Below are 113,428 nucleotides of genomic sequence, written 5' to 3' on the forward strand. Positions count from 1 at the left end.
TCTACAGGCACCTTGACCTTAGACTTCCAGCCTCCAGAACAAAAGAAAGAAATTTCCAGAAGGAAAGAAATTCCCCTTGAAGCTCTCCAGCCCAAGCAGACTAAGACAGCTGGGGTGTCAGCTCTGTCCCGTGAACCACATGGGAATCAAACTCAGGTAGATGTAGCCAGATATGTTCCATGATGGAAATTAAGTCTTTGCTGTCACGAAAAATGCACTTTTGTAATAACGATTGTGTTGCTTATTAATTCTATTTATGTTGCTCAGAGCACATTCATATTTGGAGCCTGGCATCCCACACTGAGAATTAACTACCACAAAGATTTAAAAGTAAAGATGGACCGAAAAGACATGAACAGTCAGGTTTTTTTCAATGCAGGTACTAGGGATTGAACCCGGGACCTCACGCGTGCTAAGCACGCATTCTACCGCTGAGCTATATATCCCACCCCACTCCCAACAATACCTTTTTTTATACATGACCTGCATGGTTTAATGACTGTGATACTGCATTCCAGGAGGAACAAGGCTCACTTGCACCAAGTGCCCACATGTCACCTGCTCCCACACCCAGCCCTGCCACCGTGCCCGCTGACAACACGTTTCATCCTTTCAAGCCCCCTCTGTGCTCCCAGCCGGGGCCTACAAGCAGAGCCAGGGCTAGGTGCCGTACAGACATGACCCTTTTCTTATTAAAAAACAAAAGACCCTCAAAAATAAGATCCTGACCATCAGGAATACACACATCTATGTACACTGTCCCTTGCCACTCCCCCCTACCCCCAGCCCCCACCACACAGGTAGCTGCAGCATGGGCATCTGTATACACTGCTCCTCGCCCACCCCCATGCAGGCAGCTGCGGGATGGGCTGGGAGGTGGGAGCCCATTCTTCCTCAGGTTCAGGCAGGTTCAGCCCACTGCCCCTCCCAACAACAGGGCTTTAAGAGACTAAAGCCACATGATTTAAGTAATATCGGTCTTGAGTATTTTTGTAATGTGAAAAGTAAAACTATTTTATCTTTTTACACATTTTGATTTTTTCACCAATTTTTAACCTAGCACCTAATTCTAAGCATAAACCACACATTGACCTGTATTATGAGTGAAACTGTATAATACAAAATGCAAGCCAAAAATGCCAACAAAAGAAAATCCAAGCTTGCCTAACACTGACCCTGGGAATCCACACAGAGAAAGGGAATATAAAGGTGAGGTTTTGTGCTCTAAAATGGATGAGGTCTTTCTCCTTCCTTTGCATCTTTGAATTAATCTCAGTATCTGAAGACTTCAGTTCCTTGTATCTCCTTTCACAAAATAAACCTTAGCTTTAAGCAATAATAAAATTTTGATAGATCAATAATAAAAAATTGAGATATCTAGTGCCTGGTCATTGCAACATAATTCTAATTACCTAGAATAGATGGTGAAATATATACTTTTTACATTAAAGGTAATTGGCTAAACAGCTGAACTCTTAATTCTCTTCATGCATGTAAACATAGTTATTTCAATGTAGAAATGCCCATTTAGAATTAAAATATTTCTATAAATGACATCTGGGGTGAAACAGCAGAAAGGAAAAACTTTTAATTAGAAACACAAGAGGTATGTCATTTTTTCTTATTTTTAGTAAGAAAAAGGACCAAGATTAATTGGCACTGGAAAGCTGTCACCACAAGAACATTAAACAAAATAAATCTTTGTAGTGCTGTAATGATATCCCACTTCTGTTTTGGCAAATCAGTCCTTCAAAAAAGTTCTTTCCACCTAGTAACTCTGTGTTAATTTCTGGCTGATGGAACCTACCACCCATTTCATTGCACCTGTGCTTGACATTACAGTTCCAGCAGATCGAGCTAACAATCAGACAAGGATGGCAACTTTATTCTTACTAACCAAAAGCTGGTAACAATTCAGATGTACATTACAGGCCTTTTCCACATCAAATACATGATTTACATCAGTATACTTCACACTTTGAAAGGGTTATTCTACCTATGTTATTAATGTGCCTAAAATGTCATTGATTTTCAAATACAGCATTGTTTTAATAACAGTGCTGAAGGAAAAAGAAGAGGACATTAAATGTATTCTAACTCTAAGGTCTATTGCAACTTTAGCAATGGAAATCCTGTAAAAAAGAATAAAATAAAGTGCATCTTAGAGTCAAAGAACTACAAATATTCAATAAAGGTGTAATAAATTATTATAATACCATCAGCAGTTTTCATTCCGTTAACTTAATCAGATAGTACTCTTATAATAAAAAAGTTTAGAAATAGCGTATTAACCCAATGCCAATAATTTCCTGCAAAAATAACAAGTAACATACACAATAAACATGTAAGTTGGGGGAGGGTATAGGTCAAAGTGGTAGAGCACATTCTTAGCGTGCATGGTGTCCTGGGCTCAATCCTCTAAGATTACCTCCTCTTAGAATAAATAAATAAACCTAATTACCTCCCCCCACCAAAATGTAAACAAACAAACAAATATATAAGAGGAGTAACTGATAAGTGTCTCCCATGGTTAAGGTCTACCCATTTTATTTTTCTTAATCATGGCAAAGTCAGTCCACAAGAGAGGCATCTGTTACTGCTGAAATGTGACTGAGCTCTGAATTTCCTAGCTTCTTACATATAAAAGCCCCTAAGACTGGCTTAAGGATTGTACCAATACTGTACATTAGACACGAAATTCCAGGCCATTGTTACCTGTTCTGAGGCTGTTATACCTTTGTTTAAAATATCCCAAAATATGTTTATTCTGTTGTTTTTGAAGTAATTATTTTGGCCAAAAGAATTACAGAGTAATTAATTTCTTCTTTATATAAAATTTAAATTTATGAGGAAAATTAACATATTTATCTTGAAATATAGTTATTAATTCATGTTTGCATCTCACATTCTCCCACAATTAAATAGGAAGGTATTTAAAAAAGTGAGAGCTAGTGATGTACCAGGTAGACCTAAATGAAGAATATTTCAAATCTATGGCTCAAATGCAATGCTCTATGAGCCTTAAAAAAAAAAACCTAAGAAAACTAGCTCAAAAACAATAAAGAGAAATAACCATCCTATTCAATTTTATTCAATAAATAGACTTAGAAAATCAGGACTGGGTATGGTTACTAATTATTTTTAAATACTTTTAATTACCAGCACTAAAGGGGAATGGTGGAGAAAGCAATTAATTTGTAAATAACAAAAAAGTCATTTCAAAGAAAACTCAAAAGCCATTTTCTTCAAGCCGTCTTTTGAAATGAAATATAAAAGCAGAGATTCTTTTTCCAAATTCCACTCAATGTCATGAGAATAACCAATGATGGTGAGTTGTTTCTTTTAAAATAATGTACATAATGCTCAGAAAAAAAATCATTCAACACATAAGTTCACATTCCAACAGACACAGCATCTAATCAGTCAGTAAATATTTATTATCGTTTACTAATAACATGCCAGGAACACGGGACAAAGAGATGTTGTAAAAGGTCAGTTCCTGCAGTTCTGCAGTTCATGTGGTCTGGAGACCATACAGGACTGAAAAGCAGCAAAGACGGAAAAGTTGAGGGGTTCGCGGAGGGGGTTAGAGGCCATTAGGAAGACAGGCAGCTGCCTGGTGGGGGAGGGGAAGTGAAAGAAAAGCTGTCCAGTGTGGAATGGCTGGTGCCTATTGCTAAAAAGAAATGCCACCCCCCCCATGCTGAGCTGCAGCAGTTGGAAGTATTATTCTTTTGATGTCCCACATTGCTGCCCCAGCCACCCTTCCTGGCCTCAGATGCACAGACGTTCCCAATGGACATGGACCAAGTGAAGAGCTATTTTTTGTCTCTGCAGAGCTGGGTCATATAAAAGTTTCAAACTTCAGTAGCCTGCAATCAAGTGTCTGTTCAGGAGCAGATGAACAGCTTTAACCTGCAGTCTGCATTCTTGGATTTGGGCTCTTTTTTTTTCTGTGTAAAATCATTACCTGTTCCTTCATCGATCACTGACTGAATGCCTATGATACACAGGGCTTCCTTCAGTTGCTGGGTACACTGACCTGAGAAAAACACCCTGTTCTTACGTCCCAGTGGGAAGAAGAACAATTTTTAATAAATTTTACCTGAAGTAATGAGAAAAACATCAGAAGGTGATATGCACTTCACAGAGAATTAAAGTGGTGTGATGTGGTACAGACAGGTGGATCCCCTGGTGGTTATAGGTGTCTTAGTTCTGATAACCTGAGAAGTAGACCTGGGGCAAGGATTTAGGTGCAAAATGTTTATTTGGGAGGAGGAAGAAACATAAGTGTGCTGGGGGAGTCGGGGGAGACTGAGACCAGGAAATCAAATAACCGATAGAAGTTTCTCTATCAGGACAGCCACCACTGTGAGCAACACCACTTCATCCCTGATGCTAATTATCTGGATAAACCCTGGGACCCTGTGAACACACACACATTTTTGACTTTCCCAATTCTGTGGGGTGGGGAGCTGGGGAATTAATACACCAAATCCTGTTGGCCACTGGTTGGGAGCTGAGGAGGAGAAGGCATCAATTCTGGGCAGTAAAGGGAGGCTCACTGGGAAAGCAGGCAGTGAGGTGGGGAGGCCAAAAGTGGGCAGGCAGGGTGTACGGGTCTGCCCGCAGGACCAGGTGGCACCTGTGCTGGGATCTAAGTGGAAAGGAGACATGGCAAAGTATTTCCCAACAGAAGGACTTGCTAGAATAAGGCAAGTGTGGTGTGCTCATGGAACCTCACCTGGCTGGAATATTGGCAGCAGAGTGGGAGACTAGTGTCAAATCAGACCACGGGGGCTCTGGAAGCCAGAGAGAAATGCCTGGGGGACCCCGGGGTGGGGGGGAAGCACAGGCTTGTGCATTTCCAGAAGGGGACTCTGGTGCACATGAACAGGGAGGCCTGACAGGAAGCAGAAAGTCAGGATGTGGATGCAGGGAGGTGTGGATATGAAGAGACAGACGTGGGCACAAAGGGGAGAGGACAAGTCAGAATTCTTCCTACTTCTTCATCAGCAACTCTGTCTCTGGTGGGGGCACTGGGACCTTCCACCAGAAGGAAGAAGACTAGGGGACAAGCACATTTGTAAGGGAAAAAATGAAGGGTTCATTTCAGTCAAGTTCAAGTTAAGATGCCTGTGCAGTACCTGCAGGTAGATGAGTAATGCAAGTTTGGATCAGCGAGACATAGGAACTAGAGGCTCATCTAGACACATACAGCATTGAAGGTGAGAGATGAGACGATGTCACCTAGGGTTATAGATAAAGAGGAAGTGGTTCCAAAGACAGACTTCTACACTGCAAGTAATAATTTCATGTCAATAGTCTTTTCCTGGACCTCAGTTATCACAGCCAACTCATTACTTCATTCACTCATTCAATATTTATTGACTATAAAAGACTTATGGCATTGTGCTGAGAATGGCAGGAAATTAAAGATATGTATTAATCCTCATTTTTAAGAGCTAAGATTTGCAAACCTTTCAAGATTAAAGATTGACCATAGTAACTGTACTAAGAGAGGTACAGAAAAAGGACCATGGGAACTGGGGAGAAAGACATTACCTCCACCTGGCAAATCATAAAAGGTTTTGAGTGGAAAACAGCATTAAAGCTGGGGCTTAAAGCCTTTTCAAATTTGGAGAACTTGCACTGTAAACACCTAGAAAGTGGATGCATTTCAAGAATTAGAGATTTACAGAACAGAACCACAGACATGGGAACTTGAAGGAGTAAAATTCTAGAGTTCATTAAATAGCTCAATTTGCTAGATGATAAACTTCATGAACAGGATGGGTGGTGAGTATTTCTAGAATACCAGATTTACTCAATTCATTTCTAAAGTATTCCGTATAAGGAAACAATTCACTTTCTATGGTGCCAAAAATATATTTGGTTGAGTTTAAGAAAAAATTTCAGAAGCCGTAATTTCAGTTCACTTCCATTTTCAAGAGTATTATTTCCACGGTACTAATGGACTATGAACAATCATTATGCACTTGAAAATGCACTTCTCACTTACATTGTCCATTTTGGTTATATTTTCCCCACATTGTAGATAATATAATAGCACCTTTTCCATCTGTCTGTCTGATTTTATCTTTAAAGACTGGAAATGCATGTATAAAGTTGGATCTGTAAGGTGGGGTTACTAATTACTGGTCAGGGTACAGGGCAAGGAGCAGACCTGGGCTGGCTACAAAGATGAAACAGGCTCAGGACAGTAAAGTGCAGGGACTCACTGCTGGGAAGAGGCCAACGGAGGGGACGGGTGGGCACAGGGACAGTTCCACGCTCCATACTGGTCTCCAGACAGCCTGCCCTTTACACCCCTTAGCTCAGTTTCTGCCATTCTTTGAGATCATGAGAAACAGCCTTTTATGGTGGTGTTTAAAGACTTCTGAGCACACAGCTCCTAAAAACCCAAATTTAGCTATAAAGGACTTTGTGAAAAACACTGTACCAGAGATGCCACATTTTCTTGTACTGCTTGTTGTCAGAATAAAGTTTATAATCTCTGAAGGACCAAGCGTTTATCTCCACGGTGGGTCTCAAGAGGGCTGTCACACTAACAATACACGTTTACACAGACAAGAACGCCAAACCAAATAGCAAACGGAAAACACAACAGGCAAAGGGTAAACTCGAAGAGTGCAAGACCTCTTTCAAAAAGAAAGAAGTTGAAACAGTTGCAATAAATAAGTACAGGAGGGGCAACGCAGGGGGTCAGCTGGAAGGAACAAAGAGGCGGTGCCAGCCCTGCACAGACCCAGCATCAAAGGCCGTCAACAACCTGGAGCCCCTGGGCTAAAACCGCGCAAATGACACTGAGCAAGAAGCTACAGCATACACACCGGTCAGCCCTTTTAGAAATAATAAGACTACGCTAATAATGTGCTAATCCAATCTTTCAATCTCGGCACACTTCTGAGGAGAACTTACTATTTCTCAACACTTAGAAATGTAATCTATTCTCTGCCCTGAGCCATCTGGGTAAGATACTAGCTGGGGAAGAAAGAGGAGAAAAAGAAAATAAATGGGAGAACAGTAAGGACATCTCATAAAAATAACTTTTATAGTTCCTACAATAATTTTTCATAGCAAAAAAAAGGGCAACAAAATATAAAACTACTCTCCAGTTAAAAAACAAAAACTGACTTTGCCCCGCAGCATCTGCACGTGTAACATCACGTGTGAAAGCACAAAGCCAGTGTGCCCCTCCACTAAAGGCAAGCCCTTCAGAACCAAAGGAAGTGAAGACAATTCACTCTCCAAGAGCAAAATGTAATGGATGTGAAAACAGAGTCTGGTCCCTAAGCATCCTGGACATTCATGCTGTCTTAGATTTACTGAGAAATAGGGCACTTTCTCGGATGCTGTCTGGGTGCCACACTGATTTCAGGAGCAGAGGGCGTGGTTTGCATCTGGTTGTGACACCAGAAACCCTGGCTCAGTGAGCCTGTGCTCCCTCTGGGGAGTCCTAACACCCCCCCTAGACTCTGCTCCTGGTTTGTCCACATGTCAGAACTAAAGATGACATGCCCACAATCTCATCTGGTCAGAGCTGAGAAAGTCAACTGTATTTCCAGGAGAAAGTACACTTTCCTCCCACCTCTGCACCCACTTGACCCAGGACCTGGCTTGTCTCTCCCCCATGATGTGCCTTGTCCAGCCCGTGCTCTCTGGGGCAGATGGTTCCCTCAGTCTAGAACGCCTTCCCCCCTTTCTCTCTCAAGCCCACTTCAAAATATGTCACTCCTGTGGGAGCTTTTCTCCATGCATTCTCTTCCAGACAGAATCCACCGTGCAGTCCATCAGTGGAGGAGTCCTGAGTTCAGTAAACCCAGCACCTTCCCAGGGCACCTGGAGCCCAGAACTAAGTCCCAGGGCTCAAAGCAGGAGACACCAGCCTCCTTGGCCAGAGCTTCTCAAGGGCAGAGCTGCATCTTATTCTGTGTGTATCTGAGACAGAGCTTAGCAAAGGGCAGATGCCTGTAAATACTTGCTGTTTGCCAACAATGTTCTCATTAAACATTAGGCCACTTAACTTAGGAAGAATGGGGCACGTGGCGAGTCCCAGCCTGGAGTCAGACCGAGGTCTAGATGTCTCCCAGCCGTGTGACCTTAGCTACTTGGCCAGTAAAGCCTTTGTGTTTTTCCAAATATTGCACGGGGAAGGTAGATGGACTGGATACCGTCTGCAAACACTGAGCACAGTGTGGCACCCAAACACACTCCTGAGGAGTCAGGACGAAGCATCGCAAATCCGGAGACCTGCTAAGGACCCTTGAATCCCATCTGATTGTCCCCAAAGGCTGCTTCCAAATACCGCCCTTACCAGGAACACTTGCTGGTTTCTCCTCAGTGGACGGCCCTGTCTGCAGACACACAGCAGTGTGCACAGCAGTGGTGCTCGTAAGAGAGGAACCCCCTTAAATGTTCACAGCAGCACTACTTATAATAGCCAAGACATGGAAGCAACCTAAGTGTCCATCAACAGATGACTGGATAAAGAAGATGTGGTACATTTATACAATGGAATACTACCCAGCCATAAAAAAGAATGAAATGTGATATTTATACAATGGAATACTACCCAGCCATAAAAAGAATGAAATGTGATTTGCAGCAACAAGGATGGACCTAGAGATGATCACACTATAATATAGTCAGATAGAAAAAGACAAATATATAATACCACCTATATGTGGAATCTAAAAACATGACAGAAATGAACTTATTTACAAAACAGAAACAGGCTCACAGACATAGAAAACAAACTTATGGTTACCAAAGGGGAAGGGGGAGAGGGATAAATTAGGAATTTGGTATTTACAGATACTATTATACACAAACTAGATAAACAAGGTCCTGCTGTATAGCACAGGGAACTATATTCAATACCTTGCATAAGCCTTTAATGGAAAAAAATGAAAAAGAATATATATATATATATATATATATATATATATATATATATATATGTATAACAGGGGAAAAAAAAGCCACACAGAGAAGATGGTCTATTTAATCTCAATGACAGCAGGTGCTACTCAGGCCCTGTGTGTCAGGACCTCCCCTCTCCCCTCCCAGGCCCCCACCCCAAGAGGCCACAGGAAGAAGGCTGGACCAGGGCCAGTCCCTTTCTTCCCCCGGGACCTTCAAGCAGCAGGTGGGTCAGGCCTGAGTGCCAAGCAGTGGGAGAAGAGGAGGGTAGTTTTAATCCCCATGTGAAATAAATTGTCCGTGGCTCAAAGTGTCAAAATCTTTGACCCTCAGGGTGGCAGGAGCACAGTTCCATCAGGAAGGAGGCCAGAAGGGTTGCTGGAGTGTCTCAGGAGTCCCGAGCCCTGCCAGACACTAAGCCCTCAGTTTCTGGCTCAGAGATGGTCCATTTGTCCTGGAGGAATAGCCAGGCTCCTTCCCAACCCCCTGGGAATGTTTCAGTGTTTAAACAACCAGTGTGGTGGTACCAGTGCACGACAACTGAAAATTAGCTGCACGACAACTGAAAATTAGCCACAAGACAGGTGCTCCGGGGACAGGCAAGGGAGATTTGGGGGAAAAAAATCACAGTTGGAGGCAGAGGTGGGGAAAAGTAATTCACAGAGGCTGTTTAACAAATGAGTGATACAGACATTACACAGCTTTAGACAGAGATACTCTGGCTAAGTATCATGCTTCCAATTAAAACCATCAGAAACACCAAAATTAGACTTAGTAAATGGAGGGACTCCCATTATGACTTCTACTATTTTGGCTGATACCAGTAAAAACCTGTGGGAGTGGAGGGATAAACTGGGGGTTCGGGATTTGCAGATACTAACTGCTATACATAAAACAGATAGACAGCAAGGTCCTACTGTACAGCCCAGGGAACTATATTCAATAACTTGTAATGGCCTATAGTGGAAAAGGACATGAAAAGGAATACATGTATGTACATGTATGACTGAAACATTATGCTCTGCACCAGAAATTGACACAGCACTGCAAACTGACTGTACTTCAATTTAAACAAACAAACCTACAGGGAAAAGTTTAAGAGTCTTGGACACATTTTGGGGGGCAGTGGTTTTGGACATTATGAATGCACTGATTCAATTATTATTTATTTAACACTTATCACATCATTATTAGAATGCTATTTCTACCAAAAGTGTGCAAGTTTACAGATAAAATGGAATGTTAGCACTCCAAAGGTGGAAAAAACACGAACTGGAAAAGGCTGTAAAGAAGATGTGCAAGAAAACACATTTCAGGAAAGACGGAATGAGAACAGACACAGCTAAGATCTCAGTGCCCGAGGCACAGCTCTACAAAATGCACCCAGGAGGAAGGTTCTGGGGCTTGGGTCTGACCCCAGCATCTATTTACAACTATTTAACAAATGATACACTAGGCTCTGTAGCTTCTTACAACCTTTACAATTTCTGATCTCCTGTTAGAGGTAAATACAAAGTATGGCACATTAAGTGTAAAAGATGACAGCTGGTAGGGGAGAAAAAGTTACAAGAAAATAGAAGGGGGCTTTCTGTTACCCCGTGTGAAAATCAACATCATCATTAAGAAATGGTACTTCACTGCTTCCACTTCCTCAATTGTCCCAAGCAGAGCAGAGAACCTGGGGAAAGTTAAAAACAAAAGCCTCTAAAAAGCAAACATATGTCACAAAGGTCAAGCACTACAACTGATAGACTAGTTGGCAGGGAAGCCCTTGTGGTCCTTGGGCAGAGCCTTCTTGCTCTGGGACACTGTTCTAGAGATTGTGACGATCTGCTCTTCAGCCAAATACAGCTTTGAAGCCACTACCTAAAAGGGCAGGGAGTGGACTGGCAGCAGGAAGAGGAGGAGGAGGAGAAAGACAGACAGGAAAGCCATGAACACCAGATACATGTTCTTGGCAAGGGGTCACCAGGGGATCATTGTCCCCAGAGTAAACGGCCCCACAGGTCACAAGAGTCCTGGAGGTAAAGAATACGGACAAGAAATGATGTTCAGTGGGGAGACAGGAGGCGGGAGGGGCCGGATGGGGAGGGGAGTAAGAGGTACAAAGTATTATGTATAAAGTAAGCTACAAGGATGCATCGTGCAGCATGGGGTTTGTAGCTGATATTTTATAATAACCATAAATGGAATATAACCTTTAACATTGTGAATCACTATGCTGTACACCTGTAATTTCCATAATATTGTAAAGCAATTATACTTCAATTGTTAAAAATGAGGTTCATAGGGATAGCCTAAGTAGAGGCATGTCCCAAATCTACATTCAGAGCAGGTAGAGAATATGAGAACAAAAGGAAGCTCTTTTCAGGTCTAGTGGTGAATTAGACTCCCTCTCTGGAAGAGGGGAGGGTATAGCTCAGTGGTAGAGTGCATGCTTAGCATTCACAAGGTCCTAGGTTCAATCCCTGGTTCCTCCATTAAATAAGCAAATAAATAAATAAGCCTAGGTACCCCTCCCAAAGCAAACAATGAAAATTTTAAATAAAACAAAATACTCCCTCTCCAATGACACAAGGTAAGTGAGGCCTTATTCCAGCAACAACTGTGTGACTGGCATCTACTGGGCTCCTGTTTTTGATGGCTGTGACCCCTTCCCTGTAGCACCACCCCAGGACTGACCCCCTCTGTGCTGGGCATTCTATTCTAAAACAATCACACACAGATGGCAGTCATCTTCCCCATGGTCTTACAGGAGTATAGGCCAGAAGCCCCACCTAAGTCGGTCTCTCTCCCTCTTTGAGTTAAATCTCGATGGAGACCCTGGGGTGACAGGTGAGACTTCATTGTGAGTAGTCAGGTTCAGGATGAAAGACACAAAGCCCACTTACGACACTGGAGGATACAATTATGTTTACAGTCAAGCGGCAAGAATTGAGGTATGGTTTTAAGTAAACAACCAAGTGACTAGTAATGATGTAAAGGACACTGAGCCCTGAAACCTAACCGTGAAGCACCTGCACCTGTCCCAGCCTAAATCCCAACCCCTAGCACTGGCTACAGCAAGCAATGTCCACTGATACCACATCCTGGGACACCCAGCCGACACTGACACTGAGCAGGCCTGGGGACCTGACTGGGTCAGCACAGCAGGAGGCCTGGGAGTCCTCCAGGAAACAGGGTACCACGGGGTAGGGGTCGCTGAAAGCCGGAAGAAGCTCCCAGTCACCACAGGTCAATTTGGACATTTCACATTTAGCACTGAGAAGATCTGTCACAAAAGGATGCAATGTACAAATTGCATCGATGGCATTTTCTGTGTGGCCTCCTCAAGTCGGAGCATACTTACAGAACTAGACAGTCATCTAATCTGAGAAGAGCAAGAGGGCAATCAAAAATCAATCATTGTTTGGGATTCTCAGATACACATTGCTGTACACAAAATAGGTAAACAACAAGGATCTCCTGTATAGCACAGGGAACTAGATTCACTATCTTGTAATAACCTATAATGGAAAAGAATCTGGAAAAAAATATATGTATGTATATGTATAGCTGAATCACTTTGCTGGACACCTGAAACTAACACTGTAAATCAACTACACTTCAATAAAAAACAAAATTTTAGAAAAATCAATCATAATTCAATAGAAGGGCAAAAAACACCCACATGAGAGACTGGAAAACGTGAAAGCCACAAAAAAAAAAAGTAGTTGCAGCAAATCTGTGCACTTTCCAGGGGCCTTTCCTTTAGCAGCTACCTGTTAAACTCCAGTCTTGGACCCTCCAAGCCTAAAATCACCCTGTGCCTGTGCAGGGAGACAGCTCCACAAGGCCCCCAAGTGCTGGCCACCCCAGCGTCGCCAGGCCGGACGGGACAAGGTGCACGCAGTCCCTCTACCTCCAGGGACTTCAGGCTGCCCTCCCCACGAAGCGGTAAACATAGCCCCATCCTAGCCCTACAATTGGGAAACAAACGGCTATTTTTAGCAGCATGCATCTTAGGAATGGAAACGGCCCAGCCTCTGATAGCAACAGACAGCCCAAGAAAACTTGCATCTGAGAGTTTTCTAAACATTTTGGGTCGACAGCTGACAGTAATTCTCACTTCCTCGGCAGGATTAAGTTGTTTGCAGCACACACAAAACGGCAGCCACTCACCATCACACAGAAAAACACACAGCCAGAAAGGTGAGGGCTTCAGAGTACAAAGGCGCACTAAAAGAAAGGAAGGAAGGAATAAAGGAAAGCAGAAGGCACAAGAGAAATCCATGTTTCAATTCTCCCTGAAAATGTCCCCACGGCCTCATGACCTCTTATTTCCTATCTACTTTCTGATTAATTGACCCGTTTCCACTGCAAGCGCTTCAATTAACAAGGCTGATACATGTTCCCGCAACTCCACCCGCAGTCAAAAAAAAAAAAAAAAAGAAACAACTGAGTAAAGTCAAACATGCCAAGCAAGACTCATTCATTTTGGGCTGGTTTTTAGAGGCACTTCTTGAACTTAGAACTCTGGCAAGGTGTGGTCCTGCAAGGCAGGTTGGGGCTGATTTCCCCAGAAAGTCCCCTCTCCCGCTGCACCTGCGGTGGCCCTCTGGTCACCCTGCCAGAGCCCAGGGGCCACTCCCAAGCTTACAAACGACGCAGACCCTCCCCAGATCGGTGCTGCTGAGGGCAGCGTGCCCAGCGGCTGGAAAGGCCAGGGGACCCTCCCGCATCCTGCACTGGCACAGGAGAAGGCCTCCCGCAGCGGCAGGACCAGGGCAGGGGTACTCACGGTTCTGCTGCTTGGTGCTGGAAAGCTGGCATTTACTGCTCAGGTGGGACTCAGCCCGAGTCCAGGTCTCTGGCCAGCCTGGGCGGATGTCAGCAGGAGACGCCTGAAGAGGAACGCTGGGCCGGGCGGGCGAGCGCGCTCTCCGCGGGCACTGGGGGAGCCGGGCTCCGGGTAGGCAACCTCCTCACCCCCACCGGCTAGCGGGGTAGTTTCCCCAAAATCGCCTCTGAGCCTCTCCGAGGGCCCGCCTGGGCCTCTCCAGTTTGTGAAAGGCATCAAAGCAAAACCTGGACCCTAGGGAGTTTCCCAAGGCTTCCACAAATCCCGCGCTTGGCCGGCACGGTGGGGGTGGGGAGGGGAGGGGCGCGGGAGTCGAGGCGTGGGGGGGAGTGCCGCGGGGACTGGGCGCGCCCAGCCGTTCCTGGTCGAGGGCCGCGAGCACCTGCCGCCCGGGGAGCCCGAAGCGGCGACCAGTCGAGGGTCCCCCGCCCCGGGGCGGAGGGGAGACACGGGCGCGGCGCCCGCGCCGGGGTCCGAGCTGGGCAGGCGGGCCGGGCGCGGGGCGGGGGGGCCGCGGGGGCCGCTCCCACCCTGCTCGGCGCGTCTCCCGGCCTGCTCCGTGCCGCCGGGACGTCGGGCTCCAGGTGGGCGTGGCCCCGCTCGGCGTCCCCTCCCCCGCGCCTGAGGCCGCGCGGCCGATTGGCGGAGAGCAGGCCCAGCGCCCGGGCTCGGCTGTCCTCGCCCCTTCCCCACGGTCCTGGCGGCGGGGAGGAGGGGGCCAGGGAACCGGCGGTGGGGGGGGGGGGGGCGCCGCGGCCCGCGGGAGGGCGGAGGAGGAGGAAGAAGGGAGGGGCGGCCCGGGCCGCGCGTCCGCCTGAGCCCTTGACCACCCATCCGGCAGGTGCCGGTGCTGCCGGGATGCGAGGAGCCCCCGCGTGGGCTCCCCTCCCCTGACGCCCCGGCCCAGGATACAGAGATAGCGGGGCGCTGCTGGGGCTGCGGAAGCAAGAAAAAGTGTGAAGAACTTCCAGCCTCTCTCCCCTCGCCACCACCTCACCCACCTCGCCTGGGCTGGTCTTTCCCTCCGGAGGGCATCCCCATTCCCAAAGGGCTGGCCTGGGGCCCAGGGCCAGACTTTCTGGCCTGAAGGAAGATGGGAAACTGGAAGGCAAGGATTTCCCTCTGGTTTCCAGCTCTTCCAAGCAGGGGGTGGAAAAAAGCAGAAGTGAAGACAGAAGGCCAAAATGAGAACCATGTCATGCAGTCATTCAACAAACGCTGGATTGACGGCCTCCTGGGTCACGCAGTGTTCTGGGACCTGGGACTGGAGTAGTGACCAAAGTCCAGTCTCTGTCCTGTGAAGCTTGCATATGAGTTGGGCCACCTCAAATTAACAGCAAGCAAGGGACAGTGCGGAGCAAAGCAGAAAAATAGCACCCAAACTCTAGTCAGCAGGTCAATGCAGATGATCAGACCAGGTTTGGTGCTGCGCTCAGGGTTGTGGGGAAGGACGGAGCTTTTAAGTGTGGGCTGGAATCAGGGTGGAGTCTCAAGTTGCCCTTCCTGGCCCTGCGAGGCCATCTATGAGTATTTGAGGAGAGCTGCCCAGGAAAAGGGTCCAGGGATGCTCGGACTGAGAGATCCTACTACTGGACCAAACAAGGGCTGACCCTTACTTGGTCTGGCGAAAGTGCCAGGCCCTCTTCCTATGCTTGGATGCCCATTGAGACCAACCAACTTGCAACATCCCACTCCTCTTCTTTTTCTTCCCTCTTAAAAGTTCTCCTAAGCTCAGCTCCTCCTTGAAACCTTGAGTCACCCATCCTATCCCTTCATTCTTACTCCTTTATGACTTCTGTCCTCAGACTGCAGGATATGAGGGCCCATAAATCAGGCCCAGTCTTTGACGTTCAAGAATTTACAGCGTAGCAGACACAGCCTTGTCATTTCATTCACTTCATCAGCAGTTCAACAATGTGAATCCCTCTCGGCACAATAAATACGTTCCCAAAAGGTTTTGTAGATGTGGGAGAGAGTGGGCGAGGGTTCCCAGTTTTAGTAGCAAGAGACTCATCATATAGAAGACGTGCTTTCTGAGCACATTTTCACCTATTTGTAATAAAATTCATTACTACTCAGTCTTTCTAATTTTGCAAGTTTAATTTTTCTCATCAGGATTTTTCTAAATGAAGCTGTGAGATGTCCCTGTAGTCTGGTTTCTTGGCCACACACCTAGAGTGAGTGAGAGTGTGTGTGTGTGCGCGCACGCGCGTGTGCAGGTTTAACCCATTTGCTCTCACAAGATTGGCAGGGTGATGACGACTCTATTTCGTATCATTTCATATTGGCCAGGACAGTACCTGGCCCAGGGGGATAATAAATAAATGCTCTTGGCTAACTGACAGGTTTCTTTATTGGAGTCACTTACATTCTCCCCGGAATTTCAGCAAGGAGATCACATTGGAAAAGTTATAGATGATCTAGAATAATACTCCACTTCTGCCTTTCACCTCATCCACATTCCACAGATTGACTTGACATCCACCTTATAAATGAAGTCAACCAGGTGCCCACGTGACCCCCAGACCAAACCACGTCCACATTGCCTGGTTTCCTCCCAGGGGACTCACACTATTGTCTCTGGAACGGCCCTCGCCCTTGGCATAGTTGATTCTTTTAACACTGTGTCCTCTGCCTGTCTCCCTGCTCCATTTTGCTTATAAACCCTTCCTAGGAAAGTGAGATCCTTGCATTGAAAGTAAATTGTATGTAATCCAGACTCCGCACAACTACTAAATAAGACATTTAGAATGATTGTGGCTTTGTTTTGGCCTAAAGCACTTTCCTTGAGGAAAGGCATCTGTTCCGCCAACCAGGAGAACATAATTGCGAGCATTCTTTGTGGTTTTCATGCTTTCTTAAACCTTAGGAAGGAGTGCCCCCTCCGGCTGGATGCCTGCAGAGAGCTACCTGCAAAGCCCCGTTGAGGAACATGCTAGAGTGCACTTGGGTATCAGGAATGATAATTTGGGAGAGGGAAGGTGGGTGTCACTCTTAAATTTTTTTCCTTAAAGTGAAGTAAGTTTTAAAGCCAACTCTCCATTCAGCTAATCATTTAACACCCAGGAGGGCAGGAACCATGGGGCTTTATTTTTGCTGTCTCTTCTGCTTCAGTACACACACACACACACACACACACACATTCATGCAAAATTATTTTAAGACTTTTCCCAGAACTTCTTAGTATTTTAATGGCAGTAATTGAGTTTGAGTTTCTTTTCTGTGCAGAGAGCTATGACCCATCTAAATGTCCACTGTGTGTCTAGAATGGCTAACGAGCAAAACTTGTCCACACACTTCAGTGAGGCTGGGAGCTGGGGGTTATCGTTAGTGAGCAAGTAAATGCCCGCACCGCACAGCAAGAATGAGGACTCTCTAGGTCTACCCCTCAGATTCCTGTGCTGCTCACTGGACACTAAGGCCCTGGATTTCAGACAAAAACCTTCCTGGGTGATGCTTTTGTAGGTTTCTCTAAGTTCTTTACCCGATGATTCCCCTCCCTGGGTTTCACTCGAGGTAGACTCGTGGGGTGGGAGACACGTTCCCATGTGTCTGAGAACAGAACACGACGCTCTGACTGCTATCTTTCTGAGACAGCCAAAATAAAACATTTGAGCCAGGAGGCAGCAGTGGTGACTAAGACGTCGAACTGGCCTGGAGGTTGAAGCCCACTCAAAGCCTGAGCTCGTCGGAGCCTCCTGTTTATTGAAGTCAAGTCATCCCGGATGCCTTCTCCTGGACTGTCTGTGGGCAGTTAGATCAGAGGATCCCTCTCCTGGTCTTGGAAGACAAAGGGAATGAATTACCATTGCTCCTTCCCTACTCATAATTGCTACTGAATCACAGCATCGTGGCTGGGCAGAAGTACAGTTTTCCCAGTTGCTCCCTTTGAACTCAATTTTATGATTTGCTATAGATGTCAGCGTCTCAGCCTCCCTTATTCATACAATTCCTGTAGGTCTCCCTCCACCTGTTTTCTAATTCAAAATTCTTGATCTCGGATTTTTTGTCGTTGGTTTTTTGGTTTGTTGGTTTTGGGGTTTTTTTTGTTTTTGTTTTGGGAGGTTTTTTGGGTTATTTTGGGGGAGTTTTTTTTTGTTGTTGTTGTTTTAAAGCCTGATGGAAAGGCAAATTTGCATCCTCACTGATAATTTTACAAAGGTGTTTGTAGATTGGTTGGAGTTCCTGAAAGCACAGAGGGCTCCAGGAACTGACTAGTGACTTGTTAAGCACTCAGGCAAGCAAACGTTTGTCTTCCCCATTGAAATTCTAATTCCTTAGATAAATTCCATTTGTATCTGAAGGGATATATTAGATGAAAAGACACTAGGGGGTGTCATTTTTTTGTCCCATTGGACAGTCAGTGGACTGTCCTTACTTTCTTGTGTGAATGGCTTTTTAGACACACATAAAACCAAACAAAAAAATGTGAGGATCAGCTCATTATTAACTTCTATTATTCCTATTTATTAAGACAAATGATTATACTACACATCTGTAAAAAACAAAACCAAAAAATAGTCTTTTAAGAATTCAAACTACTTCCTAATATTTTCTGCCAACCTAGACTTCTGTTCAAAGTTTATTATCACTGTGTACAGCCACAGTCAATATTCTCATCCTTGCTCAGGGGAAAGAAATCTCTTGTTCCACAGAATCTGCTGTCTGGCATGGGATTCCACTGTCACCTGTTCTGGGAGCTAGAGTTGCCTGCTGACTTTCATTTTGCAACTTGCCGAGCTGATGAAACCTTCCTGACCTTTTTATTGAAAACCAAAGGGAAGTAAAGTACTCCACAACAGAATCCTCTACTGCTTCCTAAACAAGGGGGAAATTACAACTCTGTGAGTAAGTACTTATCGAATCCCCATTTTAAAGATGATAAACTGAGCCCCTGAAAGGCTTTGTAACTGGACCAAAATCACACGTTTATAAGAACTGCAGAATTTGAATGTGGGGAGCTGGTCTCAGAGCCAGCACGTTAATTCATCTCGTTTTCAGTCCTTCCTGCCGTTAGCACATTGTTAGGTGAGGCACGACCCCAAAAAAGGCATTTCAAACTTAGGAAATGCACATTTCTATCAAGCACTTGGTGTTTATTTGATAACTCCACACAGTTCTTAAAACTCTGTTGCCAACAACAAATAGTAAGTCATTCTGCTTTTGTCTGACATCGAAAGGACAGTGCCTGGAGTGTGCTGGAACTAGACATTGAGTCAATGAAACCATCTCTGTGTCTCAGATGGAATACCCTTTTCTGTGGCTGTAGACATGAGAAATGAAGCTCCTGAAACTGTATGAAGGAAAAAGACTCTGCTGCCCTGATCCTGAGCAATAAAACCTGGCCGTAGAATCACCGTCACCATCTTGCTGGTGCTGACAACCTGTGATGAAGGAAACTTATAATGTGTATTCAAGTAAGCTTCTTCTGAAGGACAGAAGGAGAAAAATGCAAAGTTAGGGAGATGACATCCTAGTTTCTTGGTGAAGCGGAACATTCTAATCAGAGACAGAGTTTCTGTTCCCAGTGACCTTGAGAGTCTCGTGCGTGGACCTGACTAAAAGAACAACCTGTGGGGAATGTTAATGCGTCCTCTTGGGTCCAGTAAAAATGCATTATTAGTGAGCCCCCCACCCAATTCTGGAGCCTCTGATCATCTTCATGTTTGTTCCCTCCCCGGATAGAACCCCGGTCTTCATGCAGTCTCTCCTCCCTGCAAAAAGCCCTCTGGACCACTCCCTGCCTGGTCTGCTGCCAAGTGCTTGCAAACGGTCCTCTGATTACCAGCCTGATGTGATTTATTTTATTTCTTCATGGAAGAAAATTGGGATGGGCAGCTGCTACTTCTGATGGAGTTAGGGAGACAGGAGCCACGTGGAGTTCATGGTCTTGCCTGGCTGTCAGAGTCAGGGACCTTATAGAAGGAAGACCTGCCTTGTGCAAAACAGCAGTGAAGCTGCACTGATTTCTAAGCCCACAACTAACTGAAAATTAATCATCTCATTTCTTTGATGAACTGAAAGAAGACCAGGGAAGCACCTTCCAAAATGGAACCCTTGCGGAATCTGTCTTTTCACAAATACCACGGTCACATTCCCTGCACTGTTACAGGGTTACTTCTAAGGCCTGGCAAACAGCTTCTACTTCCATTGCCTGACTGGTTTAAATATATGACAGAGAAATCTTACACAACAGATGGTTCACAAGACTCTGTCTATTTGATAGCCAATCTGTTATAGCCAAGATGTCATCATTTTGGAAAATAACTTCTAGGAAAGATCTTCTTCTTATTCTGAAATTATGATGTCAAGTGAAATTTCTTTTTTAATTTAAAAGTTTAAAGTTTGTGTGTTACCATTTAAAATGTGTGTGCATGAAAGCATGTGGTTTTGAACTAATAATTGCTGACTGCTGCAGACTGGCTAGAAGAAATTTTCAGAGCCACCAAGCTAAAATGGGACATGAAGTGTCCTTGTTTTGTAGAGATTCATATGTAAAATAAATTAAGGAAATGGCAATTCATTTTGCATCTCATGTGCTTTGGGCAGTTCTATTGTAAAATCATAGTCTAAAAAACTTTTTAAACTATTATGGGATGACCCAAAAACACTTCAATAAAAATAAATAAAAATGCTGTTTATGATATTTTCCTTTTCCTTAGTAGGTTTCATCCAAAACGGTGCATTGGCAACTGACACAATATGGCGTTTTCAACCAATGCTCCATTTAAATGTCCCTCTTGAATTGATCAGACACAAAACTGCATGGGAGAAAGGTAGCATATATTTCTGAAATTAGGAGTGACTTTTCATTAGTAATTTAACTTCGGAAGATGCAAAAAATATTTTAAGATATACCAAATGCTGGTGCAGGATGGTAGGACATCATGTTACAATGCTAAGTGCCCACAATAGAAATTCTGTGCTCTACCACAATTAGATACATGACTTTAATAACAACAATGATTAAGTTAACTTTTCTGTTCCTCAGCTTCTATAACTGCAAAAATGAAAGTTTACCTGATTGATTTCAAAATTCTGTTCCCAACATTTCTGATTCAATATCTAATTCTCTGATTTTTTTTACTATAAAAAATATATTCTCATAATCTTTATAGTGGGGAGAAAATTGCTTTTTAAAGAAACTTTTTATTTTCTTTAAAGGGAAACAACCTGAGTCCAGAGAGATTTTTTTAGCTGGACATCCTATCAGAGCACTCATGATGTCTTAGAGACCTGCCTACCTGGGCCTTGAAGACTTTTCTGGGTAGAGGCGGAATATAGTGCACTCTAACTTTTTTTAAATGTTAAACACACACACACAAACATACTCAGGAGGGGGCAAAGAAGGTGGAACCTAAAAAAGAACAAAAGAAGAAAGCTTCTGAAGGAGGAAGATAAAGATCCTCTAGTCAGAATTTCCATTTGTTTAGAAAAGTCTATTATCCAAATTATTTTCCAAGTGTTGAACAATCTAGGATTCTTATACTGCCTTTGGTCCTTATCTTTTTATATAAATATGAGTTACAAAATGACAGTGGCCACTTTCTGTTTTGGCCTGTGCTGGTCGTTCTGTGATGTGTGAACTCCATGGAGCACCAGAAGGGGACAGTGATTGGTGGCTCCATCCAGTCTTCCATACACATGCAAATTGTGATTGCATTAACATTAATATTGTCTAGATGAAAAAGGAAACATCGCCTTTATCATTACATAACAAAACAATGACTATTAAATTTTTCTAGATTTAAATATAAATTAAAATCACTGCAATTATTAAAACTTGGGACATTCTGCTATGGATTTAGTCTTTGCCTTTCTCTGAATCTAATATTGTGGGGTTATTCACATTAATAACCCCAGGAGGCACATATGGGAGACTCTGAATTTGTTACTGTGGTCACTATTGGCCATATTTTAAAAGAAAAAGTGACCATTATTATGTACAAATTTAAATATCACTGTCCACGTTTTTTAGAATTGTTATTGAAAATGAAACATCACATTTTAAAAATCATCTAAAGTCATGACTCCTATTTTTCTTCCCAAGGAAAATATAGCTAGTTTCAACAATACAAACAAAGAAACTGAGTTTTTAAGAACAATGAGCTACAACTTTTGCTTTTCTCTAAAAATGCTCACACATTAGTATGTACATGGGCTCTTAAGACTGTCTGATCTGGGTGAGACCATAGCTCTGTCCCTCATCTGATGTCTCTCACCATCTGTAACAGGAAAGGAATCACAGAGAGGAGTTGGAATACACAGTGGACATATTTGATTTGAGTATGCTGACCAAAATCATTTTTAGGATGAGTGGACAGAGAAGCACATTTATCTTGTAGTATTAACTGATTTAAATTGCTATTATGAACACTTGGAAAGAGACTCTTTTCCAGATCCTGATTTGTAAGACTGTATTGATGCAGATATATTCTGAGCTTTGATTTGCAAAACTTTATTCATTATTTACCCTCTTTTCCAATAAATATTAACTATGCATGTCAGGCACTGTGCTAGGTCCTGGGACAACTGAGAGTAGCCATGACAAAGCCCTGAGAATCTCTGATTTGTAGGACTTGGGTGGAGAAGAAAGATTGAGGAGAGGAGTTTAGGAGCCAATCTTGTAATAAATCAGGAGACGTGGTCACGAGAGCTGGGCCCAGAGTATATGTTCTGGTGTTGAGAGATCAGGAAGGTGGTTAACGGAACCAGGCAGAGAAGGCACTGGATCTGGGAATGTGGAGGTCACTGTCGACCATGAAGAAAGCTGTGTTAGTAGCTGGGCAATGACAGTCGCTGGGATGGAATGAGTTGGGGAGGCGATTGCAGATTGTTTTCTTATTTAAAAAATTCATTTAATATAATGTCTATGCAACTAATTTGTGCATTTTAAGTGCATGGTTTGGTAAGCTTTGCCCGATGGAGACACTGGTGACATGAAACTGATGGGAATGACCCTGTAAAGACACAGCAAGAAGGCAGTGACTGCCAGCCACAGTTTTTCCCTGGGTGCTTGTTAAGGTCATTTGCCAAAAAAAAAAAACTTACTGTGCTTTCAGCCCTGTCTCAGGATTTCCTTCTAGAGGAATGTAAGCCCCCATTTCTATGGACAGAACAGCTTAGTTTGACTCAGGTCCCGGAACTCCTTCAGCACTGAGCCAGGCCCCTGACTCTTTGTAAGTTTTATGTGACAGAACATGTGTGTCTTTTCTGGGGCATCCAGAGAACCTCCCATGTCTTGCTCAGCAAACCTGAATCCCAGCCCCACCTTCTTGAGACCAGAGGGAAGGGAGCAGGGCCCAGCCATTAAGAGAATGACACAGCCATTAGCACAAGATAGTAGAAGACTCAACTCCCAGTAGACCTAGAGCTTCAATATCTGCTCATTGAAATACAATAGCTGCTTAAAAAATAATAAATAAAAAAAATTTTTAAAGAAAAAAAGAAATGCAATAGCTGCTAAATGGCACTCCCACAGGCACCATGACAGGTTCACAGCTGACCATCAATGGTCAAGAAGGGGGTGATGGCCCAACTCCTGGGAATCCCAGCCTCTTCCTCAAAGTGGGGGAATAGTCCTCCCACTTGTTAGCATATGAAGCTACTGAGCCCATGAAAACTAGCAAATCCGCACCTCGTGGCCAGTCTCATTTTTCCTGTCCAACCTCGTGCTCTGAGGCCCCCAGCTCTCCCTTCTGAGTAAGACGTTTCACATTCTGCCTGTGGCACATACTCCGAAGCCTTTCTCTGGCCTGTTGAGATGGCCCACACTCTGTCTGTGGAGGGTGCCTCTCTCTGAATAAAACCACCTTCACTCTACTATGACTCGCTCTTGAATTTTTTCCTGCATGAAGCCCAAGACCCTCACTTGATGGGGTGTGTCCCAGGGACTCACCTGAGACCTGGGACATGACCATCCTCTCTTGCCCTTTTTTCTTGCATCAGTCTCATATAATGAAGCACTCTGTGTTACGTGTGCCTAATCTGAAATGAATAGGCACCATGAGTCCTGTATCAAAGGGATGATCCAAATATTTAACAGTTTGTACAACACCCACCTATTGGCCACAGTCCTGGAGCCGATTCCTGGAGTTTTCATGCTGGACTGGGGTAGATCTTGCAACTGGATTTTGGAGAAGCCCAGGGGACCCTGGTGAGGCAGATGGTGGGCCAGGGCATTTGAGGGGTGGGCTCCAGTTGGGGAGAGGGAGATAGACAGAGAGATGAAGCCTCATGACTTATCATGGGATCTTTGTGCCAGAAGGAAGAAACTTGAAGCCGGTTTGCAGTGAGGTTTCTGTCGCTTGTGAAATAAATCCTTCAGGCTGGTTCATCACCCAAGCTGGAGTCTGAGAAAGCATCCTCGATTCCTCCTGTCCGTCATAGTTCAGGTACTACCAGTGCTATCTTTGAAAGGTTTCTTCAATTTGTGTTCCTGCCCAGTCCCGGTGCTATTGTTCTATTTAAGGGCTTAGTTATCTCTGCCTGAGCTAGTTAAGTGGTTAGCTAGTTAGCTAGTTAGTGGCCTCTAAGTTGACCTTGCTGCTCCCGGTCTTATTTTTCTCAAATTCACACTCCTTCTTTCCTTCTTTCCTGATGTGACCATGTGGTTCCTGTCCTTGAAATTCTGCAACTGTTCTCCATCACGACCGATGACCATCTGGTCACCACTCTGTTGTCTCTGTCTTGTCCTTCATCTCCCAACTCTGCTGCTTTGCCAGCTGGTCCCCGAGAGCTCAAGCCACATGCACATTTCCTCCTGCACATCAGGATGTCTCTTGCCTTCAGACTTTTACTTTTAATCTCCTCCCCTTTTCCTCCCTGGCCAGTGTCCATTTACATATGAAGTCACAGCCCTGACACCATTTCCATCTGGAAACTTTCTGGAAACCACATGCTGAGTCATAGGACTCCCCTCTGTGATGCCAGAGCCGGTGAGTTCCAGCTGCCCCCACTTGCAGCACCATGTTACTTCTATTCATTCCCCTGTGCTCACCTCCCACCCTAGTCCCCAGAGTCTTGGGAGGGTCTTGGGTCACAAAATCAGGCACATGGCTGATGTTCATTAAATGTTCACTGACTCAATAAATGTCTGTCCATCTAAGCATAATATACAAATGGAACATGCTTTAAAAATTATATTTTAAGCAATGTCAACCCTCTTGGAATTTATGACTGACTTCCGACAGACTCTCTGGAGTATAACAGAGTCCTCTGGGAAAGGTATTTGTTAAGAGCAAAATTAGCCACATTAATTCACGGATAGAGTCCTATTAGAAGCATAAATTAAAAAGTACATTATTATTCTATCATGAAACCACTAGAAATGCATTTCTTGAAACTACATGTGACAAGTATTCAAATTGGAGTCACTTGTGTTTTATCATCTCCTTCACCCTCAAGGAGCCAAGGCAAAAATTGCCAAGAATTGTTTTCTTCAAATAACAATAATTTTTCAACAACTGGTAGGGTCCCCTCACATGAACAGAAGATTAAAAATATGGGGTTTTTGGAAGCTCATGACACCAAGTCAGATGTTAATAGACCAAGTCCTCTGAGCATATTCTAAATCTACTAAATTCCAAATAGGAAATGTATATCATTGAATCAGCACATCCCTGTTACCAGGTATATGGTAATGTACAAAATAAAACAATATTATATACTTTTTTATGGTAAACAGATTTTATTTTAAAATGTTTTCTAATAAATCCACAAAAACTTGAAAACATTTTAAGCGTTAAAGAATTACAATTGCTCATTAAGGATGCATTGAGATGAATAAACATTAGAATTCAGTGATTTTTTTATTGAAATATAGTCAGTTTACAATGTTGTATTAATTTCTGGTGCACAGCATACTGATTCAGTTATATATATATTCTTTTTCAGATTCTTTCTCATTATAGGTTATTGTAAGACACTGAACGTAGTTCCCTGCGCTGTACAGTGGGGCCTTGTTGTTTATCTATTTTATACACAGTAGTTAGTATCTGCTAATCCTGAGCTCCTTATCCCTCTCCACCTTCTCCTTTGGTAGCCATAAGTTTGTTTTCTATGTCTGTGAGTCTGTTTCTGTTTTGTGAATATGTCCATTTGTATCATATTTTAGATTCCACATTTAAATGATAGCATATGATATTTGTCTTTCTCTGTCTGACTTACTTCACTTAGAATGACAATCTCTAGGGAAACCTCTTCTCAACTCCGAATCCCTGTCTGCTTTGGCCTCCTTGCCTCCTTTCCAGCCTCCACCATGTCCATATGGGAGACCCAGAAGTCCTACAAGGTGTTCACCTCTGGCCCATGGTCCTTCAGCAGCTGCTCCTACACCAGCGGGCCAGGCCCTCACATCAGCTCCTCAGCCTTCTCCTGGGTGGGCAGCAGCCGCAGTTTCTGGAGTGGTCTGGGCCCCAGCCTGGATGGATGTTATGGTGGGGCCTCAGGTATGGGGGGCATCACAGCTGTCATGGTGAGCCAGCCTTCTGAGCCCCCTCAAGCTGGAGGTGGACCCCAACATCCAGGCTGTGAGCACCCAGGAGAAGGAGCAGATCAAGACCCTCAACATAAGTTTGCCTCCTTCATCGACAAGTGACAAGGTGCGGCACCTGGAGCAGCAGAACAAGATTCTGGAGAACAAATGGAACCTCCTGCAAAAGCAGAAGACAGCCCGGAGCAACACAGACAACATGTTCAAGAGATACATCAATAACCTTCAGAGGCAGCTGGACACCCTGGCCCAGGAGAAACTGAAGCTGGAGGTGGAGCTTGGCAACATACAGGGGCTGGTGGAGGACCTCAAGAACAAGTATGAGGAAGAGATCCAAAAGCGCATAGACGTGGAGAATGAATTTGTCATTATCAAGACGGATGTGGATGAAGCATACATGAACAAGGTAGAGCTGGAGTCCTGCCTGGAAGGGCTGACTGACGAGATCAACTTCTACAGGCAGCTGTATGAAGAGGAGATCCGTGAGATGCAGTCACAGATTTCAGACACGTCCGTGGTCCTCTCCATGGTCAACCACTGCTCCCTGGACCTGGATGGCATCATCACCGAGGTCAAGGCCCAGTACGAGGAGATCACCAACTGCAGCCCGGCCGAGGCCGAGGCCGAGACCATTTACCAGATCAAGTACGAGGAGCTGCAGACACAGGCTGGGAAGCACAGGGATGGTCTCCATCACATGAAGATGGAGATTTCTGAGGTGAACCGGAACAACAGCTGACTCCAGGCTAAGATCGTGGGCCTCAAAGGCCAGAGGGCTTCCCTGGAGGCTGCCATTGCCGATGCTGAGCAGCATGGGGAGCTGGCCGTCAAGGATGCTCAAGCCAAGCTGGCCGAGCTGGAGGCCGCTCTGAGAACCTCCAAGCAGGACACAGCCCAGCAGCGGCACAAGCAGCTGAATGTGGAGATCGCCACCTACCGCAAGCTGCTGGAGGGCGAGGAGAGCTGGCTGGAATCTGAGATGCAGAACGAGTATCCACATCAAGACCACCAGTGGCTACTAAGGTGAGTTGATCTATGGGGCCCTCTACAGCCTGAGCCCCTTGGGCTCTGGCAGGCCCGGCTCCTTCAGCTGTACCAGTTCCTCCAAGGCTGTGGTTATGAAGAAGATTGAGACCCACAATGGGAAGCTGGTGTCTGAGTCATCTGACATCCTGTCCAAGTGAAAGTCTCCTGCAGAAGGAGCCATGCAGGGGGGCGCAGGCGTGGGAAACCTGAGGCTCAGCTTGGGTTCTCAACCCACCCTTGGTGAGGGTTGACTGCCCGGGCTTCCGTCTCTTGTCCATGCCCCCAGCTAAAAGCCAATTCAAGTGCCTTTTTCAGAATAAATCCAAATCAAGTGTCTTTTTCAGAATAAAGCCCCAGCTGGCTCTGCTAAGCCCTGCCTCCCCCCCAAAAGAATGACAATCTTTAGGACCATCCATGTTGTTGCAAATGGCACTATTTTATTCTTTTTCATGGCTGCGTATTATTCCATTATATAAATATACCACAGCTTCTTTATCCAGCCATCTGTTGATGGACATTTAGGTTGCTTCCATGTCTTGGCTATTGTAAATAGTGCTGCCATGAACACTGGGGTGCATGTGTCTTTTTGAATTAGAGTTTTCTCCAGATTTATGTTTTCTCCGGATGATTGCTGGATCACATGGTAACTCTAGTTTTAGAGTTTCCCATTACAGCTGTACCAAATTACATATTTTTAAAGTTTAAATTATTTAAAATAAATTTCAAAATTTATTAATAAATCCTATCCCACATTTGTTCCTTCTCATCAATAAAAAGGTATATAAAAGACAAGATATTGCTAATATCATCTAATAAAATTGACAGACCAAAAGTTAATTCTCTTGTTATATGTTTGGCTGAGCTGGTTCATAGCCGGTGTTTCATCAAAGTAAAAGTATGTACTAATGTGGATTAGTGTAGGTGGGAATGCAGAATGGTGCAGCCACTCTGGAAAACAGCTCAATTGTTTCTTACAAAACTGAAAATACACTTGCCATATGATCCAACCATTATGCCCTGAGGTATTTACCCAAATGAGCTGACAACCTAGGTTCACACAAAAACCTGCATGTAGATATCTATAGCAGCTTTATTCATAATTATCAACACTTGGAAGTGATCAAGATGCCCCTCAGTAGGGAAATGGATAAACAAAGTCATACAATGAAATAGTATTCACCAATTAAAAGCAATGCATTACCAAATCATGAAAGGACATGAAGGAACCTTCAGTGCTTATTGCCAAGTGAAAGCAGCCAGCCTGGAAAGGCTGCACACTCTGAGTCCAACAATATGGCATTCTGGAAAAGGAAAAACTATAGAAACAATGAAATGATCGCTGGTTGCCAGGAGTTGGAGGTGGGGGAAGGGAGGAATGGGTGGGGCACAGGGCATTCAGGGCAGAGAAACTATTCTACATGATACTGTAATGGTGGACACATGACATTATGCATTTGGAAAAACCCATAGAACTGTACAGTACTGAGTGAACGCTAATGTAAATGATGAACTTTAGTTAACATGTCAATCAATATCCACCAATTACAACAAATGTACTGTAATAGAAAAGAGTAAATCTGGCTCATGTTAGAGCTGTTCCTTTGACTTTAACCCTGTGCTGTTTCCTAGGCTCAGACTTGCTGGTTCTGCACCTTTTGTAAAACAATGTTGCCAATAGCCTGAAACAGACAGGAGAGCCTATTCTCAAGGCTCTGACCTTTAAGGATAGTAACAACTTGCAGAATAGAAAATAACCTTTGTTTTGTTGGAGGTTTACAGGGACACCATGATCTGACCTATGTGGATAGCTGCAAGAACAAAGAATTCTAATGGCAAAGAATTCCTGCAGCAAGAAGTTTGCAACAACCAAGCATCCCCCTTCCCCTTTTTAGTAAAAAGGAGCCTGAATTCTGACTTGGGGAAGATAGTTGATGATAATATGAAGTCAGATTTATTATTTTCTAGTCTGCCATCCTCTTGGTCTGCCTGCTTTCTGAATAAAGTCACCATTCCTTGCCCCAACACCTGTCTCCTGATTTATTGGCCAGTCATGTGGTGAGCAGAATGAGTTTGGACTCAGTAATAGTACCACATCAATACACCAGTGCAAGATGTTAAAAATAGGGAAGGCTGGGGGTGGAGAGGAGGAAAGATGGGAACTGGCTATACATTCGGTTCAATTTCTCTGTAAATCTAAAAAAATTCTCTAAGAAATAAAATCTATTAATTTTTCAATAAAAGGTAATCAGTTTTGTAAGTATTCTTAATTTTTTTAAATTGAAGTACAATTGATTTACAGTATTATTGTAGTTTCAGGTATACAACATAGTGATTTGATTGTTTTTTAAAAATTATATTTCATTATAGGCTATTACAAGATACTAAGTTTAATTCCCTGTGCTATACAGTTAATCTTTGTTCTTTATGCTTTTATATAGTAGTTTGAATCTGTCAAACCCATACCCCTAATTTGTCCCTCTCGACCTCCCCACCCCATCCTATTTAGTAACCATAAGTTTGTTTTCTATGTCCGAGTCTGTTTTGTCTATAGATTTATTTGTATTATTTCTTAGCTTCTACATATAAGTCATGCTATATAATATCTGTCTTTCTCTGTTTGACATTTCACTAAGCATAATATTGTCTAGGTCCATCCATGTTGCTGCAAATGGCAATATCTCATTATTTTTATGGCTGAGTAATATTCCATTGTGTGTGTGTATACATATACTACATCTTCTTAAGCCAGTCATTTGCTATTGGCTCTTGGGTTGTTTCCATGCCTTGGCAATTGTAAGTAGTGCTGCTATGAACATTAAGATGCATGTGTCTTTTCTAATTAGAGTTTTGGGGTTTTTTTTCTAGTTATATGCCCAGGAATGGAATTGTTGGGTCAAATGGTAGTTTTATTTTTAATTTTTGAAGAAACCTCCCTACTGTTTTCCATAGTGGCTGCACCAATTTACATTCCCACCAGCAGTGTACAAGGTCTCCCTTTTCTCCACATCCTCTTTAGCATTGTTATTTGTAGACTTTTTGATGATGGCTATTCTGACCAGTGTCAGGGGATACCTCATGGTGATTTTGATTTGCAGTCCTCTAATAATTAGCAATATTGTGCATCTTTTCATGTGCCTGTTGGTCACCTTTATGCCTTCTTTGAAGAACATCCATCTAGGTCTTCTGCCCTTTTATGATTGGGTTGTTTGTTGTTGTTTTTTTAATATTGAATTGCATGAGTTCTTTGTATATTTTGGACATTAACCCCTTGTTGGCTGCATCATTTGCAAATATTTTCTCCCATTCCTTAGGTTGTCTTTTTGTTTTGTTGATGGTTTCCTTGGCTGAGCAAAAGCTTTTAACTTTGATTAGGTACTGTTTGTTTTTGCTTTTATTTCTTTTGCCTTGGGATACTGATCCCCACCCCCACCCAAAAAATACATTGCTACAATTTCTGTCAAAGAAGTGTCTGCCTGTGTTCTCTTCTAGGAGTTTTATGGTGTCATCTCTCACATTTAGGTCTTTAAGCCATTTTGAACATATGTTTGTGTATCATGTGAGTGACTGTTCTAATTTCATTGATTTGCATGAGGCTGTCCAGCTTTCCCAGCACCACTTACTGAAGAGACTGCCTTTTCTCCATTGTATATTCTTGCCTCCCTTGTCATAGATTAATTGACCATAAGTGTGTGGGTCTATTCCTGGGCTCTTTATACTGTCCCATTGATCTATGGATACAACCAGTTTTAATTGAACCTATTTAGGATCCAGATTCTAACAAAGTAACTGTAATAAGACCTCTTTGAGACACTGGGAGAATCTGAACTGGATGAGCAATAGATCCTATTATTGGAATTATTGTGCAATTTGATGTGTTTAATGGCATTATTATTTTTAACTTTTTTACTTTTTATTTTATTTTTTTATTTTATTTTTAACTATTTTTAACTTTTTAACTTACCAGAAATGTATGGAATGATGCTTGGAAATTGGTTTAAAATAGTCCAGTGATGACTATGGAGTCCAGATCAGAGAAAAACAGATCTGGGGCAGCTGATGGCAGAGGGAAACTCTGCTCCAGCCCCACCCCAAAAGCCCAGGCACTCACCACATTCATCAAGATCAATGTGTCTGTCACCAGCCTTGGAAACCCATGATGTCAAGCTGCTCCTCACGCAGCCCATTCTTGCCAGCTGCATGACAAGGGTAGGAAGTCTCAGGCTACAGCTGGCTCTGTATTTTTGGATCTGGAGGTAGAATTCCCACGGGAGGGGATGATCCATGTGGCTTCAGCTCAGGACCTGGCACTCATGCTGGAGCAGATGGTAGGGCTTGCCCCATCTCTGGAGCAGCTAATAGAGGGCAGCCTGGCTCCAGCACTAGAGATGGGGGAGAAACAGAAGTGGTACTGTCTCTAGGTCCAGAATTGGCCCTTCTGGCTCCACAAGAGCCTTGGACTCTAGAGTAAGATAGAGAGTAAAGTTCACTCATCTACCTGACTTTCCCCGTGACTTTCAAAAAACAGGAAAATCCCATGGTCTTCTAAGAAATACCCAGCCCATGAACCAAACCCCAGATAGTCTTCCCGGCCTGCAGCCCCCTTATCCTCTGGCTCTGCCTCTGTGAGCTCTAGAAGATCCCTCTCAGGAGGGGAATGGAGCTTCAGGTCCTAGCAGGCAAGCTGTCCTGCACATAGGCCAATGGGATCTTGCAACAGCGATAGTTCAGGGGCTGCCAGGTATGCTGCACGTGCTCATCTGACCAGGTGTCCAAGGTGGGAGAAAGGGCACTGTGGGGAGTCACGTGTGGAGCAGAGTCCGGACCCAGTGTTTTATTCCACACTGTACATCCACAGCACTTTTTTTGTGTCTTGGACTCAGATGATGGCCCCAACCCACTTCCAACTCCTCTGTTGCTCTTCTTGTAGTGGCTGGCCTGTCACAGAGCAGGTGTAAGAGAGAACCTGTGTGAGTCTGGCCCTGCCATTGAGGCTCTTCTCCCCAGGGTCATGGGCAGAGCCTTTCCCATCTTCCATACACATGAGCTTCAGGATTGAGGATTATAAACTGTTTTGTGAGCAGACGGCTCACCACACTTCCTGCTCTGGGCCCCAGTTGTGGTGGTCCAGAAGGGTAGGTGTGGGAAAGGAAACCGTGTGAGATGGGGCTGTGGAGGGGACGGGTCTCTTAGGGGTTCACTCTGCACAGCCTCATCTCTCATTCCAAGGGAGGTTTGGGACACATTGATAGCTCACTTTGACTCATTTGCTTCTGCAGGGAAAGCCCTCCAATGGGAATCAAAAGATATGTGAAAGCCAGGTTCTGCTAGACCCTCCCCAGTGACAGCTCCCATGCTCTCTTACCATGTTCTGTGGAGATAGGAGGCCCTGCCTTTACCCAAAGACCGCTTACACTTTGCATTGACCCTGTGATCCATCATCCCAGTCAGAATATGGGAGGATGCATCCATATGTAGAGGAGTCCACTGGGGCGTTACATTGAACGTACCATGGACATGACTTCTTATGAGGTCTACAGTGAACTGAGCCCCAGGGATTGTATCTGCTTCATTCATTGAATTATATGAATTTGTAGAAAAAAGCCTGCATGTATTGGGTGCTTAATATACACTGCTGAATAAATGAGCATCAACCATAACGTTCCCAGGTATCTGAGTAAGCCTCGGCTCCTCTATCTGCCCCCAGAGATCCCTCACCTGGCCACACCAAGGACAAGAACCAAGACCAGCTGAGTGGAATCTCAAAACTCTTTTGCAAATGAGGAAGCAGTTTGCTTCCCATGTGCTTTTCCAAACTCAGAAAGGCCACAGGCCAGTGAGGGGTCAGGCAGAGAGCTCTTTAATTCTGGAAGAAAATAATAAACATGAATAGGTACAGCATGTCCAGCAGCCTTCTCTTTATTTTAGAGCTAGACACCAGGTAAGCACCTGCCTGGCTTATCCCGTGATTTCCTATATTAACCCCATGAGGTCATCCTCTTACCACCCCACTTGTCAGAACAAGATGAAGCTCAGAGAGGTGTGTTTACATTCTCAAGATGCACAGTTAGAAGGCAGGAGACCCACCCCTGTGTGTGGAGGGGGCTGACATTCATCTATTTAACAGATGGTGCAAAACATGTTGGGTGCTTACAAGGACTAGGTACTAATATAGGAAGGTGGTGGTGGAGAAGATATTTCTAGCCAAGAAGGCTGTTATCAGGGGCTCTACCAGCTCCATTATGCTTGTCTTGCAGGTCTCATTCAGGGACAAAACTGACTCCTTTTCTACCAGGTGGACAAGGAGGCACATATAGTCAGTGGCATCACCATGAACAGCCAGCAAGATCAAAGTCTGGAGCTCACACCAGAAACTCCCAGCACCTCAGGAACTTGTGCAAGAATGAATGACCACCCCCTTGCCGCAAAGTTCTAGGCTTTAAAAAGACAATTTGACTTGGGGGTAATGATAAGCAATTGGAACCACCAAGACACTGTTTTATCTGAAGAACAGTAACACATCCCTGTATTAATGGCCTATATGAAGACCATTATCCCAATGAATCATCAACAAATTTCCCCACTGCAGTTACTGTAAAACAGAGATTTAGGAATTTCAAATGCTTGCTCAAGATCACGCAGGTCAGAACTGAGAAGTGTCTAAACCATGGGCTCCATGACATTTCATCTAAACTCTCTGAAGACTGGTCAGCTTCTGCCACAGAGGTGAAGGCTCTGGGGGAAATTACATTCCTGGAAGGGTCTTAGGGGAGTCATCAGATTTGATTTTGGGTTCTGGGTCCACCCCAGTCATCTTTGGGTACTGGATGTGGAGGTCTTTCTGGACCACTTTTACCCCAGACCAGTGTCAGATGTCATTGGTGGCCTGATGCACCTGCCCCTTGTGTAGGGAGATGGAGTGGTTGAAACTGTCCAGCAGTTCCTTGACACTATTATGGGTGGAACTCTGCAAAGACCCAACACCATATTAGGCCAGTAGGCACCAGTGGTCAGTGGGCACCGTGGATCAGTATTATGGCAGACCTAGCAAGGTAACAGTCTATTATGATACACTTAGGATGCTCCCTGCAGCAGTACTGAAATGGCACAGAATTGAAACGTCAAAGTTTATCATTGGAAGACTGAAAGACTGAATAACTTGGATTTCTTTTAGGCAAGACATTTTTGTGTTTGCATTAATTTAGATGGCTGCCTAACAGTTTATGGAATATTCAGTTATTGTTCTCAGCTAATACATGGTTTCATGGGTCTTTTGTGGTATTGGGAATCCATTTGAGTTGACATTGGCTTTAAATTTGCATTTAATAAAATGTGTAGGTCTTTGGTGATGAGAGGAAAAAGGGACGCTAGAATCAAATAAGCAGGTATAGAGAAAGGAACTTCAATTGTTTTCTTTCTATCAGAACTTCTACACAGCAGTGTGATATAATCAAATAATTACACACATTGGACCTTTTCTTTCTCTAATATCCATCAAGCTGAAGCCATGAAGCTGATGACAAAATGATGTTTTATCTGTTCCTGTGTGTCAGCTGGGCTGGCTGTAACTGCATCTCAGAGATTTCACCTTTTTCGCTCTCTATGAAGAAAACTTCAGTTTTTTTCTTAGTTCAAACTAAATTCATTCAGTGTACCAAGGCATGTTTCTTCAAATACCTAGCTTTCAAGTTCTTTCCAATTAATAAAGAATTGGGAAATGTTTTCTGGCATTAATGAGGTTTATTTATTTTATTTTATTTTATTTTATTTTATTTTATTTTATTTTATTTTTAAGACATGTCATTGAATCCACAGCCTCTCATTTCTATTGCTGTTTATACCACTTGGAGATTTTACTGTTAGATTTTTGTTTTTGTTTTTGTTTTCTGGTCAGGTCTGCATGAAGTCACTTATGAAAATGAAAGTGTTCCTTTTAAACGATCTAATCCTATAAGATTAGAGTAAGCAAAGTGCATACTAAATTGAATAAATATTCTACTGCTAGTATAAAAGGGGATGATTTTACAAAGTGCTTTATAGTGGTGATACACAAGCTGTGTAATACTAAGAAGTCCTGGTTTCAGAGAAATACTAGAGGAATAATCTTAGGAGTTAAATATTACTTTGTTCAGAGGAACAGAGTGAATTGTTACTCTTCTCTTACAAAAATATTTCAGCATCTTACATTATCTGCTCAATTAAAGCAATGAAATTCTTCTTAAGGAAATACTTCTAGGGATTCTGTGACTTGCCATCCAAACTTGGGTAGGTTTTCTCTGTTGGTAGTTATATAGCTGATACCCATGGGTTTATTTTCTTTGATTTCTAGTGTTACTCTTTTCCTTTTCACATTGTGTGTTTTATTATCCTTGTTTTCTTCTGAAATAAGGAAAAATGCTTAGGAAATAATACTTCTGAGTCTTTTCATGGCTGACAAAGTCCTTACTTCCCTACTTTGCCCCCAAACTTACTGGCATTTTGGCTGACTATAGAGTTATAGGTCAGTAATTAGCTTTTTCTTCACAGCTTTAATGGGTTCCGTCATTATATCTAGAAACCAGAATGGCAGGTAAAATCACTGATGTTAAATCTGGTTTGTTTTCTGGGTAGGTAACCATATTTCCTCCTTTTCCTAAAATATTTTATGCCCTCCTCTTTAACCTATGAATTCTGAAGTGCTGAATTTTAGGTAGTGATCTTTTTTTTTTTTTCATTCATCTAACTTGGTCTTTTCAATCTGAGGTTGAGGACCTTTGGCTTTGGAAATTTTTTTATCTGTAAATTGTATGATTATTTTCTTATTCACATTTCATCTTTTTTTGGAACATTTTCCCCAGACTGTATAATAAGTGAATATACATATAAACCTTTTTAATTGATCCTCAATATCTCATACACTTTTATTTTTCATCTTTGTTTTTCTCTGTCTCCCAACATTATCTGTTCTGGCTGTTTAAATTTGTCTTTTTCTTTAAACAGAATATTTTAATATATATTTTACAAACAACAATGAAAATGCAATGATATACAATAAAGACACAAAATATAACTATCTCTTTTTGTCTCACACTCAAATACATCTTTTTTCTTTTTAACCCAAATGGAAGCTTACTATAGTTTCTCTGTCTCATGTTTTTTTTCCCCCTCTTAATATATTTTGGACATAATTCCATTATAGTCTAGTCTATTATTCATTACACCATTGGATCTAATAAAAGTTGCTTTATCAATCCAAAAAAAAAAAAGACTGAATCGTTGTGACAAATGAGCTTCTTTGTAAGATATTATTTCAATGAGTAAGGCTACAGCTCCTGACAGTGATTTTATGTATTTGGTGAGAAGAGAAGTTACAGAGAAACATTTACAATGGATGACGCCCACTCCCATTTTTTGATATAAACATTCCTATCGAGGGTGATGATGCGTAAGGCTTGGAGGTCTACAAGAATGTGTAGGTCTGTTTAGGCTCTTCTTGTTTGGGTCCCTTTGTGCTTCCTGGACTTGGAAGTCTGTTTCCATCTTTAGGTTTGGGAAGTTTTCAGCCATGATTTCTTCAAATAACTTTCCAATCCTCTTTTCTCTTTCTTCTCCTTCTGGGACCCCTATCATGTATAGATTGGCATGCTTTATACTATCCCATAGGTTTCTTATATTGCTTTCATTGGCTTTAACTTGCTTTTCTGTCTTCTGTTCTGCTTGAGTGATTCCTGTTATTCTAAGTCACTTATTTGCTCCTCTGCATGATCTAATCTGCTTTTGACCGCCTTTAGCTCAGCTCTTATCTCAGCCACTGAGTTTTCTGATTTTAATTGGCTCCTCTTCACAGTCTCTATTTCCTTGTCATAGTAGTCTTCATTTCTATTTGTAGTCTCTCTTATTTCCTTCAGTGCTTTTAACACTCCCTTTTTTAAGTCCTCACCTAGTAGACTGTCGAGGTCTGTTTCACTGATCCTTTCAGGGGACTTCTTTTGTTCTTTTGACTGAATGTGGTTCCTCTGCTTCTTCAGTTTACTTATGTTTCTCTGGATCTATGGGTTTATCATAATCACTTATCTACTGTGGCCTTGAAAGGTTTTTTTTTAAGTGGGAGCATTCCTGTGTAGAACATGCACATCTAGTAATTTTGTCATGAGGACTGTTTTTAATATAGGTGGTTCCCACATCTTTCTTCCATGTGTGTTGGCTGTTGTCCCTTTGATTGGGAGTGTGGTCAGTATTGTGATCACAGCCTGCCCTGGTTGCTGAGGGGGGCCTCCTATTTTGTTCTGTGGTTGTCACAGCCTTGAGAGGGGCCAGGTCCACTCTGCTGCTGGTGGAATGGAGGCTTCCAGACCCCATTCTGAGCTGCAGTGTTTAATAGGTATGGTTGGAGCACTTCAGCTGGAAGAAAATCTGCTGGGTATTCCTCCACTGGAGATGTCCACCGGAAAGTGCCCTCTGCGGTGTTGTCTGTCCCTTGTTATGTGGACTTGCCCTTGGTTGACACTACTGTTGTCCCTGCCTTAGCCATGAGAATGGCAGCAACTGGCCCTGGTATCCCCCAGTTTCTACACCTGCAGGGCCACCAGTGCAGATCTGGCGACATCATGCACTGAGACTCATGGTGGTGAGTGTGTGGTCACATGCCTGGATCCACAGCACACTACAGAGTCAGCACAGGCCTAGCCCTGTGTGCATACATGGTACCCAGGCCTGATGTAAATCAAAACCTGCCCCTGCTGTGCACCAGAGCTCCACTTCTTGCTCATTAGTCTTAGAGGCGCAGGTTCACAAAGGCACCAGTGGGGCAAGTCTGTCCATTCTTCCTGGGCTATAAACAAATTTTAGTCCCACCTATGAAATTTCGGGGACCCTGGTTATAGATTCAGGCTTCAGCCTCACCTCTGCCTGGGAGCCATCCACCAGTGATGGTGATGGCTATGAATGAACCCCACCTTTCTTCTGTTTTTTAAATTTTATTTTATTGAGTTATAGCCAGTTTACAGTGTTGTGTCAATTTCCAAAGTAAAGCACAATTTCTCAGTTATACATGAAAATACATATATTCATTGTCACATTCTTTTTCACTGTGAGCTACCACAAGCTCTTGTATATATTTCCCTGTGCTATGCAGTATAATCTTGTTTATCTATTCTATATATACCTGTCAGTATCTACAAATTTTGAACTACCAATCTGTTATAGAATAAAATAAGGATATTATTCTAAACTATCCACATGGGTCCAGTTTAATCATATAAACCCTTAAAAGCAGAGAACTTTCCCACACTGGTGGAAGAAGAGATGAGGCAAGAGGAAAAGTCAGATAGGCTTTAAGTATGAGGATCTGTTCCACTTTGAAGATGCTAGCCAGGGGACCACAAGCCAAGGAATGAAAATTGAAATACATGCATATAGCAATGACGTTTATATGAAAGTCAGCCAAATATCAAAGACAACTGGTTTATTATTGTACTTACCTAAGTGTTTTGTTGATGTTTTAACAGTTTTAAAAATGAATAACAAATTGAATATTCACCATAATTATTTATTTCATGACATTTTTTTTGTGCCTTTATTTCAGAAAAATCCCAAGTTATGCTGTAATATATTTATCACATAATTTGTGTTCTTTAGACAGTATTCTCAGGTTGGACACCCTTCCTGAACAATTTTATTTTTTGTATCTTTTTTTTTAATCACAGTTGGCCCTTCAACAGCAGGGGTTTGAACCCCCAGTTATATGGGGACTTTTTTCAATAGTGCACATCCATAGTCGGTTGGTTGAATCTGTGGATGCAGAACTGCAGATATGGAGGGCTGACTATAAAGCTATACAGAAAGTGGATTTATGGGGGGAGGTATAGCTCAAGTGGTAGAGCTCATGCTTAGCAGCACGAGGTCCCGGGTTCAATCCCGAGTACCTCCTCTAAAAATAAAGCAAGCAAGCTAATTACCTACCCACACCAAATAAATAAATAAATAAATAAATATCTTTAAAAAACTAATACAAAAAATTTGTGTTAATAAAGTGAATTTATAAGTTAACTAGAAAGTGGATTTTCAAATGCACAGGCCCCCTAAGCCTTGTCTTGCTCACGGGTCAACCATAATTTCAGTTTGGAGAAACACCACACTGCTAAGGCAGGAGCATCTGGAATTACCAATGGCATTATGTAGGCAATACCTAGGTTTGCAAATGAACCATGATTTTTACCTATGGTGTCTAAATATTTTAAGTGTTGCACATGATAAATCATTATCACAGAAAAATTTATATTTTAATTCCATCATATAAACTATTATATATAATGCGATTGTTGCTGACTCTCTAAGCAATATTTACATCCACTTACTACTTCCTTCTTCTTTCAAATTCTACAATGCTGGTATATTTTATAGAAAATGAAAAACACCACTCTATTTTTCCACTTACTCAGTTCTCTCATAAACGCCACCTCTCTCCTTGTGAGGATGCACCAACAAAGGTGCTGAGAAAGCCCTCTGGGCTAGTGAAGACAGCAGACCTGGCCCTGCTGCATCACATCCTTTCCCTGCATGTGCCCAGCAGTGTTGCTTTTTCTGGGGGTCCCAAGCTGTTCCGTTCTGCACACACTCCCAGCCACAGCCCACACCACACTCCAACCCCACTGAAGGTCCTGACTCTCAGCCCATGGTTCTGCCTTGTTCTTCTCTACCCTGAGTCCTCACTTCACAAGCCCCAACTCTGCTCTGAAGGACCTCCAGGGGGTGGGAAGCAGTTACACATGCCCTCAGAGCACGGTGGGCTTTTTGGTAAAGAATAATGTCTACACACTTTCCAAGGCTGAGGGGGCCATCAGGTCAGCCACGGCAAAGACCCAAATTGGTAGAGAAGGAAGCGTCATCCCTGTCTGTGCTGTGGCACGGAGTGTGTGCCCTGCCCAGTGCCGGGCCCAAGTGTCATGGGCAGGACTCCAGGCCCCGTCCCTCAGGGGACTATTGGGGAGCTGGCCCTGCCCAGGGAGGACCTTGGGAACTCTGAGGATCCCTGTCATTCTACGGATTTCCTGACATGTCGCTAGGCATGCAGATGCCTCTGCTCTGCTGCAGAGCTGTCTCCAACCTCTGTCCCCTCTGTCCTTTGTCACTTACAGGGTATTTGTTCTTCTTTCACCTACCCGCTAAGATCCTTAACTGTGAAGTTAGTTTCTGTTTGCCCATGCCTGTGCGCTTCAGGGGAAGAAGGGAGGAAAATGGCCAAACTAGGAGCTGTCATTTTTAAACCAAGCATAATTGGAGGAATTGAGCCCTGGCCTGGAAAGCCAGAGTCCTCCCTTTTCTTCTGCACTCTGCTCATGTACTGCTCCTGGACCAGTTGCTGTCTCCTCCTGGGGTTCAGTTTCCAAATTATACAAAGAGGTGTTTGGTGCGGAACGCCTGCAGCACATGCGCAGGATGTACTCCATCAACAGGCTCCATCAGCACCGGGTGGGTTGTTGGTGTGTGTCGACTCAGGCAGGTGCAGGTGAACAGGCCTGTTGCACGCTGGGCCAAGGGCTTTGCTCAGGAGGTGAGCTCTTGTGATTCCCTGCCTGCAGCCTGTAAGTGCCCCACATCCTCTGGAGCCCAGAGGTCAAAAGTCACTTACACAGAAGTAGTCCTCAGCCAGTGACTGGAGGTAGGAGTGATATTTCCTCAGGCTGTGCAAACATGCCCCATAATGTACCACATGTTTCCTCTTTACAACTGGGTGGAATAAATCCAAGGAACACACCCCGTGTGTGTTCAAGCAAAATGTTGATAGAAAATTCACACACTGAAGGTCGCTGGGTCCCTGAATCTCTGACTGGAAGGAAATCAACAGGCAGAGTCATGTGCTATTGAAAAGCCTGTGTTCAGGTGTCATATGATGTAAAAGTAAGTTTATAAGTGTTCCAACAACCGATGTTTTCAGGTATATTGTTACAGCAGCTAACTTAAAGTCAGTGACTAAGTAATATTCTGAAGAAATTTTTTCATGAAAAATTGTATTTCAAAATCTGGAAACAGCATGTGCCACCTGAAATTCTGAAAGGAGAAATTAAAACTGTAATTCGTAAGTTTATTTCTTTAAGAACCATTGATCACATACTCCATAAATAATTGTTAAATATTCAGTGTACTGCATTTTTAATATATAATCATGCGTGCAGGTTAGTTTCTTGTGCATAAAAATATAATTGAGCACAGGTAGTCATGAGCATCATGTTTCTCCTTATTACCTTTTTTCTGAAGGACTTGCCAAGTGAGAGAGAAGCCCAGTTTGATTCCCTCCCTGACAAGCCCGAAGCCTTGCCAGCTGGATTCCGCTGTTTCAGATCACTACTGCTTTCTTGGAATCGCCTCTGAACCCCAATTCCTAAGTGGGGACAAGCCCCAAGATGCTCCACTTTTACCCTCTGCTTCAGTTATTTGTGACTGTGATTAAAGCTGCATAGTGGTTTGTCAAAGAGGATTTTATTCCAAGGAGAACAGCAGTGGTCCTCTGTGTGTAACAGTTAAAGGTCCAGTGGAAAACCTGATGGGGGAAATGGAAGGACGTTTTCTTGGGGCTTGAAATTAGTCCTTCTATTGTGGCATGGAATAGAGGGGACTTTTTTTTCAGATGACATAAAAGCCATATGACTCTCTTTTTCTCCAGGCTATGGCTCCAAGGAGGGCAGCACATCCCAGCAAGAAAGAACAGAGCAGCACCAGTGCCATCAGCAAAGAGGCAGGAATATTGACATATTGAGTGACTTAGCATCCTGGCCAGGATGGGGCGCATGTCTATCTACAGATGCTGGCTTCTGAGCATCCTGCCCTGCCTTTAATAGTCAGTAAAGGGTGCAGGGGAATCTGCTTTTTCTTAAGTGCCTGGGACACGTGTGTAATCAGCCTAGTGATTTGGTGGCAAGATATGTAAAATGCTGGAGTGAAAGGGGAAGGGATAGACTGGGGTTTCAAAATTGTAGAATAGATAAACAAGATTACACTGTATAGCACAGGGAAATATACACAAAATGTTATGATAAATCACAGAGAAAAAAATGTGACAATGAGTGTGTATATGTCCATGAATGACTGAAAAATTGTGCTGAACACTGGATTTGACACAACACTGTAAAATGATTATGAATCAATAAAAAATGTTAAAAAATATTAAAAAAGGGGAAAGTTTACAGTTTTGTACATACTTTCATTAATGTTTAATTTGTCTTACAATGTGAATGCAGTTGCAAAAATGTTGAAAAAGTAAGGAGGAAGTGTATTAAAACATTAGTTTAAGTTTCAGCATTTTAAGTATGTTAAAATTAGAATTTTGACAATGTACATATGAATATTGTCTAGGACATCACATAAATTATCAAACCCAAGGTCCTTCCTATTTTATCTTTTGGTATTGAGCATATGAACATGTCATTACATTGATATGCATTATTTTCAACACAGTATTAATGGACTCAAATAACTTCTAGTTATAAAAATCCAGATTAATCCAGAAAGCATAAACCACATATAATTTAGGTAAGTTTTTCACCTTAAGAATACATTGCTTCATGTATCTGCCCCTGACACTCAACTGTCTGTTTTAAGCTAGTTGAACAAGCATGACAGAGCTAATCTACTATATTTAGTAAATTCCCTTAGAAATACACACCCTAAAGCCTGCCTCTTCGTCTCTAAAGGTAACTGTAGTGCAATAAAATCACTAACAATTCTAGATAGATGAAATAGAGATTACTTCTTCAGTAATCCCCGTTAATGCATGTCAGAAATCAAGGAGGCAAGTCATGTTCATGTTATTGCATTAGTTTCACAAGTCCTAAGTTTTCTTGCCTTTCTCTTAACACTTCCTGAAACATTTGCATCCCTGTTACATCTGCTGAACCCATTTCCATCTGTTCCGGGATATATGCGTGAGACATCTTCCTCAGAGGCAGTGGCTGTGCTTAGATCTGCCTGTAACTGTTCTAGATGGCTCTTGTAGCAGATAGGAACTCCCTGGATCTAATAAGCTTACGGCCTCCTTCTGCCTCATGCTCTGCTGTGTAGTTTCATCTTCTCATTTCTGCTCTTTCTGCCCAGCTTCGTCATTACCATATTCCTCTTAAGCACTCTGCCAGCGGGGATGCTGACCCAGCTGCCGGAGCGCCGCTTCTCCTGCAGCTGCTGCTTCTCCATCTGCCCCTCGCCTTTCCTGGTGCTGGGGCCCGAGCTCTCACCCTTCTCAAGGGCGCTGTCCCACTCCTGCTCCTCCCCGCTTGCTTATATCTTTGTTTCTATTTTATTTTCTGAATCACTTTGAATAATATGTCTTATTAAAGCTTTGCATCCCTATGTTTTGAACTTTCTCACTTTGGTTGTAAGGGCAGAGGCCTTCTAAGAAGCAGCATCTTTACATGCAGTCAGGTTTTGCTGTTGGAGAGCTTTCTTAACATTTCCACTGGGTTCACAGTGTCATCCCATCATAAGCATTTTGCACCAAGATGCTTATTTTTTGAGAACGGTTTATTTTCTAATTTTATTTTATCTGATACATTATGATAACAGTGTATTTTATATTATTTTGTGTATTATTTACTACTATGTGTTATATACGCACACATGCATGCACAGTAGCATTTGCACGGGACGTTGGCCGACTGCATTTCATCCTCATGACCATTGAGTATTATATGTTTTTAAAGTGCTTTTTAGAATAGACATGAAAATATTTCATCTACTCATTGAATTCACAAAATATACCCATTGTGCAATAATTTAAAGGTCATGTTTTAATTTATAGGAGCAGAAATTTTTTGTCTTAAAATTAGGAGCTGAGCAAGCACACATTTGGCATAATTGTATTCAGTTGAGTAATAATAACTTCTTTGAACAACGCCTTAGTTACTCATTTATAGTATCTGTGATGATAAGCATTTTTACATCAATATTATCTTTTCCAATTAACCAATAATTACCTATGATACATCATATCCATTTTTTCTTTCATTTGAATACAATCAATAAATCTGACTTCTGTGGTGATGAAAGTTAATTCTTAACATGTACATACCTTGTCATGTGACATATTTGTTTACCATTGGCTACTACTCTTGTACAATGAGAAGACAAGGAAAATTATTGGTTTCTAATTTTTCCACCTATATTTCAGATCTAACATGATTTATTAGAACCATTAAATAATTTCTTTTGAATTGCATTGAACACATAAAAGATCATTTTTTATCTTTATCTATATCATTATCTATATGAACATTATAATAATGTGTAAGTTTGACAACATTGAAAGCATTTCAGGGTTTGATTTTGGAGTAATTATTCTAAGAGGTAACTTATTTTTGGGACAAAATATATCAACAGGTAAAATCACTTGCAAGATCGCTATGTTTGCTTCTCTAAATTTGTCACTTTCTGTTCACTGTCACTTAGAAATTGATTAGGTTTTTTTTTTAAACAATTCTGATTAGAAAAAATCAAGGGAAAACACTGAATCTTTGTGGTCACAAGTTCCATTCTCTTTCTTCTAATCTGAATGTCTCAGTTGCAGATATTTGATTTTGTTCTATTAGTGTAGAAATGTAAGCATGGAAATAATAAGAACAAGCATTTTTGGAATAAGTGAGCCAGTCACAATGAATCATTAATTTTATTAGTATTTTAAAAATTGGTTTTAATTTTACTATTTTTATTACTTTGTTAATGAAGATACTGGGGATTGAACCCAGGACCTCATGCATGCTAAGCATGTGCTCTACCACTGAGCTATACCGTCCCCCCTAGTATTATTTTTAAACAATCCAGTCTTTTGAATATGTTCAGCCATGAAGTAAAATAGACTCATTAAAGCTTGAATCCTAATGTACACCTATGGTGACAAAATTTTTAGAGTGAACTTAGGACACAGGAATACCAGTAAAACAACAACCAAAAAAGAAAAAAGAAAGAAAAATCTTCCAAAGAACATCCTATATCATAAACAAACATGTATTATTATTTAATATGAAATACATGAAATAAATGTGATTGGAAATTATGTATGCATTATCCTGGGTTATTTATTCTGTGTCATAAGTCCTATTTTTAGGTAAAACAAAATAGAAGGAGGTGACAGGTGAAACTAATAGTAATTTCTTGTAGGATAATTTAAAAATAACATATTTTAAAATATAAAAATGCTTAATACAATTTTTATTTTAACTTGTTTCAGACTTATAGAAACTTTTCAAAAATAGTGTAGGATTTCACAAGTAGCCCAGATCAGTTTTCTGTCTTATTACCATCTCATATTATTATGCTCATTGTTATAATTAATGAACTAATGATGATATATTAACTACAACCCATACTTTCTCCAGATTTTCTTAGTTTTACCATTTTCTCTTCTAAGTTCCCATTCAGCATGCCCGACCACAGTTAGTTACCATGTCTAAGTAAAACTCAGGGCACGTGCCCTGAAGGTGGCGTTACTGTTGCTGTTGCCCTTGCTCAGCTGGCCAAGGCAGGTTTGGCAGGTTCCTCCTCTATGAAGTGACTCCATTTCCCAGCCTACTCTGTACGTGCTTTTTGAAAGGATGTCATTATGTGCAGCCAACATTGATGGAGTTGGGAAGTTATGGACCATTCCCGATAGTTTAGCATCTATATCTATTATTCGGGTTTTATGACTGAGAGATGCACACTCCCCATGTTTATGTATCTATTTTTCCCCACCAAAATAGCTGTAGAATAGACAACAAGTTTATGAAATGATGCTCCACCTCAGTGATGATGAGAGAGGTGCTAGATCCAACCATCTGGACCTACAACAGTGTCTGGCACATCGCCTGTGCTCAATAAATGTTCCTGAAAGAATAAAGATGAAAAGATGTGAGGGAGGGCAGGTAGTGTACACAGGTGACAAAAGTGATTCCAAGCAGAGGCAAGAGCAAGGTGAAATGCCACGAAAAAGGAACATGCCTGGCTTGTTTGTGGGCATTCAGAAACACTGAAGTTAGGGTCAAATCAAGCAATTTTTGATCTTCAGTCTAAACCCCTTTGAACTGAGCTATTTCAGCTGTTCAAGGGAAGGAATGACTCACAGGTGAGGATGTATAAACAGTTATTCATTTCCCAGCTGAAAATCAGTATATTGTTTATGCACGTCCTGCAATTCGTAAAGGGGAAGCTTCCAGGCAGGCAGCCTTGTTACGGGTGTATCCACCTCACTACTCCACTCAGGAGGCATTTATGACGCCCTCGCAAGGAAGAGCTCCCTGGCACATCACATCCAAGTCAAGAATGACCCCGTGCCAGCCCCTCCCTGGCTGTGCACTGAGATCAAGGAGAGCTTGATGAGGGGCACGTGTCCACGGCCTATTACACCATGTTGAGTACAGAGCAGACTTGGAAAGATATTTTTCTTGTTAATCTGGCTGTATACACCAAACGCAGAATTTATTTTGTGATTATAACCATCCATTAAAAGCACATCAGTCTAACCAAACCTTAGAGAATGGAGGTCTGCATACAAAGGAACCTAAGCCCGTTCAGACATAGTGGGTCCTCACATTCCTTGTCCCGAGTGTGACCCCGGGGGGCCCTGCCCTGCAGCTGAGTCCCTCTGAAATGGACACCAGATTTTCTCAGTTGCAACAGAAGAAAGCTGCATATATTGTGAAATGATTACAACAATAAATTTAGTTACCATCCATCTCCTCACATGATTACATTTTTTTTCATGGGAAACTTTTAGGATCTTCTTTCTTATCATCTTTTATATATGTTATAGACTAGTGTTAATTATAGTCATAATGTTGTATTTTACATCTGTGATATTTATTTTATAACTCAGATATTTACATTTTAACCACTTTTATTCAATTTTCCCAGCCCCCAAACCCCACTCCTGGTAACGACAAATCCAATCTCCTTTCCTCTGTGCTTTTCGTATGTTTGTTTTTAGACTCCACAAATAAGTGAGGTCATGCAGTATTCATCTTTCTCTAACTTATTTCACATAACATAATGTCCTCAATGTTTATTCACATTGTTGCAAGTGGAAGATTTCCTTAATTTTTTTGGTTCAACAGTATTCCATTTTATTCCACATTTCCTTTATTCACTCATCTCTTAATGGACAACTAGGTTGCACCCCTGTCTTAAATGGCTGTCATAAATACTGCTGCTGTGAATGTGAGCATGTAGGTATTACTTGGGCACGGTGACTTTGTTTCCTTGGGATATATACCTAGAAGTAGAATTAGTGGATTGTATGGTAGTTCTATTTTTGATTTTTTGAGGAATCTCCACACTGTTTTCCATAGTGGCTGCACCAATCTACATCCCCACCAAAGATGCACAAATATTTCCCTTTCATATTTTTGAGGTAGTGCCTCATTGCATCTTTGATTTCACTTCCCTGATGATTAATGATGTTGAGAATCTTTTAATATACCTTTTAGTCATTCAATTTGTTTGTTTGTTTTGAAAGTATCTATTAGGTCTTTTGGTCCTTTCAAATTGGATAATTTGGGATTTTTTTCCTTTTACTATGGAGCACATGAATAATTCTAATATTTTTGATATTAACCCTTTATTAGATATAAGATTTGCAAGATAACATTTTTACTTTATTGACCATTTCTTTTTCTGTATAGACACTTTTTAGTTTGATGTAGCCCCATACCTACTTGATTATTTTTAATTTTATTGCTTGTGCTTCAGCTGTCATATCAGAAAAACTCATTGCCAAGATCTTTGTCAAAGAACTTTTCTCCTATGTTTTTTCTAGCAGTTTCATCTTTTCAGGTTTGACTTTTAAGTCTTTCATGCATTTCAAGTTAATTTTTGTAAATAGTGTAAGATATGGGTCTATTTCATTTATTTACATATGAATATCCAATTTACTCAGTACCTTTTATGGACTAGACTGTCTTTTCTCCATTGAATATTCTTGACTCTCATGTCAAATATTAGTCAATTCTATATGCTTGGGCTTTCAACTCTGTTCCATTGGTCCATGTATCTCTGCTTAGGCCAGTATCATACTGTTTGGATTACCATAGCTTTATAATATAGTTTGAAATCAGGAAATGGGATGCCTCCCACTTTATTTTCATTTCTCAGAATTGCTTTGTCTATTCAGGGTCTTTTATGGTTCTCTACAAGTTATGAGATTGGTTTTTCTACTTCTGTGAGAAAAAATGCCATTAGAATTGTTATAGGTATTGTTTCGAATCTACAGGTGGCTTTGGGTAATATGGATGTTTTAGCAATGTTAATTTTTTAAACCCATTAACAGGGAATATTATTTCATTCACTGATACTTTTACTAATTTCTTTTTATCAATTTCTTGTACTTTTTAGTATACAGTTCTTTCACCTCCTTGTTAAATGTATTCCTGAATATTGTATTGTTTCTGATTCTACTGTAAATGTGATGGCTTTCTTTATTTCTTGTTCAGACAATTTGTTGTAGTATTTAGAAACTCTACTGATTTTTGTATGCTGGTTTTCTATGCAACTTTAATATGTTGAGGTTTGCTTCTGAGAGTCTTTATCATGAAGAATGTTGAATTTTGTCATATGCATTTTCTGCATCTATTTAGATAATTGTGCCACTTTAACTTTTATTGTATAAATGTGTGATATAAGTTCACTTGGGTAGAGGAGCCAAAGAGAGTGCTGCTCTACATGCAAAAGGAGTCGGAGTAAGTCTTTGATGCCCTGATGCTCAAGACTCCATCTTTGAATGGTCTTATGGAAGCCATCTCAGACAAATATGATGTTCCCCAAGAAAAGACTGGGAAATATTCAAGAAGTGTGAAAATATGGATTCTGGTGAACATGGATGACAACACTGTGAAGCATTACTCCAATGAAGATACCTTCCAGCTACAGACTGAAGAAGTCAGGGGGTCATCCAAATGCACCCTCACTGAGACCTGAGGGCACACTGACCCACAGCTCCCAGCAAGTGCAATGATGTCACATGGTCATTTGGTTCAGTAAGCTACAGGCCCACCAGTCAGCTGCCTTCCAAACATGGATGGATGTCAGTGGAAGGGATTCCTTTCAAGATGGAGATGGCGCTGCATTTGGCTCAGATAGCATTGACTTAATTGATTAAATTTTGTCTGTTTTGTTAAAAAAAGTGTATATCATTGATTAATTTGTGTATGTTGAAACATCCTTGCATCATAAGGATGAACCCCACTTGATCAGGGAGTATGAACTTTTTAATATGCTGCTGAATGTGGTTTTCTAGCACTTACTGTGCATTTTTGCCTGTGTACTCATCAGGGGTGTCGGCCTATAACTGTCTCTTCTTGTGTCCTTATCTGGCTTTGGTATCAGGATAATGCTGGCCTTGTAAATAGTGTGGGTTTATTCTCTCCCCTTAGATATTTTGGGACTGTATGAGGTTAATAGGCATTAAAGTTTTAAATGTTTGGTGAAGTTCACCAGTGATGCTGTCTGTTCTGTACTTGTCTTTGTTGGGATTATTTTGATTACTAATTCAGTCTTTTTACTACTAATTGGCCTGTTAAGATTCTTTTTATATCTTGACGGTTCAATCTGGGTAGACTGTATGTTTCCAAGAATCCATCCATTTCTTCTACGTTGTTCAGTTTGTCGGCATATGCTTGTTCTTAGTGGCCTCTCCTGATTCTTTGTATTTGTGTGGTATCAACTGTGATGTCTCTTCTTTCATTTATAATTTTCTTGATTTGGGTTCTCTGTCTGATTCTTGGCTAGTCTAGTCTAATATTTTCCATTGTTTTCCTGTTCTTTCATTTATTGTACAATGAGAAGTGTGACTTCAACTTTGTTCTTCTTTAGCACTACATAGGGTGTTCTAGGCTTTTGATTGACATTGGTTTCTTACTACAGTGTTTCATAGTTTCCTGGATAGGAAACTTCATTTTTATTACTATTTATTTCATTTTAATACTATTATAAATGGCATTCACTTCATTTGTAATACTTCAATTCATATTTAATACTATCATACATGGTATTCTTTTAAAATGTCAATTTCAATTATTCACTGCTGGCGCAGAGGAAGTTAGTTGATTTTGTATATTGCCCTTACACTTTGATTTTTGTTATCTCTACACATTGTCATCAAGGCATATGATAACCATGATCCATTATCATTTTAACTCAAAAATGGTGGCACTGAATACTCTGAACACTGAAGATGAGGGACTCATTGGGATTGGTGTGGCAGGGTTCATAGGAACTCTTCAAGGGTGAGCGCCGAACAGATACCGGAACCTGGCTTTTCTAATTAGCACCTCAATCATGTATTAGGCCCACAGGTTTTGGCACTGTTTCCATTATAAAAATAAGAGCTTTGGTTTTAAGGGGGACCATACACTTAAGGGAGGCATTGTTGCAGCTTAGGGCACAAATTAATTCTTTGTCAACCCTGAGTAAAACCCTTCAGGTCTGTGACCATGACTGCGGAAGTGGTAGTTGGGCTCTGGTGATTCCTAACATGTGTGTATGTGTTTTGATAGTGAGTTTGGATACTTCTCATTATGGACTATTTACATTTCCTTCCCTTATTACTTTCTAGTGTAGTATTTAAAAAATCTTGGCACACCCGTCCTCCCCCCTCACCCGGGACTCTGCTCACCGATCAAGGGTTGAGGGTTGAGGCGGGACCGCAGGGTTGGCCCCCAAAGGGGTGCTGTCGCTGGAGCGGGGAGACCAGCCCCGCTTGTCCCTCGCTGCCTCCGCGCAGCACCGAGTGCCCCCGACATGACTCTACTAGGAGGACAACTTCGTCCTGACCTCGCAGCCCGCCTGTCCCCGGCTCCGCCCTGGGCGCCCCACTGCTGGCCAGGGCGCCCTAACGGCGGGCCCCCTACACCGCGCCGCTGGCCGCCGCCGCCAACCCCAACCGGTGGCTCACCGGGCCGGCGGTGGGCGGTCCCCCTACCACCGCGTACCTGGGCGCCCACCCAAACCTCGCCGCCGCCGCAGTCCCCCGGGAGCGCACCCGGGCCCTTCCTGCAGCCGCCGATCACCGCCTGCACCTTCGGCTGCGCGCAGCGGCCCTTCGCGCAGCCCGCGACCGCCTCGCCCGCAGGGCCCGAGCCGCCGCCGCCGCCGCCGCCGCCGCCGCCCCCCGGGAGCGCACCCGGGCCCTTCCTGCAGCCGCCGATCACCGCCTGCACCTTCGGCTGCGCGCAGCGGCCCTTCGCGCAGCCCGCGACCGCCTCGCCCGCGGGGCCCGAGCCGCCGCCGCCGCCGCACCCCCCCGGAGCGCACCCGGGCCCTTCCTGCAGCCGCCGATCACCGCCTGCACCTTCGGCTGCGCGCAGCGGCCCTTCGCGCAGCCCGCGACCGCCTCGCCCGCGGGGCCCGAGCCGCCGCCGCCGCCGCCGCCGCCGCCGCCCCCCCCCGGGAGCGCACCCGGGCCCTTCCTGCAGCCGCCGATCACCGCCTGCACCTTCGGCTGCGCGCAGCGGCCCTTCGCGCAGCCCGCGACCGCCTCGCCCTCAGGGCGAGCCGCTGCCGCCGCCGGCAGACCTGGTCTGGCAGTCCGTGGCTGGCGGCGAGGACCTGATGATGGTGGTCCGGCCACCCTACTCGAAATCGGGGCCTATGGCCATGACAATCCAGAGCGCGCTGGAGCGCAAGCTCACGCTAAGCCACATGTCCTGGCTCACAGCTTCCCCTTCTACCCAGGCAGCAAGGCCGGCTGGCAGAACTCCATCCGCCACAACCTGTGGCTCAACGGCTGCTTCAAGGGGTGTACCACGACGAGGACGACCCAGGGAAAGGGAATTACTGGACCCTCGATCCAAACTAGAATGTTTGACAACAGGATCTTCTACTGGAAACGGAAGCGCCGCTTGGAAAGCAGCGCACTTCTGCGGTGGCCATGGACGTCCAAATCCGAAGACGGGCTGTCATCAGGTCTGAGCTCTGGAGTGGCTGGGAAGTCGGAAGGAGACAGCTCCTCTCAGTCCCCAGAGCCTCCCAAGGGCACCAAGAGGACCGCTCCCTCTCCAGGAGCACCCATGCTCTCCCCGATCCCCTTGCTTCAACACCTCCTTCAGCAGCCTCAGCACCTTAAGTGTCAGCAGCAGCGGGGGCACCCAGGGCGAGCTCTCCCTGATGGCTCCTACTTAGGGATCCAGAGGGCCCAGGTGCCCTCCAGCGGCACCTCTCCCACCCAGCTCTGTCTCAGAAGCCTCGCCAGACACCTTACAGCTGAGTTCCAGCACCAGCAACAGGGGGGCAGCAGCCAGGTCTTCCTATTACACCCCCTTCCCAGGCAGCACCAGCAGGGATCAAACTGGCCCCTTTGGCAGGCCGGTGTACAATTTCAGTATGATCAACAGCCTCATCTACCCACTGGAGGGGCTTCTCAGACTTGAATGTGCACACTTGAGATCTTGTTCAAATGCAGATTCCAAGGCGGTAGGTCTGGGGCAGGCACCAAGATTCTGTGTTTCTTTGGAGCTCCCGGGTGAGTTCTAGGTCCATCCACTGACCTCACTCGGAGGAGCATGGGTGCAGCAGCTGAATCTCTCTACAACCTGGCCAGCTTTTACAGGTTTCTCTGGATAAGGGCCTCCCTGGGGAGAAATCGATCGCTCTCTGTTCTGGACTAGCACTTGTGAGGGCATGGGCCGTGTCTGCTCATCACTGTACATCAGAGTCACAAGCTCAAAGGTGTACAGAAACCAGTTTGAAAAACAACAAGAAGTAAATGAAGTTATCGGGTGGGAAAAAGGTAACAATTGGCAACTGAAGCAGTGGGGAGGGGCTGGGACTGGCCAGCTAAAGGCTGTTGTTACCTCCCACCTGGCTGCATTCTGATTTTTTTTAGAGAAGTCAGAAACCTATATTTTTACAGGAACCCTCCACTTGGATTCTTTGTGGCTAATGAAAGTTTTCAAAATACAGTCCTAGGAAATGCTGCAAGTCCTTGCACTCTATCCAGCTTCCAGATCACCTCTATGCTCAGTGTCAGGTACGAGGTAGCCTCTAACAGCAACAAAATTGCACAAGCAAGCAAGCCCTGTGTGCCAGGTGCTGTTTTAGACACTTGACATGTATTCACTCATTTAATCATCACAGCAACCCTGGAGGATGGGTATTCTTACCCCTCATTTTCTGTACCAGGGCAGTGAAACGCCAGGATGTTAGGTAACTCGCCCAAGGCCACCCAGATAGTAAGTGGGGAAGCCAGGATCAGGTCCTGGCAGTCTGGCTCCAGAGTTGGTGCTTGTAAACTTTGTGTTCTAGTTCCTGAGAAACAGAGGCAGTGGCACGCACAGGCAGACATAGTGTGTACAGGGTAAGAGTGAGCTCGACTTCATTTGACCAAAGATTCCAGGTGAAATAAATACCGCTCCGAGCAGTGAGGACGGACACCCCCTCTTGCCTTACTTCTGCTGCCATATTTCTGAGGTCTGGGGTGACTACTGTCCTGCTCCGCTTGGCCTCCTGTCCCTTTTAACGTATGTCTTGGATTTTTCTATTTTTACACAAAGTTTTAGAATTGTATTAGATATAGTTTTTAAATGGAATTTTTATAGGTTTTTTTTTAATGCAACCATTGTGATAAAAACTTTTTAAAATATAACTTATTTTGAGCACTCCCTTTTACTTCTCAAGAGGTATCTTCATTTGGATAGTTTTTATGGTTACCCTCTCAGTGCCCAGCAGAGTGCCTGGTACCTGGCAGACACTCTGCCCCTGTTTGAACTTATCCAAAAAGTGTTAATTAAAATGCAGATATTTGTTAATTTTTTTGGAATAGTGATGCATAAAGATGAAGATAATTTCATAGGAGTTACCTTTGTACCATGCTGTTCCATCTTTGATGGGAGCGTTGCTGGTTTGGGGTTTTAATTTTTTTCAGAAAAAGTAGCACGGTACCTTGTAAAAAAAAATAATCTTTCCCCAGGTGCTCTTTTCTGAGACTCTCACAGCATTACTGTTAAATTTTTAATTCTGAAATATGTGTACAGAAAATTATTTTTAAAATAGTTTGAGGTATAAATAAAATCACCATTACTTTTTGAATGTTATGCAGGAAGATAGCCAGACTGCTTAATCTCATATTATGTGTACCAAAAACAGTTTTTGTGGATAGTTTTCTATGTGAAAAATCATATGGGCTTTTTATAAATATTGTTTCTGACACAACACTATATTTGTAAATTAATTTATAATGTGAACTGGGACAAAATTTTGTTCCCCAAGAAAGCATACTGCATGCTGGAAATAACATGAAATAAACTTTAAGTGGGATAAAAAAAAACGCCATATTTTATGAAAAGTGTACATTTAATCAGAATTTAACAGCTTCTAAACACGGCATGTTGTGATCAAGGCCTAGGGCACTGCACTCAAGGTTGCTTCTAAGGGTAAACATCAGTGCGGATTCAGAGAGATGGTAAACATGGATACATTTATGAAACAAGAATACAAAGTACTGGGACCCTCCCTTAGAATGAGCTGGGGGTGAGGCCACTGCCCAGCTGAGCCATATCTAACCTGAGGTGGAAAGGAATGTGGGTGCCCTGAAATACATGATGGTATTTATTTATTTTTATGGAGGTATAACTGACTTGACATTTTATTGGTCTCGGGTGTACAACACAATGCTTGGTTATGCTAAATTACCAGCACAAGAAGTCTAGGTGAACGGCTGTCATCGTCCATAGTTACAAAATTTAATTCAAATTTTAATAGTTTTTTTTTTTTTTACAATCTTAAAGTAGTTGAAAAGTACTGAAAAGCTAAACACAATGTGTAGGGGAGGAAATTCTTTTTTCTGCCCCTCTAGGTTCCTTGGCTGTTCTAATGATCAAAATAACACGAGATGAGTTGACAGGGGAAAAGCAAGCACATTGAAATTTGTAACACAGAGGCCTCCAAATGTATGAGATGTGAGAAGAGACAGAAGCAGGCTGCTTATACAACTTTTTTGATAAAGAATCAATATTTGTAAAGATTTGACAAACAAAGGGGGTTTTGCATGGGGTAGCAAGTTAATGATGAAATGACAGGGTTTGCTTACAGAACTTTCTCGGCTTTGAATCCCCTGTCTCTGGTGAAATGGTGCCCTCCATGCACCCAGCATAGGAAGACACCTTTCCGTGGGGGGTTCTTTCCAGCTTTCAGGGGAACAAAGGAGGGTCAGAGTGTTCCCCTTGTACAGGCTATTTCACAGATAACTTCAATTTCAAAAGAGTGATATGCCACATTGGCATATTTGGGGGCAGCCTGCCTTGAGCCCCATCAAAGGCGTATTATAACTTTTAAGTTGGTCTTTCTCTTGTGACAGCAGCAAGTAGATAGGCCATCTAATAGTCACGTGGCTTCCTATATTTTTTAGACTTTTCTTTGGAGAACTTTTTTATTTCCTCTTGGTTCAGAATGTCATCCTGCACTGATAATTTGCATTAGTATTTTAATATATTTTACACCAAGTAGCTTTTGGTTTCAATGCAGTGCATTTCTTTATTTGATACTAAATGTATTAGTGCATGAAAATATGAATTTTTTTGTACAAGTGCCCAGATTGCATTGAATTTGCTTTCTGAGCTCCATGGGAGGGAGGGTGGGGGTCTGAGCAGTTTTAATGTCCCAGTAATTCTCCTCTTAGTCATTCTCTGCCAAAATCAAGTCAGTCCCACCTGGCCCCATTCACGCTAAAATCTCCCAATGGAATCCTAGATCTAAAAGAGACTGGGTGATCCCCAAGCTCTGCAACGCAAGAAGACAGAAATGAAAAAAGACAAGAAAATTAGAATTGAGACCTGAATTTCTCTTCCGTTTTCTCACTGATCGCCTTTATGGATGTTTGATCAGTTATTAACAGTAGGGGATTGAATCTTTCAGCTATATTTATAGAAGTGACTGTTTCTCCCTCCAATTCTGTCAATGTTTGCTTCACATATTTGGGGGCTCTGGTGTTTTGTGTATGTTTATAATGGTTTCATATTCATAATGGTTTAACCATTTTTCATATATGAAGCCCTTCTTTGTCTCTGAAACCTTTGTATTGAAACTCCGTTTTCTTTACTATTCCTATGCTTACTTCAGCTTACTTTTTGTTACTATTTTCGTGGAATAACCTTTTTCATCCTTTTATTTTGAGCCTGTATGTATGTTTGCATCTAATGTGAACATCACACAGCCAGCCTACAGTTAGATCCTTTGTTTTATCCATCCTGTTCTCTGCATTTTTACTTGAAATTTAATCCATTTATACTAAAAATAATTACTTATAAGGAAAGACTTCTGCCATTTTGCACTTGATTCCTGTATGTCTTATATCTTTTTTGGTTCATCATTTCCTCCAATCTGACCTTCTTTTGAGTTTGATTCCAATGTGTAGTGTGACATTTCAATCCTCCCCCCATTTCCTTTTGTGTGTGTGTGTCTGTGTGTGTGTGTATATAAATATATTTAATTTTTTTATTTTTAACATTTCTTTTAAGTATTTTTATTTATTTATTTTTATTGGTGGGGAGAGGTGGTTAGGTTTACTTATTTACTTTTAGAGGAGGTACTGGGGATTGAACCCAGGACCTTTTGTACACGAAGCTTGTGCTCTACCACTTGAGCTATACGCCCGCCCCCAATTTTGTGTATATTTTTAAACATATTTCCCCAGTGGCTGCCAATCAGATTAGTTACCATCTTCCACATATAACCATCTAGTTTGCATTCATGCCATATGAGCTTCAGGAGCATGTGTGAAATATCTGCTCCTACACAGCCCCATGGACCCTTTATTGTTGTGACTGTCATAGATTAAATCTTTATACTGTTTGTTCCCACTAACACAGATTTATATAACTCTTTCATGCTTTTTCAAAATCATAAAGGAACTGAAAAGTAGAGTTACAAAACAACAGTAATATGATACTGGCTTTTATGTTTCTTTATGTGGTTACTGCTAGCTGTCAGTTGATCATTTCCTCAAACTGCTTTCAGGTCCTCTCCAGTGTCCTTTCATTTTAGCCTGAAATTTAGAAATTTAGCATTTCTTGAAGGGCAGGTCTGCTAGTAATGAACTCTCTCAACATTTGTTTATCTCAGATGGTCTTAAATTCTCCTTTATTTTGAAGAATTATTTTGGCCCTTATAGAAATTTGGTAGAAGTTTTTTAAAACATGAAGCACTTAACGTGGCAGCCTATTTGCTCATGGTCCCCCAGGGTCCTGCTGAGCTATCTGAGCACTGGTCTTATTGAGGGTCCCGTGTGTGTGACAAGGGGCTTCTCTCCAGCTGCTTTCAAGATTCTCTCATTGTCTTTCTCTTTTGCCATGTTTAAACCAAAATAGATTTATTTGTGCTTCTGTATACACCTGTTTGCAGAGCATATTACATTAAAGCATTCTACTTTTTAAAAAATTTTATTTATCTTTATTGAAGTACAGTTAGTTTACAATGTTGTGTCAATTTCTGGTTTACTGTGTAATGTTTCAGTCATATATATACACACATATTTGTTTTCATACTTTTTTCTTTTTTTAATTGAGGTATAGTCAGTTTAGAATGTGTCATTTTCTGGTGTACAGCACAATTCTTCAGTCATACATGAATATACATAAATTCATTTTCATATTCTTTTTCAGCATAAGCTACTAAAAGTTATTGAATATATTTCCCTGTGCTATAGAGTATAAACTTGTTTATCTATTTTATATATGCCTGTCAGTATATGCAAATCTTGAACTCCCAGTTTATCCCTTCCCACCCTGCTCCCGCCTGGGAACCACAAGTTTGTATTCTCTGTGAGTCTGTTTCTGTTTTATACATACGTTCATTTGTCTTTTTTTTTTTTTTTTGATTCCACATATGAGTGATGTCATATAGTATTTTTTTTTCTTTCTGCCTTGCTTCACATAGTTAAAGCATTCTAATTTTAGTCAGAGTTGTGACCGCATTTTGGTTTCACTGAGCTGAATTAGTATCAGAAAAACAAACACATTTTCATTTACTAATGCCTATAAGAAGACTTTGAATTGTTGACTTTGGAGAAGGAGGATAAATGAAGGAATGATTCTTGATTAGGAAACTTACCCTCTGAGCTCTGAATAGAAATCATCAATCGGACTTCGGTTGTTGTAATCATATCCATACTGAAGACCAACGTACTCTATGACTCTGGGCTTCAGTGACGTGCACAGAGAGGACTGTGTGCAGTGCTGAGGGCACAGTGCATGCAGATGGCAGTTGTGGTGCCAGCTTTGCCTTCCTGGGCTTGGTGGTTTCTGGGTGCTAGGCCCTGACTTACCTCTGGTCATAGCCAAATGCCATGTCTGAAATCTCTTCTGTGTGTTAGAACTTTCCTAGTCACAGGATGAGTAAGATATTAAATTGTTACATTCTTCCTGTCCAAGTGTAAATCCACTTGCAATTTCTCAATAAATATGAGTGTTCATAAAATGGGACATGGGGTAATTCTTTGGTTAGGCAGTAGGAAGAGGAGAGAAGGAAAAAGTTAATTCCTGAGTTGGTGGCCGGGAGTTGCACAGGCCTGAATATTTCAGAAAGAACAGGGCTTGGAAAACCAGGCTGCAGATGGGAAATCACCTGATGGCTTGGAGCAGAGAGCATGTGGGAGAGTGGCACATAGGGAGCATCAGTGCTCAGAGGCACAGGAGATGCACCCCATCCCAGCCCCGCAATACACACATACACACACATATGACTCCAAACCTCAAAGGTGTTTCTGTGCAGGGCCAGGTGTAGACTATCGATCCAATACTGAGCATTCTAAGTGAAAGAGAACATCTTGGCATAGTTTAGGTGTCCACCACCCACAGTTCTCTGTGGTGCACACATAATGTTAGAACGATTAAAACAACTTGATGGAAACTTGAATAACAGCATATAAGTGGTGAGATGGTCATTTAAGTTTGTGAACCATCCATTCTGTCAGAAGGAAGACCTGCCTGAACTCATGCTTCCCAGTATCTGTAGCACATTCTTTTCTTTTAAAATATTCCCACATCCACTGTCTGCATTGATACTCACTGTACCCAGGGGAGGTGAGTTGGTAAGATATCAGAGCCCAATTTAGCGGAGATTGAGAGGCTTTGCTGAGCTCATATGTTTTAGCAGCAGGGCCAGCCTGGAGCCTAGGCCTCTAAACTTCAACACCTGAGATGCCACTGCCGCACATCACCCATGCACATGTGTCCATAGACATACAATTTGATTTTTGTGGCATTTTTTTCACAGGACTTCTCACCAACTGGCTTACAGGTCCCTGAGGGCAAGGCCTGTGTGTTACAGCTCTGTGAACCTATGTCAAAAAAATAAAATTTAGTTACATTCCAAGTTGAGCTCTTTTTTCCCTTTGAGATGGCCAGGGTCCACCTTCAAGCCCCTTCTGTCTGGGGCAAAAGACATGTAGAATCAAATAACCTTACAGTGCAGAGCCTCCTGATTGCCACCTGTCAGCCCACTTCATGCCTCCAAAATTGTCCTGAGTGCTCTGTGCTGGTAGAAATACAAAAGTAATAGCTACCATTTTTCAAACACCTGTCATGTGCCAGTCACTCTGCTGAATGAGCTGCCCGATTAGAGGGTCAACAGTCCCTCACAGAAGTGCCACTCTCCCAGTAACAGGAATTGTCCCTAAGAATGTGTTGACAGCTATCCTGGCCTCCCTCCCTCTTCGCTTTTTCAGCATCAGCCTCCTTGTTCCTCATAGGATCCTGCTTCCATATCCCTCCTGCCCACCTCATTTCTGCTTTTATACAAGCTTGCTGCTTTCATCTCAGCTCTGAGTGAAATGGTTCTCGATTCTCTCAAGAGAGGATCTAGGTGAAGACTTAGAATTAAAAAAAAAAAAACAAAAATGTAAAAAACCACCACCACTCCCAGGGTTGGCTTAGGCACTGACCGGCCGCCGGAGTATCAGATGTGTCTGTCACCTACAGGAACACCCAGCGAGGCTTCACCTGTGAGTGGAGACCTTTAGAAGTTCTGATGTGGCAAGCAAGACATTTTAAACTCAGTCTTTGTTGAAGAAAGGGCCACATGCAGAGAAGTCACCATGGCCCACAGGGCCCTGCCTGATCGCATTCCCTCCGGACCCTACCTCACTCCCTCTCCCTCATACCCTGCTGTTCCCAGCCCTGGAGTGCTCCTAGCTCCCTGTGGCTGGGTCACTGGGTCCTCCTCCCCAGCATCTCTCCCACTCCGCAGCCTCTCAGACCACCCTGTCTAAATCGCCCCTCTTTCCACACCCAGCCCGTCATTCTCATCCTCTCTTATCAGGACTGGAAACTGTCTTTCTTCATTTCCCTGTGTGGAAAGTCAGCTCCCTGCTCCATGTGGGATGGCCCTGGGCTTTCTTATCCAGGGCTGCGTCTCTAGTGCCTACAGCAGAGCCTGCACATAGTAGGAGCTCAGTCAGCCCTTTGCTGGTGTGTGTGCGTGAATGGGAGGTTATGGGGAGTGCAGACACAGCACTTGCAACACAGTCTGAGGTCAGGAATGGTACTTCCTGGTTGTCAGATGTCTGGGAACAAAGGTTGCATCTGACTCAGCTCTTCTAACCTGTACTTGGCCCCAGCTTGACCCAACACTTAGCCTAGACACTTGAGAATTGAGCCTCTCCTTCTCCTGTGCTCAGATGTTGCCTTAGACCTGAGCCTTTGCAATTGAAGTCAGGGCCACAAGGACCTGTGGTCTCCCTCTGACCATGTCAGGCAGGTTCATCCCTTCAACCGCCTCACAAGGTAAAATACTCAGAAACACAACTCACTCTCCACCATCTAGCCTTTCACTCAACACATCGTTATGGGGCCCTGGGGGCTTGGGGGATTAACATAGAGCCAACATTCCAGTGGGGTCAGAAAGTCAGTCCATGAGTAAATGGACCCAATGATTTCAGAGGCTGATAACTGCCGTGGAGAAAACCAAACAGGGTACCAGAAACAGGTGATGGACAGAAAGGGCCTCTATGGAAACCGGATGGTGGGGATGGCAGAGGGAACAACAGATGCAAGGCAGGAATGAATTCAGCCGAGCAGAGACCATGAAAAGCCCAGTGTGATGGAAGCATAGCTAACGGGGAGAGAAAGTGGTCAGAAAGGAGATCTGAGGGGCGAGCAGGGTCTGGTTTTCGTTGGGCCTTGTCGACCCTGCAAGAACGTTGAAGCGCATTCTAAGAGCAAAGGAAGCCTCGGCCTGTTGGTCGCAGATGACTTGGTCTGATGTACATTTTTAGAAGGTCACTCGGGCTGTTGTGCAGCACAAGGCAGTCTAGGAAAGACCAGCAGCTGGGAGGTGGGTCGAGGGCAGAGCAGGTGGCTGTGTTTTCCGTTTTGGATGGTACCGCGCTGCTCTCAGTGGACGTGGAGAAAAAGTATTTGCTCTGCCTCTTGAAAAAAATAAAACGTTTGGTGTTTGAGACTGTCAGGAGAGCTGAGCAGAAAGAAGAATAAATAAAGGTGTAAATAGCTTTTGATGAACTACCTGTGTTATGTACTTAAAAAAAAATAATTTCCACCAACTTTATTCCCATTTTCTGTTGAGATAATCTACTTTTCATCCATTCTGTGAATATTGAGCCAGACACTGCTGTAAATGCCACAGAGGATTAAAGTGTCTAGTCCTCTTTCTCAATATTTAATAAATTGTCATTAGCATTAAAAATCCATTATGGGGTCAGGGGGAGGATCTAGCTCAGGGGTAGAGTATGTGCTTAGCAGCACAAGGTCCTGGGTTTAATCCCCGGGACCTCCATTAAAAATAAATAAGAAAATAAAACTGATTTCCCCCAAAAAATAAAATTTAAAAAAATAATAAAAGCATTTTAAAAAAAAGAAAATGTAAAAAAAAAAAAGATAGGTAACATTCTACTTAGTTTTTTTTTTTAAAGCTTAAATGTGACTTTAAGTATAAAAGTAATTGGGAAAAGAGAGTTTCAGTATCTCAGTCAAATGACTTCAGGTCACTTTCTACACATTCTGGAGCCTTTCAATCCAGAACTTTTCAACTTTCTCAAAAGCGGAGCTGATACTGAAAGTCAGTTATTTTCCTAACCTATCTGGCAAATCAGTATTAACCACAGAAAACACAGCAGTTTTCCTTCAGCACCTCTAATTTAACTACTTTAATTTATTATTTAGCTGCCACCTCATTAAAAAAAATTCTAAATCTTTCTGAGAATGAAATGCAGCTCATTGAAGTGGAACTGTCTCAAGTTCAATAGCTCCGCACACAAATTCTCTCACCCCATGAGGCATGACATGTTAAAAGGAATTAATTTAATATAGTTGCAAACCTCAGGGCAAATTCTGGTGGTGAAATACACCATTTTGCTATGTTAAGTGACTCTCGGTTTCCAGGAACTTGCAGAATTTTATTTTTTGATGTAAATGTGGCTATGGAAAAATACTGAAATTCCTAAGAGAAAAGAAAAGTTAGGATAACTTAGAGAAGAGAAAGAGGAGGTGGCCTGGTGGCCTGGTGTTCCCATCTCAGATGTAGACCTCCTACCACAACTCCAAGTGGAAGGAAATTAGCAAACGGTTACCTAAGTGCCTTCCTGGATGTAATACAAATGCAACGCACAGCTGTGGAGTCCAGGGGTTGCTCACCCTAATTCCTGGTCTTGCAAAGAGTCCCCTTGTGGGAGGCCCTCCAGTCTCGCCCAGGTGTCCAAACACTTCTCTTTGGTTAATTATAAGAACTTAGTATAAGCTGAGACACACTGATGTGTAAGAAGTCTGCATTGCTACATGAGGGTTACAACGTGGAGCTCCTTTCCGGATCGTCTTTGCTGTGACTCCTTTAAAAGCATGCCCACCCCCTCTCATCCTCCAGCGTTTACCTCCCAGAATGTGAACAAAATAAGCGTCACATGGTTACTTTGTTTCTTCCTCACAGTTCTACATCTCCCTCTGTCCTTCCCTTTTTGGAGAATGTGGGTGGGAAAAATGGAGGTGGTGAGGGGATTTTTGTTATGTTCTTGGAAACTTCTTTCTCTCCCTCCCCTCCCCACCCCCCCTTTTTTAAACATAATGTGCTTTAAAATTAACATTCACAAGCCAACAGATAGCACCCTTCTCTCCGCTTTGATCTTCCTAAGCCTAGTTGTGTATTTACATAATACAAAGTACTTCCAAGTACACTGAAGGGGAGACCATTGTCTGTAAAGATGATCAAAGAGCTTTCTCCTTTCTGCATTTCCTCCTGATGTTCTGAGTCTGGGCACAGCCACCTTACAAAGATGTACAAGAGAATATTTCACTTGATCTCAAAGTAAAAGTTCCTCCATCCAGGGATAGCCTTCACGAACTGCAGGGATTCACTTTGCCCATATATCAAAGGATTTGAAAGATTTACAGTGTATGCCTTAAAAAAAAAAATCATGGCTTATGGATAACTATTCTCTCTCATGGCCCTCAGAGGGGAGATATAAACCTTTCCATCACCCTCCTCCTAAAAGTAACTAAGAGTTCTTGGAAGTAAGTCATGGGATCTGTGAGAAGGAAGCTAAATTGCTAAACATGGATGCTTTTAAAGAAGGATTTTAGGAGGAGAAAAATACCCATCTTGTTAATGGGGTTCTGTGACGTTGTACAGAGCAGGGGCCCAGTGACCACTTGCTGCTCAGGGTTCCTTCCACTTTTGCAATCTCTATCTCTTCCTTTTTGGGGTAGTTATATAATTACTACTTCCTGCTGTGAGTTGGTGACCTCACTGTATGATTTATCTTCTCAAGGAAAGGATGATTTTCTAGCTCCTTTGATGGAAACCATCTCAGGATCTATGTTTTCCTATCCCCTGACCAGTAATTCTCTAATTTTGGGAGTACAAGGGTCTGGGAGGTAGGAATATCACTTGTGAAAGATAAAGTGAGGGGGAAGCAGGATTGGCTATGATGCTGATCTGACCCTTGGGAAGGGAAAGAGGGAAGTCAGCAGGAGAGAACAGAGAGCCTCAAACTGTGAGTGGCTTGCACACAGTCTTGGATAATATCATGGGGTGCTTCAGAGCAGATTGCCCATTAGAGGGGTCCTGCATTGAGCAGAAATGCTCCAGCACCCCCACCTACTAACCTCTGGTTTGCAAAGGAAACAGGGATGAGGCCTCTAAGACCCAGCAGTGGGCTGGATTCAGCAGCAGAGTACATCATTTGGCCCAAGTAGTTATCTTTTAAAATCTGCCTGAGTGTGCCACAGTCTCCACCACTCCCAAATGTCTTACACCTGGCCTGCCTCACTTTTCTATATTTCTTGCCTGGCTTCTGTAGTCATATGAGTTTGCTGCTGCTGCCTATAAATGTCCTTAAACCAGCTCCTTCTAAGTTTCCTTGTATTTAGCAGATAAGAGTAAGAAACTGACTTGGACTTGGGGAGGCTGTGGCATGAGCCGGCAAGAGCATGCTTTACAGTCAGACAGGCTCAAGGCTGAATTCCCATCCTATTGCCTGCTACTGCATGATCTTAGCCCCTCCTAACTTTAGGCACCATAAAGCTCTAAAATGAGGCCAACACAGCAGATGAAGCCCCCCAACCAGCTTAAACACTCAGTTTCTGCAGCTTTACTCTGTCAAGTGAAGTGAATAAAAATGGAAAGTAAGGCAGAAAGGCAGGCCAGGCTCCTGGCGAGCCAGCACGGGGCAACCACTGAGGAGCTGTGCCCATTCTCCCGGTCTAGAGAGGGGACTGCCATCCTGGTCTTAGGAACAATGAAGAAGCACAGAACAGAGGTTTCAGCAGGTGGCATTTGTACAGGCCCATCTAATCTGGTTCTGCTTACAACTGTACCTGCTGCCACTGGCTCATCCTGTCGCTGCAGAAGACAAAGCAGGAGAACCAAACCTCTCTGCATCTTACTCCCTTGGTCCATCGTGCCTCCTTCCTCCCATGTGTGGCAGTTATAGTCCTGCTTTTCTTTCAAGATTCACCTCAAGGGTTGCAAGCAACCCTTCACCAGCTCCTCCCTACAGTTTCCTACAGCCAATCTCCACCCTTACCTGAGCCACGGGTATTTCCCACTTGCTCTATGCAACTGGCTTTGGTGACTCTTTCACACTGGTTCCATCCAATCTCCTTTTTACACACAATCAGATGTAAACACTGATCAATCCAGAAATCAAGCCTTGGGTTTTTGTTGACTTCTCTCCAAACAACCTGGTCATTTTTCAGCTCTCCCAACCCCAGGTACTTCACACACAGACACACAGATTCACTCCCTCCTTTCCTCCTGCCCTCACATTTCTCTTCCTCTGTCTAGATGCTTTCTCCCCCTTTCTTGATCTGGCTAAATTTCACTCTTCCCTAGACCGCAATTTCCATGGCTCCTTTCTCGGAGGAAATTTCCCTAAGCCCTCCTCTATCACCACGTCCCAACTGCACTCATAATTTCTCATAACTTTCTGTATTTTCCTCCATCACACTAGAAACCCTATATTTATTTCTGATTTGGTTGGAGTGTGTCTCATTCACTAGAATGTACACTGGCGTGAGATCAGGAACTGTTTTGTTCACCACTCTGTCTCCAGCAGAGCTCTGAGCATGCAGCAGCTGCTCAATACAGTCCTGATGAATGAATGAATGAGTGAATGAATGGAGCTAAGTAATTACTCCTGTGGCTCATTGCTGATTCAGTATCGATTAGCACATTGCATCTGGACCTTCTGTGAGCATCTTCCAGAGAGGGAGTCTCTCATTCTTTGCCTATGTTTCCTTAAGCTCTTCCCCTTCTTCCTTCCAAATGCTTATGTGTTTTCCTTTCCCTCCTTCCAGCTGATGTATGAAGATGTTAACTGGTTAAGAAGGTTTTTTTCCGTTGTACCTCGATTCTAACTGCGTTTGTGACCAAAGAGAATAAAAGTACAAACGTACATCCCCCTTCATCTCTTAAATATCTATACAAACATTTCCACACTCACCCCCAATCCAAGGAGGGAGGGTAAAGCTGAGCAGTGAGCGTGTGCTTAGTGAGCACGCGGCCCTGGGTTCGACTTCAGTACCTCCATTAAAATAAATAAATAAACCTAATACCCATCCCAAAAAAGTGTTAAAAAAAAACACCCTGCTCAAAATAACTTGGGGGTGGCCACAGCGACAATCGCAATTATTATCAGGACGCTGTGCAGTGGCCTGTCGGTCGCATCTTTGTGTTGTCTGGAGAGCGCGGGCACAGGGCCGGGCGCGGAGGCGCAGGATGCACCTTTGCCGTGGCTGCTGTCCCTTGTCCTCCCCGCACGGCCAGCCTGCCCGGCCCGGCAGGCCCCCAGCTGCAGTCCTTCTTCAGCGTGTCTTGAGGATCCTCAGGTCCAAGTCCAGGGTGGCCGGCTCGGGGAGGAGGAGGAGCCCGGCCTTGCGGTGCTTCGAGATGCGATCTGAAGGGGGAGTCAGTCAGGCAATGACCTGGCGGAGGAGTGTTCTGGGCAGGGGGAATAGGGAGGGCACAGGTCCTGCGGTGAAGGAGATGCCTTCCTTAGTGCATCAGAGAGAAGAAGGGAACGATGCAGCTGGAGGGAAATTCCTGGGAGGAGTAGCGGCCCGGAGGCTGAGCAGGTGGGGCCGTCAGGTAGGGAATTTGTTTTGTTCTAAGTGCGGCTCTAAGCAACTGAAAGCTTCAAACAAGAGACCAACGCAGTCTGATTTATGTATATACATATATCATTCTGGCTGGAGTCTGGGGAATGGCTTGTAAGAGGAAGGGTACAGTAATGGATGTGAAGAGAGCACTTAAGGGTCCAAGTGACCTCGGGCAAGTCATTTGCTCTCTCTGACCCTCAGTTTCCTCATCTGTAAAATGAGGATAAGAAAACCTTCCTCTGAGGCATCTGAGAATTACGTGGTATAATGACTTCAGAGCACCCAACACAAAGCAGTTCCCCATTCAGTATAGTCCACTGTTGCCTCCCTTTTCTGGGAGAGGAACTCCCCAAGATGTCTCACATGTCTTTGTTTTATAACACAAATTTTTGACGGTCTTTCTTCTTAAAACTCTGAGACATTAGCTGATTGCACAAGGTGTCCAGAAACACCTCTTGCCAATTTCAATGAAATACTACTCTGAAGGGTCTCACATTATAGCAGCTGAGTGAGGACTTTCCTTTGCTGGGAGTTTACGTCCTTTAGGGTGGGCTGCTGCTCTGAAGGCTGCGGGCCGTAAGCCATGCCCCCAGAACTAGTCTGTCGCTGTCCGTCCTGGACAGCTGTGGGTGCCCGCTGGGGTGGAAGATCAGAGAGGCCCATTGTCCTTTGGACAAGCACCCCCGCCTCTCACAATGGGCAAAGCCACCGGCTGCGCTGACGCCAATCTAGACACTTCTAAGCAGCTGCTGTATAGAAGCAACTGCTCTATCTGAACATAACACACTTCATTATTTCTGACAATGGCAAACACACTTCAGATGATGGACTTTATCTTTTAAGACACAGATGTACTTCATGAGAACTGTGATGATGGGCTGGAGATTGTGTTTTGCTTCCCCTTTTCTTCCTAGTGTGAACAGTTAAAGTATTATTTTCCAAAAGGCAAAATCATTGACTCTCCTGTGAATATAAAATGAGTTCATGTCAAAGATTGATTAATTAATGAGGGAATCAGGAAAAGGTTAAAATCAGGCCCAAGAGCGTTTGAGGAGCTAGATATTTGTAGGCAATTCAGTACAGGAATGTGAGGGTATGATTGCCTGGTTAGATACAAAATCTGGTTGAAGTCCAACAAGGTAGTAAACCAAAATATTCCAAGCTATCTTTTCTTACTGAACAAAAGTTACCTCTTTAACCAGAAAAAAATAATCTACGAGGTAGCAAGTAACTTTACTAAGTCTAGACCTTTAATCAATGCCCTTTATAAGATTCTAAAGCTCTGTTCCCTCTAAATGCTTCATTTCTGCTGGATTCCCCAAGCTGAGCACACACATTCCCATGAAACCCACTCACAGCACATCAAAGGAGCAGTACTTGCATGTGCAGAAACAGCCAGGCCTTGAGGCCAATCTTTTGGACATCTCAGGGGTCCTTCTTACTGAAGCCATCTAAAAGGGTCAGAGAGCTTCCTTCTTATGCTCCTCTAGACAGAAACAGGGGTTCTCATCTTGGTGCTGTGTGTCTCTTTACCTCAAAGGCTTGAACATGAGGACATTGCAGCACTCATCCTTATCCATCTGTTAACTCACCAAGTAGCCAATGAGCACGTGCTGTGTATGGGAGCCTGGGGACTTGGTGAGGGCAGGGTAGGTGTGGTCCCTGCTCTCCTGGAGCTTATGCTTTGTGAGGAGACAGATGCCAACTAGATGATTGCCCTCTTAATGAGTTAGATACAAATGTCCTAGGTCCTGACATGGAAAGGTATTAAGCAAAAAAATGGGGAGGACTGGTTTCATCTGCAGGAATCTAGGTATCAGGGAAACCTTTTCCAAGGAAGGGATATTTAAGACATGTCTGGAAGGATGAGTGGAATTTCACGGGGTGAAAAGCTGCCATTTTGAGAAGAGGGAACAGCATGTGCAAAGGACTCAAGGACCCCAAAATGTTGGTGTCCATGTGTGGCTGGTGAGGAAGTGATGCTGTGAGGCTGGACAGGGGCAGCATCACTTGGGGCCTTGAAGGTTTGGCAGTGTTGGGGCTTCATCCAAAAGGTGCTGGGGAGCTGTGGAAGGGTCAGAGAGTGAGGAGGGAAGATGATCAAACGTCATGTTCCTGAGGACTCCAGCCCCGGGAACAGTGCCAGTAAACACTTAATAAAGGTTGGCTGAATTGTGAAGGGACACATGGCTGACCCCAGGGGATCCCTGTCTTTGGCTCTAACTCAGCTCTTTGCTTTCTAATTTAATCCCAGAAACTCACTCAACCACACAAGTGGGACCTCATACCATCTCTCTAGCTGAGGGGCTCTGGTTCACTGAGGATGAGAGAGGATGTCTCCAGGCAGCAATGGCCCATACACGTTCCCATAACTCTCCAGGGCCTTATTCCTTCTTTTAGAAATGAATTCATGGCAGAGACACTGCGGGGAGGTGACCCTCTTCCCAATGCAAGTTCTCCACTCTCCATGGCATGAAGGCTGCAGCCAGCTCTGTAGTTTTGGGTAGTCTCGGTGCTTCCATGAATGTGTTAAGTAAACATTTCAAGTTTTCTTGAAAAAGATTTTAAAACCAACATGCCATCTAACAAAGAGCAAATGCACAGGGTAGGTTAAGGGGCAAAGAAACAGGCCATCTCATTCTTGGGCAGACTTGGAAATGACCTTGCTGGTGCACTGTGAGTAGCATGAAGGAGGAGCCCTAATGGCTTCCACCCTGCCAGCTTCCCACCTAGAAATGCATCTGTGGAAACAGACTGGGGGAGCTGCAGATAGTGAGTGCTGAAGATGATAATTTCAGCAGTGTTTGCAATCACTAAAAACTGGAATTAGCTAAAGTGTCCCCAGATCAGGAAGGACCAGTCTAGGAACATTGGAAAACATCCATACAATTAAAGGGGTACTAAAGAAAGCTGTTTGTGGACATAGGGGAATAAAGGAAGAGGCAGAGTGTAAATCTGTATGTATTATGGGGTCTCATTAAATTTTAAAAATATAACTGACTCTGGGTATGTAAAGAAGATGCACAAGAAGAGATCTGGAAAGATACAAAGCAGAGACGTGACAGTGGTTATGGTTGTGTTAGTGGTCCTGTAGGCATTTTTTAGTTTTTTTTGGTTTTTAAATTTTTTTATTTTTAAAACCTTCTTTGGACGGAGGTGATTACGTTTACTTATTTATGCACTTATTTTTGGAGGAGGCACTGGGGATTGAACCCAGGGCCCCATGCATGCTAGGCATGTGCTCTACCACTTGAGCTGTGCCCTCCTCCCTCATTCTTGCTTTTTTCTATTTGCTTATCATTATTTTGCACTCTTTCTTTATTGACCTTTTGTCACTATTGTAGTAAGGAAAAAAGATTCAGGTATAAAAACTGTGTGTGATCCCCTGGGATCTCAGCTGCTGTGGATTTTATGGGGGACTTTCAGTGCCTGTTTGCCTGCAGGAAGCATCTGATTCTGTTTGGTTTCTTAGATATATGGCATGCATTTCCCTAAATCCACATAGAGCTGACTGTGGGTTTAAGATGGTATTTTTCTGCAGTTGGTAATCCAATTCCATTTTTGGGACAGGAAAAAACCCATTGTTATGCAAAAAAGGCATCAGTTCTCAACAAGTGTAGTGGGAGGGTAGGTCATTTTTGCTTTTTTTGTAAACTGTATGTGCTAGCAGCTAGCGGGTGCAAAAAGTAGAATGAACTACATTTAATTTTTTTTAAAGCAACTGGAATGATAAATATCAAAATGGTGTAAATTGTTACCTCTGAGTGGTGGGATGATGGGTAATTTCCATTTTCTTCTGTTTTGCTTATCTGTATTTCCTAATTTTTTGTAATAAGTATGCATGGATATAACAAGGGAGGGAGGATGGTGATTACTTCAAAACCCACGGTAACAAATTGCCTTCATTTATTTACAGCAGAAAATTCCAATAGAAGTCAAGGGTAGGGAGAGCTTTACCACTGCTGCCATTACAACAGGTGGTTGTGTTTTTGGAGGATGTGTGGCTTACAGAAAGAGCATGGGTCTGAGAATCAAAAGGCTGCCTGGGTTTGGATCTTGGCTGTTATAGATGAGTCACTCACCCGTGCCTTTTTTCATCACTCGTGAATTAAAGAACAATGATGGAGCATCTCCTGTGCACCTGGGTCTGAGTTTGATGCTGGGTAAGGAGCAGGACCTCAAACAAGATCTGATCCCTGCAGTCACGAACTTCCAACCCAAGTCAGGTGAAAAATAACAACCACCAGACAAAGAGCAGTAGGATCATTATGACAGTAGCATCCAGGCTTTTGCTGAGCTCTTACCAATGCCAGGCACTGTTCTATGAGCTGCCTATGTACATCCACCCATTTCATTCTCACAGTAACTCCATGAGGTAGATAGTACTATTATTCCCATTTTACAGATGGGGAAACTAAGGCCCAATGAGAGTCGCTAGTTTACTCAAGGGCACACAGAACCAGGATTTCAACCCCACTCTGTGATAGGCTGCATTCAACTCTAAATAAGAGTGTCATAGTCACCACAAATTAAATCAGGGCCATGGGACTGTAACTGGGAGGCTGCACCTGGTCTCAGGATGCAGGTAAGGCCTCCCTGAAGATGTGACATTTCACCTGAGCTCCTCACCCCAAGGATGGGTAGAAACCAATCAGGCAAACAGTAGGGACCAGGGCCTCTGGGGTGGAGGGAAGGGGACAGCAGAGCAGCTGGGACGCTGTTCTAAGCACATGGTATCACTATAGCAGTGGCTGGCAATGGTGATAACCGTGAATTCTTTCTCCTGGGCCCCCAGACTCTCTTGGCCAGAGCACTTTATGACAACCACCCTGACTGCTCTGACGAGCTGGCTTTCTGCAGAGGAGACATCCTGACCATTTTGGAGCAAAACATGCCTGAAAGGAGGGCTGGTGGAAGTGTTCACTCCATGGCAGGCAAGGTCTGGCCCATGCCAACTGCCTCCAGAAGCTCAGGGAGGGCCCCACTGACAAGCCCTGCCCGTCTTTCCTGAGGGGCCTGGAAGACACTCCCACCAGCTCCCAGGAGACCTACCAGGTGCCCACCCTGCTCAACCCCCTGCCTCCCAGCCCCGTGTATGAGCAGATGAAGAGCTGGGTGGAGGGGCCCCTGCCTCCCACAGTCCAAGTCTGGGAGTTGCCTGACCCACCCACTAGTGCCAAGATCATCCGTGAAAAGACTCTAAGCTTTCCAAAGCAGGTAAGCTGATTTCCGGGTAGAAGAAATAGGTCAAGGGGTACGTAGCTCCCAGGGGCTCAACTACCTTTGACTCATGGGTGTCCATCAAGAGATCAAACATGCAAGGTGGGAGCCACACAGTTGGGGTGATTGGGTGAGCTAGTGTTTGGTCCCCACTTGGGTTGGCATTCATACTCTCTGCACCCCAGCAATTCCCAGCTCTCCACACTTCGCAGGAGACTGAATGCTCAGTCAAGCTGTGTGAAAGCATCACAGCATTTATGGCGGTCTTTTTTTACACTAGGAAGGAACACTAGGGTGGCTGCTGGTAAATGGAGGAGTTGAATTTCCATGGGTTCAGAGGCAAGAAATTACTCACCAGATTTAAAATAGATATTCCTTTCAATCCAGAAACTTTACTTCCAGAATTGCTGCAGAAATGTACAAGAAGGCAAAAGTATATCTGGATTAGGCGGCCATGGGCATTATAGCATTATTTGTTATAGGGAAAAATCCAAGATGCTTAAACGTGTGTTCATGGGGCATTGGTTACATGAATTTTGGCATAGTCCTACAACGAACGACTATGCAGTTCTGAAAATAAAAGGTGAAATAGTTCTATCAGGTATTTATAAGAGGAAGTAGTTCTATCAGGTATTTATAAGAGGGGAGGAGGAGCCATTTCAATAAAAGCCAACCAAATGAACAAAAACTAAAAAGAAATTCTGTGTGTGTGTGTGCGTGTGTGCGTGTGTGCGTGTTCACACACTGACAATAACACACACCGACAGTGGTTACCCTCAGGCTGTGGGGCTGATTAAGGAGAAAATGAAAGAAGGCACTAAGCAGGGGCTTTTATTTCATCCACCCCTATGTCCCCAGCATCTAGGACCGTGCCTGGCAGGGAGTGAGTACTTGATAAATACATGATGAACAAAGAGATGGGGAAGGTGGCGTGTGTTACATAGAACATGTATCTCATCTGTAATTTTTTTAAATAGCAATTTTTTTTTAATTAGAGGAAAAGAAGCACTCAGTAGATACAGAATGAAACTTTTTTTTTTTAAAAGAAGGATAGGAATTAATAGAAGAGAAAAATAATGCATTGTTTTCCCACAAGTCCTGGCTTCAGGAGGTGTTAAGAAGGCAGAACAGATCTGCATGGTCTGCAGTCACTGTGGACTTCCTGCCATCACACATTTTGCTTTTGGCTCAAGTGACATATCCCATCCGGCCACAGCTCTGGACAGAGATCCTGGTCAGGTCCCTCATCAGAAAGGCCACTCTTCCTAATGCGTGTGCTGTGACCCCAGGGATGTCCTGCTTACCACACAGGCCTCCTCCACACCAGCTCCCAACACTGTCTTCAAGCAGGAAGGTGTTGATGCCTTGAAAGATTTCTGAGTACTTCAGATTTTCTCCCTCCTCAGGCTGCCAGGCAGAAAACCAGGCAGCCGCTGCACAGAACAGCTGCTGCTCAGGCCCCGGCTGCCAGCACCAGGAGGAAGCGATGGGGCCTCTGCCGCCGTCCATGGAGTGGGCTTTGAGTCACTTTTCTGGAACAGCTGGCCCAGGTCTAGGCCGGGTACGCTCAGCTGTCATCTGAGCAGCTGACTCAGAGCAGGGCCCCCGTACTGGCTCCTCCAGAAGCAACAAATGTCCTTAGCCGAAGGAAATTCTTGTTTCTTTTCAAAGCCACTAAAGAAAACAAAACAACAACAACAAAAAACAAAGTCCATTTTCCCCTCCCCCTAAAAGGAAAACCGACCGATGCAGTGTCCACTGTTCCCCAGGTGTCCCTAAACCCCAGCAAGGGTGCCAAGCTCCTCCATGGAGCTCCATGAACAAGAGCAGGAATGAATGAAGTCACCAGATCCAACATCAGGCTTCATAGCCCTGGACTCGCTGTCAACTTCTAGACCGACATTGGTATAAAAGGAGAGATGACTTTACCATCTCAGCTTAACTCAGAAAGGGGCCAGGGCATTAGCTATAGGATTTGTCCTGACATGAGCCATGCCAGCAGTTTGGGGCCCTCACTGGTACAGGCTGCAGCCATCGGCAGAAACCACAGCTGCATGAGGGGGATTCAGGAGCCAGGGGCCCCTCCCCGCTCAAGTAGGCTCCTGAGGAGGCCCCAGCAACACACCTGGAATCTCTCCTGCCCCGTATCCCTGCTCAGGTTCCCCTCCACAGCTGCCCCGTCTCTATTTCTGCTTCCTCCCCAGCCCTTTCCTTTCTTTTACTGCCTTCTCTGTGCTTGCGGGTCTTTTAAAGTAAGAGATGCCACCTGTGGCTTAAAAATCAGGAGTCCCTGCTCCCTCAGCCTCTGGGGCAGCCACAGCCAGGCCGGGCGACTGGAAACGTCACAGCCCCCCCGCAGGTCTCTTGCTTGCTCTGTATCAAGAGAGGGTCGGGTCCGGTCATTTCTAAGTTTATCTCGAGTCGTGTCTTTTGGTGATTCTGAATGATTTTACTTCTACCTCTACTACAAGAAGGAAGGAGCGGAAGAAATGCAAGATAAGTAGTTAAGTATCTTCTGATCCACAGAAAAGGCAGACGTCCCCTCCCTGTTCATGTGCTCTAGCGGGGAGCCTTGAGCCTCAGACTGCTGAGAAAATGTCTTCTGAGCAGAAGCTACTCCACCACTGACACTGAGCTGTTTTCCAATGGGCATTTCACAGACTTGGCACACGGCCCAGGGGGACCCATTTCAGAGATCCCACTTATACATGGGTTGACTATTTCTAGATTAAACTTGGTCAAAAATATTAAAAACCAAGGTGTGGAAATGTGTCACTTCCCTCAGGTGGTCCTCTCGGGGTGTCTGGGTCCCTAGCTGGAAGAGAGCTCTGCAGGTGAGAGACTGAGGCCTCTTTAGACTAGAGCAACTCTTCCTTTTACAGATGAGGATGCTGGCTCCCAGGGCCACACGCTGATGAACTCGAGACTAAAGTTTCTTTGTTGTGTCCGTCTGTCTGCCCCCGGGGCTGGCCAGGGCGGTGCCCTTGGTCTTGTTCCCTGGCTCTGAGGCTGACACTGTCTATTCTTCACAATTAACTTTTTCTAAAATTGAAGTGTAGTTGATTTACAACATTGTGTTAGTGTCTAATATACAGCATAATGCTTCAGTTATACATTTTTTTCCAGGAATAAATGTATATTTTAAATTTTACAGTAAACAAACATACTTATAAGTGAAGATTTCCCCGTATTTCCAGATAAGATAATGTTGAACATACCTTATAATAAGTTTTACATTTGACCTTATTTTTTGGTAAATATAGTTGTGAAAACTGAGTTACAGACTCCTTCTTTTAAAAAATTCTCCCCTTAACATGCACCCTTTTCTCAGATTGGTCAAGACAATTTGGCACACCAAGGCAGCAACATCCAAGAAGATAACCTCCATTTGTTTCTTTAGTTTGAAGCTTTAGTGTCAAGGTCTTAAAATAATCCCTTCACAAAAATAAGGCAGCTTTATGCTGTAAAAACTGTTCTTGTCAAAAGTTATGTTCTTCTGTCCTCATCTGCTGTCACCACCTGTCAGCATCTTCTTTACAGATAAGTCTTTTCTTCGTAGCGACACCTACATGTGGCTCGTTGGCTGTCCAGGTACGGCTTACAGCCCAAATGTATAACACTGTCAAACAAGAGCTCCACTGTGGTTTCACACGCCTGAACATGCTGAGCTAGTCCTAGTGTTTTCTGCACATCTCGGCAGATCTTGGAGAGGCAAAACTGGAACTCCTCATCACAGTCGTTTTTGCTTTTGCCGCAGGTCTCATAGCACCTGTCGTGTTGGTTGCAGCACTTTGTCAGGGAAGGGATGCCGATGTTCAGATGAACACCAAATAGTGGGGAGCCACATCCATTTGGCAGGGAAGATTTATATCCGTAACGTGGGAAAGGCTTAGATCCGTCACTGCACTTATGCTGGCAGAGCCCGTCCTCGCCTCCCAGGGGGTCCAAGGCGGCGTTCAGGTACGTGTCTCTCTTGTGGACGCCGTTCCGGATGGTCTTCAGGGTGGCCCTCCTCCTGGCACGTGAAAGCGGCGGTCAGGAGGAGGAGGCGGGTGAGCGCAGGCCGCGGGAGCGCGGCCATCCGAGCAGCGCCCGGCCGCGCCGGGCCTCACGGGTTCCCGGAGCCGCGTGACGGCCGCACCCCCACGGAGCCCTCGGGACGCCCTAGGCAGCGGCGCGGGCCCGGGGCTCGGAGGCGGCGGCCGGTTCCATGCCCACGCCTCCTGCCCCGCTGGGAGGCGGGCCCTCACCGCCTGCACTGAGCTCCGGGAGCCGACTGTGCAGTCGCCGAGATGTTCCGCGCGGCGCACGCGCTCACCTGCGCCGGCCGCTCCCCTCCAGTTATACATTTATATATTTTTTCTTTTTCAAATTCTTTTTCACTATAAGTTATTACAGGCTATTGAATATAGTTCCCTCTTGTTTATCTGTTCTGTATATAGTAGTTTGTATCTACTAGCCCCAAACTTCCAATTTATCCCTCCTCCAGCACAATTAACTTTTTATTGATGTTTAACCTGTAGATCCTGAGGGTCTATAACTCAGTGTCTACTATTCAGATCCAGAAGCAGAACAAAAGTAGCGCCCCAGGAGCCCCCTCCCACCTCTCCCAGCCACTCACCCCACCCAGGGTAACCGCTATCTTGAGCTTTGTTTTACTTTTTATTTCAACTTCCTTAATATAACATGCTGGCCTCTCTTTAAAAAAAAATCACAGCACAAAGAAGATATTTGATTTTTGGTCTAAATTCAGAGAGGATAATCTTTTGTATTTCAAGTAAAAAGGGTCAGATTTCCTGATGACATTGCTTTTAGACCCTTGCGTTCCTGCTCTGGAGTTTCCTTCTGTCTCCCTAAATCTTTTGAAACCGTGCTTCTCAAAACATGTTCCTAAATTGATTGCTATCTTGAACCTACATTTTCTAAGAAACAAGGGGCATTTTTGAACTGGCTTCTTTCCACCTAAAATTCTAAACACAGGAAATTCCCACTGTTGTCTCCTAGGTAGATGTGACCCACAAAGTCAGTTGCATAAGTACCATGGGCCTGGAGTGAGAAATGAGGAGACATTGGCAGTGGTACTGCGTTCACAGGGCTCTGCAGTGGGTGAGAGCTTGGTGTGCTCGAGTAAGGGGTGCAGGTGGCAGGGAAGTGGGAAAAGGGAGGATGGCCGAGAGCTGGGGACACGTCTTGCACAGTCCCTGGGGTTGGACAGGGCATGGCCTGTGAGGCACTTGGAATTAACCCAGAGTGTAATGGGAACCACTGCAGGGTTTGTCCTCGGACCAGTCAGCCTAAGACCAGCAGGTACCAAGCCTGGTTTACTGGCCCACTGCAGCAAAGGGGAACACAGGGCAGAGGATAAGGGAGCACCCTTAAAGTGCCCCCACCTGTCTCATTCATGGCTGCATCTTCAGCATCATTAGACACACATTATAACCCAGGATTCGGGTCCCTAGAGAACATGAACATCACCTGGGAAACTCTGAGCATGATCCATGGACTCAGCAGTGACGTTTCTTTACCTCAGCTCTTCTTTTTCTCCTCAAGGCCCTTCTCATGATTCCCAGATCCGCTAGGATCTCGTTGCCAGCTCTGCCTTTCCAAGTGTATGACATACCTGCCCAGAGCTGGTGCTCTCCAGCCCTGAAGGCGAGCCTCCTCTGTGGTCCTGCTCCTCCCAGGCTTCTGCGCCTGAAGTGTGGGGTCTCAGCATCACGCAGATGTTGCATTTCAGCTGTCCACTGGGACATCTCCTAGGGCTTCAGTCCTGACTCCAAAGGACATATCACGACTCGGAAGCCAGCTTTGCACCCAGGGAGCCCAGACCTGCTCAGGAGAACTATTTGAATTCTGAATATTTTTTATTTGTTTACTTTTCATTTGCAATAGGTACTTTATATCTATGCACACACACACATATGCACATACACAGATGTGCACATTTAAAAGTAATATCATGAAGGAGATACATCTTAGTCTTAACATCATCTTGGTCATCATTTATCTTAAGATTGGTTATCTCTGGGGCAGGGGGAAATCTTAGGGGTTTTTTTATTTTTAGCTTATTTGAATGTAACTGGTAGATCAGTTTTGTAAGACATGCTTCATGTAATCAAAAACAACTTCCCTCATTTCTTAGCCCATCACAACTGGCCCTGGCTGCATTCCCCCCTGCCCATCAGTGTGTGTCTGAATGGCCTGGGTGCTTTAACCAACCATGCCTGCTTCCTGGAACCACACCTGGAGGCTATGATGTTTGGGGTCTGGGTGGGCCCCAAGCAGCAGGAATGTTAAAGGTCCCAGGTAGTTCTCAAGTGCAGCCAGGGCTGAGAGCCACTGCTCTAGTCTAAATAAAAATTCAGTCTGATTCTGTGACTTCCTGGTCCCTCACAGGTAACAAGAAGTCTCAGTGGAGGAATTGAAATGTCCAGTCCAGGCAATACCCACATTTCCTGTATATTTAAAAGCAAAAGCAGCTGCCCTCCCAGCGTGTTGGCAGAGCCTGGGCCCCGGCTGCAGGACTGAGGATTGGCCACCAGTTCCCTCCCTCTGGTTTCTTCTCATTGGGTGGCCTCAGGCTGAGGGGAGGCAGGCAGGGAGCAAGGACAGAAGTAGGAAGGCCCTGCCGCATGCCTGGTTCTGGTGGAGGCGTGTCACAGTGGTGCTTTGTGGTGGTAGTGAGCATTGAAAGCTCATTCTTTCTCTTCTGGGCCATTCCTGCAAATGCCCCCCCCCACCGCACCCCGCACCACCCCTGACCCCTGCACTGGCCTGATTGCTGGGCATCTCTTAGCTGCAAGTTCCAAGAGGCCAGCAAATGCTTCTCCCCAGCTGGTGGCTGAAGGCTCCTCCCTGAGCTGAAGGGCAGGCGGTCATCTCCAGCTTCACCCTCCTGAGATGCTCTCACCCTCTCCAGCCTGGCTCCTGCTCCAGCTCCCATGTAGTCCACGTCTGGTCCACGGGAAACACACTTGCTCCCTCAGCCCTGATAGACTCCAGCGCGCAGGCCAGCGGGACTGGGTGATGAGAATGAGGGTCTTGCCTTGGGCACCAAAGTTTGATATAAAGACCCATTTGTACAACTCGCTTCACTTGCCTCACCCTCATCCCGGCCCTGTTGATCTTTTCTTGTTTCATTTGTTCTGACATTTTGTTCACCATGGTTTTCTGGTTTTTTTTTTTTTACATTGTTTGCGATTAAAAAAAATTACAAAAAAAAATTTACTGCATCAAACTATCATTTCCCTTGGTGCCTGAGTTTGTGGGGCCCCTCTGTGTTGTGCCAAGAAGGCGCTTTCCTTTCCTCGCCCTGGTCCTGGCCCTGAGAGCAAAGCTCTGCAGCACAGCCACCACCCTGTGCTTTGTCATCAGTCTCTCAGCTTTGACTTCCCTCTAGCGGAGTTAGAGCCTGCACACAATGACCCCGAGATCAGGGGGTACAACTCAAGTCACAGAAGGTCTGCTGGGCACTTTCCACTTTGCTCGAAGGGAATGAAAAGCATCTCTTCCTTCACCAACTGAGGAGGAGAGTGCAGGGGGCGCACAGCCCACCTCCCTCCAAAGAGACGCCCCTCCAAACTCCAAATTTTTCTCTCTGTCTTTGCAAAACCTGTTTGGGTGTTCTCTCACCTCACTCTGGAACGTGCAATCTATTCATCACATCCTCATTTATGTACTTCCTAATTGCTGCATAAAAAACTGCCTATTGTGGGGAGGGTAGAGTTCAGTGGTAGAGGGTGTGCTTAGCATGCACGAGGTCCTGGGTTCCACCCCCAGTGCCGCCGTTAAAAATAAATAAATGAATGAATATATAAATAAATAAAACTACATTCCCCCCCAAAATAAAACAACAGCAAAAAATTTTAAATGCCTATCATCTGTACGGACAGCATCTTTTGCTCATTACTGGGTGTATAGATGTCACTTGACTCAGCGTTGAGGAGGTAGTAGGCACTCAGTATATGTTTGCAGGATGAGCACATGAGTTATAAGCACAGGAAAACCTCTATCCCCATCTTATATTTATTCTTCTTTAATTCATTCTTAAGGTGAACTTACAGAAGGAAATGAACTGCCATTTTTAGCTCAGGCAAATGCAGCTAATTCTCACAGTGTCCCCACCTTCAATTGAGAAGGTGTCTTTTTTAAAACACAGAGTCCAGTGTTGAAAATATACCCAGTGCAATACACACCTCCATCCACAAAAGCAGCACTACTGAAAGTCCCAAACTCTTCTAGTGATTTGTGTTTTGTTTGGAAAAAAATAACAACAAACAAACAAACAAAAAATGCTGGCGTTGGGAGAGTTTGTGATGTGCAGGCATCAGGAAGGAGAAATCTGAGTCATTCTCCTTTGTGGTCTTTCCCCAGGAGCCAGGGAAGCAGCAGCTGCATGAAATCCCCCCCAGCCCCCAGAAGGCAGCACTCATTCCCCCACCAGCCAAACAAATGTAAGCATGACAGGCGCCGAGCACACATGCTGTGCAAACATGCACAGCCTTCGGGAAATGTTATCTTGGTCAAAATTAGGAATGCAGATCCCTTGGAGCAGAACTTATTTCATTGGAGGCAGTGGTGTTCAGGATCAGGATAGGCTGAATGGTTTGGATCAGTCCTTTGACTTCCCCACATGCCTCAGTTTCTTATTACAGACTTATTGTGGGTATGGACATAATCCCTGCAAAGGACCTAGTACAGTGCCTGGCCCAGCACAAGAGATCAGTAGACTTTAGATGAGTGCTTCTTATTATGATATACTTTGGAGATGTGTGTTAAGGTGGGTTTTTATGTGTATATAGGGGAGGGGCCTTAATTTGAAATCTGTATTCCATGTTTATCACTGGATTCTGTCACATGCATACAATAAACATACATATGCCCCAATGTGGCATCTCAGCAGGGTCATGAGGGATGCATAGGAGTTTCTTAGATGGAAAGCAAGGTGTTGGGAGGGCATTTAGAGCAGAGGAACCAGTTTGGGCAAACTGTTTGAGTTTGAGTTCAGAGGAAGGTAAACAGCCTGGCTGGCTGGACCTTGAGGAGGGTGGTGGAAGGCATAGTGGAGGTAGAGAGCAAGGAGGCCCAAAAGGAGGCTGGAACCAGATTATGTCTGGCTTGAATGATAATGGCCCCAGGAAACCAATGAAGAAGATTGACCCTGGCAGTGACAATCCGATTTTTAAGAAGCACTGTGCCTCAGTATAATACCCGTTTGTCAAATGAGTTGCTCACACCTTTTAAAAAATTGCTACCAAACTGGGTGACTTTGTGTGGTTCTTCACAGAGGCAGAATGTTCCCCTGACATCAACCATTGCCTTAAGGAGAGGCAGCTGCAACACGCTGCCCAGCCCTCAGAAGTTGGAATGGATTTATGACATGCCAGTGTCTCCAAAAAAGGCTGATGGGAGAAACACATCTCTAACCAGCTGTGTGGAAGAATTAGGGTGCCTAGCTCCCCCCAGGCATATGTCCAGCTTCCACAGTCCTCCAAACAGCAGAGCAAAGCCCCACATGCCTCACCTGCAGAGAAATGTGCCCATGCAGAAAAAGCTCAGCCTTCTAGAGATTCCTTCGTATAGCTTTCTGCCAGCCAGGGTCATGCTTCCTTTGGATGAAGATGTCAGCTACAAGGTTCCTTCAAGCTTTCTGATTCCCCAAGTGGAGCAGCCGAACACCAAGCTGAACATTTATGACATCCCCAAAGCAATGCCAAGTGTACCTCTGGCTTGGAAAGAGCTGGGGAAAGCTGATGGGCCTTCAGAGAATCTCAGGGACCATAATTCCTCATGGTTCTCCAGACGAGCAGCATCAGGGTCTCCTGAACCAGACAGCTCATCTGTTTCCAGTTCTGACAGCAGAGCCAGCATCTTGTCTTCATGCTTCTCAACCTCCACTGACTCTTCATCCAGCTCCTTCTCAGAGGAGTCAGCAAAAGGAACAGAAACACACACACACAATATAAACTTATAAGAAAGAGAATTCAGGACAGACTATATTTAAATGGATGTAACAGATATATGTATAAAAACCTATATTTATCTATAAATCTATCTCCACCTCAAGGGACATAGTTGAGGGAAGGGTAGTGTAAAACAGGAAAAAAAAAGTTGTGATCCAAGGATCCAAACCAGGAAATTCAGAAGCTGTGGTGAAAAAGAAAGGCATGTTTGACTATATTAAAATTAATATAACAAGTTAATGCACATCAGTTTGATGGAACATATCATAAACAGAGGCAAAGCAGTAGACTGGAACATATTTTCAATGCAGATGATTGATAAAATGCTAAATATTAAACTATACCAACAGTTTCTAAGAAATGAATATAGAAATGACAAACAGAAACTAGGAAAATGGACAAAGGATATGAAGGGACCATTTAGAGAAGGTCAAATTGAAATAACAATAAATATGTGAAAAAATATTTAACTTCTCTGGTAGTCAGATAAATACAAATGAAAGTAATGAAGAGATACCATTCCTAATATAAGACTAATAAAAATTAACAAGAGAGGTAACTCCTACCACTGGCAGAAGTGTTGAGGGGAAGGATGCTGGTACATTCAGCAGGAGGACATGTGAGCATTATGTATTTCTGAAAAGCAATCAGGCAGTGATCTTTCAAATGTAAGATACACATGCCCTTCAGCCTAGCAACACAATCCTTGGATAAGTAAACCCAAAATTCCAGTAAGAGGAGATAATTGTTCAAGGAGAAAGGTGTTCATGTCAGCATTGTTTGCAACTACACAAATTCATAAGCAGAATTAATGTCTATGAATAGAGCAATACTTCACTCAATTGTGAGACACTTAAACCATGGAACATAGGGCAGCTCTTAAAAATGTTTGCTTTAGATATCATTTCTTGTTGACTTTTAGAGATTATCATGATGTATTTTTAAGTGAGAAAAGCAAATACAGAGAAGGGTCTATCTGCATTTTTGTAATTATGACTCCTGTCAACTGAAAAAAATGCACAACTTAAAATTTGAGCATTATGCTTTATTTGGCAGACTTACTGATGATTTAAGCCTGGGATACAAACAGCATCTCAGAGAGCTCTGAGAGACTGTTACACAAAGGTAAGGGAGGAGATATTGAGTTACATGAACACTTTATATGTTTTGGATATTAACTCTTTATCAGACAACATTTGCATGTATCTTCCCCATTGCTGTGGTTGTCTTCACGTTATTGATGATTTCCTTTACTCTGCAAAAGCTTTTAAGTAATTAGGTTACATTTGCTTATTTTTGCTTTTATCTCCCTTGCCTGAGGAGACACATCCAAAAAATGTTGCCAAGACTTATGTCAAAGCGTGCACTGTCTGTGTATTTTCCTAAGAGTTTTATGTTTTCTGGTCTCATGTTTAGGTCTTTAATCCATCGTGAGTTTATGTTTGCATATAGTGTGAGAAAATTTTCGAATTTCCTTCTTTTTCATGTTAGCTGTCCAGTTTTCCCAACACCACTTATTGAAGAGACTATCTTTTCCCTGTTACATATTTTTGCCTCCTTTGTCATAGATTAATTGACCATAATTTTTTGTGTTTATTTCTGGGCTGTCTATTCAGTCCCATTCATCTATGTGTCTGTCATTATAATATACCATACTGTTTTGATTGCTGTGCTTTGTACTATAGTCTGAATTCAGGGAGCATGGCATTTCCATCTTTTTTCTTTTTTTCCCTGCAGTTGCTTTAGCAATTCAGGTTCTTTTGTGTTCCATACAGATTTTAGGAGTATTTGTTGTAGTTCTGTGAAAAGTGTCTTTGGTACTTTGGTAGGGATTGCATTAAACCTGTAGATTACTTTGGGCACTCTGGACGTTTTAGTAATATTCATTCTTCCATTCTAGGAACATGGAATATCTTTCCATTTATTCACATCATCTGCAATTTCCTTCATCAATGTCTTACAGTTTTCAGAGCATAGGTCCTTCCCCTTCTTAATAAAGTTTTTTTAATCTAAATATACAGATTTTAATTTTAAACATCTTATTTCCTGAACATTACACCACCCTGTGTTTCCTGTAAGTTAACAATATATATGCATTTTTATTTTCAAGACAAAAAATTAGAAAACATTTTTTTACATTGTCTGTATTTTCTTAGCTAAATATTAAGGCCTAAGAAATACTGAGAAACAAGAAACATCTCACTAGATATTTCAGAGTAGATATTTTACAGTTAGAAAAATAAAAGCTATCAGAAGCTCTACCCAATACAGTTATTTGCTTTATTTTTGGGGACACTACAAAAGCAATTTGTCTTATGAAATAAAACTATAATAACTGTTAAAAGTGAAAATTCTTGGACAAATTAGCAGCATGATCACTCTTACATTATTTCTGAAGTGAGAACTTGATTGAAAATACACTTCGAGAACTGAAAATAAACGATTTAGATAAAGCGGTCTCACAATCTTAGCACCCTGGATTTCCATCATCACACATTCTGCTACATTGCAATTGTTTATTTATGTGCTTGTATTTAAGCTGAAGGATAACCAAAGCAGCCTTGTGCTGAGCTGAGCCCTCAGCCCAACGACTTGGCATGCAGTAGGTGCTGGGTAAGTACTCATTTAATGAAGGAATGAGTAAATTAATGCAATGGACCCTTGACCTGTCAGTGTCCCCTAGGAAGCTGTATCACTTTTTTTGAGTATTATAAAATGTTGACAGTGATTATGAATGTTGATACTACAACATCTGTCTGAAAACACATATAATCATAACCATGTTCTCCTATTGACAACTAATACCGATAAGTCTGGATGTGCCTGATGGTCTGGAGAGTAAAGAGGAAAGTAAACTTCATAGAAATTGTTCCATTAAGTGCACTGAGAGCTTAACTAGCCCTGGTTTTTCAAATAATGCACAGATGTCCAGGCTGAAAAATTTAGTATTAGAGCAATAGTAACATTCATAAATAAAGTGATAGATAAGTAAATAAGAGAGAATCATTTGTTTTCATTTTATTTTGCTAACTTATAATTCAAGTCTTGATGTTGAAATCATACATAGTATACCTTTCAATTCAGAGCACAGAGCAGAGCCATACCTGTCAAAAGAATCTGGCTACTTTGTACAGATAGTTAAAGAGTTCACCGCAGTTCCATAAAGTGGGTGACACTGAGCCCACTGAGATTACATCTTCCTCTAAACATCTTTGTGATGGCTGTGGATTGGAGGGGGGGACATTCATGGAGCTTATTTTTCTGAGGTCTGAGAAGCAGCCAAGAAATCAAACAGCATCTGCCAACTTATACTGAATTTGTTTTGAAGAAATGAGAGTTAGCTGGCTCACAGCGCATTGCTGCAGTCAGCGTGCAGAACACAGTGTGGAGAAGTTCAGACACTTGATTCTGGTTCTTTTTGTCCCAGCCATTCTTGGGTGGCGAGCTCAAAGATCTTTCCATAGCAACAAGTGAGGATGTAATAACATACACAAATCCTCCAACTTTCCTGAAAACTGTTCTGGAACCATGGCCGCTTAGAGGGACTGAAGGAGGGCTCTTAAAATGTCAGTCTTCAGCTGTAACTCTGTTGGTGGGGCTGAACGCATTGCCCCCAGGGGACTGCCCACGCTGTCGTCCCCATTTGGCGAGAGCACCGACTGCTGGGTCATCACCAAGGCGTGCTGCTGACGCCGAGGGTGTCTTACTGTATTATGCACACGTCTTACACCTCCACATCCTCAAAAATTCCTGCACTTGTGTTTGATCCTTGAAGAAGCACTGTCAAGGAAGGTCTCCATGACCAACAAAGCCAGGTCTTCAACTGAACTATTATTTCTTGAGTCCCTTTTTTTCATTTAGTGCCTGAGCTGAAGCCTTCAAGAGGGAAGCATATTTGTACAAAAGGTTTACCAAGACCTCCAGAAGGTCCACCTCCCTGAACACATTGTTAAATATGTAATCATGTCTGTCATGTAAACTTAAGAAGTGTTTTCATTGCAATAATGGTACCGTGATAAGAAGAGCTACATTTTAAGAGGATGCTAACCTGAATAAATTCTTTACAAGGGATAGAATTTGAGCTAAAAATGACAAACTCCAGCATCTCAAAGTATTTGTTTTGTACTTTTGGGAGTCTTGAAATCTTTTCTGCAAACTGTGACAGTGTGTGCTGTGACCTGAGGGTGAAATAATTGGCATTGTCAGCCATGTAAATATTTGTGATGGCATCGAGAATGATGTGGGCAAGGAAGTTGGCTTTTGCTTTTACAAATGCATTCTGAAGACTGGCAAAGGCCTAGATGTTTCTCACACCGTGACCTTTGCCTGCTGGCTGCAGTGCTGCAAGTCCAGGCAAGAAAAAGTGTGTCCCTCTGGTAATACCAGGGCATTTAGTTCACTGGCACCACACGTTGTTAGGGAAGTTCTCAGATTAACCAGGTCTTTCAAGGCATCTTTAGATTCTGCCTCTTTTGCTTGTTCTAACCTAAGCAAGAGATCACAAAGGAAATTATATCCTTGCCATATCCCAAAATCATCCAGAAGAGTCTGAAAATATCACTGGAATCTTTGAGGAAACAAGAAAGCCCAGCAAACATTTCAACAATTTCTAGGGGAGACAGGTCATGTGATTGCTGCATATTCAGAACACACGTCAATAAACATTCTTTTTCATGAATATACTTCACAATATTGACATTCAGATGGTGACAGGACATGGTCATAAGGACTTTTCTGGCATGCTTCCTCCTAGGCAGGTTATAGGGAAGGCACCAAGGTTATGGCACTGAATAAAAGCTGGAGATCATCTTTTTGAGTCAGCTCCTTGGCCAGAGAAACAAAAGTGCAGAGTTTCACTAAGATCTGTACAAAAACTTCCTGGAGTAGTCCACGATGTTCTGCTAGAGATAGCTCATTCTGTGCACCTCCAACGGCCTCAGGCCCATGTGAAAGGTCAGAAAACAGATACAAACATTTAACTAGGGTGGAAGGCCCCAACATCATTGTCATACAGTCCACGAGGTTCTGACCAGAGAATGCTAGCAAGTTAATTGTTGTCAGAAGCATCCAAGCTCTACTGGCTTTGGAATAGAAAAGAACTAATCTGGCTCTGTATCAGATCTGTGCCTTTGGCTTTAACCCTATGCCCTATTTTCTAGGCTTAGCCTTGCTAGCTCTGTACTCATGTAAAGATAACAAGTTGCAGAAAAGAGAATAACATTTGTTTTGTTAGAGGTTTTGCAGGAGCACCATGAGCTGGCCCACACGGACAGCTGCAGGAACAAAGAATTCCTACACCAAGAAGTTTGCAACAACCACCTACATCCCCTTCCCCCTTTTTTTGTATAAAAGGAGCCTGAATTCTGACTGGGGGAGGATGGTTCTCCAAGAAATTAGTTGCCATCCTCTGTCTGCTGGCTTTCCGAATGAAGTCGCTATTCCTTGCAGCAACACCTCATCTCCTGATTTAGTGGCCTGTCATTAGGCGAGCAGAATGAGTTTGGACTCAGTAACAGCTTCTTCAGTATGTTGATTTCCAAGAATTAGACTATGGCCCGACTTGCAGCCTCTGTGGATTTGTTTGATGTGCTCCTTGAAATTTCTGTAATCTTCAGCCATGAGACTTGTGCACTGCAGAAGATCAGAAAATGTTTCCGTCATGGTATTTGGTGGAGCATTTGCAAACACCTGTTAAACACAGGCAGCATCATGTACGGCTTCTCTCCTTGCTCCTGCTGAGCCATGTGCAGGGAGGATGGCACAGCTCAGTGAAGAGACAGTGGAGGTGCATCAGTCCTGAGGCATTGTCTTGGGGACCATGCTCTTCCTGCCTCAGCAGCGCCATGATCCTCTTCATTAAGTTCATCTTGGCTGGTTGGTGATAAAACACTCTAATTTGGAGGGCAGGTGGGCAGGTGGGTGGCAGATGCCGCTGCATGTTAGGGGAAGGCCTTTGGATGGGGATCAGTGCTGTGGCCCTGAGCTGGGGGAACTGGTTGGAGGAGGCAGGCAGTGGCTCAGGCAGCCCGGGCAGTGAGGCAAGGCTCCTCCCTTCTCCCGGCGGGCTCCCTGCTCCCCTGCATCTTCCTCAGTGGGTACCCGCCACCACCTCTGCTGCCTGGCACTGCCTTCTGCCTCTGCCCTCTGCCACCGACTCCCACAGCCACCCTTCTCGGGCTTCTCTGCTCCATCAAGACCAGGCAGCCCTGCAGAGACAGCCTGGAAAGACTTAGTAAAGTTTATTCCTTGGTGTTTTACTTTTGTGATGCAGTTGTTTATGGAATTGTTTCCCTGTTTTCATTTCCTGATCATTCATTATTAATTAGTGTATAGAAGGGCAATATATTTCTGTATATTAATTGATCTTGAATCCTGCAACTTCACTGAATTTATTTACTTTAATAGTGTTTTGGTGGAAATTTTAGGGTTTTCTATATATAGTATCACATCATCTGCAAATTTGGATGCCTTTTATTTCTTTTTCTTATCTGATGGTTGTGCCCAGGGCTTACAATACTATGTTAAATAGTAATGGTTGGAGTGGGCATCCTTGTTTTATTTCTGATTTTAGTGGAAAAGCTCTCAGTTTTTCACCATCCTGTATGTTCACTGTGGGTTTGTTATAAATGGCTTTTACTATGTTGAGTTATGTTCCCTCTACACCACCTTTGTTGAGAGAGTTTTTGTGATGAATAGGTGTTGAATTTGGCAAATGCTTTCTTGCATCTATTGAGATAATCATGAGATTTTTACCCTTTGTTTTGTTAATATGATGTATCCCATTGATGGATTTGTAGGTATGGGACCATCCTTGCATTTTTGGAATAAATCTGACTTGATCATGGTGGGTGATCCTTTTTATATGTGGTTGAATTCAGTTTGCTAATATTTTCTTGAATGTTTCTGCAAGCATATTCACCAGGAATATTGGCCTGTAATTTTGGTTTTTTTAAATAGTGTCTTTGTCTGGTTTTGGTATCAAGGTGATGGTGGCTTTGTAGAGTGAATTAGGGGGTGTTCCCTGCTTTGTACTTCTCTGTCATAGTTTGAGAAAGGTAGGTATTAGTTCTTGTTTGTATGTTTGGTAGAATTCCCCAGTGAAGCCATTTGTTCCCAGACTTTTGCTTTTTGGAGTTTTTTTTTTTTTTTGAGAAAACAGACTGTTAAGTAGAAGACTAGAAATGTAAAGAAATAAGAATTGTTTTGGCTCTAGATTCTGTTGGAATAAGTAACACATGAGTGCGCGTGCACACACACACACTAAAAGAGGCCTAGCAATAGAAGCTTACATGCAAGCACAGTAATTAAGTAGCAGGTCTGATTTCACTAGATACCGGAGAATGGTTTATCAATTTTGTATTAGAGCATCTTAAGCAGGACTTCTTTGGTTTTCACTTGCTAAATAAAGTCAGAAATTTAAAAGTATAGGTTAAGTGTTTAATGCCCAGGGTGGGGTGGAGAATAAAACCTATAATATTGAGATTATTTAGTTTGCTGTCATGTATAAACACATTAAAAACATGTCTTGAATCATTTTTATTTGGAACCCAAAGTGCTTTTTAAATTTAGAAATTAGAAATAAAGTTAAACAAAAGTAGATTGCTAGGAGGTTCTCTCTTAAGCATTTTCATAGCACCCAATATGTTTTGTTTTTCCTCTTTCAGAGATTTCTGATTTACCTTGATAGATTCCAGAAATTGTCAACCATCAGCCAGTTCAGCAAACCTAGATGATGTATTTTGAATTTAATGGAAATATTTATATTTCATGAAGTTTTTGACAAAGCTGTACAATATATCATTGCCATTAATAGTATAGCATTTATCAGATTTTTTCCAACATGATTCTTTGTTTTAATGCTTTTGTTTCTGAAACTAAAATTGTCTTCACTTACTTTATACCTCAAAATAACTGTTCTTCCAATTTAATTCACAACATTTATGGAGTTCCTATTACATGCTCCACGTGCGGTACTCACCAACAATCTTACTGTAGGACATTATTATGGGAAAGCACATACGGTGTCTTTGATTTTCCTTATGTGCTTTGAAAGTGCAAATTATCTAGATAATCGTAAAAATGACAAGCATTTACTGAATCATCCTGTGCCAAGCATGGGAGCAAGCAGGGCATATCACTGAAGCCTGAATAGAGACCATCACAGAGGGAACTACCAATATGTGCTGCCTCATTAATGAGGAAAGTGAGACCCAGAGCGAGCGAGTAACTTAGTGACACAGCTAGTAAGTGGTGGGCGTGACAGCTGAACCCAGGAAGGTTTACTCCAAACACTACCTTATTTCATTCTGCATTCTTTTTGTAAATACAGAAAGACACACGTGAAAGAAAACTGTCTAAATGGTGGTTGCATTTAACAGACCGCTCAGTCCAGTCAGTGGTGGCTCCAGTGGCCTGATGCGGGGTCTTAGGGCTGGGCTCGCTCCTCCTCCACTGTCACACTGACAAGATGATTTCACATATAAGTGATTCCATTTTAAAAAAAATTTTTTTCTTTTCTTAATATTTTCTTTTTTAAATTTTATTTTATTGAGTTATAGTCAGTTTACCATGTGTCAGTCTCCAGTGTAGAGCACAATTTTTCAGTTATACGTGAACATACACGTATTCATTGTTGCAAACTTTTTCACCGTGAGCTACCACAAGATCTTGTATATATTTCCCTGTGCTTTACAGTGTAGTCTTGTCTAGTCTGTATATGCCTGTCAGTATCTACAAATTGTATTATATATTCCTGATATTAATCCTGTGTTTGTTATCTGTGATAGAGTTGTCTTCTTAAAATATATGATTTGTCTATTTAATTCTGTTTATGATGAACCTGCAGTGTGAGACAAAAGGAAAAAAAGATTCAGGTCCAAAGGCAGCCCCCCCCCCCCCATTCACCGGGAAAGCTGAGGGCAGGGCCCCTGTGTAAGCAGGAGAACTAGCAAGAGGCCCTCGGTGAGGGGATCCGGCCTTGGCACGTGGCCACTCAGTGCCAGGCCGGCCCCTCCCACGTCCCTCAGGCGCGGGACCGCGCGCGGCGCTCCCGGCGGGTGGCAGAGCCCCTCCCCCACCCCTAAAGCGTTCCGCGCAGGTGGAAGGTCAGCGGCCTCGCGAGAGAGGCGGCGGTTGCGCGACCAACGGCTCGGGCTCTGTCTCGCCCCTCGGCCCACGCCCCTCCCGGGTCCCCGCCAAGGCCTCGCTCTTCTGTGGAGCCCCGCGCAGTGGGCCCCGGCGCTCGGGCTGCTCTCCGAGCTCCCAGCCCACCCGGAGCAGCGCGCCGCCGCACCGCCGGAGTGCGGGCTCTGCCGGCCGAAGCCGCAGGCTGCTGAGGGGACTCGGGGCGCGCCCTCCCTGCCTGGCTTGCTTGCCGCCTCCCCCCGCCGGCGGGAGCGATGTGCCGCCGCCGCTGCTCTCGCCGCGGCTGATGCAGCCCCCGCCGGTGATGCAGACCCGCTGCTGCCCCGCGGCTTGCTCCCGCGGCCGCTGCCTTCGCCGCCGCCGCCGCTGCAGCCCCCGCCGCTACCGATGCCGCCGCCGCCGTTGCTCTCGACGCGGCTGCTGCAGCCCCCGCCGGTGATGCAGACCCGCTGCTGCCCCGCGGCTTGCTCCCGCGGCCGCTGCCTTCGCCGCCGCCGCTGCTGCAGCCCCCGCCGCTACCGATGCCGCCGCCGCTGCAGGCGGGAGCGATGTGCCGCCGCCGCCGCTGCTCTCGCCGCGGCTGATGCAGCCCCCGCCGGTGATGCAGACCCGCTGCTGCCCCGCGGCTTGCTCCCGCGGCCGCTGCCTTCGCCGCCGCCGCTGCTGCAGCCCCCGCCGCTACCGATGCCCCCGCCGCTGCAGGCGGGAGCGATGTGCCGCCGCCGCCGCTGCTCTCGCCGCGGCTGCTGCAGCCCCCGCCGGTGATGCAGACCCGCTGCTACCCCGCTGCTTGCTCCCGCGGCCGCGGCCGCTGCCTTCGCCGCCGCCGCCGCTGCAGCCCCCGCCGCTACCGATGCCGCCGCCGCTGCAGCCCCCGCCGCTACCGATGCCGCCGCCGCCGCTGCTCTCGCCGCGGCTGATGCAGCCCCCGCCGGTGATGCAGACCCGCTGCTGCCCCGCGGCTTGCTCCCGCGGCCGCTGCCTTCGCTGCCGCCGCTGCTGCAGCCCCCGCCGCTACCGATGCCGCCGCCGCTGCAGGCGGGAGCGATGTGCCGCCGCCGCCGCTGCTCTCGCCGCGGCTGATGCAGCCCCCGCCGGTGATGCAGACCCGCTGCTGCCCCGCGGCTTGCTCCCGCGGCCGCTGCCTTCGCCGCCGCCGCCGCTGCAGCCCCCGCCGCTACCGATGCCGCCGCTGTTGCAGCCCCCGGCGCTACCGATGCCGCCGCCGCTGCAGGCGGGAGCGATGTGCCGCCGCCGCCGCTGCTCTCGCCGCGGCTGATGCAGCCCCCGCCGGTGATGCAGACCCGCTGCTGCCCCGCGGCTTGCTCCCGCGGCCGCTGCCTTCGCCGCTCGCCGCCGCCTCTGCCCTCGCCGCCGTCGGTGACTGACGATCGGGCCGAGGAGCTCCGCTCGCGCCCGGGACCGACCCCGCTGCTGGCGGCCTCGCCTCTGAGGTAAAGTTCGCTCCACGTTGGGGTTGGTCGGCCCGGCCCGGCGGCAGCCTCGCCCCTGCCCGGGTGGTGCCGGGCAGGCTGGGGTCCCGGGCTGGGTGCGGTGCGGCGGGGGGGGGGGGGCAGCGCCGTCGGCGGCGGCCGCCAAGATGTGGGGCGAGGACCCCGCGGGCGGCGCGAGGCGCGGGCGGGAAGGCGCCACAGGCGGGGTTCGGGTGGAGGGCGCCGCGGGCTCCCGGGGCGGCGAGGGGGCCGCGGGCGGGCGGGCCGGGCTGGCGGCAGAAGTCGCCCCAGTGGTGCGAGTGGTGCGGCGGGAGTGGGGCCCGGGGGGAGGTGGGCGAGCTGGGAACCGGCCCGGGCTTCTTCGGGGAGGGCTTGGCGGTGGGGAGCGCAGCCCCCAGCGCTCCCTTCTCGGCGGGGTCCGGACAGTGCCATTGGGAGTGGGCACTTTAGGCAGGAGGGAGGGAGCTAGTTATACTTGTCTTATACATTGAAGTGAACTGGATCTTTCATTTCGGATTAAAAGTCAGTTGATGTACAGTTTATTTATTAAACTTTTATTTTTTATTGAGGTGTAGTTGATTTATACCATAATAGGTTAGGTGATGTTACTTCAAACAAGGATGATTTTTTCCTAATATCTTGTAGCTGCCTTTGTGCGTTTGCTTTGATCAATTTAGGGAATCAGAATGGAATACACATTTCATGAGTGGAATTTCTAAGCTATTTTGAAGTAGTTCTGGCTTATGTGTTAAGTATGATTTAGAATGGACAGATAAAAATATGAAGAGTTCGAAAAAAATATAGTAGGCCACCGATTTTCTTGTTGATCTTGGACAAGTAAATAATTAACAATGTCTGTTAGAGTCGAGTATTGATTTAAGGGTTACGGTAGAAAGTAATCCAGGGAATTAGGCAGATGAAGGGTGTTGGTCCATGATGATTTTGAATCCTTGAGTAGTTTTATATATTTGGTAAATGTGTAACTTTATTTTCTCTGTTGGATTTCTTTGATCGTGATATCCAAGTCAAATTTAAAATTCTTGCTCATTAGTTTGACATGTGTTATCCTTGCTTCCTAAATTCCCAAGTTATCTAATTTAACTAATTCTCATTTCACCCACGATAGAAGTCAGATTAAGCAGTTTGTTTTCAGTGACCTGCAGTGAGTTACAGAGACAAGTCAGCTTTTTATGTTAGCGGATTTGGAAGAAAAACTCATGAACTCTCACAGGCTTTGTGTTGCGGATGACTGAAAATAAACTTTTACAAATTAAAATAAATAATTTTGTTGATTAAATAATTATAAATGTGATTAAATTTTTTTCTAACCCTTTTTGTGAGGTATATAAGCAAGCAAAATAATTAGAGAAGAATTCTTATGTTTTCTTGTCCTTTTTTCCCCTTCCTCCCAATAGGACCAGACATATTGTCAGTCATTTCAGTTTTCAGAATATGGTAAAAGTTTTTTCACTTATTTTGAAGGAAAATACATTTATTGCTTTGCATAGAGATAAGGGAAGTTTCTAAGAGGTGCATTATTTAAAGTAAAAAATCCCAGTGGAGGTTAAATCCTGGTGTTTCTTATAGGTCTAAATGTGTTTCTTTGTAAAAATGAAAGTTGTAAAACGTCATTATAAAGAATAAAGTAGGAAAAAGATCACTTATAGTCCCGTTATGTTAGCCTTTTTCTTATGCACAGTTAATTCAGTTTTTCTACTTTGTTGTGATTATAACATATTTAAAGATTTAAATTTTTTTTTCTTTGAAGCGTGAGCTCAGTTATTTCCCATATTTTTCATTTGGTTGGCAATGGTAAGTCCTTTTGTGCCAGATTCGTAGTATCGCAGTTGAAACATGTAGATGTAAGCAGCGTGTGACCCGACTATTTTGTTGCATGGACAGGAAGGAAAATGAACATGAAGGCCTAGGAGCCCAGTATTGGTTATACTTTGAACAGCTAACTTTTAGGTTATACATGAGCTTTTGTGTGTGAATTGTGTTCCTTTTTGAGATGGTGTGTCTTTCAGGCAATAGAAATTCTGGAAAATGCTTGGCTTACACTTTGTGGCTCAGGGGCCTCACGTCTTATACAGCATCGTCACAGCTAAGTCTCATGATCAACTGAAACAGGGATCAGCAAGGTGTTTTCCTGTGCACATTTCCTGTAATACTATTTTATGCTCTGTGGGCCATAGGTCTGTGTCTTCACTGCTCAGCTTTGCCATTGTAGCATGAGGCAGCCACAGACAATATGTATGTGAAAGTGACTGTGATTTGATACAATTTTATTTATGGACATGGAAATTTGAATTTCATGTAATTTTCGTGTGTCATGAAATAGTCTCCTTTTGATTTTTTCCAGCCAGTTAGAAATGCAGTAACCATTCTTAGCTCATGCTGGTCTCCATTTATTGGCCCCTGGTCTGGAGCTGTGTTTTGCAGTTCAGGGACCACTCACCATGTGTGGCTATTGGCTATTGAGCGCTTGAAATGTGGCTAGTCCAAATGGAGATGGGCTCTAAGCTGGTAAAATACCAAATTTTGAAGACAGCATTAAGAAAGAGAAATAGCTCATTAATAATAATTATTTATATTGATTACTTGTCAAAATGATAATACTGTGAATGTACAGGGTTAAGTAAAATATTACAAAAATTAATTTCACCTGCTTTTTACTTCTTGAACGTGGTTGGTAGAAATTTAAAACTATACCACACAGCTCACATTTTTTTTTCTTTTGGACAATCCTGATCTACAGGAATAAATTAGAGGTGGCCTAGGTTTTAACAGGCTCTCTTCATTTCACATAAGGGTGGTGCAGGTGGCTGTATGTTGTTGAATGGGGTGTAGTGGAGGAAGGGAACTGATTGCCCACATGTGATGTTTGGGGAGGGGACATTTTAATTTCCTTGTTCTAAGGAAATTCCACCTCTGAGTGGTCCCTAGCTTCTGTGCAGGTGGAGGTCCTTGGAGGAGGTCAGAGTTGACTCTGGTGGCTTTTTTGGCCCTCCAGTCCTAGACTGGTCTAGGGCCTAGGAGTGTCTTGGCGCTCCAAGGGGCTTTTTCCTGGAGCTGGAGGTGGATCCTGTCCTGCTGCCTCATTGGTCATCTTGTTACTTCTCTTGTGTGAATTGAATGGTGAGATGCCTAGTTATGGAACAGATCTGTTTCATTTGTTAGTGAAGTTGAAGATGAAGATGTCTATAGACTGGAAGGGATCAACATTTTTTTAATGAAGTGCTTTATCTTAAATAACATTAATATTTATAAAATATTTCCTATCTTAGTTTTACAAAGCTGTTCAAAGTAGGAGTGTCTCCTTTTGGAATTGCCTTCAGGAACCATTCCCTGGTGCACAAGAAGAGCAGCATTCCTTTGCAGCCACATCTTAGTTATTCACTGGAAGTACACCCTCCCTTGACCTTCATGCCTCCTTCAGCCGCTGCCCTGTCTCTCCCTTCCTCCCAGAGTTGCAGCTGCATTTTCCACTTCTTCACATCTCTTCCACCTTTAGCGTTTCCCCTCATCATGCCATTGAAACAAAACTGCTATCTCCAGGGCACAAAGCCCTCCTTCTTGGCTAATCTTGGGGGGACTTTCTTAGGCTTTTACAACTTTTGTCCCCCTCTGCAGCATCGGACATTGCTGTCCTCTCCCACTTTCTTTCTGGTTTTCCTCCTTTCGCTTTGGCCACTCCTTTAAGACTCTTTGCAGGCGACTCCCTTCTGTCTATATTGTAAATGTTCTTGTTCTTAGAGCTCCATCTCTGGCTCTCTGCTCTCTTTTTTTTTTTTTCACATTTACTCAGAGTTTCCTTCTCTGTGGCCAAGGGTTCTGCTATTGTTTATGTTTTGTTGAAACCTAGATCCCGTATCACCAGCCCACATTTCTAGCTTGCCAATGGGAGCCTCATGTCTCTGCCCACTGGACATCGCCCACTGGACATCCCACAGAGACTTTAAACAGTCATCTCCCCCCAGACCTGGTTTCCTCTCCTTCCCTCTCTTGGTGGCCCGCACCACCATCTCTTTAGCTGCCCAAGTCAGCTGTACTCACCCGACTCCCTCAACCCCTATAGAGCAAACCGACACCCAGTGCAGACAAGCATCAGGTCCAGCTTTGTCTCCTTAATGTCTCTCAAGTCCATCTTTTCTCCACTGCCACTTCCTTGATTCAGGCCAATGTGAGCTTTCTCTCCTGAACTGCTGTTGTGGTTTCTTAAAAGTTCTTCCTGGCTCCATTTTCACCCTATTCAATCTTTTCTCTGCTTTGCATCCAGACTTGTTTCCTCTTTTTCTTCTTTTGCCCTCCTCCTCATCCTCCACTCCACTCCTTCTTTCCTTCTTTGACTAAAAAGCCAATCTAATTTTATAGCTCTTTTGCATGAACATTTTCAGACCATTGCCCTGAGAGTGAAGTTCAGAACTTTTAGTATATCTTCCAGAGTTCTTTTCTTATTTCTTGTCTTTTGAAACATCTCCCCCAGCCCCTTCTCTACCCTCCCAAACGTTACCTGTGCTTCCAAGAATGCAAAGTGCTTTTTCTGATGGGGCCTTGGCAAAGGCAATTTCAAGGCCTGGCTACTTGCCCTTAACCCCTTCTATCCTGTATCTGTCATAGCACTAAGCACACACAGCTAGTCCGCCTCTTTGAGGGTGTGTGTGTGTGTCATGGTTGCTGCTGCAAGTTGGTACCTAGTATAGTGCCAGGCATGAAGTAGGCTTCCAGTGAATACTTATTGAAAGGATGAATGGATAAGCAGTGTGATCCCCGAGAGTTCAGTTTTGAGCTGTATGTAGCACAACAAAGGCCTTCATCACCAGTCAAAATCCTGTTACTTAGAGTGAAGCACATTAAGTTGTATGGGCAATAGTTTTGGTCTTGTCACTGAATTAGGGGGTGAGGAGTAGGACTTGAACTCCAGTTGTTCCTTGGATGTACTTGGAAAGATGAGTTCTGTGGTCTTACCCCTTGGATGGCTGTTATTAGGTTATAGATACAATTTTTAAATGTTTACTTCATATTAGCTATTACAGTCACCTCTCTTAGAGGATGATAAACAATTTAGGTCACTGTTTTGCTGGTGTCCATCTGTCCCATCAAGGCACAGTTAGTTAATGTGCAGAGGGTTACTGGCAATTTCCCAGAGAGGGTTACCGCTGTCCTTTTAATTCTGAAATCTTCCTTTGAGATGAATGGAAACCTACATTTGTTTATTAGTTCTGATGTGAACATCTGCTCACTATTCTCAACTCATTAAATAATAGATTCTTTCCCTTCATCATAGTAGGTTTTAGAGGGTTGTCAAGAAAATGACGTGGCATACATCTAGTTACTTATGTACCTCCCATGGGCAGTAGAATTAAAGAAAATACTAGTTAATTTAAGGTTTATTTAAAAGTATGTATGTTTTGATGTATTGAGACATTTGCATCCTGCAAATGACATGGATAGAAAAGGTGAGGAGGTACATGAGTGATAATGATAGCTTCAATTTTTTAGGTATTATTTTATAAACCTATTGTGCTATGGTTGTTTCTGAAAAAAAAAATCCTTGTTTTGTTAATCAAACTATCCCAGAATAGCTTTGGTTTGCTTTTTAAAAAGTTATTGAGCTATTATTTTCTGGATGATTAATTTATCCCTCCAATTTCCCGATTCTATTTAGGACCAAAACTGTCAGTGTCCTTGCTTCTTGATTGTTATAATCAGCTTGGGGCTTGGAAAGCAAAATCTGCTTCACATTTAAATCAAAATAAAAAGTATTTGTGGCTGAAAATACTTTAAATCGTATATGGATTATAAAGCTCCGAAGTACACTATCATGTGATATAACTTAAAATACAGTGTTCTGGCATTCTAGTTATGCATTTATTTAATCCTTGACAAGATACAAGCACTGTCAGATTTTGAGGACTCTTGAATGAATGAATTTGATGGTGAAGTTTCTAACCGGGGTTTCTACTAACTTTATTGTTTTCACTTGGAATGTTGGTGCATCTGAAGATGGATTGTCTTCTCTTTAATTTGGAATGTGCTGTATTTTACCATGGGTTTTTGAGTTGAGTTGTTCCAGATTGGGGGGGGGGCTGTGGGGCTGTTTCTGTGTTCAACTAATGGATTCAGCAAGCAGGAGTTTACTGTTAGATTTATAGAGCACAAAGCAAAATCAGTTTCCATGTTTGGCTTAGCATTTCACAATAGAGATGGAAGGATCCCAGGAAATGCACTGAGAAAAGGCTTTCTGACAGTAAAATTGTTTGCCAAAGATTGCCCCTCCTTCACACAAAAAGACGGTCCCATCATGAGAAAGGATAAAATTAATACATAGAATGCAAAGCAGCAAAGATGAGATTTGACTCAAGGAGATAATGTTAATGCTATGGCTTTAAAAAAAACTACTCTTCTTTTAAATTTTTCTGCAAAAGGTGAATTTTTAATGACCATGAGCACATTTGGTGCCCTGGCATGTTTGGTCCAATAAATCCAGCTGGTTAATATTGGAATATATCACAGTGGCCATGGTGAATGCAGTTTCAATGAACATTTACAACTTTTTGACTCACAGACATAGAAAACAAACTTGTGGTTACCAGAGGGGAAAGGGGGTGGGAAGGGATAAATTGTGAGTTTGGGGATTGCAGATACTAAGTACTGTATATAAAATAGATAAACAGCAATGTCCTAATGTATAGCACAGGGATGTATATATATTCAATATCTTGTAATAATGTATAATGAAAAAGAATATGAAAGAAAAAATATATATGTACAACTGAGTCACTATGCTGTACAAGAGAAATTAACAGAACATTGCAAATTGACTACACTTCAATTAAAAAAAATTGTTTAAGAGCTTTAGAGTCTCCTGGGCATGGAGTTAGTGACTCAGTCCAGTTATCTAAGAAGAAGAGATTTTCATAATCTTTTAAAAATCTTTGGACAAGAAACTGTCACTTCCAGATGTGATCAGATTTTCTCCGGGCTCTCTAGAGGCTGGGGCAAGCATGGGTTATGAACAGTTTTGAGCTATTATAGTTGAGAGTCTTCTCATTTTGGAGACTTAATTTCAAGGATCAACATTTGTTGACTCTTTTCTGTTTAAAAAATTTGTAGTAAGAGTATGTTTTTAATATAATTCTTCAATGTTAAGTCCCATTTATTATTTTTCAGGTATATGTATGGGAAGCCAGTGAAAGGAGACATGACACTTACATTTTTACCTTTATCCTTTTGAGGTGTGAAAAAATATCACAAAAGCATTTGAGGTAGCTCTTGAAGACATCTTTTAACTGGTAATGGGGAAAATGCTAAGTTTCCTCTTTCGTAGGAAAAAGATTTGGTACTGAATGAACAAAAAATGGAGCATGAGAAAAATCAAGATCTTTCTAGCATCAGAGAAGTGAGTATTTACCCATTTGTTAAAATAGTGAAAATGGAAACAGAGCCATTGTATTATTGTGACTTAGGTTGAATTATATTTCTTAGATTTGAATTGCTAAAGTGAAGAATGAAATTGAATTTTTTTTAACCAAACAGATAGATGGATCTGCAAACTTCTCTTTTAATGATGAAGAGATGGAAAAGGTCATGGATTTTTCAGATGGCCCTTCTTAACATGTGTATTTGTCTCCTGCTGGGCCAGTAGAAATTTTAGCCGCGGTGACAGAATCACTCACAGGTCTGTAGACGTGGCAAAGTGCAGGTAGAGACAATTGTGTGTTGCTGCTCTGCCATCTTCCCCATGGTAACGTTCCTGTGAGGCCATCGCTGCCTAAGGATGCTGTCTATACTTCAGCCACATGTGTTAGGTATTTATAAGTTCATTTTCAACCTGAAAACTACGTGGAAAGGGTACAAATTCAGCTGACTAACCATCTTTTATTTTTTAAAATAACCTCTTCTGAAATCTCACTGGCTCCTTGACAATTTTCTCTTTGAGTAATAAAATTAAGGTTAATTACTTGGATCTTTCTATTGCTATTTTAGTATCTTTCACCAATCCCTGAAAGAGCAAAAGGACGATTGTGTCAGTGGCCTGAATGTGTGGGGCATGTGTCATTGATGGGGGTCAGTAGTGGTGCTCAGAATGGACCCACAGAGGACAGAATAGACCTGTATGGTCTTCTTAGTGCCCAAGCCAGAGAGGCTCCTGTGTCTTGAGATCCTAAGCGATTTGGGAAGTAGTGCAGATGGGGAGATTTGGTGGATAGGAGCTGTTGGTAAAGCATTTCTTGTTTCCTTTTACAAGGTGCAGTTTCCCAAACAGGTATCTCAAGAAGTACAAGCTCCAGCGTATTTTTCAAGCAACATGATTAACATCATTGAACTTTTTGATGATGCCACAGTCTTGAAGCCATCTCTCAACTTCACAGCCACTGTGAGTTGGCATATTTATTAATGGCCTAAAGCAGTAAGTTCAGCTTAGTGAAACAGAATGGGAACTAGTACTTTCTGTAGTTTTAAAAACTTGAAGTAGATAAATTTCCCTCTTCAGTTGTATGAGGCATGTGGAATTGTTTCCAAATGATGTTTATCTACTTTATCCCAAAAAGTACTTTCCAAAAAATTTTCCTCAAAATATATTTAATAAGCTGTTTAAGTTAGACTTGGATTGCAGTTTGAAGTTTTGTAAATTAATTGAAGTAATTAGATGCTAGTCAAAAAAATTCCGTTTCAACTTGATTTTTATAATGACTAATCTTACTTCTAGCAAAGGTGTAGCATTAAATCTTATCAGCACATCTACTCACTTATTGAGAGAATATTGAATTATCATTTATTACCTGAGTGAATTCTGACCGTGAGCAGGGTGTGCTGCTGGGTGGGGCTCTGAGACTGAAGAGGGACCCAGTCCCTCCCCTGGAGTCACAGTGTTTGTGACAGTGATGGGAAAATAGACACACAACTGTGACTCAGGGCAGGATAAGATCCGTGTCATGAGTACATTCCTATAGGAATTTAAAACAGGTGTTGGCCGACTTTTCCTGCAATGGGCTAGATGTAAATATTTTTAGCTCTGTGGGCCGTTGGTCTGGGTCACCACTGTGCAGCTCTGACACTGTTGCGTGAAGCAGCCCCTGCAGCTTGGTAGCCAAGTCAGGGTGACTGCTTCTCAACAAACTTTCTTTGCAAAGAGGCTGGATTTGGCCTCCTTGCCTGGCATAGCTTGCTGACCCCTGATTTAAATACAGGTGGGATCACTGCTTATTGAATAGATGGAGAGAACGCTTACAGTTTCTGTATTGGGGTATCTGTGGAGATCTGGGGACAGGGATGCGCTCAGAGAGGGCGTGCAAGCTGTGTCCCCCTTCTTCATATCTTGTTTGCCCTAAGCATCTCTTCCCTTCGGCTTAATATCCTTTTATAATACACCAGTGATCTAGTGAGGGAAAAAAGTTTTAGAGAGCTCCTGATTTTAATATTCTTATAATTTAGACAGTTGGGAAAGGTAGGTTAAAAAAAAAAAGCCCCAAATGACATGAGGTTGCAAATGGTAATTTCCAAGTGAACAGAGGGAAACAATGAGAGTTCAGGGAGGGAGGGCTGGCTTTGGGATGGGATGGGGTCATTCAGGGAGGCTTTCTGGAAGGGGAAGGTTTAGGCTATTTGTGAAAAGATCAGTCGTATTTTCAGTGTTGGGATGTGTGAGTTGTAAGTGGGGAACCAGATGAGCTGAGACAGAGGTGAGCACTTTGGTTGGCGAGCTCAGGGTGTGTTCAGGTGACAGCGACTGGGCCAGGGCAGTGGCAGCAGAGAGCTGGTGTTCCCTGTCCAGGAGGGGTCGGAGGGAAGACAGGAGGTGGAGCTCGGGGAGTTTGCCGAGGGTCCTCAGGGTCTCACCTGTTGTTTAGCTTTATGCTCTAGGCAGTGAGGAGCCTAGAGCCTTAATGAGTGTGGGAGGGGTGGGACAAAAGCAGTGTCCCTGGGGGACTGGGGGATCTGTGTGTGGGAGGATGGCAGCAGCCTGGGCTTGAAGCAGGGAGGAGCCTCCTGGTGGAGGAAGTGGGTGGAGATGTCAGAAGTACTTTTCCTCTCCCTAGGGTCCTCTGGTTCTGCTCCTTTGGGTTTCTTGCTTGCTTTTGTTTCTCCAGGGTTGGCTCTCCAGGAGGGAATCAGGAGCCTATTATAATAGACCATTCTGGCTGCTTCTTAACTTTGTATGTGCTGCCCAGGGACTCTTGAGTACCTTGGAATCATTTAAGTGTCCTCAATCTTCCAGGACAAATTATCAGAGCCCGGGCAGTCCCCTGCCACCGCTTTGGCAGTGCCTGTTTACTGAGCCAGTGAGGAAAGGAGGACTTGATTCTGCAGGTGATGCTTCTTCCTCGACAGTCCTGTCACTTCACTCCCGAGTGTCAGCAGAGGCCGTCGGGCACCCGCGGGTGTTCTGTGGCAGAGCTGGAGTCCCAGAGCTGAAACTGTCCCCTCCGGCACGCCTGGCGCTGGCTCCCTTGTCTGCAGTTGGGCTCACTGCATTTGCTGGCTTGTTGAGATACTATGAACTTTTCTGTTTTCTGCTGTTTTCTTCTTGGTGCCTGTTCTGGCACCGTGTTTACTTACCATAGATGTAGGAGTGGTTATTGTTAACATAGCAGAACCAGTGGTTTGGCTGTTTAATTTTCAGCTTGGTGTGTTTTGTAAAGCTTGAATCCTTCATGATTTTGCATGCAGCTTTCTCTTGATTTGTCTGTGTTAATGCTAAGGAAAATAAGGGAGACATATCAAAATAATTACCCCAAAGGGTATAAGGTCTTGAATATTTTTACCATAGCAAAATAGATGTGATAGAAAAATTTCCATTTTAACCATGCAAAAAAATGCAATTCAGTGGCATTAATGACCCTTCATAATGTTGTACAACATCATGACTGTGTATTTCCAGAACTTTTCATCACTCTAGACAGAGACTCAGTGACCAGGAAGCACTAACTCCCCATTGCCCCCTTCCCTCAGCAACCCTGGTCACCGCTAATCTACGTCTGTGCTGGGGAGTGTGCCTCTTGTGGAGAAGTCCTTTATGTGTAATCATACAGTATTTGTCCTTTTGTGACTGCCTGATTTCACTTAGTATAATATATTCAAGATTCATCCGTGTTGTAGCATGTATCAGAACTGTCTTTTTTATGGGTGAATGATATTCCATTGTGTAAATAGGCCACATTTTGTTTGTTCTAGTGATGGAAACCTAGGTTGTTGCTGTCCTTTGGCTCTTGGGACTAATGCTGCTGGGCACGTTGATGTACAGATACCTCCTTGAGTCCCTGTTTTCAGTTCCTTTATGGTGGAATTGCTGAGTCATATTCTAATTCTGTGTTTGGGCCAATTTCATTCGTTCTTTTAGCCTGTTTTACTCACTCTTGCTAGCAATGAGCATTGTGGTTTTACAAACAGTGTTGTTGCTGGTGAGGGTGTGGTGAAAAGAGAACACTCCTACACTGTTGGTAGGATTGCAGTTTGGTGCAGCCAATGTGGAAAAGTGTATCAAGATTCCTTAAAAAAACTGAAAATAGACTTACCCAAAGATCCAGCAGTCCCACTCCTGGGCATATAACCAGAGGAAACTCTGGTTTGAAAAGGTACATGCACCCATATTCATAGCAGCACTATTTACTGTAGCCAAAACATGAAAACAACCTAAATGTCCATTGATAGAAGACTGGATAAAGAGGCTGCAGGGTGTGTGTGTGTGTGTTTATAGTGGAATACATAAGAAAAGGATAAAATAATGCTATTTGCAGCAACAGGGATGCACCTGGAGGTCATTCTATTAGGGAAAGAAAGAAATTGTCATTAAATGAATAATTTCTTTTTTTATATCACTTTTGTTGGCTTTGAAATGACCTTTTCTGCTTGTGAGAGTGTGAGAGGATGTGTGTCTGTGTCTTTGTTTGGGTATGGGAGAGTGTATGCTCACGTGTGTACCTAAACTCTCAAAACTGAGCAGTAGTAAAACAAAAACAAAGACGGGGGAATATCTCCACATTTTGCACAAAAACAAGTGATCAGCAGTGAGTTAGGAGTATGGGTGACTGATAATTTAGAGAACATTTAAACTTCTATTTTAAAAGGAAATTAAAATGATTCTTTCTAGGAGTGTGGCCCTGGGTATTGACAGATGCAAACCTTGCGAAGGGTGACATTGATGGTGTTTGTAAGTCAAAGCTGGCAATGTGACTTAAAGTCTTTAGGTCTTTCATCTCAGGTATTAAAGTTAGTTATGCAGGGGTGAGTACTTCCTGGCTGAACATGGATGCTGTGATTGTCACTTTCTGTTCTCTGATCCTACAGTGTGTGCAGTTTACAGCACTTGGAAGTACATCCGGGCCGTGACGTGGAGTGTTTTTGGCTCCTGTCTAGATCTTTGTAATGAATGCTTTCCATGTGCTCTGTTATTTCGTGACGTGGTTGTATTTTTCGACCTATTGGAAGATCCTTTGCCTCCAATTTGTATTACAAACTATGCTGTTATTTTCGAATTAGACACAACACACACTGAGTTCCTCCTGGGCGGGGTCACATTTGTACATCCTAGTTCCCTGGATTGGTAAGTGGAGATGACCACCCAGCTAACAATAGTAAGTGTGCTTTTAGGAAGAAGTCATGCAAAGGTTTGACTGAAGGAAATGTATCAATGAGAAAGGTAAGTTCTAGAAGTTGTTCTCTTTTCTTTTAGGTAAAATTATGCAGATATCATCTTGAAAGGCTCTAGAACTCTCCTAGTTTCTATCCATGAATTCCCTGATTCTGTCAGATGTTCCCAGTTACTCCACGCTGAGCCCCAGGCTCTCCAGCTTTAGGTTGGTTCTTGCCACCACTGGACAGCTGAGTGTCTGTCCTGAAATTAAAAGAACAATTTTATAAAGACTTTGTGAAGTTATGCATGTGTTAAAAGACACGTGGCCCATTTAGCTGTCCTCATGTAATCATCTCTCCTAGACAGCCTTCCCGAAGGCTTTTCCATTCTATGTCTGTCAGGTTGAGCCTTTACTCACCTTGGCTCGTGTTTACTTCCTGAACCCTGATGCCCACAGCAATGCTCATTCTATTCGTAGTAATAGTTTTGTGTCCTTTACCTTTTCTAGGAACCTTCTTCTACCTTCCACTGTAGCAGAAGAAGCATGATAGTCTTACTAGTGTGTCATGTTCCTAGAAACCTTCTCAAGTCACTGCCATGAATGTTTCTGCCTGTCTGCTGGTTCAGGGTCAGTAGGTATATAGGGTTCAGTATTTTCTTGGTGTCTTCAAGATCATTGTCCAACAACCCCCAATTAAGAGGACCTTATCACTTGACTCTCAAACATTTCAATTACAAATCCTTTGCTCAACATTCAGGTCACCCACTTTCCCTTTTCCTCTTCCTACATTGATGACTCTCACAAAAGATTCAAAGTCTTACTCTTGTCCTCCTGGGGGATTTGAATGTCCATGTGGTTGGTCCATCTAATGTGCACTATCCTGTGATCACCACTATGGCAACACTGGGCACCCAGGGTCACATTATCACCTGAGCACTACTGTACCACTGACGTCTCAAATGCCTGTCCTCCCACCCTGTTTACGCCCTCACTCCTTCAATTCTATTAAATGTTTCTTTGGTCTTACTAAAGAGCAGATTATCTTCTTTCGTCTTGACATCTGGTTATTCTGGGTCACTGGCTCCTTCTGCCCCTATTTTCCTTCAGTACCTGAAGCACATGGTCAGTGAAGCTGGTAGAATTCTTCCCTAGTCCCTTGTCCTTCTATGACATCTTCCTCATGAAACCCAAGATGGACCAACTCAACTCTGTCTTACCCTGTGTCTGCACCCTGATGCCTACAAAGGCAATCTTGAGAAACAGATGAGAAAATAAATGGGAAAACAATTAATAAAATCTTAGACCCAGAGAAATGCTATTCTTCATGAGCCTGGCAACTTTGGGATACTTTATAAAAATGTACAACCAATATACACTTCCAGGACTAATATCTGAGTCATACTTCTTTGAGAATAATTTTGGCAGAGACTTTTAATGAGGGTAATAACATTTCATTCTGTTGGTGTCAGGTTTTTCTAATGGGACCAGAGTCCCAGGATGACACAGTTGAGTCAGGCTGGTGGCAATACCATGACATGCAATGCCTTTTGTGGGCACAACCTTACCACTCACAGGCTTTGGAAAATGAGAGAATTTAATGTAAATGGGAGTTTAATGTGAGAACTGGAAGAGTGTGCTTTCCCCCACATGGCTTAAGGTAGAGTGGAAAACATAGGAAAGAAATGAGGTTTTTTTCTGATACCCTTTCGCCCTCTCCTTGGCTGAAGCTTTCCGTCTCATGTTTCTCCAAGCTTGAACCTCACAGATTGAACCAACCAAAAGCAACATTTTCTTGAGGAAGTTTAAAATGCAAAACCTTTGATGAGTTTTTCTCCCAGGTTAAGGTGATCATTGAGAATAGGGATGATTTTGATACTCTGACAGCTTCAGATGAAATCACTGCCCCAGGACCCCAGAAACTGTCCTGGTTCCCAGTGAGGATGGGGCAACTCTTCTTTTCCCAGTTACACCAGCACACCTGGGACAAATTCCTGTCACAGTCACAGCTGTCTCACTTGGTGCTTCTGATGCCTTCACCCAAAGAGTTTTAGTGAAGGTAAGGATTTGAAGTCTAAATAAATGAAATGGAAATTCATAACTGAAAAGGAAAGAGAAAGTGGTTTTTGTCTTGGTTAAATCTATTGGCAAGACCTAGTAGATCCTCTTCACCCTCCTGGCAATGCCTGGCGGTTTTCCATCTGAATGGAAAACTATATCCCATGTATGTTTTAGAAGTAACTGCCAGTGTCTCCTTTAAATTTATAAGGTGACTAGAAAGCAAGTCAGTTGTATTCACAATCTGTGATGTTGGGATCCTCTTAAGTCATGCCAAGTTGTCATGTAGATTCTGAATTTTGGGATTCCTCAGTACGGGTAGAAGAGATTTTGTAGATGTTTTTCAGAGAAGAGAGTATGCAAACAGATGGCTCAGAATAGGGGTTAAGCGCTTGTGTTCTGGAGTGAGACAGCCCTGGGTTCGCATGCCTGCTCTGTCAAGGGTGCCTTTGGACAAGGTATTTGACCTGCCTCTTTTGATGATAATAGGACCCACCTAAGAGGATTTCTCACCACCTTTTCATCTTATTCTTTGTCATTTCCATTGCCATTCTGTGAAATGTTTTGTCCAGCTTAACTAGAATGTAAACATTTATCAACAAATTTGAAGCAAGAATCAAGACATGGTGGGTACTTATGTAACCACGCACAGGCCAGACTTACTATCTGCATAGAGTTCTCTGTAAACAGATGAGTGGAGACCGTGTTAATTGTGTTCCTTTTCTCAACAGGCTGAAGGGATAGAAAAATCCTATTCACAATCCACCTTATTAGACTTGATGGACAGCAGGTGACAAACTACCCTGAGAACTTCTTTTCTCCCTCCCTTCTCATACAGTGAGCGGTTGTGAGAGTTCAGATCAGCTGCAGGTGGTAAGAATAGAGTATATCACCATCACTGCTGGTTTACTTGCATATAATAATATATATTTTTCATCAGTTTGCAGGTGTATTTTCTTACTTAGTCCTAATGAGAAGTAGTTGCAAAGTGGTTTTAGTTGGTACCCACTGCTGAAGACAGAAAGGCTGTGTGTCCTGGACCAGTTCTTGTCAGTCGTCAGCACGCATGAAGCACCTGGGGAGCTTGGGTGAAGGCAGAGTCTGGGTTAGGAGGCCTGGGGTGGGGCCTCAGATTATGCACGTCTCACAAGCTCCCAGACTAGCCTGTGGCTGGAGGGAGGGGTTATTCTAAGGGCAGAGCTTCTTGACCACTGGTGAATGCCAGCACCGTCTCTGGGGCTTTGCAAACACACGAAGCTCTGGATTCTGTTGTCACTCTGCTCAGAGTCTCTGGGGCTGTGGCTGGGCTTGCATATTTTGAAAAGTTTCCATGAGTGCTTCTGATTACCAAATGCTGAGCACTGCTGCCTGAGCCGTTCTCTGTGCAGAACACAAGTAACCTTCATGGCAGGGGCTGCCCACTGGCTGGGTGCCCCTCTCCTAGCTACCTTTTGATAGCCAACCTAAAAGTCCTTTCAACTGTCCAACAGAGCTTCCACGCAAGTGGTTTATTTATAGAGTTGTGCTGTACACATACCTGAAGGCCGTGTGTCTAAAGACATCTAAGTAGTTTGTTAGGTCTTTGAGGTGTCAGAACCGAGGGCACTTTTTCAGATGTTCTTTTAAATCTCATTTGCAGGTGTCACACTTTTTATTATAACCCCCAACAACCAGTTGTGAGGATTTTTTTGGGAGTCTTAGATAAAATTCTTAAAAAAAATTAAATAATCTCTCTTCTCAGGGATGCTCAGAGATGCCTTAGCACCTCCCACAGTGTTAAGCTGCTGAGTGATGCAGCAAACACATGCGTGGTTGAGTTGCACACACACACACAGATATACACACATACACACAAACACATAACACACATACACAAATACACACATACATACACACATAACACGCTTACATACATACGCCCATAACACACGCATACATACACATACACAGGAGGGGAAGAAGCCTCGGATTGTAAATGACACCACTGCTCTTCACATTGGAATGAGTCCGCCTATGGTTATTGAACTGCCGTGAGGTTTCATTCTAAAGCTTGATTTCAGTAATGGATTTTAAAGCTTTAGCATTACATGGTTATTTATTGAAATAAAAAACCCCTATTGTTACTCCAGATGCAAGAATGTTAGTTTGTTGCCTGTTGTAAATTTTTGAGAGTCTGTGTTCACTTTGCATATTAGAAACGTAAGCTGCAGTGGTAATAATAGTTAAAAGCGTAGCCTGCAGCGGTGTGGACCTCACTGCGTTAACATCTAAAGTTTAAGACACACGCTCGCACGGCTGCAGCCTACTCACATGAAGCTCTTTCTCTCTTGTGGATTCAGTTTATTTTAGAAGCAGCTTTTCACTAGGTATCTGGACTTGGAAGGGTGTAAATTTCTAAAATAAGCCACATGACGGATATCCTATGCAGTTTAACCATACTGGGGTCAGAATTAGAACTCAGCCTCTATATGTGTAAAATTTTATGTATTTTCCTGAGTTATGGTGTTAGAATGCGGGTAAAGTGTGTGTTTTGTATAACTTTAAGTAACTAACTTTGAAGAATATTTCTAATCCCTTTTCATCCTGAGATTCACTGAAATGCTTGAAACACTTGTTAGCTCTGCTTTGTTGTTGCTGAATAGAGCACATTGAAACATACCACAACCCCTGCTCTTAGAAATGTCATTTCTCAAGAGCTTGTAGTGTATTAGTAAGGAAATCAGAATAAAATTCTATTCCTGTGAAGAATACTAATAATAAAACCTTTTTTTTTCTATATAAGAATGATGATTTCTTGATTAATTCCTGAAATTTTTGTCTGAGAATTTTTTTAAACTTACGTTTTGCTAAAATATGCCATGTCTTTGAGCTGAAAGTCTCCTAATTTGTCACATAACCTGCAAGTTCGGTACCTCTCATTTGGCCAGTTTTCCTAAAAGCTTGATGTGCAGTTTCTGCTCTGCTCCAGGCAGTGGAATAACAATACTGCTTCTGGGTCAGGTGCCTTCTGCTCTCACAGGGAGTCTCTTTGCCACCAGTAGGTACAGTTATTTGAGGATTTGCTGAACATTTTAAATATCTTGTGCTTTCAGCAGATATTCTTGGTTCTTCCATAAATGGCTTTGCCTCACGAATTTGGATGCATCATGGCTGTGGTGAACAGAACATGCTAAATTTTGCTCCAAATATTTATGTTTTGGATTACCTGACTAAAGAGAAACAAGTGACCGGATTTAAGAGAAAAAGCCCTCTCTTTCATTTATGAAGCAAGGTAAGCATTTTGGAAACATACGTTTAATTGTAAAAGTAAATTTGATTAGTTTTCTTCAGTCAGAGTTGACCCTAGACTGTTTCAAAATGGACAGACTTTTGTCTCTGTGACTGTGGGACTACACGGGGCTGAATGTGCCAGAGCTGCAAGCAGTGGGAAGCTGTCACTGTCCTCCCTCAGCTCAGTGCTCAGTAATCATCATGAAGGTGTTTGTTGAGGAGTTCTGTTCATTCAGTTCATTAAGGGATGTGTATTTTCAGAAGGGATGTGAAATTTAAAGCCACTTAAAATGAGTGTCCACTGATACATTCCACATTCATGGAGCATCTCTTAGGGCCGGGGTCAGGTCCAGTGCTGAGGAGGTGGAGGAAGTCAGGCCTTTGCTCTCAAGGAAGTCTCCGCACCATGGAGAAATTCTGTACAAAAACGCACATGGTGCCGTGTGGCGGGGACCTTCTCAGTGCGTTTAACATTGCAAGTAGTTGGGGGTTAGGAGAGAAGTGTGTTCATGGGGAGGCCCTGCTGGCCCCTTAGAAATGCCACACCGGCGTGTCCTCTGCCCTGCCTTCTTCAGAGGCTGATACTGTTTGCAGATGCCAGATGCTCTGTATCTACAACTGGCTAATAACAACAGTTAACATCAGTTGAGTGCTCACTATGTGGCAGGCGGTGTCCTAAGCACCTTGCATCTAATATCTCCTTTCCTGGTCACAGTCAGTGTGGTGATTGTCCTTGTGTTGTTACAAATGAGGCAACTCAGGCATAGGAAAGTTAACTAACTTGCTAGGATCACGTAGCAAGTGAGTGGCAGGGCTGGGATTTCAACTCCCTGTCTGGCCCCTGGGTCCATGCTCTTACTGTCCATACTTAGGAGAAAATGAAAAGTTGTGAGGCCTTGTGACTAATTGTAATGCAAACTTGATTTCCTCAAAAACTCCCAAAGCCAGCCACCTGAAGTCCCACTCTCAGTCTTGCACTGCCATTAGGGGCCTCTAGCAAGACCTCTGTGTGACCGAATTGATCCGTCTGCAGAGTCTGGGATGCTTGCTGTCGGTCAAACTCATGAGGATTAGAATAGTTCATGCAAAGTGATAGGAAAATGCTTGCTCAGTATAAAGTATAAATTGAATCAACGCTTTTCAAACTCGTAAACCTTTTGACTTTTTATTTTCCTAGTGAATGAGTTCAATGTCACTAGAGGCAAGCTATTAGTGGTTTTGCTAACTTTCCCAAAGTTAAGAATTAGAAAACTTAGTAAAGACATTACTTTAATGTGAGCTTTTCTTCCGGTTTCCCTCAGTGTGTAGAGACTTGTTTATCCTAAACCAAAATCTATGTACTAATGATAACTATCACTGTTTTTATGTGTTCATTTCTCACATAACCCATACTGTTATCACTCCCATTTTACAGGTGAGTAAACTGGGGCATCATGAGGTTAAATAACTTTCCTTTAGTTACCCGAAGGTGGTGTGGCTCTGAGGTCCATGCTCAGACACTATGGAACAGTGTTTCTTGCAGCATTCTTAGATTGTTGGAAACAATAAGATGTGATGGAGGAAGACCAGGGATGGGGCCAAGGTGCTTCAGTAGACCAGCCTGCCAGAGGTCTCTGTGGGGGTTCTGATAAAATAGTAAGAGGACCATGGGGCCTTGTGGGTAAGGAGACACCAGAAGTTAGAATTTGGGGAGTCAGGTTGGACCAGAGAGAGCTGTAAGGTGTTGGATCTGAGGGGATGAGTGGCAGGCAGCTCTCCCTGGGTGGCTGACCTGGACAAGGGCTGATTGTAAGGGGGGTAATCAGTGAGTAACCAGTGAGGCCTTGAGTTTTCCAGGATGCTTTCATAGAGGAGAGGGGGCTTGATCACCTTGTCAACTGATCTATAATACAGTTGACCCTTAAGCAACAAGGGTTGGAGCTGCATGGGTCCATTCATATGCAGATATTCATCAATATTAAGTCTACAGTACTCCACAGTGTGGTTGGCTGAGTTCAGGGATGCAGAGGAACTGTGGATGCAGAGGGCCAACTCTGTTCTATGTGGATTTACCCCAGTGTGGCTCAGGAATCTACTGTATACACTTTTCAAAGTGGTTTGGAGGTATGGAGGGTCATCCTATTCACTTAGCCTGTAGTCGGAGGCTAGTAACTTTGCGAGTGTCATTCATGGGTCATTCATTTGGCCAAATAGAGCCAGAATTGTGAAGTAGGTAGGGTGGTGGTCTTTTTTCATTCATTCATTCATTCATTCATTCAGACCTTCGTTGTACACATATTTATTGAATACCTGCTGTATGCCAGGCACTGGGAATACAAAAGGAAGAGTTCCCTTCCCTCATGTTGCTTACGCTATGGTAGGACTAGGAAGAGACGGTTAATGTATCAGTCAGTACACTGGGCAATAAGAAAAATGTCAAGAGATATGTCTGGCAAAGAATTCAAAGAGAGGTCATTGACAGAGTGGAACTAGTAGCTACTTGAGGTTGAAGAGCTAACACTTACAGTGAAATCTGAATGACACAGGCCAGCCGTCCAAAGATGAGGCAGCAAAGCATTCCCCAGAGAAGGAAGAGCCAGTGCTGCTGTGTGAGGCCGACTCCGCTCAGCATGCTTGAGGGATCCTGGCAACAGAAGGCCTGTTAGCAGGACTCGACCCCCTGATACTCAGCAGGTGGGCACTGCTTGTTGAGAGCCCTCTGCTGGAGGCCTGGCCACGTGCATGAAGGGAGACTGGAGACCCGCAGACCCCAGGAGGGGTTGTTTGTAGTGGTTTTCCCATTCTTCTAGTGTTGCCCTTCTTAGAAGGATATTAGCCTTCTAGTACTATCCTTCTGAGGAGATGATATGCCAAGTAGGATTGCATGCCAGGCCAACGGCATGTTTTACACTGAAGGATTTATTAGGTGGCTAA

The 113,428-nt window shown here is 43.7% G+C and overlaps 1 protein-coding gene, 1 long non-coding RNA gene and 3 pseudogenes across 3 annotated transcripts; 4 read left to right on the forward strand and 1 right to left on the reverse strand.

The window, feature by feature from the left end:
• The first annotated feature begins 26,045 nt into the window (after nt 1–26,045).
• LOC140697823 (keratin, type II cytoskeletal 8 pseudogene) lies at nt 26,046–27,463 on the forward strand (annotated as a pseudogene).
• A 21,649-nt stretch (nt 27,464–49,112) lies between these two features.
• On the forward strand, nt 49,113–66,634 carry LOC140697953 (forkhead box protein I3-like; annotated as a pseudogene).
• A 4,777-nt stretch (nt 66,635–71,411) lies between these two features.
• On the forward strand, nt 71,412–91,923 carry LOC116278386 (cas scaffolding protein family member 4-like). Its single transcript, XM_072966358.1, is given in 8 exon segments — nt 71,412–71,417; nt 71,628–71,730; nt 71,733–72,049; nt 77,603–77,704; nt 80,426–80,505; nt 81,341–81,983; nt 89,060–89,069; nt 91,112–91,923. Coding segments are annotated over 8 exon segments (2,073 nt in total).
• Nucleotides 75,235–76,155, reverse strand: LOC140685432 (group XIIA secretory phospholipase A2 pseudogene; annotated as a pseudogene).
• A 590-nt stretch (nt 91,924–92,513) lies between the features above and the next one.
• LOC140697806 (uncharacterized) lies at nt 92,514–105,664 on the forward strand. Of its 2 annotated transcripts, none has more exons than XR_012075154.1 (5): nt 92,514–92,612; nt 99,786–100,014; nt 100,152–100,423; nt 100,864–100,992; nt 105,289–105,664. It is a non-coding gene; the product is annotated as an uncharacterized lncRNA (long non-coding RNA). The 2 variants fall into 2 exon arrangements; XR_012075155.1 differs by lacking the exon at nt 105,289–105,664 and adding an exon at nt 102,835–105,274.
• The last annotated feature ends 7,764 nt before the right edge of the window (nt 105,665–113,428 follow it).

This window comes from Vicugna pacos, chromosome 8 (assembly GCF_048564905.1).
Source record: "Vicugna pacos chromosome 8, VicPac4, whole genome shotgun sequence".
Taxonomy (NCBI): Eukaryota; Metazoa; Chordata; class Mammalia; order Artiodactyla; family Camelidae; genus Vicugna; species Vicugna pacos.